The sequence below is a fragment of the Crotalus tigris genome, unplaced genomic scaffold (genome assembly GCF_016545835.1).
Source record: "Crotalus tigris isolate CLP2741 ecotype Arizona unplaced genomic scaffold, ASM1654583v1 scf7180000017887.1893490, whole genome shotgun sequence".
Lineage (NCBI taxonomy): Eukaryota > Metazoa > Chordata > Lepidosauria > Squamata > Viperidae > Crotalus > Crotalus tigris.
Window position 1 is genome coordinate 1,145,752 of NW_024096704.1, and position 121,896 is coordinate 1,267,647.

At 37.4% G+C, this 121,896-nt stretch overlaps 1 protein-coding gene and 2 long non-coding RNA genes across 6 annotated transcripts; 1 reads left to right on the forward strand and 2 right to left on the reverse strand.

Moving 5' to 3' along the window:
* Window positions 1-21,581: 21,581 nt before the first annotated feature.
* On the reverse strand, window positions 21,582-28,863 carry LOC120308231. Its single transcript, XR_005556800.1, has 3 exons — window positions 28,826-28,863; window positions 26,880-27,035; window positions 21,582-23,002 (listed from the first exon to the last, which is right to left on the reverse strand). It is a non-coding gene; the product is annotated as an uncharacterized LOC120308231 (long non-coding RNA).
* Window positions 28,864-31,406: 2,543 nt separating this feature from the next.
* Window positions 31,407-75,658, reverse strand: PAPSS1 (3'-phosphoadenosine 5'-phosphosulfate synthase 1). 2 transcript variants are annotated; one of them, XM_039344013.1, is made up of 12 exons: window positions 75,581-75,658; window positions 70,764-70,878; window positions 69,456-69,691; window positions 67,610-67,748; window positions 66,006-66,124; window positions 60,354-60,467; window positions 59,412-59,523; window positions 57,191-57,396; window positions 55,219-55,354; window positions 52,451-52,719; window positions 44,980-45,209; window positions 31,407-32,261 (listed from the first exon to the last, which is right to left on the reverse strand). In XM_039344013.1, the coding sequence occupies exons 2-12, from the start codon at window positions 70,873-70,875 to the stop codon at window positions 32,123-32,125; spliced, it is 1,812 nt and encodes a 603-aa protein (XP_039199947.1). In that variant the 5' UTR covers window positions 70,876-70,878; window positions 75,581-75,658; the 3' UTR covers window positions 31,407-32,122. The 2 variants fall into 2 exon arrangements, with proteins under 2 accessions (XP_039199947.1, XP_039199946.1); XM_039344012.1 differs by lacking the exon at window positions 75,581-75,658 and adding an exon at window positions 75,252-75,541.
* LOC120308248 lies at window positions 75,588-121,508 on the forward strand. 3 transcript variants are annotated; one of them, XR_005556805.1, is made up of 4 exons: window positions 75,809-75,864; window positions 119,412-119,575; window positions 120,908-121,010; window positions 121,157-121,508. It is a non-coding gene; the product is annotated as an uncharacterized LOC120308248 (long non-coding RNA). The 3 variants fall into 3 exon arrangements; XR_005556806.1 differs by lacking the exon at window positions 75,809-75,864 and adding an exon at window positions 75,588-75,722 and having other exon boundaries at window positions 119,412-121,010; XR_005556804.1 differs by having other exon boundaries at window positions 119,412-121,010.
* Window positions 121,509-121,896: the final 388 nt, after the last annotated feature.

Below are 121,896 nucleotides of genomic sequence, written 5' to 3' on the forward strand. Positions count from 1 at the left end.
TCACAAAAACAATTGAATTCAGATCCCTTTCATTACTCCATAATCTAGTTATGGTAATGAAAAAGGCTGATGTTTATGAAGTACATTCATCTCTTGTTATGACTTTGGTAAGGTCCCTACCCAACTTTATAATCCTTTAATTGTCCAAGTTTTCAGAACTGTGTAGGACTGAAACTCCATTAAAGCAAAATGCCTCTTTGAAGTTCTGCAGAACCCTAACAAATAGCCCATGTCGCTATACTTTGCAAGAGCTACACAAAATGAAATCAAAGTACCCGAAATTGTGTCATCACAGAGTGTATGAAGGCAGGACTTGCTGGAGAGAGGCAGATTGCCGCCAGTTTTCTCTGCTTACAACTTGCTTTTTCATCTGTTTAGGAATTAGATGTAGTAGGGGGGACTGGGTGAATACTTGAGCTCAGCTAGCCATAATAATAATGCAGCTCCGTGAGAAGGACACAAACTGATAACGTTTTGGTGGGCTGAGGAGCTGGAGAGGGAGCCCGCACTTCAGGCTAATTGGAGAATGTGATTTATGACTGCTTCATGAGGGTGGGATTTGCGACTTGTTACTTTGTGTCTGGGGGAAGGGAATTTAGTTTTGGGTTCAACTATGTAGTGCCAATACTTTGTTTCCTGAATAAAATGTTTCTTTATGGAAGAATTTTGCCTTGAAGTTCTTTTGATGGATTTCATCTATTGGAACCATGACATTATCATGAATACAATTATTTAGCAAGGTGCTAGGCTCCCCACTTTGAATGTTTTATTAGAAACTAAACACCCATCAGTTTAATTTAGATTTCTATACAGAGCAAGGTGTTGATCTCAGTAACCTCAATAGCCCCATCCATCTTTATGATTTCATCATTCTATTGTTTGTTATGGTGTAACGATTGATTGAGTACCATCAAGTTGATATAAGAAGTATCTTCCTTCTTTGCAGCAGTAATATTCAACTTGCCCTTTAGAACAAACTGAATGATCAGTCCAATCATCCTCCTCAATGATCATGTTGACTTGAGCTGATAGCCCTATACTGGATATTTTAGATTTTTTTTTTTTTACTTTTTTCTCATTTTGATATTTTTGCTATTGAAATTCAGATTTGGGACAGTGCAGTTGTACATTAGAGTTTATAATCCAGCTGTAATACACTTGGATGCTTCCTATTTTTTTTTCAGATAGTGAAATGAATGTGTATTATATATCATATGTCAAAACACTGAAAAATTATCATGTGTCTCATAGTCAGGTATGATTTTTTTTTTGCAAAAGTAGACATTTGCTTCCATTGATACCATCTGCAATTTTTTACATGTAGAGCCCAATGTATTAAAAATGTGTGACACCATTTGTAATAACAGGTTCAGGGACTGCACAGAGCCTTGCTTAAAGCACTTAATGCTTTCCACCCCCACCTATCCAATATTTATTTGAATCCTGAAAATTGTCTGGGTAATAAATCTCAAACAATTCACATTATATTTTATGTACATGTATATGGTCTTCCTCAGGGGGATGGTCCATAAACTATGTCATTCTTTTAAAACTCTTTTTTATCCCCTTTTCCTTTCCTCTTGTCAAAATTTATCAGTACAATAAAAAATATTCCCAACCTTCATCCAAAAATATATTACCAGAGTCATGATCGAGGTTTACCATTAACACTTAGTAATATAGTGTCTCATTTATTACAAATCGAAATCACTTACTGAAATCAAAGTGAGAGACATTTTCCACACTTACCAGATATTAGTTATGCAGACATCTATTCTTGCTGGGTTTCATTAGTTCTTAACTATCATTTTTATCATCAGACAGGTGGAAAAGTGGGCCTAAATGCATTAATAAACAAAAATAAGCAAACACTTACCTTTTTCTAACAGCAAACTTTCCATATTGCTGATTACGAAAAACCGTTGCCTAAGACAGAAAGCAAAAGTTGCATGAGTTATCCTGTTTGAAATTTACATGCCCTTTATGCAGAAAGCTACTCCCCTCCATAAGTTTAATCAAGAAGATATAATATGAATATGATTATGCATCCTGTATTTAATGACTACTCTTGTCCATCTATTAGTCATCAGCTTCAGAGGGGGAGAGCTGTAGAAGATATAGCTTAGACCAGCTTTCTTAAAGTATGCCCAAGGATCACTGGGGGGTCCCCAAGAACCTCTCACAAGTCTGCAAAATCAAAATTATTTGCCAGTCTATGTTAAAATCGATTCAGTTTTAAAACACCATCAAACAATCTTGAGAAGCTGTAGTGTCAGCAAATGCATCAATTTTAATCTTTAATTCAGGAAATATAAAAAGTCATATAAACAAGCACTCTGAGGTCCTCTATAATTTTTAAAAGTGAGGAGGGGTCCTAAGATAAAAATGTTTAAGAAACACTGCCTTACATTGTGACCAAATCTCACAGATATAATGCAATTCAAATGTATTTCCTCCATAGTGAACCAAAGAAGAAGAATCTGGACTTTTGTGCTCATTTACATTTCCCAGATCTCATTAACAGCCATTTTCCCATCTTATCTTTGGTTCACATTATTTCTTACTAATATAATAAGTGTCAAAGCAAGAACATCTTTCTTTCAAAGAGTTTCATCTGTTGGAACCATGACAATAAGGTTTAAAAGTAAAACAAACATGGAAATGCTAGTGCAAATTTATGCACATTCATTATGGCTCTGATTCAAATTAAAAGCATCACACTGAGTAGATATTCTAATCCATTTCTAACGCTCGATGGCCTAAAATCTGGGATCTTTGAAAGCATGTAAGGGATCATAATGCAGGGAGAACTTGACCATTGAAAAAATAGCTAAAGCCGGTCACAAAACAGAAAAGGTTGGGCAGGAGAGCAAGAAGAGATTTTGTAGATAGCACAGCATCCAAGGGTAATATATACTAGAGCCGGGTTTTTCAGAGTTGGTCATTTAATATCTGTGGATTTCTACTCCCAGAATTCCCCAACCAGCCCACTGTGTTAGGGACATGTTAACCTTTTAGAGCAAATTAAAACAAGACAGTTGTATATAACAAACTATGGTTTGTAATCTGACCATCAATATCTAAAAACCAACATTTTAATCAATGCAAACAGCTGGTTTTTAGCCTGTAGCTTATTAGTACAGTACAGATTAAGAGATGGTCTTTTCTCAACAAGCCTTTGCAATGGTAAAGCTCTTTTTTCTGTCTAAAGAAACTAGAAAAATATCCTTTTATTGAATTAAAAGGCTTAGAAACATTCTCTCCAATCCCCTGCTCTGTTTTTGACTAAATTGTCTGTTTTCTGTGATCACTTTATATAAAGTTACCTTGTTTTCTTATGTGTCATTTATAATTTGGTCTTTATATTTATATGTTTTGGTTAAGAACTATTCTGACCTGGCACTAATGAAACATTTAACAAAAATATGAATGCTTCGGTAGATTTGCTTTTGCTTCTTTTAAGGAAGTGATTCATGCTTGGAAAAGCATTGCTGTTATGTGGCAATGGCTTAGAAGTTCACTGTCAATGAATATCCAACTGGGGCACAAGCATCAAATCATAGCCCAAGTCACAGAGAAGTGAAGAAGCAACTGATAGATAAGAGCTAAGCTTCCCTTTCTCCATGTTCTGAATCTTTATGGCATTTCAAAGCCAAACAAATAGAAAATTCCTTGAAATTCCAATGTACCAATAGCTATTTGAGGGCATTAAGGATCTTTGTGTTAAAGTGTTCACTGATTAAAGAAGTCTTTGTCCAAAGCCCCAAATTAATAAAGGAAGGGACTCTGACTAAGAAAACACAGCACTGGAGGGAAAGCAAATTGAAAAAATATACCAGCATCCACCCAGTCATTATCACTTGGTCCTTTTCCACTAGGGCAGTGATGGCAAACCTTTTAGAGACTGAGTACCCAAACTGCAACCCAAAATCCACTTATGCATCTTATGCTGGGTGGGTGTGGCCCATTGGCTGGGTGTTGCCAATTGGGTGGGCATGGCCAATTGGATGGGCATGGCTACGATGGTAATGGCAGACTGGGTGGGACTAAAAAGTTCAATCAATCAATTCCAACTTTGTAAGATCTTTTTTTTTTCCGCGAGAAGTTGAAATTGACTGATTGAACCTTTTTTTTTGCACATGGCGGTGGAGGCCTAAGCAAAAAGGTTTTATAAAACCCAGCTGAAGGTCTAGGACTGGGGCGATGGCATGCGTGCCCACAGAGAAGGCTCTGAGTGCGCCTCTGGCACCCGTGCCATAGGTTCGCCACCACTGCACTAAGGGGACATATCCGGAATTTTTAAATTACAATATTTATTTCTAAATGCATGCCTATTATCTATCCTACTGTATTCAAGTCATGTGCAGATTTATGCCTTTTTTTGTCTTACTTTTTTGTTTGATGCATTCACCTCTTTCTGGGTGAAAAACACATATTTAGACAAATTCAAGAAAGCTTTTTAACAAAAATCAAGAGAGCTACAAATGGCTCCAAACTAGATATGTGATAAATAAGGTAATAAAATTGTTCTCTGTGCTAATCATCTAATGCACCCTTCCAAAGCTTGGTCTGTGCTGTGTTCAGATGTATTTCTTATTTATTTCTTCTGCCATCCCCTTTGAAGTGATCCTGGATTTAATTCTGTTATTTGTGATGTCTGAGTTTTCAGTAGTGAATATAATGTTACTTGTCTTGCCTTTTGATCTATCCTTACCTACTTGGGGGCATATCTGTATGTTATAACCCTTGATCCAAACAGAAATTTATTTGTTGTGTGTTGGTGGAAAAAAGACTAAACTGAAATAAGGATGAGAAGTCATCAGAACACACTTTCAGGAATGCATTACTAATTCTCAAAAATAATTGTTTTAATATTTATATGCAGAAACATTTTACATGAAACCATCCACTTGGCACACAAAATGCTCACTGAATGTAGCTTTGTGCCAAAAGTACCACTGTAGGTTTTACCTTTGAATGTAACATTGTGAAGAAAGTAGCTTGGAAGCTTTTATTTTAAGTACTTTTTTTAAAAAAACGAAGTAAATAATTCTCAATCATTCATTTTCTCCTGTTGGTGCTTTTAATATAATTCTCACACCTGTCATATGCTGTATTATGCCACAACCAGGATAATAGCAATTTTGTGATTTTGCCCTGTAACTCTATACAATGTTATTGCCATATTAATATGCAGTGAAGTTGAGGAAGCTATACTAGTTAAATCCAGTGGTTAAGCCTAAAAAAAAACCCCAAATATACATCACAAATATCAAAATGCCTAAAATTGTTGGTGTCCACTGGGCTTCCTGCCCAAGCTGGATTAAAAAAAAAATATTAAAAGGGGTATTGTTTTCTTTGTTTTTGCTTTTTTAAAGGAAGCTGGCATGCTAACATGCAAAGCGCCAGCTTCCAAAATCATTTTTAGCTACCTCTAGGACCTATGTTGCTGTTAGTTGATAGCAAGTCAGTGTTAATGATAAAGATAGTTACTTTGAGGGTAGTTGTCCTGAATTGTATTTAGTTTTCAGTCAGGTATCTAATCATTGCTAGAATGGCATCCATGGATATTGCTATTTTATTTATTCATTAAATTTATAGGTATCAATTATGGTTATGGTATCAGTTCATCACATGTCTACCCACTCTGATTAAAAAAAAGTAATAAATAGAAGTTGAGGGTTCCGTTAGGTATCCAGAAGGGCTAATTATATGGCAAGGGAAACCTCAATGGTTTGCACTCCAGTAAACAGCTTTTTGATGATCAGTCATGCTGATCATTTTGTGAATTGCAAGAATTCTGATAACTTTCTTTTAAATTTTAAATAAGGCTTGGCCAGTTCAAAAAAGGATGAATATCTTTGAACTAGATCATACTTGGCACTGTGGTTCTGCTCTACATTTTGTAACCTTTGTTTAACTCAAAGTTTGTGGTCTTCTCCATGGGGAACTGTGCTTGCCACCAACAGTTTCTTTTTGAAGTTTTATTTCTTTATTCTGGACTGCACTGTAATGAATCTGGATGTTGATTTCCTATTGTTTGTTTGTTTTCTTCTGTTTCTGTACTGGTTTTCTTGTGAAGTATATATTGTATTCTACTGTCAATTTTCCATCCAGTTATATTTTTATATGAATGGATAGGGAGGAATATAAAGATAGCATTAAAAAAGAATTTTCAGTTGCATCATAATAATCAAAATTATAACCACATCACAGATAATCATCGTAAGTTCCTCTTTAACACTAAGAACCAATACATAAATTATTCATATTCCATTTTTTCCCAGACCTTTTTTTTCTTGTTCTCCCTTTTTAGAATGTTAGTCTACAAGTGTGAGCTGAGATCTGCACATCTGCTCTATATCCATTTATGTATCATGTTTTGTTGGACTTCATTATAATGTTGTGTGAACTTTTTATACAATACTATTCTGCATTGGAGGTATGACATTTTCTGTCCTGATTTTTTTTCTCCTGCTCAACTTAACCATTAAATATTTCTTAGCCAGGATTGAAGAATCTGTAGCTGTTCATAAAACTACAACACACAGCATTCCTCACTAATGATCATGCTGATTAGAATTTACAAAACTTTCATTTTGGCAACACCTAGTGGAACAAGACTTTAGGTTGGGAAAGACTGGAGGTTGTTTGTAAAGATATAAACAAGAAAAAATCAGCATTATGACAATTCCAAATATTCTTTCAAAGCCTAGATCAGGTTGATCCCAAAACACAACAGCTAAATTGGCATAAAATACTAATCAGTAATGTAGAATACTCTGTTTCATTCACTGGATATTTAGAGCATTATTATGACAAATGCTTTATTTTTATGACAAGGCCAAATATCTTGTGTGAATTAGTTCTATCAAAGTTGTGATTAAAAAGAAAAAAAGAAATGTAAGAACATAAATGCAGTGTGGGCTGATTCCAATATTTCTTTCAATTTTATAGGAAAATGAATGTTTCAACAAAAATACTAAATCAAAGCAATACTTGCATTTCTTTGATATACTAATAAAAGTTGGATTGAAATCAATCCATTTGGCTTGTCCCTTTAGTCATTAATGATTACTCAGAGACTCATTATCTAACAAACTACTGAGAATGCATGAAGGATTCATGGGAAGCAGACAGGAAAAAATACAAGAACAGGAAGTTTAAGAGCCTTTTAATATAATCAAGCGAAGTCATCATTGCTCATTACATGAGTTAAGAGTATCTGTTAGCATGTTTACATTAAAATAGCTTTTTAATTGTATGCAGTTATAGCTTTGGGGTAGGACTGCTCAGATTACTAGTGCATCAACTAATACACCATGTTTCAAATCCCACATTATGAAATAATCTGATGTGTCGTAGCACAATACATCTGCTGCTCACATGGCTTTAAGACATATCTTCTCAATCCTCATGGAGTAACTTTTTAAATTTCTTTTAAATTTAAACTTTTTTAATTTTTGATTGAAAGATCTAACCATATTTTAATCAGTTTCATCATAATAAAATAATAAAAGACCAAAAAAAGAACAAGTAGGATTCCACCACACCCATGCCTGTCTGACTTAAAATATTCTGGAATATTATCAAGGGGGCTCCAAAACATGATTGATGGTTCACAGAACAGCTGAATACGGGTATATCTTGAAGGGCTCTTCCCACAGTTATGTTAATGTATCTTCTACTCATTTTTGAGTGGCAAGAAAAGAATCCCTACATCAGGGGTCTTCAAACAGCGTGCCTGGCTGAGGAATTCTGGGAGCTGAAGTCCAGAAGTCATAAAAGGGTCAAGTTTGAAGACCCCTGCCCTACATAAATGATGCTGTCATCACTAGCTTTATATCTGAAGAGAAAAGCCAGCACTGTTGTTGCTTTTCAAATATTTAATACAGAGTACTTTCAAGGCAGCAACTCCTGGGTTCCTTGACATTCTTTCTTCTTCCACTAATTTTCAGCTACTGACAAGCCATTATCTTGAATGTATGTCGAAGCATGGTTGAGGTTTTATGTCTCAATTTTCATTATTTACTACATGACTCTTCTTTATAACAAATTTTATTAGTTTTCCATTTAACATCCATATATTTAGAAAGCAACGTGGTGACCGGGTAATCAATAGTTCAGTAATAGCATTTTTAGTACATGTCTCAGGTTACATTGTCAAAAATTCCTTCTCTATTTCCGGTTAACATTTGATATAACATAGTTAAACTAGTAAGTTTCTAACCATAACAAGCTCAATTAAAACATTTGTCAATCTATTTTTGTTTATACATATACATATCCTGTTTTTAAATTTTACCTAATTCTTAATTTCTAATTACAATATTCCAATTTTAACCTTTAACATCCATAATATTCAAATTTCTGGTAACCCAAATTTCCTTTATTTCACTACACAAAATTTATAATATCTAAAATACACATATTACTCACTTAGATATATTCTTATTTTATTTCATAAACATTTTCTAATTCTCATCCTAATACATCACAGCTTACTAATAGAGTAACCTTTATTATCTCAAATCCATCATCTATATTTTCTGGGCTAAGGGATAGTTCAAGGTTGATTCCTAATATTTAATTTCCATTTCCCTTATAGATTTAAACCCTAATTATTAGGTCAATTGATCTATTATTATTGTTGTTGTTGTTATTTTATCATTTCCCAACAACATTTAAATCTAATAGTCATATTTCCCTTCATCTCCAGGTCTCCCTTTAGCCCATTAGTTGAGACATTAAGATCTCTCCTAGTAAGTCAGAAGGCCCCATTTTTTAAACCTAACTCTAGCTTTCTTTTTCTGCCAACCAGGTTTCCATACCAATGTCTTTAAGTTATCAAGTAGGTCTCCTTTCATTCTGGCACATGTTACTCGAATCAAAGGAGACCATCTAATCATCAATTTTTCAAAAAAACTGATCCATTTATAATCATTAAGTTGTTACCCTGGTAATTCAAATCTCGGTGTTTGTTCTAGTATCTTTATCTTCGATTTGGTCTGGTCTTCTTCTTCCTCAGGTTTCTTCTGGTTTAGGTAAAAGGTCATGTCCAATTTTATAGTTATTGATTGGTTATCTAGATTGTCAGTGTGCTGTCCTCGTTGATCTTTAGCATCCTCTATTTTAGTATTACTTTGTTCCACTTCTGTTACTTTTTGGGTTGTAGGTTCTTTGGTTGCAATCAGGATTTGTGTCAGATGTTCCGACTAATGAAGCACTTCAAAGAACTTTCAGGTATATTTCCTAAAGTCTTTATTACAGAGCTACAAATTGCCGGTCACCATCATGGACGTTTTGATGCCAGAATCTTTAGAGGGAAATTACAGTATTTAGTACAATGGACGGGATACCCGTTGTCTGAAGCCTGGGTGAAATCTAGTGAAGTGAAAGCTGACAGATTGATCAAAAGGTTTCATGTGAAACACCCCAGCAAACCGAAAGATAATCCTTAACATATGCTTTTGTTTACTTTACAGGATCTGTCCTTATTGTAAGGGGGGCCGGATGTCAATGCTGCAAATACTGTATATTCTTGCTTTGACAATATGCAAAACTGTCTGGTATTTACTGGGTTAATACATAGCTTAGAGTGGGGGGGTAAAAAGCCCAGGAAAGAAAGAGGAAGTAAACTTTTGACCTTCACACTAATTGGATAATTGACTTGTGACTGCAAGATAAGGGAGGGGTTTAGCAAGAAAAGTTTGATGCCAGCAAGAGGAAGTCAGATTCCTTAATTGAGATTCCTTAAATAGATTTAAGAATGTGATGTAAAATTTTAATTATTGGGTCAAAAAGGTTTTAGAAATTTGGATTGATTTGACAATCTAATTGAGTAAATAGAAGTACCATAAATGCCGGCGTATAAGACGACTTCCGCGAGCGCTGAAATTGGCACCAAAGACGGGGGTCGTCTTATACGCCGAGTTGTCTTATACGCCGGAAATACTGGTAGTTTCCGGCGTATAAGACGACGTTCTAGGAATGCGGCCCGGCTATAAAGACGGGGGTCGTCTTATACGCCAGGTCGCCTAATACGCCGGCATATACGGTACTAAGATAATAATTGGTGTAATAATATGTTTGTTTTAGATATGATAGTTAATTTGGTTGATAGAGTATATTTAGAATAAATAAGGGAAGGGTTTTTTTGGATTAAGATTTGGTGGAACATTCAACTGATTCCACAATTATTTTTATTGGGTGTTATTATAGATTGTGAGGCCAAAGAAATTAACTTGATGTTGAATTTGATAATAGCTGCAAGGTTATTAGTAGGTCAATATTTGAAGAAGGATTGTTTGCTTACTATAGAAGCATGGATGCTTAAAGTGTTAAATTTAGCAGAAATGGCTAAGATTTCTGTTTATTTGATGGAACACTTACAGAAAAGATACATTTCGGTTTGGAGAAGATGGATAGATCGTATTCAGAATAGATATGGGATTAAAAGGTTATATTTAGCTTATGAGTGAATTTTAGAGTATTATTATTATTAATAGTTTATTATAGTGGAACTTTATTATTATTATTATATTAACTTGTTTATGTTTTTATTATTATTATGTTTATTTTCAGTTTGGTTACAATTATATTATTAGTATTGTTTCACAATTTGGAGATTGTATTGTTCAATAATTAGGATATCAACTTGTTTATGTTTTATTATTATTATGTTTATTTTCAATTTGTTTATATTTATGTTAAAGGGAGTTAAAGCGCATTATGGACTTGGTTATTTATATAGTTGGTTAATGTTAGTTAGATTATGATTATCATATTTGTAACCCTGTACTCAGCTCTGGGAAGTGGGGGAGGGGGGGGGTTGGGTGGGTTGATTTTGGTTTATATTGTAATTTTTATAAAACTTTTTAATAAAAAAAAAGAAAGTCATTCATATGCTGTGAAACAGAGTGCAAATAAAAACAATTCAGACCTGCTGAAATGGAATACAATATGGTCTAATAGTCCAATATATTATATTATGCATTGCCTAATACTGTAGTTATGCTACCTTCTAGGCTATTAGTTGCATGTAAAAATTATTTTGAGAAGTTCAAGAGGAGACAGAAAAACCAACTTCCTTTCTACTTGCCCACTATGAATGACATAATGCTCCAGATAATTAGGATATGGAAGGCTAATGAGATTTTTTTTTTTTTTTTTGAGAAGTGGGATGGAATCTTGCAGCTCTCTTATAATTCCTTTTCCGATTCACAATTCCCATGGTCACCCATGGTAGGAAGTTAATGAATACTTGCTAATCAATTTCATTGCCTTGAGCAGTACAGGTGCCTGCTTTGCACAAAAACATCAGGGATTCTGAATGCTTTGTTGATCTGGGCATCTCTCCCTCCTTCTCCTCCCCATCCTCCGTAATACTTCTAGCTATAAATTATTCTTTCCTTGCAAACACATGGCATGATTTCACTGATGATTTTTATTCATTAAGTCCAGCTGCTTAGAAGTGCCTGAAGGTAAAGGTAAATAATAAATACATACTCCATAGGCACACGGATGTTAAAACCACATGGTTTATTAAAAAGGAAAAAGGGGAAAGGAAGAGCTTTAATACACTAAAAGAGCTGCTGACTCACTCAAGGCACATTTTACCCACAATAGAGTGCAAAGCATAAAGAGAACAACATCAAGAGGGATCTTTGAAAAATCTCCAGTTTAGAAGAGAGATCAATATTGTGTAGTTGAAGGCACCCAGGTTTCTCTAACTGAGGCAGAGGAAATCTTGTATTTCTACAATTGCAAAGAAAAAGGGTAAACCGGCACCGGCTTCACACGCATGCACGAGGCACGGAGCTTGCCAAATGTTGCTATTCGGTCCAGAGAAGCGTTCTTAAGAGAGGCAGAGAGGCCTGCATGTCTCAGAGCTGTAACGGAGCAGAAGAGACAACAATAAAGGCTTCTTGACACTATGAGATGCTCTGTGCTTATTCGCCATTAAGCCGAGGACTCAACAAAACCAATCAATGTTATTTTCTGAATTCCAACAAAACATGATACATAAATAGATGTAGAGCTGGATGCATAATTGTAAAAGCAAACTATAAGCAATCAGCCAAAGTGGCTATTAAATGTTATAGCTGAATTTATCCATGCTTATTGATGTTTATAATTTGAAAACGTATATAAACTTTTTCTGCCTTGTTTGGAATAACTATGATATATGTCTCATTAAAATTACAGCATTGAATTTGATTTGAAAAACTTTATCATATATCTCCAATAAAACAGCATCTGGAAATTCAATACACTTCAGCTATAAAACCATCAGGAACTGAAATATTTCTTGGTTTTATAGATGCAATTGCAATAATAATTTTCTGAAGGAAAAGTTTTTGACCTGGTCCTGTGATAACTTGTAAATCTCATATTCTGCAAGAAGGCAAAAAGTATTTCTGAACATATGTGTTCTTGATGGGTGGGAGTTATTAGAATAAGATCAAATCTAGTTGATTAATAGATCAAAATTTATATATATATATATATATATATATATATATATATATATATATATATATATATATGTTTTCTGAGGTTTTCGCGGGTGTTTGTATGTAGGTCTTTCGTTGTTCGGGTTTTTTCCCGCGTAAAATTGGAAGTGTCTTGGCGACGTTTCGACGAAGTCCCATTCGTCATCTTCAGGCTGGTGTTTTCAGCTTCGTGCTTTGAGCAGCAATGTGTGGTCTTGGCTGTTTCTTCCTTTTAACTGCCAGTGGAGGTATGAACTGATTGGGTGGGAGCTTGGCTGTGTTCTGATTGGGTGGAGGTGTGTTCTGATTGGTTAGAGGCTTGGCTGTGCTCTGATTGGCTGGGGGAGGAGGGCTTTGCCGTTTTCTTGTTCTTTGTCTTGGATTTTAGTGGGGGTTTCTTTTTGGATTAGGTTTGTAATCTTATTTCTATGGAATCAATTGGATGTTAGTACATTGGTAAGATCCTCCATAAACACAACATCAAAACAGCATTAGAAAATCAAGGAGTATACGAAATCCCATGCACCACTTGTCCCACCACATACATCGGACAAACCAACAGAAGAATAAGTGCACATATATATACAGGAAATAAAAAACCAAGGTTTTAATAAATAAAATCAAGCTTTCGATGGCTAACATCTGCCATCATCGTCAGGATACAAGCCAGCTAGTGAGGAAACCTGCTTATAAGCATAGCCACACCTAAACTCTACGCATGGACCTTGTAACAGGACTTTTTATGCTTGCATTAATTTGCATAAAAAGAATGGTGATAGAGGTAGAGAAATATTGTGGCCATGGGTTTTATGGAAGGTTGAAAGGGAATGTATTTTCATGATTGACTTGGGCTTTGAGGGGAGGGGAGAAGGAGGATTTGCTTATAAATAACCTTGAAGTAAGTTCTATGGAGATTCTCAGTCATACAGGTCATGATTGTCCTAAAGACGCTTTTTCAAGGGGAAACTCTACTTTCTTGTTTTTCTTGGGAGATGTTTCGCTTCTCATCCAAGAAGCTTCTTCAGCTCTGGCTGGATGGTGGTGCTTCAGTTTGCACTTCAGTCTGAGATGCAGACAACACAGACTCATCTTTAACAGCCTGTATCTGTGTTCAACAGTGAAGGGCCTAAACATCCTGTAGAAAGCACAGCTCCACAATACAGTCCTTTCAACTGTTCCAAGAAGGCTCCACACTCAGGTGACCCTGAGGACATTGACAACCCTCCAAGTGGCTGCATCAATTCTCTAAAAGAATGCAAATGATCAGCTGTTTGCAAAGAGCATAAATCCTTCCATTCCCACCATCCAGTCAGAGCTGAAGAAGCTTCTTGGATGAGAAGTGAAACGTTTTCAAAGAAAAATAAAAAAGCCCAGTTGCCTCTTGAAAAAGCACCCTTGGGACTTGAAGTAAGTTAACTGAGCTGTGTATAAGCCTACACAACAAATACATAAATATTATCTAGTGCTATAAAATAGTTCTTCCCTGTTCTTTCTGTATAGCTAAAAGGCAAAATCAGAGAACTGTGGGTTTTTTAAAAAAAAACATCTCTACATTTTTCTGCCACTATTCTCACTTTCTGATCTACAAAATCTTCATGGAGAAAGTTTATCTCCTGATATCTTCTCTTGGGATTCAGCTAAAACCTAGGAAGCAGGTTCTGTGACTACTGCTGGGGCTGGAAAGAAATAGGACTGGAGGAACATTGTCCATGGGGTCACGATGGGTCGGACACAACTTTGCAACTAACAACAAAAGGAAAAGCTAAGAGACATGTCAACAGGAAGTGGTAGCAGATGGTTGAGACCTTGACAGATCTCTTGAATTCTCTCAGAATCGCTGTGTTCTGACCAAGATGACTGAATTGACTGTCATTTGTTGGATTGGATATATAAAACTAATTTTCTTCGTAATTCCTAACTAATTTTTATGTCATTTTTTTCTCTGCACAGTGATTTGTGAGAAAAATTCAATTTTTCTACAGGATAATGCACATTTAATTTCAAAATGACAATGTAAATGGGCAAAGACCCACAACCAAATCTCCACGATCTCCTCCCAACCTGCTTTAGCTATGAAAACAACAACCAAATCCTGCACAGGCAGCCCATACAGTATAAAGAAAATACATGCAATTGTGTTCCTCCTAAATCACTCTCATCTTTGAATAGAGTAAAGCAAGTTTGAGTAGGTGGTCTGTGCTGAGAAGATCGCTGGCTCTGCTCCCCTGAACTCCTAGCAAAAGGAATTATGTTCTGTTCTGAGTCACAAGAGATTACTTTGGTCTTTGCCTAAAGAATGTATGCAATATAAAAGAAAGGGTTAACACACAATATATTCGGCATACATATAAATGCTAATTCAAACCATGATTGTGCTGTAAGACACATTGCTCCAAAGAAAAGAGAAGAAAAAGGAGCCTTTGAATTCAAACCAGGCTTTGTGAAAGTTTGAACTACAATGAAAGCACAGAGCAATTAAAATGTCTTTATCATCATAGGACAGGAAAGCATTTGTCAGCTACATAATTCCGGCAAAAATGGTTGTGTCCATGCCGTTGGCTCCATGCAAAATATTTCCAAGAATATTCATTTCGAGTAAGGTCTTACACAGTGTATGCTTCTAATAGGACCAGAGACAATGTGGGACTTGAACAAATGTCTTCCTGATAGTATCATTGACAAGTCAAGTAGCAGAGATAAATTAGTCTGGCATCAATCCATCAAAAACTATGTCTGTGTATGTGTGTGTCTGTGTTTCAAATGAAGTTATTCATTCATTATGGAAATCACCCAATAAAAGTATTAAATGCCATGTGTAAGGCAGATACACTCTGCATCCTCCAAAACTAAATTCCTTTTCCATCTCTGTTCTCAAAGTGAACACTCATAGATGAAGAAAACTTTCTGTACTGCCCTCAGGATGCTGTGGGCCTTCTTGATTCAGACTTAATTGGCTTGGCTCCTTCTCCAAAGCAAATGTCGTAACCACCATTTTGCAGACTTTCTCTGAAATTGCAGGGTGGGGAGGTTGACTCCTGAGATTCCGCCTTCCCGGCAGAAGCCAACTGACTCTTTCTCAGCCTTTTTCTTTTTGAACAGAGGAGTGCATCGTTGCCTCCCTGATGGTAGCAAGCATTATTTCTTTTTATTTGAAAAAGCCAATGCAAGAAAGTAAAGAATAGAGTGGAGAAAGACACTCTATTTCCTGGTCTTAGCACCTTTCTCATCCTCACACTGACATTGGTTGCTTGATAAAACACTAAACAGTATAGGATAAGGAACTGGGGAACACTGTTGGAGCATGTGATAACCTTGATCTCAAGGCCTTCAGCTAGCCTTGACCAGGAACAGTAAGGAAGAAAAAGTGCCTTAAGTCAGACTACCGTATAAGATATACACAAAATGTATATACAGTAGTATAGCATAGTACAGTAGCTAATAGGACAGTCCCAGTCACAATGAGAACACTACTGTATTATACTCCAAAGAAAAAACTGGAAAGCATCCATCATGTACAAGATATACACAGATATCTTGCCGCTTAAAATAATTGATATTCATAATTAAAGATGTTGTTGTTGTTAATTGCGAAGTCGTGTCCGACCCATTGCGACCCCATGGACAACGTTCCTCCAGGTCTTCCTGTCCTCTACCATCTTTTGGAGTCCATTTAAGTTCACACCTACTGCTTCAGTGACTCCATCCAGCCATCTTATTCTCTGTCGTCCCCTTCTTCTATTGCCCTCAATCTTTCCCAGCATTAGGCCCTTTTCCAGTGAGTCCTTCCTTCTCATTAGGTGGCCAAAGTATTTGAGTTTCAACTTCAGGATCTGGCCTTCTAAAGAGCAGTCAGGGTTGATCTCTTCTAGGACTGACCGGTTTGAACGCCTTGCAGTCCAAGGGACTCGCAGGAGTCTTCTCCAGCACCATAGTTCAAAGGCCTCAATTCTTTTGCGCTCAGCCTTTCTTATGGTCCAACTTTCACAGCCATACATTGCAACTGGGAAAACCATGGCCTGGACTATACGCACTTTTGTTGGCAGGGTGATGTCTCTGCTTTTTAGTATGCTGTCTAGATTTGCCATAGCTTTCCTCCCCAGGAGCAAGCGTCTTTTAATTTCTTGGCTGCAGTCCCCATCTGAGGTGATCTTGGAGCCCAGAAAAATAAAATCTGTCACTGCCTCCATTTCTTCCCCATCTATTTGCCAGGAATTGAGAGGGCCGGATGCCATGATTTTGGTTTTCTTAATGTTGAGTTTCAAGCTTACTTTTGCACTCTCCTTCTTCACCCGCATCAAGAGGCTCTTTAGTTCCTCTTCACTTTCTGCCATTAGAGTGGTATCATCTGCATATCTTAGGTTGTTGATATTTCTCCCGGCAATCTTAATTCCAACTTTTGATTCATCTAGCCCTGCCTTTCTCATGATGTGCTCTGCATATAAGTTAAATAGGCAGGGCGACAGTATACAGCCTTGCCGGACTCCTTTTCCAATTTTGAACCAATCAGTGGTTCCGTGTCCAGTTCTCACTGTTGCTTCTTGACCCGCATATAGGTTTCTCAAGAGACAAATGAGATGGTCTGGTACTCCCATCTCTTTAAGAACTTGCCACAATTTGTTGTGATCCACACAATCAAAGGCTTTTGCATAGTCAATGAAGCAGAAGTAGATGTTTTTCTGGAACTCCCTAGCTTTCTCCATGATCCAGCGTATGTTGGCAATTTGATCTCTAGTTCCTCTGCCTCTTCGAAATCCTGCCTGTACTTCTGGTAGTTCTCGATCTACATACTGCTGGAGTCTAGCTTGTAGGATTTTAAGCATAACTTTACTAGCATGTGAAATGAGTGCAATGGTGCGATAGTTTGAACATTCTTTGGCATTGCCTTTCTTTGGAATTGGAATATAAACTGACCTTTTCCAATCCTGTGGCCACTGTTGAGTTTTCCAAATTTGCTGGCAAATTGAGTGTAGCACTTTTACTGCATCGTCTTTTAAGATTTTGAATAGCTCAGCTGGAATACTGTCACCTCCACTAGCTTTGTTGTTGCTCAGATTTTCTAAGGCCCATTTCACTTCACATTCTAGGATGTCTGGTTCGAGGTCAGTGACCATCTCATTGTGGTTATCTGGGACGTTAAGCTCATTCTTGTATAGTTCTTCTGTGTAGTTTTGCCATCTCTTCTTAATCTCTTCTGCCTCTGTTAGGTCTCTGCCATTTTGGTCCTTTATCATGCCCATCTTTGCATGAAACGTTCCCTTCATATCTCCAATTTTCTTGAAGAGATCTCTGGTCCTCCCTATTCTGTTGTTTTCTTCTATTTCTTTGCACTGTTCATTTAAGAAGGCATTCTTATCTCTTCTAGCTACTCTCTGGAATTCTGCATTCAATTGGGTGTATCTTTCTCTTTCTCCTTTGCCTTTCGCTTCCCTTCTTTCCTCAGCTATTTGCAAAGCTTCCTCAGACAGCCATTTTGCTTTCTTGCATTTCTTTTTCTTTGGGATGGTTTTAGTTGCTACCTCTTGTACAATGTTGCGAACTTCCATCCATAGTTCTTCAGGCACTCTGTCTATCAGATCTAATTCCTTAAATCTATTTGTCACCTCTACTGTATATTCATCAGGAATATGATTTAGTTCATACCTGAGTGGCCTAGTGCTTTTCCCTACTTTTTTCAATTTAAGCCTAAATTTTGCAACGAGAAGCTCATGATCTGAGCCACAGTCAGCTCCTGGTCTTGTTTTTACTGACTGTATACAGCTTCTCCATCTTTGGCTGCAGAGCACATAGTCAATCTGATTTCTATGTTGACCGTCTGGTGATGTCCATGTGTAGAGCCGTCTCTTGGGTTGTTGGAAAAGACTGTTTGTTATGACCATCATATTCTCTTGACAAAATTCTATTAGCCTGTGCCCTGCTTCATTTTGTATTCCAAGGCCAAACTAGCCTGTTATTCCGGTTATCTTTTGGCTTCCTACCTTAGCATTCCAATCCCCCATGATGATAAGGACATCATTTTTTGGTGTTAATTCTGTAAGGTGCTGTAGGGCTTCATAAAACTGGTCAATTTCATCCTCTTCAGCACCAGTGGTTGGGGCATAGATTTGGACTATTGTGATATTGAATGGTTTGCCTTGGATTCGAATTGAGATCATTCTGTCATTTTGGGGATTGTACCCCAGTATTTCTTTTCCTATTCTTTTATTGACTATGAAGGCTACTCCATTTCTTCTGAGGGATTCTTGCCCACGGTAGTATACCTGATGGTCATCTGAGTTAAATTCACCCATTCCTGTCCATTTTAGTTCGCTGATTCCTAAGATGTCGATGTTCAGTCTTGTCATCTCTTTTTTGACTACGTCTAGCTTGCCTTGATTCATGGATCTTACATTCCAGGTTCCTATGGAGAAAAAATCTTTACAGCATCGGACTTTCCTTTCACCACCAGATATATCCACAGCTGAGCGTCCTTTCGGCTTTGGCCCAGTCGCTTCATTCTTTCTGGCGCTACTAGTACTAGCCCTCTGCTCTTCCCCAGTAGCATATTGGACACCTTCCGACCTGAGGGGCTCATCTTCCAGCGTCATATCTTTTTGCCTTTTAGTACTGTCCATGGGGTTTTCATGGCAAAGATACTGGAGTGGTTTGCCATTTCCTTCTCCAGTGGATCACATTTTGTTGGAACTCTCTGCTATAACCTGTCCATCTTGGGTGGCCCTGCACGGCATAGCTTATAGCTTCATTGAGTTACACAAGCCCCTTTGCCACGACAAGGCAGTAATCCATAAAGGGGAAAGATATTAGAAATGTTCTTTGTTGCTGGAGACAATTATTGACAATGCATTTAGCAATATTATCATGCACTGAGAAACAGAACTCAATATTTTATCTCCGGGTCATTTTCCCAATTGGAAAACTCTTCCTTAGCCCTTAAAAATAGTTGATGGATGGTGCATTATAGCTGGTTTCCTTACCCATCTGTAATGCCAACCGAAGTAAATATTTGTTTCTTACAAAAGAAAGCACAAGAATCAAAGTCAGAAAGAAAAGACCTGCCTTTGAATCACGTCTACTTAAGTTTAGAATTATGTGTTGAGTTTAATCCAGTGAATAATAAATAATTCTTGCTTGCCTCTTCTACATGGGTTGTTACAATACACTCTCCATCCTTCATAGGCTTTGATTCAGGGCAAAGTTTCACAATCTCGGCATTTTAAAATGTGAGGACTTCAGTTCCCAAAATTCCTCAGCCAATAGCATAGATATCATACATGCTGCAGTTTTGTAATGTATCCTTAGTCTTGAACCATATTTCACTTTTTTTAAAAAAAAATCTTCTCCAGATTTTCAAGCATTTTAAGTTTGGAAATTAAAGTTCTAAAACGAAACCTTCCAATGATTTGATTCAAGATATGAAATGTGTAACACAAACTCCACCCCTTATGTGCTTGTATTCAATGTCACAACTTAAGTAGAAAAGGGAATTTATATCACTGTATCATGATGTACGTTTATTAATGGAGCTACCACTGTAGCTAGGAATAGAAGCCTATGATCGGAACATTGTTTTCAGACATGTTCGTTATGTATTTTTTTAAAAGATGCATTTCTAAGTTAAAATCAAAGGTTTAAATTATTACTATAGTACTAGTTTTTCTCCTGAAGGAATCCAGAGTAGTGTACAAAAATCCTTCTACAAGAGAATTACATAATCATGTGCCTGTCACTGAGAAAGCTGTACTCCTAACTACTATACTCTTAAGCCAGTGTAGTAGTTAGGAGTAGGAGCTAACAAAGAACCCCAGTTGATATGATCAAGTGATGTGAGAAGTTGGCCTCCAGGTTATCAGTCCCTTGAGCTCATCACTCTCACAGTCCCCTATCTTTCTATAATGTGAGAGTGGGGATAGTGTAAATAGAGCCAGGATGCTGTTATAGATAGATGGGAGAAAAGCTGAGTATAAGAGTAAAGTTATTTTATAGACAGAAAAGGAACTAAGGTGCATTAGTTTGAGGGGAAAAAAACAGAGCTTGAAGAGAATATCCAAGTCTTCCAGAAAGAAGTATGCAGGTCTTATTCCCTGCAGCTATTCCATAGCTGTCAGCAGGAAAGATGTCTTGGCGAAATCCACAACAAAAAGCTGTCAAAACTGGTTCAAAATTGTTCACTTTGCCCCTAGCGCCCCCTGCACAATGGATTAGAAACGACAAGGCTAGCTAGTGTTTATGATTCTTCCTCCTCCTTTTGATTATGGCTACTAAAACTCCTGATTGGTTTGTTCCTTTGCTTCTTAACCATCCCTTCCATCCATGGAAGGCAAGCTTGGGTGGCTGAGCTCTCTATACACTGATCTTTTGGAATTTTTTTTCAGAATTTGTTACCTCTTTAGTCCTTGTACTGTATGCTTCCTTTGCCTTTACAGATTTTCCATATATGGACACCTTCATATGTATCTTGCCCACAGTATCTCCTTTGTTACTAATGCAGACCCTTTCAATTTTTTCTTTCCTTCCTTATTGATGCTACAATAAACAAAGCAACAAGAAATGGGTCTGGCTGAGGAATTCTGGGAGTTGAAGTCCACAAGTCATAAAAGGGCCAAGTTTGAAGACCTACATACATAATTTGCAGAACTTTGGTTTTCTCTTTACACATGTCCAGGTCAATGTATCAGTGATGCTAGGAAGCTAATGTCTACCTCTTTTGGTCTGCGGCCTTGGTGGATTCTATTTATTTTAATAGTCTTTTCCCTCAGATGAACACCCTTCATAAGAATTCACAAAATGCTAGCCAATGATTAGTGTTAAAAGCGTCAGCCAAAACATGTATTTGATTATGTTTTCCGCACTATGTGTATGTTTGCAGGAAAACTAAACTTAGATGCATTATTTTTTAAATAAAAAAAATACGCACTTTCCCATTTTATATGTTCTTTGCTTTGGCTGCCATGCTCTCCATAATTAAAAAATGATGAGGCAGAGAAAGAAAACAACCAAAATGATCAGTTAAAGTCTGGCGATCATAGAAAAACAAAATACTGAGATTTGTGCTGTGATAAAACAAATTTATTGACAAAGCTGTAAATAAAATCCAACACTGCTAGTCTATCAGTGTCTCAATTTTTAAATTTTTCTTTCATAATTGTTTCCAATAGCTTTTAAAAGTTTCTTCCAAGTGTGCACACAGAAAGACACAAACACTGACCATGACGCTGTCAGTGATGATAGCACTTCATAGAGTACCAATATAGAGATATGTAGAAATTATAGCAGTTGTAAATAATTCTGTACAAAAATTTTGAAAGAATTTTTACAATACAGGAGTTAGGATAAATGTAGATGACAGAGACAGCACCTCCTTACAAAAATAAAACAAAACAAACCTTGGGCCGAGATAAACTCTTCAATCTTCAATTCTGAATTTCAGGATAACTTAGCTTATTATTTATGTACTAAATTACTCAGGCTAAATCAATTTAGTTGAAATGATCAGCTTGCTTTATTTGCCCACCTTACCATTTAGTGTTCTAACATACGAAGACTTGGTTTTCTCTTTTGTGTAATGTTTACCTACTAAATTCAAAGGGGAAAACATTCTGCTAAGAAGTTAATCAACAGCAGGACCAACTGAGTCAATTGTCTTAAAAATCCCCATGCAAAATAAGGTCATCTTTCATTACTAAGAATAAACATGACTGATCAAATGAGTGTTCAGGAGCTTTAATTATGTATTATTTGATCATTATTTTCTAACAGGAATGAATTGGTCACTAGTTTAGCCTGCACATGTAACGTATGTTCTATATATTTTGATTATCTTCTAAATAATTTACCAGAGAAAGTGAGTTCAACCACAGAAAAAGTTAGACAATCTGTGAAGCAATGAGGATTATTTAATCTCCCACCCATCTATCACTAAGTGCTGTAAAATGGATCTCATGTGTACACCTGCAATGTTTTCATACACCTTTCACACTCCATTAGTGTTAGTTAGTTAATTAGACAGCATGCAGATACAATAATAAAGTTTCAAATTCAGGCAGATGTCTTGATTTATCTTCCAAAGTGATCTCTGTATCATTTCAGGGCCAATAGCCTCCCTCTGAATCAAGCTGCAGGGAACTACGCCAGATCTTTACTAATGAATCTTAATTATACTGGAAACCACAATTCTTGTTGATTACACTTTTAACAGCAAATATCAGGGGAATTGGATGGAGGAACACACATTCTAAAGAGCTATTTAGGAAAAACATCATTCAAAACTAAGCATTTTCAATCTATCCATCACTGGAAAAAGAAAAGAACAAATGTAGAGTTTCAGCTTATGCAGCAGTCCATTAATGCTAATATAAAATGGGTACTGAGGATGACATTTTCCCCAGTGGAAAGATTCAGCTCAAGAATCAAGTACTTATTTCAGTTCCATTGTATTTTATTTACTTGTATAGGATAAGATATACTGGATGGTTAGTTCCCCATAATGGTACTGTGCATTAGGAATTCCAAATCTGGGAAAAAAAAGATTCCTTTGATTACTTGTAAATCTCATTGAATATTATAGAAATGGGGTGGACTGGGGGGGCGGATTTAAACTTGGGGACATTAATTGCCTTTTAGGAGTTGCAGATGTGACTTTAAAGCCTGATGCTAAGTTGCAGGGGAATTACTTCTCTGCTGCCCACACCTTTCTGGCAAGCTGTACAAATACAATATCTGTAGGTCAGACAATTGGAACTGTATATGAATGAACTTGGCTTACAAACTCCACAGGGATGGAAAAAGCATCATTTTCCATGAAATGCCAAGACTTTCCTGATGAAAATCCCTTTTGTTGATCAGCAGTTTCACCAAAGGGCTTCCTATTTAAGGATTGGAAGTGCTCAGCAAAGACCTCTCTTCAAGAGCCTGCAGCTTTACTGCCAACAATGACAATCTTTTATCTTTCTCTTTTGCCAAATGGGAGCCAGTTTTTGCCTAGAGGCTTCTAATTATGCATCTTTAATACATATTACGTACACCTTGTTCTTATTAGGAACTTCCTTTACCAATGCATGCTTATATTATCTTCAGTACAAATACATTATTCTCTTGAGAAGTCCATAATGCTAGGAAAAGTAGAAGGGAAGGGAAAAGGATAACCAGCAGCAAGATGGATGGACTCATTACAGTGGCGATGGGTTATCTTTGAGAGACCTAAAGGATGAGACTAAGGTTATACTGCAGCAAGTATATCTGTATGGTCGCTAAGAGTCAACATTGACTTGATGGAATATATTTAATCAATAAGTTATATAAATAGAAGAAAATTATTTAATCAAACTGCTATGGTTGCTCCAGACACCTCCATGTTTATTTACATAAAAATCTGCATATGCTAGAATTGGAAAGAGTCGTTTAGGCCATTTATTCCAGCATCCCAGTCGATCCAAATTGAAATATTCTAGATGGCTATCTAACTTCTGCTTGAACAGATCTAGTGAGTGGGAGTCAATCATAGTTCTGGAGTAACTATTCGAGTGCTTTTATTATTATAACACTATTATATATTTTATCAATAATATACATTCAGTTTTAATCTTAATTTATTTCCTTCGAGCACTGAATGTATACCTTTATAAATATGCAGTCGAGTGAAATAATATTGTATTAGTCTCTTTCTCATGTATAAATCCGTTATTCTATTTCCTGCATTCTGAACCAGTCTTGATCTTCTTTTGTCATGCCCTTTTCGACTTTTGAAAGTTATCCTTGGAGATATTTGGATATTGCTATTGGAGGTGTCTACTGACAAGAACCAAAAAAAATCAAGCTGGTGCCCCTATTGCATGCTTGAAGGCAAAAGCATTTTAGGCTTATATACTGACCCATAGCACTTTACAGCAGTATTGGGTGGTTTACAATGTAAGCATTATTTGCATGTTGACCCCAGCAATCTGGGTCCTCCTTTTACCAACCTCAAAAGGATGAATACTGAGTCAACCCTGAGCCCTGTCAGGATTGAACTGCAGGCTGTGGGCAGGTTTGCCTGCAGTATTGCACTTTAACCAATGCACCACCTGGCAACATATATGAAGTGATGCTTCAAGCACCTGGTTGCACCAATCACAACTCTCCTGGCTGTTATTATATTTTCTCTCCTACTTTTAATGTTCTCTTGTTAAAGGTAAACTTTCACAGTTCCTTCAGTGTCTCTACTAATATTTAATTATAACCTCTTATCATCCTTTTCTCTGTTCAAGCTAAAGGTTTAAATTTTAACACTATATCTCAAGCTAGGCTCTAATAAATGCAAAATAAAATGGAGCTATTACTGCCATTACTTCCAACTATTTGGAAAGAATACTTTTATAAGGGCAACATAAAATTCAAGTTTTTGCAGCCATATCACACTAATCATTTACATTCATTTTATGCTCAAAAAATCTTGTTCATATTGTCAGACCTAGGATTCCCAATTCTGTCCCTGTGCATTAGATTTCTCTTTTTTAGGGTGAAAAACAATTCATTTGTCCTTATTAAATTTATTTTGTTTTGCTTCTTTCTCTAATTCATAAGATGGTTTTGAATTTTATTTCTGTTTTCTAGAAGATTAGTTATACTATTTGATGTTATGACATTTATATATTTGCCCTCTCTGCCTCAAAGCCATTATTATTTTTAAATAAGAACCCAGAATTCAACCTTATGGCACCCTACAAGATATCTCCGTCCAATTTGATAGGAACTATTGATGATCACCTTCAATTAAAAGTTAGTAAGACTCCTTGTTGACAAATCCATACTGGCATCCAATAATTATCCTTTCTTTTCAAGATGGTTAAAATTAGGACTTGGTTAGTAACAAGAGTCTATGCCTAACTCTTTCAAATAATCTATTTTTGAAGGTTTTTTACTCATTTAGGGAAGTATTAGTTCCACAGAATAAATAAATTTTATATAACATAATTTTTTCTAAACGGTTTATTTTTGCTATTTAATCCTTTCTTGTAACTGGATTTTCTGCAACTAATAATACTTTGCAATATTAGGTGTTTTGAGTAGGCTGAAAAATCTAGAAAAGGGGCTTCATTTGTAATATAAATATAAATAGATTCACAAAATTGTTTTTCAAATTAATAAGATTAGCAATGAGCAGCTATCTGCATTTCTGCTTTTGCCATTTCATTTTATGCTCTGCAATTTGCATCATTTATTCCTAAGAGGCAAATCTTCCAGATGTACATCACTGTAATGGAAGCACACAAAACAATAAACTTATTTTAAAGCTATCAGGAAATTATGCCATTTTGATGACGAAGTAGGAAAGCATGATATCTTTCTTAACAATTTTCTGGCTACGAAAACACACCTTTACAGAAATGACAAAACTGAAGTCACAGAGACATAAATCATTATTTTATCTATTTTTAATTGCAGATATAATAGTATTTACAACTCAAATCCTTTGGTCATGCTCCAGACTTTTGTTTTAATAGTTTTATTTGCAATAATTCCAAGTCTGTTCATATTGAGCAATCCAGGCTGTAAAACTCAGGATCCCAGATCTAAGCCAAGTTCCTTAGCTTTTACTGACAGAAAAAAAAGTCTACATCTCAATTCAGAACTTTGTTTTTGACCGTGTATAGCTTTAAGAGGAATTGCTTAGCAATTCCATCTTGCTAACAGGCCTATATTAGGACAGAGTTCTCAAATGTGATTCTGTGACCTAAAATAAATGAATTTGAGTGACCAACCCCATGGATACAACTAGCAGGCTACAAACTGGCAAGGGTCCTGATGACTGCCAAGTGAGTCAGACCTGTCAAAGTGAGGACTGGCAATTTTATTGGGGGGAGGGGGGACATGAACAGGCAGCTTCCACTTCCTGATCCAGAGGGTAACATTTTGGCACTTATACCCAGAACTCTCTAGTATAGTAGCCATTCATTTAACAAAATAATAGTTAGAAGGGACTTTGGAGGTCTTCTAGTCCAATCCTACTCAAGCAAGAAACCCTATACCATTTCAGACAAATGGTTGTCCAATCTCTTTTTAAAAACCTTCTGTATTGAAGCACCACAACTTCTGGAGGCAAGTCATTCCACTGATTAATTATTCTGTTAGGAAATTTCTCAGTTCTAGGTTGGTTCTTTGCTTTGGAGAACAGGCTAACTCTTTCTTCTTTCTGGCAGTCCCTTAGATATTGGAACACTGCTATCATGTCATCCCAGCCTTTCTTTTTATTAAACTAGATATACGCAATTCCTGTAACCATTCTTTGTATGTTTTAGTCTCCAGTCTCCTAATCATCTTTGTTGCTCTTCTCTGCATTCTTTCTATAGTCTCAATTTCTTTTTTATATCATGGCAACCAAAACTGGATGCAATAGTCCAAATATGGTCTTACCAAGAGATTATAAAGTGAGGTGATCTTAATTCTATCCCTCTATTAATGCAGCCTAGAATTGCATTGACCAACTTTGGCTAGACAAATCCAGAGCAGCTTCAGAACTGGGCCACCACATCCTCCTATTTGTCCCATATCATGGAATCCAGCAGCAACCTGCAGTTGACAAGAGAATGAAAAACAATAACAGATCCCCAACAGTTACACCTCACAACAAATTATTTATTACATTATAGGCCACCCAACTCACTGTTGCAGAAACTCTTAGCCACTATTAGAATTAAATGTAGTTTGCTTCATTTTCCAAGAAACAACTAAGGCACAATCATTTAAGGTATATAAAAACTTAATTTCTTTTTCATGTCTTGAACAGGAACATACCCAGTTTATGCAAAGGTAATTGAAATCTCGCATTATAACATCTTCTTTGCATTCTGTCAAGCACCAGGGAAATCAGGAGATCCAGGCAGTTGAACTTGGTATGAAGATTTATTGTAAGCTTAAGCTCTCTACAAGAATCTGAACTACTAACAATCAAGGCTATTTGGGGTACATAAGGAATTCAAGGTGGGCTTCACTTAGATCTCCTGTGGGTGCGAAGAGACTCGCGACTGATGCATTTGACCCCTCCCTCAGGTTCATCCTGGTCATCTCCCACACATGGCTTTTTTATTATCTGGAGATTGTCCTCAATGTTTTTATCAGCTGTGTGGTATAAAACCCCTAAATCAAATTTCAACTGCAGGCCTTGTAATGTATACTCTTAACTATACTATGATCTTTTCACAAATGAGTACATTCTTCATATTGACTTGCCCATTGGAGGATTGCCTAATTTTAACTATGATCGTTCCTTTTCTCTTCAATGTTATACTAACATTGAATTGTGGCCATTTTTGCCCCTATGGGTACTCCTCAACTTACAATCATTCATTTAATAACTTCCCAAGTTTTGGCAGTGCTGGAAAAAAGTGACTAATGGTCAACCCTTGCACTTAAAATTGTCACAAAATTCCCATAGTCACAATCAAAATTTGAGTGCTTGGCAACTAGCATGCATTTATGATGGTTGCAGTGTGTTAAGGTCACCTGATCACCATTTACCACTTTCCCACCTTGTTCTTCCAATAAACAAAGTCCTCAGGGGAAGTCAGATTTGCTTAATGACCCTGTGATTCACACAATCCTGGCAAAAAGACCATAAAATTAGGTCTTTTAAAATTTAACATTTACAAAGAAAGCTCTGGTCCCACTTGTAATTGTTAAGTTGTGGACTACCTACTGTACATTCTAAGCAGATGGATTAAAAATGGTCTTCAGGATTCTTTATGCTTGTTTGTTCTTGGTATTTTTTCTTCATCTATAATTGGAATACTCTTGGCTAATAAACTTACATAATCTAAATCATTAAGAGTATTTGCAAACTTCTTTTTATAGAATAATTCTATGTTGGTTGTCTCTATAGACCAGTATTCCTTAATCTTGGCAAGTTTAATATACCTAGACATTAAGTACAACAATTCCTCAGCTAGCTCTCTCCAAATTGTGGTTTTTTTTTTCAGTCCTTCTATCTGGAGAAATCTAGAACTGAGCCTGAAACCTTCTTGCATGCTTTGCTATAGAACATGCTCTTATACAAACGTTCATCTTTAGTTTTAAGGCACTTTAAGGACACAAAGTGTATAGTATCAAAACAATTTCTGGTACTTCACCAGAAATCAAAATTTACATGTACACCTTATAATAATAATAATAAAGTTGGAAGGGACCTTGGAGATCATCTAGTCCACAGGTCGGCAACCTGCGGCTCCGGAGCCTCCTGCCTTTGCAGAGAGAGACAGAGACAGAGAGAGACAATTGCACTTCCCTGCTTCTCTCTCTCTCTCTCTCTCTGTGTGTGTGTGTGTGTGTTTTGTGTGTGTGTGTGTAAAAGAGAGTGCACTCACAGTGTTCTCCGAGGAGCTGAAAAGTTTTCTGGGCGGAGCTCCTCCCTTTGCTGCGTCTCTGAAGGAAGCAGGAAGGGCAGGAGAGAGCTAGCTAGCCCAGCTAGGCTGACTCAGGAATTCTGGGAGTTGAAGTCCATGAGTCATAAAAGAGACGAGGTTGCCTACCCCGGAGGTTGTTGGACAACAGCTTGAAGCTTGCCAGGTGAGCAGCAGAGAGGAGGGGGGGAGAAAGAGAGAGAGAGAAAGAGAGAGAGAGGGAGAGAGAGAGAGTGGGGGAAGAGGAGTGGCAGATCAAGGGCAGATAGAGAAGGAGGGAGAGAGAGACCCTTTTGACATCTAAAATGAAGATAACACTGCATATATCCTTTTTTTACCTGTGTGTGTATGTAATTTTATTCTCTTAAAGTATTCTCTTGGTGATCGTTGTTTTAATAGTATGGATATTCCCAAGAGTCATATTTTTACTTTTATTTTTAATGTGTATATGTGTGTGTGTGTGTGTGTGTGTGTGTGTGTGTGTGTGTGTATACACATATACACATACACACACACACACACATACACATACACACACCTATAATAAAGGTAAAAAAGGATATATGCAGTGTTATCTTCATTTTAGATATCAAAAGGGTTTTGCGGCTCCCAGTGTTTTGTTTTTGGTGGGAAACGGGTCCAAGTGGCTCTTTGAGTGTTTTGGGTTGCCTACCCCTGATCTAGTCCAACCCATTGCTCAGGCAGGAAATCCTATATCATTTCAGACAAATGGCTGTCCAGTCTCTTCTTAAAAACTTCCAGTGTTGGAGCATTTACCAGTTATGGAGGCAGGTTGTTCCACTGGTTAATTGTTCTAACTGTCAGGAAGCTTCTCCTTAGTTCTAGGTTGCTTCTCTTGATTAGTTTCCATCCGTTGCTTCTTGTCTTGCCTTCAGGCGCTTTGGAAAATAGCTTGACTCCCTCTTCTTTGTGGCAGCCCCTGAGATATTGGAACACTGCTATCATGTCCCCCCTCGTCCTTCTCTTCAATAAACTAAACATACCCAATTCCAGCAGCCTTTCCTTGTATGCTTTAGCCTCCAGTCCCCTAATCATCTTTGTTGCTCTTCTCTGTACTCTTTCTAGAGCAGCGGTTCTCAACCTTTGTGTGACAGCGACCCCCGTCACACGGACGCACTGCGCATGCGCAGCAGCGCCCCCATGCGTGGCGCGCATGCACAGCGGCGCCCCGAGGGGGAAAAATGGTGGATCGCGTTGTTTGACGACCCCCGTAAAATGGTCGTTCAACCCCAAATGGGGTCGTGACCCATAGGTTGAGAACCGCTGTTCTAGAGTCTCAACTTCTTTTTTACATCATGGTGATCAAAACTGGATGCAGTATTCCAAGTGTGGCCTTACCAAGGCATTGTAAAGTGGTATTGATACTTCACGTGATCTTGATTCTATCCGTCTATTAATGCAGCCCAGCACTATGCTGGTCTTTTTGGCAGCTGCAGTACACTGCTGGGTCATATTTAAGTGATAGTCCACTAGGACTCCAAAATCCCTCTCACAGTTACTACTAGTGAGCAAGGTACCCCCTATACTATACCTGTACATTTGGTTTTTCTTACCTAAATGTACAACCTTACTTTTTTCACCACTGAATTTCATTTTGCTAGATAGCGCCCAGTGTTCAGGTTTGTCCAGATCCTCCTGTATCCTAAGCCTGTCTTCTGGAGTGCTGGCTATTCCTGCCAGCTTGGTGTTGTCTGCAAATTTGATGATTTCCCCATCTATCCCCTCGTCCAAATCATTGATGAAGATGTTGAAGAGCACTGGGCCCAGAACAGAGCCCTGGGGCACCCACTACACACTTCCCTCCAGGTAGATGCAGTTCCATTGAGGACCACACGCTGAGTACAGCCGTCAGCCAGCTACGGATCCATCTGGTGGTGATGCTGTCCTCTGATCCACTAATTTTGTCACTTGGTCAAAGAATGTGATAAGATTTGTCTGGCATGATCTGTTTTTGACAAACCCATGTTGGCTTTTACTAATGACTTTGTTTGCCCCTAGGTGTTCACTGATTCGTTGTTTATCTTTTCCAGAATCTTCCCAGGTATTAAGGTCAGGCTGATAAGTCTGTAATTTCCTGGGTCCATTTTTTTTTTCCTTTTTTGAAGATGGGAACTACATCAGCTCTTTTCCAGTCCTCCGGTAGTTCTCCAGTGCTCCAGGATCTTTGAAAAATATAGTTCAATGGTTCTGAGATCACATCTGCCAGTTCCTTGAGAACCCTGGGGTGTAATCCATCTGGTCCTGGTGATTTGAACTCGTCTAGGCTGGATAGGTGTTCACATACCATTTTCTTGCCTATCTTAACTTGCGTTATAATAACAAGGGTGTTCTATGTTAATCAGTTAACTTGCAGCCCCCAAATATCAAAATGTCAAAAGATCAAGGGAGGCATTTTTGAAGCAGACAAATATCTTTTTACCCAAACTTTCCCTTCTCCAGAAGGGTAATCATTTGTGTTTAATTAGGAGCCAACCCACTGCGCTAAATGAGACTGAAGCTTAAAGAATAATCATGCCAACCAAAATACTTTTTAAAAAGCACTATATTGAGCAGAAAAGATTAAATCAAAAGCTTAAAAGACAGTAATAGTGTTACAATCACCAGAAACATAGGAAACAAAATTAATATTGATCCATATAATCAGACTGCCCTGTTGTATTTCCCACAATTTTTACATGATCAAGAAAAAACTAGGCAAAAACAAAAATCACACATTTATCAAACAACATGTAATTTCCAATCCAAAGCTACTTTGGAGATTCGATAGACGAACGTCAAAGTCCAGACCAAAAGATACAAGTGTAGTACATTAAATTCTACTTTATGGTGATCAAATTCAGCACCTGCTTCTAGCTCATGTAATCAGACTGAAATAACTATTCCTTAAATTATAAACCACAGTGTTGGAATTCCATTACAGAAAGTGAAAGGAAAAAAGTTAAGTTTTAGCATCCCCAAAAAGAGAGCTCAAATAAAGAAGAGTAAATAGAATATTAAAATGAAGGATTTTTTTAAAAAATCCTACTGTAATAAAAAGAACGTAAATAAAAGAGGACATTAAAAAAACAGTTTGTTAGCAATATGTAATAAAACACGTAAGAAAAGCAGAGAATGGTTCCTAAGGAAGATATTTAGGAAAAGTTTTCTGACGGAAGCTGCAACAAAGCAGCATAACTGGGTGGTCCCCTGTCTTGTTAATAAATCAAGTGTCAAAGTTGATCTGTAATTAATAAGAGCAGCTTAAACTTTTTCCAAGGTTTGGTAATACTCTGTCAGCACAGTCCATGCTTTAGGAGCCATGAAACCTTCAGGAGGATTTTGACCTTCTCGAGCCAGTTTGCGCATGCGAGTTCCTGAAATGAATTCAAAATCTTCATGGCTAAAATTAAAAAAAAAGAAAGAAACCTTTTAGAAATAATATGCAATAAGCTTCGATTGAATTTTGTTTGCATTTAAAGTAATATAGGCAGTCCTTCAACATATGGCCACAACTGAAACCAGAATTTCTGTTGCTAAGAAAGAAGTTTTTAAGCAAGTCGTGCCTTTTATTGTCACAGTTGCTAAAGAGAATCACTGAGGTTGTTAAATGAATCACATGGTCATTAAGTGAATCCTGCTTCCCCCGTTGACTTTGCTCTTTGGAAACTGGCTTGGTAGATTGCAAATGGTGATCACTGCAATACTGCAAGGGTCTTAAGTGTGAGACCTGGTTGTAAATGACTTTTCAGTGGTATTGTATCTTTGAATAATCACTAAATGAATGGTTGTAAATTCAGGGCCACATGTATTGTGTTCCAAATGAGCAACTTACAATTATGAAGGATGACACTAGCAGTGATAGTCACTAAGCCAGTGATGGCGAACCTTTTAGAGATTGAGTGCCCAACTGCAACCCAAAACCCACTTATGCATCGTCAGGTGCCGGGTGGGTGTGGCCCATTGGCTGGGTGTGGCCCATTGGGGGCATATGGCCCACTGGCTGCGGTGCTAACAGCAGACTGGGTGGAATTGATTGAACCTTTTTTTTTTTTTTTTGCACATGGCAGCGGAGGCCTAAAGCGAAAAGTTTTTATAAAACCCAGCTGAAGGCCTGGGACTGGGGCGATGGCGCGCGTGCCCACAGAGAGGGCTCTGAGTGCCGCCTCTGACACCTGTGCCATAGGTTTTCCACCACTGCACTAAGCTTTTTACTACCCGGCTGTGGGAAGGCATACTCTGCCACTCTGGAAATATGTCATTCGACAATATTGGGATGAATGGGATATCAGTGAAAAGGGGATATAGGATTTTACAATTTTCTCTTAGTATGCTAAATATGCTCATGACACACAAAAAAAAACCAATTTGGAACTGCTGCAGAAAGCATTTTTTTCTGCACATTCAAAAATACCACACACAAATAAAATCTGCCACAAAACCGAACAGCAGAATAACAGATTAACAGAGTTGGAAGGAACCTTGAAGGTTTTCTAGTCCAACCCTCTGCTCAAGCAAGAGACTTATACCATTCCAGATAAGTGACTATCCAGTCTCTTAATTCTTAAGAGTGCAGTGTGGCGTGATCAGTTTCTAGTTGATCTTGCCATGCTTTGCTGAACACATGCTTTTTTATATTATTGCTTCTTCCTTCCACCCCTCCCCCCCGCCCCTCCTCGTATTTTGTGCTTCCAAAAACATTCTACACCCTATGATTTTTTTAAAAAAAATAAATTCTGTTGTGTTTCTGTGAATTTTGGACAGTTTTCGTCTTCCTGAAGCCTGCCAATATTTACCTTCTTCTATATGGATATTCTGGTTCCATAAACATTCTTCCTCAGAAAACAAAATGAATTATTTGTTCATAAGATATCACCTATTTATTTATGTTACAGCTTAAACTTAATTAGTAAAAGCTACTTTTCCTAGAAAATGAAGTATTTGCATCCAGTCAACAGCATGACACTTTACAAATTGTCAAATGGATACACAAGAGAAAAAACCAATATCCAGGTAGCCATGAGATACACTATTTACCTAGATTTTTATTAAGCAAATTAAAAACATGTAGCCTCAACAAGTACAAATGCAACACAGAATTTTAAGTCTCCAAAACAAGAGTAATTAATTAACAATAAAAAGAAATGTTTTTACTTGCTCTTTCACTCAGCCTGTTCCATCTATGTTTTAGTCATTTTCAGTTGATCCATCTTAAATATAAGCCAAATGCTGACTTCAGTTGGATATGGCTCAAGACAGAAGAAAATGGAACTAAATGTATTTGGGGCTAATTTGCTTGTGTGAATGTTAAAGTTTACTTAGCGAGTAAGAACAAGTCTTCTCATGGTATGTGCAAAAGATTAGCAGCATAATCTTTGAACTGGATAGGTACAAAGTTGTAAGGATCACTGCAATTCTCAGAAATTATCCCAGAATTTCTGTGCAAAAATCTGTGTAAATACTATTAACAATTTAGAGCTGGCACGCTCATGGCCCACCCATTTTGAAAAATCTGTGCTACCAATTAATATCTTATGCCAATACCAGATAACAGTTCTGATCTTAAAAGCCTTACAAGATGTATATGGAACTGATCCCTTCCCGAGTTTTGGACAATTTCTATGACTTGGGGCCCAAAACACCAGGAAAGCATTAGGTTGCCTACCTCTGCAGCTCCAATGGTGGAGGATTCCAGTAAGTGTCTTCTTCTGTATGTCACATTCAAACATCTAACAATTCATGCAATCTATCTGATGCAATCTTTAACTCTGAAATGTCTTTTTAAAAAGACAAATGGTTGTCCTATCTCTTCTTAAAAACTTCCAGTGTTACAGCATCCACAACCTCTGGAGGCATGTCATTCCACTGATTCTAACTGTCAGGAAATTTCTCCTTAGTTCTAGGTTGCTTCTCTCCTTGATTAGTTTCCATCCATTGCTTCTTGTCCTGCCTTCAGGTGCTTTGGGGAATAGCCTGACTCCCTCTTGTCTGTGGCAGCCCCTTAGATATTGGAACATTGCTGTCATGTCACTCCTAGTCCTTCTTTTCATTAGTTCTCCATTCAAGTTCTCCACCCAAGTTGAAACTTTCTATTTCACTATGCTTTTGACAAATTGTTCTTTTTTTTAATAACTGCTTAATAAGTGGTTACTTTTTAATGGTTTTGTTTTTTTAATGAATTGTCCTTGGTAATATTTAAAGCTTTGTAAAATCTCTTTGACTTTGAGCCTGACCATTTTTTTTTAAAAAAAAAGAACATTAAATAAGTACAAATCTCATTCTAATAGTACTTTCATATATTCAGATTATGACAGATCATGCCATTTCTTGTCTATTTACATTTATTACTTATGAAGATTTATTATATTTCTATCCCATCACACCTAGCCAATCTTGGCAGACCTCAAAATGCCAAATTGGGTTATTTAGATCTTGGGTTAATACCTAGATGGGAGATCAAAATGGGAAAGCTGTGGATATAAACTAGGGAGGGAAGTGAGAGGTACATAGTTCAAAAAGGCAATCAAACACTGTTTCATATTGTTCTTCTGAAAACAACATTGAAGGAGTAAAGTTCTAATTAAAGAAGAACTTACTACTTGACCAGTAATTGGAGCCATTTGGTGCAGCTGCAAAGTAATTATTTTTTTAAAAGTAAATATAATAATGTATGGGAAAGATTGAGGGCAATAGAAGAAGGGGACAACAGAGAATGAGGTGGCTGGATGGAGTCACTGAAGCAATAGGCGTGAGCTTAAATGGACTCCAGAAGATGGTAGAGGACAGGAAGACCTGGAGGAATGTTGTCTATGGGGTCGCAATAGGTCGAACACAACTTCGCAATTAACAACAACAAACAATGTATATTAATAATAGCAAATTTGTGTGCTTTAAAATTTAGAAAAAAATAAAGTATTTGGAGAAGATAAATGTCATCAGCCAGTGTGAAAGAAATTTCTTGAACTTTTGTCAAAAGTTGATGCATAGATATCAACTATATTTCTCTTGTGAGACCATTCCTCAAGTAAGACCTCACCCAGTATTATTTTTTGGTTTTATATTCTTCGCTTGCCCTGCTCATTTGCCAGAAATATTTCCAACTACATTTAGGTCTAGCTGAATTTTATATTTCTGTTGTTACCTATTCCTTTCCTTTATTTCCTATAGGTAAAAGTTTCCCCTATCCATTGTTTCTACCTTTAGGAGGCAGTGCTCATCCCTGTTTCTTAGCCAAGGGAATCCGAAGGTATTTCCATGGTCACATGGCCACTGACTGTATGCTGATACACAGAACGCTATTACCTTCCCACTGAAGTGATACCTATTTATCTACTCGCATTGGCATGCTTTCAAACTGCTAGGTGGGTGGGAGCTGGGGCAAGTAACAGGAGCTCACTCTGTTGAGAGATGCTCAGGTTTTCTAGCTGACTAGCTCAGCATCTTTAACTGCCGAACTATTCTGTCCCCAAAATTATTCCCTCTAGTTTATTAAATTCTAAACTTCAAAGCAATAATACTTTTAGGAGTTTTCCCATGAACACCTAACCCTGTGGTGGCGAACCTATGCCACGCATGCCACAGATGGCACGCAGAGCCCTCTCTGTGGGCACGTGCACCATCACCCCAGTCCTAGGCCTTCAGCTGGGTTTTATAAAACCTTTTTGCTTAGTCCTCCACCACCATGTGGGAAAAAAAAGGTTCAATCAATCAATCAATTTCAACTTCAACTTCTCATGTCACCATGTAAAAAAAAAAAAAGATCTCACAAAGTTGGAATTGATTGATTGAACTTTTTAGTCCAACCCAGTCTGCCATTACCACCGCAGCCACTTACCCAATAGGCCACACCCACCCAATGGGCCACGCCCACCCAGCACCCGACGATACATAAGTGGGTTTTGGGTTTCAGTTTGGGCACTCGGTCTCTAAAAGATTCGCCATCACTGACCTATCAAAAGACCTCTCTCCTATATTGCATTTATGATGGAGAAACAAAAATTAATACATATTTCCTAGGAATCAAACAATGGATGCCATTTTAAAAAATAATACAATAACTATTATATCTCTATGTTCTCTGCCAACTCAAAGTAGGAGATTTTGTGATATATTTGTTATATAGTTGGACAATGCTACACCCACAAGTGTGTCACATAGGGAGCCTAGTTTATATATTAGTGTTAACAACTCACTAGTGCTCTATGTTCTAATTACATTGTTCTATATGCAATTTCAACAACTGTACTTCTGAATATATTCTAACATCTATATTCTGCAGCTCCTAATTCCTAAGACTCCTAAATGTCTTAATATTTTTAATAAGCAAGAAAGTCAACAAACTGAGAAAGGAGTTTTTGCCTAAGTAATGAACTCACAATGGGGCAGAATTATATGTGAGTAGTTTTAAACCATGCCATCTTACAATTATATTTGTACTGGATAAAAATTGTGAATAAATTCAGATCTCTGAAGAAGAAAGATTACAAAGGCCTTTCAAAAAAAGAAAAAAGTCAACACATGCTTTATAAAAAGTATTAATGAGAAACAGTTTATTTTCCATTTAATCTGACATTCAAAATGTATTTCAGTTTGAGGAATAAACTATACTGAGTTACTCAAAAGACGTTTAATGGAAGATCTGAACTAGGAATAAACAGTGCAAATTAGAGACATTTCCTAATTGAATTAAGTGCCGAAAGATACTGCTAATGTGCTTTTTATCAAGCATTTCTGTATAACAGACACAACGGCAGCAATGGACAATCTGTGTCATTAAAATAAGTGAACAAATGTCTGGATATTCTGCACAAATATAGAACATTCTGACAACTTCTCAAATTGCAAATCAGTTTTATAAAGCTTCAGGGTAAAGAAATAGGATGGCACAATATGATAGATAAAATCTTTGTTACGAGATGCGGAAAACTGTAGAATTTTGGTTGATATTGTGAATATTAAATATATAAATAAAACTGAGAGTGACTAATGTATAGAGTAACAAAAACAATATTTTAAAATACTTACATAAGTAATTCTAGCACTCGAGCCCAGGCAGTAGCAAATTGCAGCAAAAGCAAAAACTGGTGCCAGGTCAGCTCTTGTTTGGCCATGTGACCAGGGACAAAAAAAAAAAAAATCCCTTCCAGCTTCTCATAGTACCGAAGGGCCCAGGCAAGTCACAGAGTTAATATGGCGGCCATTTGCAACAGAGACTAAATGCAAGTCACATGGCTACAAAAGCCTGTTTTTGGTCGCAACTTTGAATTTCTAATGTAAGTTCCTTTTCTGAATTAATTCATTTGTGTGAAAACTTGCTAAATAAATGCTCGTACCTAGGGGAATCCCTGTATTTGCTCCTTTTAAATTGAGGCATCAAGGCTTAAAATTTCTAAAGTTTATACTCTACCACTGACCTAAGAGCAAATCCCATTATGAAAGAATATACATTTTACTCACATTGACCCATAGACTGTTCTAGAATATACGCATTTACAAATACATCCTGGCTACTGCTGTATAAAACCTGTATAATAGATTAGGAAATCCCGAGTGTTCTGTCAAGAAACAGAATTCACTTTTCCAGAGTTTTTATTTTAAAAAAACTTCATTGACTTACAAACCTGTATATTACAAAAGTCTAAGGGTAGTCTGCCACATTTTGTTTATAATAATAAGTACCCCAAACAGCAAGATACTTCTAGTATTACCACTATTACCTTTAAGAAAAAGTCCCTAAAGTAAGCAATTGTGTGAGTGTTGTAGTGCCAATTTTTTTGTTACAGTTAACATAACATTTAGGCTGTTGTTCAGTGTTGTCTGGGGGAATTTCTTTGAGTCATTGCTTGATTCCTGGAAATTGCCTGGAATATTCCCTGCAACTTTGAAGCGCAAGGCTTCAGAAGTGGTTCGCCACTGCCTCCTTCTTCCTAGGGCCAAACAAGAATGAATGGCACAAGGTCACCTGCTACCTTTTTGTGTAAGGTGGGGCTAGAACTCACAGTCTCCCACTTTCTATCCTGATGCCTAAACCACTACACCTAGCCAGCTCTTTTTTCATTTGGAACAATTGACAAAAAATAATAATAACCAAAATTAGAAAATAGACTGATAAGCTGTTAGTACAATGCTTCAACACTGGAAAAGGGAGACTGGTATGTTGTCATATAATTTATCCGCTCCCACTCCCAAACTGTGACAGAAGGGAGATCCAAGAGCATTCTAATATTCTTGCCACTCCTGCAGTTCTAACTATGGGAGGCCTAGCATGACTTAACTGAACTAACATCACTCATCATTACAGGCAACAAATAGTCTAACATTCTACTTCATTTGACTTCAAGTCACTATGCACATACAGTATTTATATAGAAAATCTGGCCTGCTATTTGGCAAGAGAAATGGAATAATAAAAGCCCATCAGTTTGTTCGGTGCTTTTTGATTAAAAGAAAAAAGGCAGACCTATTAAAACCTTACATTCTTCCACAGCGCCACGTTGTGTGCATTGAATCCAGGCGGCTGGTATGCCTTCCCTTTGAAGGGGGATTTCAAGAGCGGCTCCCCAGGCACCTTCTCCTAAGAACATTTCGCCCTACATCTGGGCTGCATGCTACAGACACCATCCCAAATGCGAGTTCTGCTTTCACATGCTGCCAGCCATCCTTCCTCCAATCCAACTATAGTAAACACATCTTTTCACTCTAATTAATTAGAAAGATTCGAAGATTTTGCTCAACATAATGCTTTTCCACACTGTGTTTTGTAGATGGAGATGGCAGAAGACATAGGGACTGAATTCAATGGCCAGGAGACTCACAGGTTATCAAGAAAAGAGACATTTCCTTTAGGGTTGCAAAAATGTGCTACCCATGATCCACAGCAAGCTCCTTTTGGTAATTTCTGGGAGGTTCATACACTACAAAGGGTAAGCTCTCCTTGTAATAAAAAAAACAAATGCTATATTATTATTGTTGTTATTATTGTTATTATTAGATATTTTTTGCCATCAGCTTTTCCCAGATATTCTTGCTAGCAATGCCTTATTCACACAACACACACAAACACCACACACAAAAACAATGAAGCAAGTATGATATAACTATACTCAAATTCTTTGTTGTCGTGAGCATGTCTAAAGGGATCTTAGCTACTAGAGCCTGGATTGAGACATTTTTTGTCCTTCCCCTGGGCTATCCGTTTGGCTTCAATGTAAGCACTGGAGTCTGAAGAAGCAGGACAGAAAGAATACTGACACTTTTGAACTTTGGTGCTGGAGAAGACTCCCGACGATACCTTGGCCAGCCAAGAAAAGAAATAAAAGAAACAAACAATTCAATTCAGAGTTCTCACTAGAGGCACAAATAACTCAAATTTTCATATCTCAGACACATTATGCAAAGACCTTCTTTTTCTGGAGAAGGTTCTAATTCTAGATTCCATTTCTCTTCAGGAAGTCATGGCATTTGTGCATAAGGCTAGGGCGTTGCTCTTTACTTATAATTCTATAAAATTATTGCGCCATTTTCAAAAATTTACTACTTGAATTCCTTTGCTATTTGCAATCCCATCCTTTTTTCCCCCTTTTAGATCAGTTGGATTATAAATCTATGGGCAGGGTTTATTTTGTTTTTAATTATCTGTAGCATATCACAAGTGTTAGGTGTTTTGTAGGTTGCTAATGATCATTCATAAATCAAACAATAGTTTAGTGGCTTTGCAAATTTCTAACTCTCATGAGAAAGCTATTTTTTTAAAGGAACAGAAGAAAATTTTACTTAATCAAGGGTAATTTTTGCTCTACCTTTTTGGTTTTGCAAAAAGATTTTTTTTGCAAAATTCTTAGATAATGTATTGTTTCATTATAAGAAATATATCTTTCCTACCACTAGGAAACACAAATAGCAGCCAAAATTAAATTTTTTGGCTCTTAGTAAATCTTAAGTAAATCAAAAACTATATTTTCTTTAGATTTCCTCAATTAAAAATTAATATCTTGTGTAAGTCATAAAAATGGCACTGATGAGCTAACAATAGCTGGTGAGCTGCTTCTTTCATTTGATTCTTTTTATTCATGATTTATTTTAATTTAATTTGATTTGATTAGCTGACTTTATTTATTTTTGTTGCTCCCTGAAAATAACTAAGTAGTCAAAAGCTCTTGAGGACAGACAGTTTGGTGCAGTGGTTAAAATACCAGACTGGAAACCAGCAGACCATGAGTTCTAGTTCCATCTTTGACACAGAACCAGTTGGGTGAACTTGGGCAGGTCATTTTTTCTCATCTGTAGGAAAGAGGCAATGGCAAATCACTTCCGAAAATCTTGCCAAGACAACTGCAGGGACTTAGTCCAAGTAGTTGCCAGGAACAATGACTTAAAGGCACGCACACAAAACAAAAACAAAAATACATCCTGAGTGTCTTAGAATTTAATCCAAACCCTTCAAGAAAGGAAAATGGAACAGAGATAATAAAAAATGGTAACAGAATGAGTCCAAGGTCTCAGAATCTATCTAAATCTTCTTCTCAGCACAACTTCATATGCTTTTAATTAACAGCTGCCTTTATTTCATACGACATCCTGCTTCCTAACCACAAAACCCTAATTCTCTGTTTGGTTTACTCTCTGCAATTTTGTTTTGTTTGGGATGCTGAACATAAAAAGTTTTTGAGAATTAAGTCCCCAAATACCTTTCACTTAGACAAGTGAACTATACTCACTAGAACCAAAGGGCAGCAAATGACAATATATTGGTTTTTAAGACTCTGGGATGAGTCTTAAACAGACTTCTGCTGGAAGTTTTTCTTGATGAGCCCCAATAGATTTTCAAGAATCAATGAGATACTGTTTGATGTCAATAGCATCTATACTATTTACCACTATGTCTAAAAGTCACAGGTCCTCCCCATCCCTTGCTCTAGAAGTACAGGGTTTACAAAAATTAAACTTTTGAAACAATTAAGCAGGACTGGGGATTACTATGGTATCCCCATGGCTATGCTCATTTAATTTAAGATGTAGAGTGATCTGGACTCTGAGTTTTGCTTTAAGTATAAAAGCAGAAAATGCACCAGACTGCCAGTCAAACATCCAAGTAAATTAGCACTGAAGTTAAGTGCTAGTTTTTATAATTGTTTTTTTTATATTTATTGTGTTTTGTACATATGAAATTAAAATACAAATATGAAATAGATCTCCTTAAAGCTAGTTTCTGTAACAAATAGAAAACCTGCAATATAGGTAGTCCTCGACTTACGACCATAATGGAGCCCAAAATTTCTGTTGCTAAGTGAGACATTTGTTAAGTGAGTTTTGCCCCATTTTACAATCCTTTTTGCCACAGTTAAGTGAATTAGTGCAGTTGATAATTTAGTAACCCGGTTGAATCTGGCTTCCCCATTGACTTTGCTTTGCTTTGTCAGAAGGTTGCAAAAGGGGATCACATGATCCTGGGACGCCGCAAAGGTCAGAAATATGAGCCAGTTACCAAGCATCTGAATTATGATCACATGATCATGGGAAAGCTGCACGATCATAGCTGTGAAAAACAGTCATAAGTCACTTTTTTCAGTGCCACTGTAACTTTGAATGGTCACTAAATGAACTGTTGTAAATCAAGGACTATCTATAGGACAATATTCATTGGATTGCTCATCAATACCTATCCTATACTGAGGGGAAAAAAATCACAAGACAAAATGCTTCATTTTTAAAAGAAAATACTTATTGCTGTTTTTAGTAGCAAATACTTTTTTTCTGATGATACTTTCAGACACTCAGATGTGACACTAATCAAAGTTTCCATTTGGATCTAAATTGGAAAGTGAAATTGTGAGGCAAAAAGGAATTAGCGAGTGGCTTATATAAGCCATTCCATGACTTCTCTCATGGCTTTATGATATGACCAAACTTAGAGGGTTTATTGTGAAATAGTACTTATTATATTAAAAACACAAACCAGGCAAGCTTTGTAATGGCCAGAATTAAAAACAATATCCTGATGTAACAGTAAGAAATTATGGATAATGTAACAGACTTCAACTCACAGAATGCTATACAGAACAGACTATAATTATTTTAAAAGATTGCATTAATAAAGTTGCATATTTAAGCCCTGAGGAAACTTAGAGCATTGTTTTATTTCCCCTTCTGTATAATGTCTTTAACTGAGTTAAACTTATGATGCTTCAGAAGAACTAATTACTTAAACCACTTTGTTACACACACACAATGGGGCAAACTGATGATCAGTACAATCCACTTTCAGGATTATGTTAATATATTAAAGCTGTTCCTAAAGTGTTAAAGTAACTTTCTAATGCAGAGATGGGAGGTTTTTTTGCAGCTACATTTTGCAACTGGTTTTTTTAACAACAGTAAACTGACTTCTGTTTTCTGCACTGGTGATGGTTTTCAGTCCAGTTTTTCTCCAGTATTGAATTTATCACCCAGTTTTGGAAAGACTAAGGAATTGAATCACTCTGATTTTTAGTCTTTTCTTAAAGAAACAAAATGGAGGTTGTTACATAATTGAGAGAAGAGAGACAACAATTTAATTCCTCAACTGGCTGTAGAAAATAAAAAGCTGAAAATGTTGCCCCCAAATTAACACAATCAATCAAGTAATAACTGTTCCTTTCTTCAGCTATGAAAAATGTGTTACTTTACATTAAATGACAGGAAGTATGTTAAAATTATGTATTTCAAATTACCAGACTCTATTCTCTCATCAAGAGTAACTATGTGAAAATCCATGCAATAGATTAACAAACCCTTGTATAAAATCAGCAGCACTGCAGAGAATATATATTCCAACATAGGATTATTTATACAGAAAAAAAATTAGACAAACTTGTAGTTTTCATAGATGAGAAAATGTCTGTAATAATTAACATACTAAAACTTTAAACATGTAGTTCAAAGCTTGTCAAATGGTTTGTTGTTGTTAGTTGCGAAGTCGTGTCCGACCCATCGCGACCCCATGGACAATGTTCCTCCAGGTCTTCCTGTCCTCTACCATCTTCTGGAGTCCATTTAAATTCACACCTACTGCTTCAGTGACTCCATCCAGCCATCTCATTCTCTGTCGTCCCCTTCTTCTATTGCCCTCAATCTTTCCCAGCATTAGGCCCTTCTCCAGTGAGTCCTTCCTTCTCATTAGGTGGCCAAAGTATTTGAGTTTCAACTTCAGGATCTGGCCTTCTAAAGAGCAGTCGGGGTTGATCTCTTCTAGGACTGACCGGTTTGAACGCCTTGCAGTCCAAGGGATTCGCAGGAGTCTTCTCCAGCACCATAGTTCAAAGGCCTCAATTCTTTTGCGTTCAGCCTTTCTTATGGTCCAACTTTCACAGCCATACATTGCAACTGGGAAAACCATGGCCTGGACTATACGCACTTTTGTTGGCAGGGTGATGTCTCTGCTTTTTAGTATGCTGTCTAGATTTGCCATAGCTTTCCTCCCCAGGAGCAAGCGTCTTTTAATTTCTTGGCTGCAGTCCCCATCTGAGGTGATCTTGGAGCCCAGAAAAATAAAATCTGTCACTACCTCCATTTCTTCCCCATCTATTTGCCAGGAATTGAGAGGGCCGGATGCCATGATTTTGGTTTTCTTAATGTTGAGTTTCAAGCCAACTTTTTCACTCTCCTTCTTTACCCGCATCAAGAGGCTCTTTAGTTCCTCTTCACTTTCTGCCATTAGAGTGGTAGTCAAATGGTTCAATAGTATCAAAAAGAACTTTATTCCCAAGTGGAGAGATTAAAATAAAAAAAAATGCAATATGATCTACAGTATCATGACAACCAAAATTTTCCATTATAAATGTGAGAACGATCTTTGGGCCAATTCCAGGCCACCCAGAATAGTAAAACAACTATAGATAAGCTTTTAATTAATTTAGACGTAAGTCACAGGATATAAGAAGTTAAAATGCATGGTATGATTTCAAATTATAGGTTTCTAAATTATACAGAAAATGGACTGAATATGAGGCCTGAGAAATAAGAATTTATTTGGAAATCAAGCAATTTATGGTGAGATATAATGGCATGTAAAACCAAACCCCAAATCCATACCCAAAATATTATGTGGGGCATTCATTTTTAACCCCACCTCCCCTAAAACTTACAATTGGGAGTCGTAGTAATCCATGCACTTCTTTTTCTTATTATACGCTGCCACTCTAAAAGGTACAATTTCCAATGTTATCAAGCCTGGTGCCATAGTCAGGACTTTGGCACCATGGGTTGGATCATAGAGGTCTTTTCCAGTCTCTGGATGTGGCATTCCAGCGGGATCTCGGCCCACTATATAGAAGTTTGCTCCAGCTACCATTCTCGCCCTGCAATGCCACTGAACCTAGAATAAGATTCAAGATATTAGCAAAAATCAGAACTTGAAAAGAAGGTGCAAGAGACATAAAAATGATCTCTAATAGATAAAAGAAAAGCAGGTGTCTTCTGATCAAGGGCACATCTACTATGGTTGTCGTCAACTTATTTATTGTATGTTAGAGACATCATCAAAAATTCTAATGCACAAAACACTGCCTGGCAGTTTGTACAGCAGCTGTACAAACAAACAGAAGGATGCCACTTATCATTCCAGAGAATCACATTGAAAGAATGCCTCAAAAATTTCAGTGTGAACACATGTACCCATAAAAGGAAAAAAAGACAATCAAACTAGTAGGTAGCCATGCTCCATTGGAAGCAGAATTCCAGAGAATAGCTCTCTATGTAATAGTGTCTTGTTTTTAAACAACTAGTTAAAATGCCTTTTAAAGTTAAAAGAAGAATAAGAAAAAAATGTATTACTTTATCTAAGGTGCTTTTCTCAAAAGGCAACTAGACTATGTTTTTTTCATTGAACAAGAAATTTTATTTTTCCTTGAGGAAGAGGATGTTTCACTTCTCATCCAAGAAGTTTCATCCAGTCAAAACTGATGAAACTTCTTGGATAAGAAGCAAAACTTCTTCCTCAAGGGAGAAAAAAAACATTTCTTCCTCAAGGAAAAAAACATAGTCCAGTTGCCTTTAAAAAAAAAAAAAAGCATCTTTGAGACAATCATGACCTGGATGACTGTGAATCTCCATAGACATTTATTAATTATTTATATGTTAATCAAGAAAAAGTAGCATCTGGGAAACTATGTATTTTCTAGGCTGAGTCGTTGCATGTTTCTTTCAAACTGAGAACATATTTCACATGGATGTATTTACATGTACACTAACAAATATGTTTGTCATTTTTTTGGCAATGCAGTTTCTCTGCATAAAGAATAGCCCTACAAGAGAAACCATACATATGTTTTGTCTAAGAAAGGGAGAAATACAGAATTATTAATGAAAAAAGGTGGTAAAAGGAACAAGAGATGTACAGTAATAACAGTGGTTTAAACCTCTTGACAAGGGCTGTCATCAAATTAAACATCAGTTAAGTGATATGCATAAATTCACGTGAAAGTCAAGACAGTTCTGGATGCACATGTCGTCATACTTTTTTCCATTTTAGATTATGTGTATGTGTCAGAACACGTATCATCCTAAAAGAATGGTGTTGTTTTCCATGCGTGAAATAGAAGTGCTTTTAGTACATGCAGTACTTGTATTTTAAAAATACACATATATATTTATTAAATATTTTTTAAAGATAGGCAACACATCTTTAAGATGAATCAACATGTTGAATATTATAAATTTTGTTATGCAATTTTGTTCTCATTAATATATTGAACATTGCAAATTTACTTGTGAGATTTACAGATTCAAAATACATTCTGAAACAGTATTTTAATTATTATTTTGTTCTTCCTATCTGAGGATTTTTTACCACCTAGAAAAGAAAAAAGGAAGGAAATTGAAATCCTAAATGTTTCTAGAATACTATTCCTAAATAGTACTTATTTTATGCTAATCAAGAGATTTTAAATCCATGTGCTTTCATTATAGGAATAATTTATTAATTTTTTTAAAAAAATCTTAAAACAAGAATTCTTTATTCTGGAAGCTATGGCAATCATTTCCGATAAAAGTATGTAAAGGACATGCAAATACTATGAGGTGGAAAAGAAATACATTACCTGGTTTATTTTTTTGCTTTTTTATCTTGCAACCAACTCAGTACTATTCACAAACTACACAATATATGTTTCCAGGATTGCCATAAAAAAAATTACCCAACAGACATGGGTTGTTTTTAAATCTAAGTCTTCAATAGTGCCATTTTATATTTAGTAGACAGCATTAGATTAGCAGTACTGAAAAATTTCTTTTTCTGGAGAACGCTTGATACTGGTATATTTTTTATGCTTTCATGACAGCAAGATTCTTTTCAGTTGTCTCCGTACATCCAGATGGCTACCTTCTGCAAATAATGCTAAATAAGAAAATTGGTTTTTGAGAACACAATCTGAATTATATGACTACTAGTCTGCTTACACAGGATGACTGCACTTTACAAGAGCTACAAAGTTGATTTGGCTAAAAGTATGGTGAGCTTGATCAAGATGGCTTTAAACTTATCTCAGTATATACACATACTCTTGGTCTATTGGGGTAAGCAATGCCATCCAAAGGAATAAGAAATAACGAGCCAAAAGAAAGTAAGTGATGATGTAGAAAAAGGAAAAGAACACAGCTAAATCAGAAGAAACTAATGGGGCTACAGCAGAACTACTCAAATATTTAGCTAAATTTTCTCCAAGAGAGAACATATTCCACCAAGTAAATGTGAGAAGTAGATAAAGGGGTAGGATTAAAAGTCTGAAACTGACAAACATGGGGCTCAAGAATACTGTATCTACTGCATTTACATCCTAAACAAAGAAAATTCTAAATTTAAGAACAGCACCAAGGGAAAAATAAAGAGTAAAAAAAAAATATAAACACAAGTCAAAAATTCTCTGCAAATGTCCCTATATTGTTAATCTAATATTGTCAATCCAGAACAAACTAGACCTGAAAATTGCCCTTTTGCAAATAAAATGTATGCACATGACAAAGTTGTATGTGTGCACATGTGCAATGTGTACCCTATGTGCAAGGATATTGCCAGGAGTCCTCAAAAAGGCACAAAGAATAAAAGATTAACTGAATAACTGGTTAGCATCAACAGCCTATAAACAAGCAATACCATCTATTACTTTCACTAACATATGCATTTACTTTTTCATACACAATTAAGCATACATATATAAATAGATACATATACACTCCCTTCCTGCCTTCTGGTACAAAGAACCATCATCACTACCTTAATACAGAATAGAGATGGGTTAGAAGTAACAGACTGTTCTACTGGAAAAGGAAGTGAAGAAAAAAGAAGGAAGAAAGCTAGATAGAAATAAGGCAAGAAAAGGTCCGAAAGGGTGTAGGGTTTCCTGCCCGAGCAGGGGGTTGGACTAGATGACCTCCAAGGTCCCTTCCAACTTTACTACTATTTTTATTATTATTATTAAAGAAAAGTAGGACAAGACAAGACAAAAAAAAGTGAAAAGCTATATTTAGGCATTATGTAGCAAGAAGGATGAAGGATACCTCACTTGGTAATAATATTTGGGAAAAAAACCTCTTTCATCAAGAGGTGATTAAAAACTGCGTAGGAATTAGTAATAAAATGTGGCTACAAAACAAAAAAAAAGGAAAATGCAAGACTGACCACATCATCCAAATATAATTTCAAAATCACAAAGAGTAATTATTCTACTTTATTCTGCTTAGGTCACCGATTCTGTTCACCATCTGTTAAGATGAGTTTAGACACACCAGAACAGTTTCAGAGAAGGGCAATGAGGTGATTAAGGGAGCAGAAAGTCAGTCCTATGGAAAAATATGAAAGTTACCAGGATCGTTTAGTTTTCAAAAGGGAACTGTATAATAGCACTCTTTATATACTTAAAAAGGGTGCCATACTAAACACTATGATCTTCCTTAGTATTTTCTACCATTCTAGAATGCAGGATATGGAAATGGATTTTACGTTATGAAAGGACAGATTATAACTGATTGTTAGGGAAAAAACTTTAATAGTAAGAGCAATTCAACAATGAAAACATTCACTGGAGGAAAGTTATCTGCCTGGGATTCCTGCACTAAGAACAGATTTGGATTCAGCAGTCTAAATTATTTTGTACAATTATAGGACTCCATGATTCAAAGACAGGTTTGGGGTTTAATGCAACATGCCATCCTGACAAACCAAAAACTGAATTTAAAAGAACTTTAAATTGGAACAATTTGGAGAACTACAAAAGATATTTAAATAGAAATCCTTTGTACAACAACATGCTAACATTACCACCAGGAGCTACATCATCCACTGCCAGAGATTTGTATCCGGACCACAGAAAAGAGTTCTGCTGATGGGAGAGAGGCATGTTGCAAAAGCTGTTTTTCCCTATCACCCTAAAGTTTTGATTGATGGAAGATTCACTGGTAACAAAGACTCACAACTGTACTGTTCAGCTCAGGGCATTTAAGGATATTGTACGTTTGAGGAGCTACATTCAGACTGTTACAAGAGGAATGCAATAAAGTTGACAATTCATTTTACAATAAGCATTCAGACCATGTGTGAGAAAGTACAGTTTTGAAATGTATGCAAACTTAGTTGTAATTGTATATACATTCATCTTTCCCATGGAATCTAACAAATTTGCTTTTCTAAAGAAATCACTGGTTTTCAGTATCTTTTGTTGCCATGTGAAAACAGCCTATCTGCTGAAAATATACTTGCCTAATTTATTTGATGACATATCATACTTTATAAAAATTTTATTAAAAAAAGAAGACAGAATGGAAAAAGTGATATGTTTATACAAAACATATCACAAAACATAACCATTAATCTTTACTGACAGGAAAGCTATGTTCCAACACTCAATAACTATATTGGTGTAGCAGCTGTCTGTTCTGCAAGTCATTTGTTTTACAGAAACAAATCTGGTACCAATGTCTTCTAAATGACCTAAAGAAAATGATTAAAGGAAAAGTTGTCTTTTATTAGTTGGCTAAAGTACAATATTGGCAAATGGTTTTCTGAGGTCATTGGAAAACACGGCATAAATTGAATAATGTTTCTTATTTTATTTGCAATCATCACTTAGGACTACAAGTGTAGTTCTTCTTCCTCTCCTTGCTTCCATGCCCTCCAAACATAGGAAAGAATGCCCACATACATGGCATGGATTATTTTCAGTAGCCACAATAAAAATGACAATACACAAAGAACGTGAATGAATGGAAAGGTTCCGCTGAAGTTATAATTGGTTTACATCTAGTTTAGAGTCCAAAGGGTGAATTATTAACAAAAAAAAATATTTTTGAATAAGCCATTATTTTAGACATGTAAAATGGAAATAGGAGTAATCCTTTCCATTCATTCTCCTCTCAAATATTATCTCAAATCTCCTACAGATATTGTACTTCATTCCAATACACACAGACTCCTCAAAACTTGCAGCCTTGTGAGTTGAGATTCCAAAATGCCCAGAGGGCCGTAATATACATTTTGCAGTTATAATCTACCTTTCTTCAAGGTGTTCAAGGCAGGGTACATTATATTCCCCCTCCAATGGACTTTGTCATACAATAAGCTTAGTCTTTTCACTGATTGCATGAAGGAACCAAAAATGTATGGAGCAACAACAACAAACACAGCTCTGATCTTCCTCTACTATAATCATACGATACATTATAATAGAATAAGACCTAGAATTATTTCAACTTAGTATTCACCCTCAGGATGAACATTTTTAATATCATGTTTTGTTAATTCTGCCAGCAATTGTTGGATCAATAAGCATTATTTTTCCTGTCAGAATTATGGAGGAGTATCAGATTTTTATCAGATAGCTTATTATACCACTGTACTTCCAGTTATTGAAGAACTGTATCACACTGTTGAACTAAGATTGTGATAAGTAGGTTGTGCACAACTGAAATTCATGTGTCTATTTTGGAGTAGCCTATTAAGGGAAAAACACTTCTGCCAACTAGAAGGAATGATGGATTTCTCAAATTTGATGTTTTCCCAAAGTACTGAATTCATCAATCATAATTCTGAGACTATGGGATCAATTTGAGTTGTCTTTCCAGACTCCCAGTAACAAAGCTAAAGCAAGAAACGTAGGAAAAGGAGAGAAGTATATCAAAAAGAGGTTTGAGCCAGAAATCTGGAACCTACTTGGCAAATTGAAGGTTAGCATGATGTATACAGTACAATCCCAGGATTGTACTAGTTCACATAAGCTGTCCATGAGGTATCCCTCTAAATGTTTTCAATTAATTTTACTTTATGGTGTAATGAAAGTAGAACTTTATTAATTACTGAGGAATAACCATCTTAATTATTTTGAATGTACAGTATTTCATTCCAATTTTAATTCAATTACTACATAAATTAAATCAAATTTAGCTCTGTCCTGACTTCACCCACATTGGAGTACAATGCCTGGCACACTGCTGAAAGCGCTTTCTGGCCCCTAGTTTGAGAAAGAGCAGCACCGTATGGCAATGCCATGGTTTCCCTGCCCAGCAAAGAGTATTGCATTGCTTCAATCTCTGGCATCAGCAGGAGGAAGCAACAGGATAGGATTAACATCTGAGCAAATAAATAGTTCATGCTGCCTGACTGATTTGAAAGGGACCCTGTCTCAAGCCTCTGGCTGTTCCAAATGTCAGCAAAAGGTAACAATCACAATGAAAAAAAAAAGCTAAAGAACAGCAATATTTCATGTTTGGAACACAATTATATTTCTATTCCAACCAATGACAAAGATTTTCTGTTGCACATTTTTCCTTCACATACATCTACTAACACGTCAAGTTAACAAAGCCATGCAGTGAACTGCTTTCTTAGCATAGTTACATAGTTACAGATTGGAATAATTCTGAAAACAATTCATTTTCATTTCTGGGCTAAGGCAGAAGTAAGATGATTTGTTTTCTTAGCAAATCATCTTACTTACTTCAACAAGATACAGTGTTCAATATGATACCGTGAATGGTTTGAAGATAATAAAAATTTAAACACAGAAAGAGAGGAATAGAAGCGACCCCGGTGGATAGGAAGTGAAGTGTCACACACATGTATAGAACAGTAATGGCAGAGAAGTTCAATATCACAAATACCAACAAAAAGAGCAAAATAATTTAAGGCTTTCTGCCATTTCTTCAGTCAGTGTGCTTTCAATGGTTTACTCACACTTGTCTCAACTCCACATACAGATCTGAAAGAAAACACTAGAATGAAGAGGAGTTGGGAACCAGCTGTTCAGTTCTGGCTATGGTTCAGTATGTTAAGAACACTGTAACTTTGTTGAAATGAAAAGATGAAGAAATAGAGTAAGGAGCTTGTCTGTAAACAAGAAACTTCTGAAAATCAACACAACAGGACCTTTCTATTAAGGCCTCTAAACCAAATTTTATAAACAACTCATGGCAGGAAAGTTCTGGAGAACCATGAATCAAATAAGGGTCTTGTGGTGAAGCACTGCTGCCTGGAGGAGACCATATTGATAAATGAACTCAGGAAGTCAGCTGAAATGAACAAAACAAATGGATGAAGGACTTAGCAAGCTGTGGTATATGACGTCGTACCTCAGTTGGTCCAGCATACATCATCGGAGAGGGAAATATGGCCACAACAGTTGTTTCTGGATTCAATATTCCTTCCTCTAGCACTGCTGCATGTTGCTTCATTCGCCACATCAAAGGAACATCATCATCCTTTGTCCAGCCACCCAGAGGATGCAAAAGCAGAACTGGGCGCCTGTAACCTCGATCCAGAAGCTGCTTATGAGTATCCTGCATCAACAGGGCATGTCCATTGTGCACAGGGTTACGCAATTGGAAAGCAAAGACAGCATCTGAAGAAAGAAGGGAAAGATGTCAACAATTCTAGAAGTAACAAATCAACAATTCTAGTAATCAATGACAAGTGAGCACCAATGTTTTATTCAACTCTGTTTGGCTTGTAATATATTAAAAAAAAGGGGGGGGGATGGTTAGAGATAGCCAGTTGCAGAGAGATATCTCAATAGATTATCCCCCTAATTATGGCTAATGTTTGAAAGATCAGAATACAACAGTATGAACGCTGATATGATGAACTATAGTTCTACTGGTAATCATCAAAATCCTATAGTCAAGAGTATCTGGCTCTCATTTCCCTCAAAGAGGACGTTCTGTCAATGCTATGTCATCCCTATTTCATGCCAAAGATCTATCAAACCACTGCATATAAAATACCTTGACACTGCCTACTAATTTAAGCTGCGGGGGGGGGGAGAGAATAGTACCAGCAGGAATGTTTAAATAGCTGCCAAGAAAAGTGCAAGCTAGCACTAAGGACATGAAAGATATCCAGCCACTTAATGTATTTGCTTTCATCAATGTGGTTTTTGTATGTCTTAAACTCAAACTGAACTGAATCCCACAGCTAAAGCAACAGGATTTCCCATCTACCCTCCCCCACCCAAGACAAACAAACAAAAAACCCAAAGGGGGGTTATCACCTCTTTATCAAAGTGAAGAAAGGAAGCATACATGTAAATAAGTGAAATATGGTGATGGCAACATATTCAAAAGCTATTTCTCTATCCCCTGCGGCTGGCCATCGTAGGCCAACTCTACTATAATCATAGATAAAAAAATATCTGTACAGATGGATTGCTGATGCTGGAATAGGGCCATATTCTTCAACAAAATTATAAACTTGTTTATATTCTGCATGCATCCATAATTGTTTGCAAGTTATTTTTCATATTTATTATGTAGAACTTCAGCAGTTTTGTTCTGATTTCATGCTTGATTTTTTTTCCCATAAGCATTCAAGATATGCAAAAGTCAAGTTGTTCAATTTTAGACAATGAATTACTTTTTAAATCAATTTATCATCCAGTTTCTAAACAATAACTAGTTTATCAATTTTAAGTAAAGTAAATACTGCCAAGACCTCAGTTCCAATACATCCCAGAGAAGAGTTTTGAGGCTGTGAATCCAAATGTTAATTATTTGAAGGAAATATTTGGAGCCAAAATTCCAAGGTAAAAAATGCACATTTTAAACAGAGTTTGAGATTGGCAGTCATTTTTTCCCACTTAGAGATGGAGTGCAGGAGGGAGAGGATATCATGGTAATATTCCTTGAGGCCAACAAAAGTCATAAAATATAATATGCCATCTGTAAAGTTTTCAAAAGTCTTCATTAAGCAAGATACTTAAAAATTTAGGAGGAAAAAACATAGACGTGAAATGTGGCTAAGTTTTAAGCCATATCTGCAGCAGATTAGCCATTAAAGTTTGCAACAGTTTGCAGTCATAAAACTGGGCTCTTACAGATCCAGAACAAATATCTTTATTTATAATATGTTTCTGTTTTAAAGTAACAACTCTAACTTCAAGCCTTCTTACCCACAATTTTAGAATATTAATCTACACACTGGTCCTGTTTTCCCCAGCTATAACAGCACAGAAAAAGCAATCTGTCAGACTACTATTGATCTGTTTCTTATTTTGCCAGCATAATACAAACTGGAAAATGCTAGAGTGAAAACAAACTGACTATACCATGGTCTTCTTCATTGCTAGGTTATAAGCCTAGAAAAGTCTTTTAAAAAGAATTTTTCTTAAGCATTTTAATACCATTTATCACTACCGAGCATAATATTCTATGTTTGTTTCCATATAATACAAAACATAATACAAAACAAACCAAAATTTATGCAGATTACTGGAGACCATAGTCCCAGACAGCCATTATGGAAGAGGAAAGTATTGTGCAGGCAGTCAAAAAGATTTGGAAGTTAGGGTTAGTGTACTCTTTTGGAATACCAAATCTGCCAGTTCAGAATGCAGTCAGAAACAGAAAAAAAAAATGGCAAAACCTATGACAGCTTTGTGTGTGTGCCCTTCTCCCCCTTTACAGTTATTGGTTTTCACGACTGCAACCACAGAAACAGTGTTCTGTTGAAAATAAAGATCGGACTCTACAGCAAGAGTGGGCAATTAATTTTCCCAGAGAGCCACATGAGAAACTGGGACTGTTGTGGAGAACCAATGCCCACCCCACCAATGCTGCCCCATCCCTGCCGAGATTCCTCCCCCATCCCTGCCTTGCCCCATCTATGTTGCTGCCCTGACCCTGCCGATGTCACCTGCCCTGCCAACATTGCTATGCCCCCCCAAGGCCCCCTGGCAATGCCCCACCTCTACTGATGCCCCCCCAACCAACATCACAGACCAGACAGGAACGGCTGAAGGGCCATAAAATGCCCAGGTCTGCTCCACAGCATTGTCCAGGGCAGATTTCTCGAAAGTGGCAGCCAGATTTTCTTCTTTATTACCAATTGCCATTTAAGAACTTACCAGCATTCATGTCTTTGAACTTCTGCTTTAACTCAGCAGGTGTGAGTCGGTACTGGTCAAGACCATCATTCCAATAAATTCGATCCAGGACTTGAAGATCACCACCCACTAGCCAATCCCCTTGTTCCATAACCATCTACGAAATGTAAGAAAGCAGACTATATCAATAGCAATGTGAATGGGGACAAGATAACTTATAAGAACAGTTGCTCTGAGCATCCTAGGATAGTCTTGGTTAATCCCAATATCTGGTATTGTGACTTTTGAGTTGCTTTGTGCCATGAATTACTCATATACATAAACATACAGCTAGTCCTCAACTTATAACCGGTCGCTTAGCAAATGTTCAAGTTATAATCTACCTGAAACAGGGTATCTACGACCTGGAACCAAAATTCTGACAGCCCCTGCCCACAGTAACATGACCACATTTCAAGCACTCACCAACACATTTACGGTCGTTTGCAATGTCCTGCAATCATGTCACCACACTGTATGATGGTTTTACAACTTACTTCTGGGTTTTGGCAAAACTACACCATAGCAAATAATGGATTTAAGTTAATGACCATAGTACTCGCATTTACGATTACTGTGCTAAACTGCTGCAAAAAATGTCATAAGATCAGGTCAATCACGTAACCAATCCATTTTATGACTGTTACAACTTATGACTGTATTGTGCAGGCTCCATTATAGTTGAAACGCAAAGACTACCTGTATCAGAATTTCTGATTAACTTTCCCCAACAATTTCATATTTCTTCAAACTTTAGGTTAGCATGTCATCCTACTGTTTTGCTACAAAATCTGTGTTTTGCATTACCGTACATTGATTTATCCTAATGAAACCTGAAAAACAACCTGGAAAATATGTCTTTATACCTCTTCAAAAACTATGGTGCCATTATGTGCTGTCTTTGAGAAGACAGGATGGGGTTGATTTGGGCGTGATCAGTAAACCCCTGGAATTGAAAAGACTAATACAGATTAGCAGATAGGTTTATAGCATTAAATTAAATTGAAACATTGACCAAGGTTTTAAAGAATTATCAAATTTCAGGGGTCATAGTTAACAGAGCTTTTTAAAATTAACAGCGTTTTAAAAGATTTAAAACAAAACTTCCCAAAGTTGACAAATTCGCCAAACATATATATGCTGAAACCTAAAAACAATAACTTTTGATTCAAGACTCCATTTAATCACAGAGTTCACTTTGAACCATTCATTGTCTTATAGCCTGACTGATCTCATGGATAATTCCTGTAGATAAGCCTACTAAGTACTGATTACGATCAAGATCATTACAATTAAGAGATCAGTTTAATAGATAATTTAAACTGCTTGTCAAAATAAAAGGTGAATTGAATGCTGGAATCTGTTATTTCAATCTGGTCAAGGCCTGAGGCAGAAAGGGCAGATGTTTTTCTGTCATTACTGCTGAATAATTCATTTCAGAGTGTTTCCTCTAGGATCACAAATCTATATTTATAAGCCAGATGAGAGAAATTGCTGTCCAGTTCAATGACAGTATATGGGATTTACATGAATTTGTTTGTACCAAAAGATATGCAATCACTCTAGACTTACTTCAACAGGCTAAGCACGAAAAGATTGTAGAGAAATGACTGATGTAACAAGAGTGTTATATGAAAATCTATCAAGGTTTGTACCATAGGGCAGAGGTCCCCAATCTTTCTGGTTCCACAGACCAGCAACAGCCACGGTGGGGAGGTGAGGGGATGGTTTTGTGCATGCAACCTAATCCCGCATATGGGCAAATGAAGCAGCATACGCTCACCCAGTATCGGTGTATGGTCCAGGGGTTGGAGACCTCTGTCATACGAAACATACTGTAACCACTCCAATAATCTTATTCACCAATGTTATTTATAACCATATTTACACTATAGAAGGACTGCAGATTAACAATAACATTAGATTAATGATAAAATTAGCTTGAAAAAGCTACCTTGATATATGGGTGCTCTTTGCATGTTGTTCCCCACTGTCTGGCACAACGTTCTTCTTTTCTCTGCTCGTAGAACTCTGGGTTGCGAACAATAGCCACGCGCCGATTATCATATAGCAAAGCAAAAGCTGTGCATCCATCCAGTCTCTCCTTGTCTTCCTCTGTAACTGACATCACTATAGGCACTGATAAATTAATGACTCCACCTAAAAAAAGCAGACATTTGAATAACAAGGATCTCCAAGTCTCCCCAAAAAATATTAAAATTAAGAATAAGCAAACCAGAACAATCAATTTCCAAAATTCAGAGCAAGGTACAGCTCTTCATGTACAATTCACTTCTAGAATGGAGAGAGCATTGCCCAAACCTTCAGATCTATTGGTTCGGAAGGAGGAATGGAATATTTCAGGAGCAGACTATATGTTCTGCACATAATTATTTTAATCTATAATGTTCTGACTGTATTCATCCTTTGATGATGAATAGATGAAATCCATTGCCTGCTCTGTTCTTGAGGCATAGATCTGCTTAGCAGTTCTGGATTTTCATTCCTCACCAATGTGATCAGAGTAACAAATAATAAACTACAGCTCTTACTGCTCTGGGATAGCAAATGAGTGATTCCTTTCTCTGCCCTGCAGTGTCTTTTATGCCAACATTTCATTTTCTCTAAAAAAAAAAAAAGCAGCTCTTGATCAAACTTTTTTTTCCAGCATTGGTTTGCTACTGCAATCTTTTCAGGGTTCTGGAGCAGTTCAATATCATTGAATCCCAAAGAAAAAAGTTCATATGAAAGGATCCATATTCCTGACTTTGAAGATAAAAGCATTCAAAATTGGGTATTCAAGGGTCATTTTAGCATACAAAAATGAAAAATGTGATCTTTAAATTCAAATTTCACCAACATTTTCCAATCATATATTATTATAAAATTGATACAAAGCAGGTTTGGCTTCATGAAAACTTTTATTTGAAAATAAACATAAGAGAAATATTACAAAGAGACTGATTTATTAGTATAGTAAAGCTACTATTCAAGAGATCCATCAATGCTAATATTACATCAATTATAATATACAGTTTATCCTAAACTGATCAATGTTATTAACAGTTCATTGTTATTCCAAAATATGAGTTTACCGTAATGATGAAAAAATATGTTTCAGCCCAATAGTTTAAACATACATTAATAAACATTTTTTTCAAAGTTCAAACCCAGTTAGCATGGCCAATGGTAGTGGCCAAACCATCTGGAAGCCTGACTGACCTTTGGACTGAATCCTTACTATTCCCTGTTTACTGCTTCAAGTTTCAACAATTGACAAATTTCACTTACTTCGTGCTTCCAGGATGTTTTTACCTCAAATTTTAAAAACGGCATTAGTTTCCTATTCTAGCATGTATTGTTAAAATACTGGATATTGTATCCAGTATTGTGATCTATGCTTTTAAGACACCACCTCTTTTCTTATATCTCTAATCGTTTTTTTGTGAAGCTCATAAAGAATCCTGGCAAGCCTATAATAACCCTTTCTTCCAATGAACCTTCCATGTAAGTCAAAACAATGAAAAGATATAGCCAGAACACAGGGTCATTGAGTAAGAACAGGAATATAATTTATACTTGGAGGGAAAGGACAAGATGAGAAAAACAGAAAACTACGACCAGGATCAGTAAGACAAAGCTAAACAAACAACATTAGACCATAGCCTGATCAATAAACCTATCTATTATTGTTTGCAAATCACGGATGACTAGGGTTTAGCCATAGAATTTTGCTGAAACTTTTTCTGAACCTAAACCCATATTGCTCTATCAGAAGCATGTCAAAGACTCATTCTCTAAAATTTGTGGATTTGGCTAGGACAAAAATTTTAAAAGTGTTTTACATATTTAATTAAAATTGAATATAACTAACATGATTACTCTCAAGATGTGTACTTAATAATGTCCTGCTTCTGTCACATTTAACTTGTAATTTTGTTTTGAAGTCTCCCAGGGCCAAATATAGCCCAAGACCTTGAGTTTCAAATAAACAATGGTTGATGAAATATAATGGCCCAGCTCCGAAAGAATAAGGATATTTTCAAATTTCTAAGTTGGAGTATAGTCAAATGTTTTCACACACACAGCTGATTATTATTAAGTGCAAATGGGAGAAATATATATAGTCTCTCTGCAAGATCAATGGATCATGTGGTCAACTTGAAATGTCTTACCATCCAGTAGACAGTCAAAATGAAGGCACTGAAGATATTCTCTTTCTCTCATAAAGCCATTAAGTGGGGTTGCCCAGCCCTCTGCAAGAACTTGAACCCACTGCATATCAACCTGTAAATATATGTTTCATAAGTACTAGATTCTGGGCACCATCAGAATAAAAGCATCCATTTAGAAAGACAATATGAGAAAAATTTGGTAAGTTATGATTCTTAGTTCATCCATACAGAGACCTACCATACCAAAACAGTACATGGCCAGTGTCTCACAACCTTGACAGCTTAAAAATGTGTGGAATTCCTAGGCTGGGGAATTCTGAGGGTTGAAGTCCACATATCTTCAAGGTTGAGAAAGACTGCATAAGAGGGTTATAATATGCTTAAATAATTTATCATTACTAAGAATAAGAAAGCAGAACAACTTTCTATGTGTAAGCTGCTTATAGAAACCATCCACTTCAAGATTTGTTCATATTTGATTGTATTCATTAAAAATGTTCATTTGAAGTTTTGTGTGTCTACTCAAGTATGTATGTAGGAAATGCAAGAGATTAATTAAACTGTAGGGGTACTTTAGTGAGTTATAAAGGCTATAGAAAAGAAACATCAATCAAATGGATTTGTAAATCTAATTTAGGAAAATTAGATGAATTTGAGGGTGGAAAACAATTATCTCTTTTTTGTGTTTGTGTTTATCTTTCAAAATTGAGTCAGGCTCGTAAATAGCTATCCAATTCACTCAGATGAACAAAGTATTTCTGGCAGTAAAACACATATTGTCACAATCTGGATGGCTGAGAGAGTTTTTCTTTGTAGCATAAAATACAACAAAAGTTTATAGGTAAGAAAAGATGTATGGCACAAATAACTAACTCGAGTTATATGTGAACAAGTGAGGTACTATAGCTACTTGTGTAAACTTTTTTGCAAATTCCCCACTACCTTATTTATTTCCAGAGTTGGCAATGTTTCTGCATCTGTTTTGGCCAGCTTAAGCTTATTTTCAGGCACATATAGTTCTTTCACTTCATAAGAGGCATCCACTGGTACAATATCCTATGGAAAAAAATGGATAAACAAAAGTTATTTAAGCATCTTTGATGCTAAAAAGCAATTTTCACAATGTCACTTGGATTTGTGCTATTAGTTTAGTACTTGAGGTTTCTGAAAAAACAGCGCTATTTCTGGAAAATAGCAGTAGTAATACTGCTTCACAATGCTTTACACCATTTTTTAAGTGGTTTAGGGAGTCAGCATATTGCCCCCAACAATCGGGGTCCTCATTTTACCGACCTCAGAAAGATGGACGACTAAGTCAATCTTGAGCCAGTGAGAATCAAACTCCTGAACTGCTGGCAGTCGTCAGAAGCAACCTGCAGTACTGCATTCTGACCACTGAGCCACCAGGGCTCAAATGTAGCACACTAGAGAATTCTAAGAGGTGTTAATAAATTTATTTGGTACAGGTAGTCTTCAACTTACAACAGTTCGTTTAGTGACAGTTTGAAGTTACAAAACCACTGAAAAAAGTGACTTAAGACCCTTTTTCACACTTATGACAACTGCAGCATCCCCATGGTCATGTGATCAAAATACTTGGCAACTGACTCATATTTATGACAGTTGCAGTGTTCCAGGGTCATGTGACCCCCTTTTGCAACCTTCTGACAAGCAAAGTCAGTGAGGAAGCCAGATTCACTTAATAACCATGTTACTAATTTAATAACTGCAGTGATTCACTTAACAACTGTGCAAGAATGGTCATAAAGTGGGACAAACTCATTTAACAAGTCTCTCATTTAGCAACTGAAATTTTGGGCTCAACTGTGGTCATAAGTCAAGGACTACCTATATTCCTTTACAGCCCTAATATATTTATCAGCCAGAACTAGTGATCTCAATGGAGGAAGAAGGAAAAAGAGGAGAGAACTTCAATTCTGAAATGTTCAGGTACATAGATCCCAGCAATGCCATCTCCTCCGAGTTCCCCCAGGAGAATACATACAAGCAAGAAAAGACAGTTTTCTCCTCCTTCACTTTTTAGGGTACTGGGCCAGTTCCCTGCCTTCAGAAAAAGTGCAAAAACCATTTGCTCCCTCTCAACCCATTAAATCATGTTGCATAAAGTGCTGCTCAGAGAAATTGCAGCTGTACAGTCTTTTATTCCTCATCTCCTTTCTCTGGGCATTAAGAATAGACAATCCCCAGACTATTAACCTATGGACAACGCCATTCCCTTTCGCAAGAACGTATTTTGGATTAAACCAGTACCGTACAACATAGCATTTGCTGAACAGCACGTAGAAGTATGCAGACAACCAGAACAACACTCAAGTGGGAAAGGAACATGATGGAGTCACCACAAAGTTAATTTCTCGCCAATGACACATCCCCAAAATTATTTATAACTAAAAACAGTTTTAAAATTTGGTGCCTAAGCAGCCTCTTCTCTCATCCCAAATAAGAGCTATATAAACTTTACAAAGCTGTGGGGTTTGCTTTGATTTTGAAACTGGAAAAATACCCTGAAGTTTCCTAAAATAATGCAGTTGTTCATAAGTCATAACAAACATAGTCTGGTCTTCAGTTCTTCCATTTACTGCAAGTAATATGAAGCTGGAATATCTTCAGCAGAATATTCTCAAGAGATACAGGAACTAGATAAACTAGGAATCCTCTATCTAAGCCTAATTAGCATCGTTTGAGTAAACAGCTTAATAGGATACAGTGGGTACATCAATGAGAAATTAATAAGGGAAAGGATTCTCAAAGGGAACAGCAACTGTTGTCCTATGAAGCCAGATTGTTTATAAGAAAAAACTGATTATTTGAAAAACATCCATCAAAGCATTTAGAAATCTGCCACAAAGGTTAGTGCTTATAGCATCTGGGCAGCTGCCATTTAGTCCTCTGAAAATGCATATGATTATCTACTGACAGATGCAAAGACAAGAACTACTGGTTTCAAAAAGAACTGGACCCTCTTTTTATGCATTATTATTGCATAAAAACTGTTAAACAACGTTAGAAAATTTGGGACAAAATAAAACAGATAAAAAATGGAGCATGTTCTATCACATTTGTGCAAAAACTAGAGCTACATTTGAATCAAACAAACAAGTCTAAAATATACTGATCTCAGCATCAATTTAGGCAGTTACAAAATTCATCCATTTAATTTTCAGTATATGAAGATGTAAAATAAATATGGCTTCTACCTGCCTTAAAAAGAAGGCAATCACATTGATAGAAGGTACTCAATGAATGCACAAATTCCATTTCCCAATAATAGAAAATGCAATTGTTTCAGTGCAAGATTTTGTAACTATTTAATAGTAAATATTATTTCTTTAACTGACAATTGTAAAAGTCCTTTCTGTATCATAATAGTCTCAAACGGCTAAAGCGATACTTGAAAGTTATATAGAGTTACAATTAACAGTTTCAAAAACTTGGAAATTTTAATATATTTATATCATTAAACTAATGAAATGATTTATTTACAGAACTTCAATTTTATACTGGATAGAAATTAATTATAAACATATGCCAAAATTTACTATTATTTATTAAAAACAAAATATCATATTGTTTTTACGAAACACAGATTAGATTTGTATGAAGAGAAACATTTAAATGTATATTGTTTTATTTTAAAAACAATGTGTTCTAAAGAATCTCTTATCAAACTAATAAGACTGGGAGATTTTTAATGTAAAATACTATTTTCCCACATTAACACAAATGGAAACAATTTTATGAGGTAAAACATTTGCTTTTACATAACATGCTGTATTTTTTCTACTTTGTTTCTTCAATGTAATTTTTCTAAGCAAAAAATTAATCATGTTGTAAGATTCTTATCAATTCTGCTAGTTTAAACACTGGTATATAAACAAATTTTTAAAATTAGGCTGAGAAATGAAACTCAGTTCCTGAAAAGGGCAAGTATTCTAAAGTTTTGAAATATTTAAAGATTTAAAACATACACACACATGCACACACATATAATATATATTTATTAAAAGTAATGGTCCTGGTATATATATATATATATATATATATACCGTATATGCCGGCGTATTAGGCGACCCAGTGTATAAGACGACCCCCGTCTTTATAGCCGGGCCACATTCCTAGAACGTCGTCTTATACGTCGGAAACTACCAGTATTTCCGGCGTATAAGACGACTCGGCGTATAAGACGACCCCCCGTCTTTGGCGCCAATTTCAGCGCTCGTGGAAGTCGTCTTATACGCCGGCATTTACGGTATATATACATAGTAATTAAATATTAGTTTATAGTAAAAATAAATCCTCAACTCCTATTGATTCGGAACTGCTCAGTGGAAACACTATCTTAGAAGGCCCTCTAGTGACAACTTGAAAATTGTGCTGATTTGAGAATTAATTTACTTAAAAAAATACCAAGATAATAACTAAAATACTTATAGCTACTAATTTCAATACCCTTATCATAAGAAACTGACTTTGACATAGGTACAAATGCACTAAACTTATATTACCTTAATTTACCCAGCCAACAATACAGTGTATAGTACAGGTAGTCCTCGACTTACAACAGTTCATTTAATGACCATTCAAAGTTACAACAGCACCGGAAAAAGTGATTTATGACCATTTTTCACACTTACAACCATTGCAGCATCCCCATGGTCACGTGATCAAAATTCAGACATTTGGCAACTGACTCATATTTGACAGTTGCAGTGTCCCAGGGTCATGTGATCAGCTTTTACAACCTTCTGATAAGAAAGTCAATAGGGAAGCTAATTTAACAGCTTCAGTGATTCACTTAACATTGTAGCAAAAAAGGTCATAAAATGGGGCAAAATTCATTTAACAACTGCCTCCCTTAGCAACAGAAATTTTGGGTTTAACTGTTGTCGTAAGTTGAGGACTATTTATAGTAATTGAGAATTGGATAAAAACTGTATGCTTACTATGGAATTGTACCAGTTATGAAATCAGTGTCAGCCTAATAACAATCTTACAGCAAGTTATGAGGATTCCAGCATCACTGCCCAAACTAATAAGCCTCCGATTAATAAAAACACAAAAAAGAAGCGGTGCGCTGGGTAGTTCATGAGGCTGCAGTAGGACTAGATATTATATATATATATATATATATATATATATATATAAAGTCTGAAGGGGGTTAAAAAATAATTTTAACTGTGTATACTAATTTCAAGACATGCAAAACAAATTATGAATCTCTATCAACCTGCAGGGTGGAAACACTTTTAATCTTAGCTTTGTATTTTTTCCAATGAAGCGCTTGTAACTTGCTATTCTTTGACATTCTCCTCCAACATATCTTCATAGTTCACACGCAAGCTGAAGTTGGAAGATGACTAGGTATGTGAAGATAAGGTAACCAACCGTCCTCCTTTAGGGAAGACAGTCCTCCTTTTGTAAGTTCTGTCCTCCCTCAAAAAGTGTCCTCCTTCATGTCCTCCTTTTCGATATTTGAAGACTAATCTGCAGGGCTTTTTTTTCCCTCATAGAATGCTCAGAACGGCGTTCCGGCACCTTTTTTGGATGTTTGTTTTTTTCAACTTTTGCATGAACTGTGCTACTCCCACTATTGGCTTTCGAAAGCCAATAGGAATTGCTGCTGAGTGCGCCAAAACACCCAGCTGGCAAACTTTGCACGTGCAAGTTGTCTGTATTATTGTTGCAATGAATAAAATGTTTCTTTTATTTACGATATTTTTTTCTTCAATTTATTTGTGTCGTCCTTTTCATTGTAAAAAAGTTGGTCACCTTAGTGAAGATGTACAGTGGCCTGTTCTGTGGAGTCCTGTACAATATGGTAAAACTTACCTGAATAAAAGACAATTATCACTAATATGCATCACTTATATTAGAAAACATATTTCCCCAAAATCTGAATACTACTGTGGGGCCTATCTCAGGCTTGCTCCACCCTCATCTTGTTATATAAGGACGGGGTTATATTTTCATCTCCCACAATCAGGTAAGGACAAACTCTCCCTAATCACAGAATAGTAAATAGTAAAACAAAAGCCAACCATATTTGTAACTCTGGTTAGAATATTTCATCCAGGTCTGTTTTCTCTCCTTTGAAATCTACTGTTTCCTCTCCTTTGATTCTAAATTGTAGCTTCTCCACTGAAGATATTTTTGTAGACCAAAGAATGGAATATATATTACCACAGATCAAGTCAATGATCTGTAGACCAAAGAATGGAATATATATTACCACAGATCAAGTCAATGCTGCAAATAACTTAAAGAGAACCAATAAAACCAGGATATTCTTTCATACTGATATATAAATTGTTAGGATGATCACATGTCAACTTCAGAGAATCACTATATCAACAGATACTTCTAGGCTTTATGGAATACAACACAAAATTTGAAAAATTCAAATGCACAAAAGTTGTCCCTATGATCTAGAATACTGGTTTTCAGCTTGCAGAAATGTTTGGCAGGCTTTCTCCCTGCAGACATACCCCAACACATAGACAGGGGTGAGGACTGAAGGGGAAGCCATTTTAAGCACAGGAGAAATTTAGAATTCAATATTTAGAGCCTTTGTACCCGTTCTTGTAGAAGTTCCACAACTTGTTGAACGCAATCATTGACATCACAGGTATCTGTTTTGAGCACCAACTCAGGAGCTTCAGGTTTTTCATACTCTGAGTCAATGCCAGTAAAACCTGCATGAAAAACAAAACTTAATACACTTCAGTACTTCAGGTGAGATTTTTATTACACTGTTGGTCCTGCACAAGGGCCTCACAAACATATTTTAGTTTAAAATAATAAGGAAGTGAACAATATGCTATACAATTAACATATACCTTGATTGCTATAGCAACTGATTTTTTTTTAAAAAAGCTGTATCAAGGTGTTTGCAACAGTATAAATTTAGGTATTTACTCCTTATTCATCCGACCTGAATATTTACTAATGTACATGAGTTTGAAAGCCAAAATAATCCAGGCAAATTCAAATGTTAAGTGATATCATTAACATTTAAGAAAAGAAGTAATTAAAACTTTTAAATATATCTACTTGTTCCGCAATGGCAAAACCACAGTACCTTTTTCAGTTATGGAAGCTTAGAAGGGCCACAGTATTCTGGCTAAACTAAGGTGTTTGATTTGCAATGTCAGATAATTATAAAGAATCACAATTCGTATATACAGTTAATGAACATTACTATCACCTACAGAAAGACATTTATTATAATCCAGCTTGATTCATAACTCCAATGACTAGAATGAGATAATATCCATCTAATGATCTATATTAACAAAAAGTCAATTAGAGAGCATTTCTATTTGCAGACTATTTTCATCTGCAGATAGATCAAAATAAATCTTTACAAAAAAGAAAACAAATGATTCTAAGCCAGTGATGGCGAACCTTTTAGAGACCGAGTGTCCAAAAACTGTCCCCGACCCTGCTCCACCCCCTGCCCCCATCCCCCGCCGCCACTCACCACCTCCAGGGCCAAACACCTCCAGGGCCCGCCGCAGATCGCCCAGGCAGCCCAGCAGCACTATGGTGGTCATGCCCTCTGCCCGTGCCCTGCAGCATTAACTGTGCATGATTGGGTGTGAGGGCAGAGTCTTGTCTATGCTGCCTGGCTGCCATGTCCTTGGCTGTGCTGCTCCGTGTGGGCCACGCTCAGAGGCGACTCTCCTTCGAGGGGGCTGCTGGAGAGGAGGGGGTCACAGGGGGAGGCAAGTCTAGGGCAACGGCACGTGTGCCCACAGAGAGGGCTCTGAGTGCCGCCTCTGGCACCCGTGCCATAGGTTCGCCACCACTGTTCTAAGCCATCAGAGCAAATGATATAAGCTTTCTTCTGTAGCCTTTAGAACTGTGACTTAATACAGCATCTAAATACAACTAGTAGTGGCTAATATATTAGACTGTGGTTTGCCTTAGGCATACTTTATTGAACAAAGCATAACACATTGATTAAGCTGGAAACTTTGGTCTACAAATCACAATACTAGATTTAAGCATCATTTTAAGCCAAAAGTAAACAAACTATGTTACAGCATGAAACAGGAACTGAACAACAGTCTCTCAGTTCTGCATCATAAAATACAAAATGGGTGGGAAAAAAACATATACCAACCTAAGTATTCTGAGAAAAATGGTAAAATGTTAACACTCAGGCTCATCCTCACCTTTAATTTCACCAGCACGAGCTTTTTTATAGAGGCCTTTCGCATCCCTCTGTTCACAAACATACAATGGAGCATCCACAAATACTTCAAAGAAAGGAAGACTTACTACTTCATGAATTTGTCTTGCATTGTTGCGGTCCTAAGAACAGCAAAGAAAAAAATTCTGCAACAAAATCTTGTATTACATATTAACATATGTAGCCACAGCTCCATCATACATGTGTTAATATAAGGAAAAATTAATACAACCACCTTTCTTTGTAAGCCCAGTTCAGTAACTAAACTTGACTGCAATTAAATTAATTCAGTCCACTAATCTTGATTTGCAAAACTTCTGGCTAGATTCCCATTTTCAAAATTTATAGTTATTTGAGCAAATTATAGCTGCTGAGGTCACATAGAACTGTAAGGTATAAACTATGGTTTATAAATTGCAATGTGGGTTTCATATATCATTTTAAACTGAAACCAATGAATTAGAACTTATAAAGTCCAAACCCTTGTTCATGCAGTTTAACAAGATCTCTAAGCCCAGCCTTTGCCTGCAAGAGTCAAGTTCATAAATTGCTCTAAGCCAGCAGTAGGCAACCTTGGCTCTTTTATGACTCGTGGACTTCAACTCCCAGAATTCCTGAGACAGCATGGCTCATGAGTCATAAAAGAGCCAAGGTTGCCTACTCCTGCTCTAAGCCATATTGTAGTTCATCCATTTGTAGCAGAACATAATTTGCTAGTATGGCAAATCAGGTCATTCTAGCTTAATATGTATGAACTACCATATCATGTAACAATTATTTAAAATCAAACTTAGCAGCCCTTCTACTGAATAAAAGACTAAAGGGTAACATAATATTTTATTGCATTTGAAATTATACTTTCCAAATTATATTCCAAATACAAATCACTAGTAAAAAAAACAATTTGCAATTCCTTCAATCAGAATCTGTCACTAATATCTAAGTTTATTGTCATTAAGTTTTTATTCACTGCCACCACTTGGAAAGGAAGAAGTGCTTCCTTAACTATAAGGTTGCAATAGTAATTACTCTTGTATTTTTCAACCAATATCTATAGTTTGCCAGAGTTAAACTGCTTTTATTCATGCTTGAATTTGAGAGTGGTCAAAAATTTTAGAGAATCTAATTGCTCAAAACACTGATCTAGCCTATAAATAAAAATAGCAATTGTTATTATTAATCCAATAGAAGATAAATATCTGTAGCCCAGAGTTAAACGTTATTGTTGTTTGTTCTTTGAGCTTGGTTGGTTGCTTCATTATCCAATTTGATAAAATCACAAGTATGAGTGAGTGTAGAGTTTGCTGCCCATTTAGATACAGTAGCTTGCCCTGCCAGTTTTGTTGAGCGTGAAGTTTCCTTCTTGAAGGTCCTTGATTTACATATTGTTTTCTGCTTTGTTGCTTGTCTGGTGCTGACCATTGCTTATGAAAGTAGACTACTTGAGAGGACTTGTAATCTTTTTGTTTCTTTCATAGGATGATGATGATGATGATTTTATATCCCACAAAATATCCCTTTTCTCTATTGGGGATATGACAAATTTGTATAGTTTAAATATGGCTTTTATGCTGTTTTAATTTTTGATTGGTAGCCGCCTGGAGCTGGTTATAAGATAGACGGCTACATAAATGTTTTAAATTAAAAAATAAAATAAAATAAAGTAATACTGTAGTGAAAATCTATCCATCTGAAGTGTACAAGAGATTCCATACAAAATTTAACTTGACTCTATTGTCCATTTTCAATAATGATTTACATAATCATATTCTAGAAACTATCAATGGTAAAATGGAAAGCATGCAATAAAATTAGAAAAATATGCTCACCTGGGTATAAGGAGAAATAAAGCTAGTAATGCACACCAAGCCAGCATCTGCAAATAATTTAGCAACCTCAGCAATCCGACGTACATTTTCTTCTCTGTCTTCTGGTGAAAAACCTAGATTCTTATTGAGGCCTTGTCTGATGTTGTCACCATCTAAGGTATAGCAAGGAATGCCATGGCATACCAGATATTCTTCAAGTGCCATACTAACAGTGGTCTTTCCAGCTCCAGACAGTCCTGCATAATTTTCAAACAAGCAAAGTATTAATTTGTTTCACCTATGCAGACAACTATTTTTACAAGTCAAGAATAAGTTCCAGTGTTCAAAAAAGTGAAAATTTGGTCAGCCTACCATATTAGTATAATAGAATCATGATCTTTATTATAATTATGCCAAAATCAGCCACAATGTCAGTGAAATAAAGGAACATAAAATCTGCAGTGTCAACGCTTAAAAGACATTATGCAAAATATATGTTTATATATCTTGTATCATCCATTATAAGCCACAAATTAAAAGGGCTCAAAGAACAACAATCTTGGTCCAACTTTCTACAGTTTTCTTTACCTAAAATCATGTACATTCTAATCCATTCTTAGCCAAAAGCCTTTTAAAATGTAACTTTCAATCTAGATAAAGAAGGTAAGTTATTTATACTAACTCACCATGGATTAATACTTAGCAGTGCAATTCTATTTATTTCAAATAAGGTTGAGAACATTAAGTTCTCAAGTTTCATATCCAGTATTTTCATTTCCCAATGTAAATGAGCAAATTTAATTTTCCCATGTTCATGCAGAGAAGTAAAATGAAAGAAGTACGATCATCACATAATATTTTTTTCCTAAGACAAGGGCTCTTCATATGGGGATCCTAAATTTCCTTTTTATATTTCTCAGTGTTTCCTTTTCATTTATATAAAATTGAAGGATATGCTCTACCTACTTCTGAAATTTCATAATCACTTGGAAATAATGCAGAGGAAAGATACGATTTTAAAAAAGAATAGATATAACACATTATGTCCAAAATTGCAATAATATGTTTTTTTTTCCCCTTTCCAATGAAGTGATTCCATTTGGTCAGTAGGCAATAAAGTAGCACACATAAAGATTTATGAAATATTAGTATTATATAAATAGCAAGATAGAACAGCAGGGTAGAAAAGGCACATCAGACTGAAGAAGGTGATTTGACATTTTATGCTCCTAACATTTGTTAAATTATTAACTTGTATAAACTGCTACTGATGTTGACAGAAAAACGGAAAAGGCTAAAGTAAACATTTGTTAGGCTGCAGTTTTGTACCTGTTAGCCATACTGTGCATCCCCGAAATCCACTTCTGGTCCCTACCACCTGACCTCTCTTATTTCTGCTAACATGGTGGGCTTGATAGGTGACATTGGTAGCTCTCTGCATCCCCTGAAATAAAGTAAGTTTAAAGGATAAAATGATGCTGCTTCTTAAACATCCACTAACGCTTATAAAATAGGAGCGCAAACTGGAAAAATCAATATATGAACCCTAGTATAGAACACAAATGTTTTCGTTTATGCAGTGTACGACCTCAAAAATCCTAGTGGTGAATACAGCACAGTTCATGAAATCCACTATGCCACAAGCCACAGTTTACAAGCCACAAGAACCAAGATGCATACAGCAGGTTATAATCAGAATTTTAATTATGGTTTGGTGACCAAATTATCACAGTAAGATTCATACATTGACCTAAAATGTGCGAAGGAAGTGAGTGGAATGAAGTCAGAACTATGAAAATAGATCTTCCTGATATTTTTATAAAAGTGAGTATAAGAATAACCTAACTGTGATAATCACTCAACCTTTTGCCTTTTTTTTTCCTTAAATGCATTATATAGCATTATTATTATATAGCTGCCCATCTCCAACTCATGACTCTAGACAGCTAATAATAAAAACAAAAACACTCATGAAATCCACAGCCAAAGTGAGAAATAAAACCAACAGGTCAAATCAGCACAACTACTGCCTGAACTCTGCCACACATCTGAATCCCTGCTGACAAAAATATCCTTTTAAGGCCTTGGGAAAGGCCTTAAGGCCTAAGCTGGGAGGAATGATGTTCTAAAGGGCAGGTACCATTACACAAAAAGTCTCTTCCTAGGCCCTACTAGACAACACTCCTTAATAGAAGGGACCCAGAAAATGGCTCTTCTGACAGATCTAATGAGACAGATAGCCATAATCAGAGAAAGATGGACCCTGAAATAACCCAGTTAAAATCTGTAATGTCATGGTTCTGATAGATGAGACCATTTAAAAGAACTTCAAGGCAAGAATTTCTTCCTTAAAGAACATTTGTATTTGGCTACAACATACAATGGTGAACCCAAGACTAAATTCCCCTCCCCTTGGTTACAAAGTTGCAAGTTTCATTTCCCACCCCAAACTGCTATCATAAATCACATTCACCAATTGTTACAAAATGCCAGCACTCCTCCCAGTTGCTCCAGCCTGCCAAAATGTTATCAGCAATGACCTTTGTTTCCATACCTGTGAATTGTTTTGGCTAACTGAGAACTACACACACAACCTCCTTCTTCTAACTAAATATATGGCAACGAAGACAAAATGAAAATGGCTTCAATTTGGTTTGTCACAGAGTTGACATGAGATTTATGACTGTTGTTGTTGTTGAATAGTTAAGTCATGTCCAGCTTTTCAGGAACCCATGGATCATAGCATTCCTATGTCCTCCACTGTTTCCCACAGTTTTCCCTAATTCCTGACTGGTTTAAGACAAGCCAAAGACCAGGGTTAACCAAACACACCATAGATAACCTCAAGGACCAATCTCAATTAGCTAACTTTAAGGTGTAACTGGAACAAACCATGATCCTAGAACTCACAAAAATGCTGACAACCACCATCAAGACTACATCTCTAAAACATGTTAGAGTACAGGAAAACAAAATTCCAAAACAAACTGCTCAAACTAAACCTCAGAACCAAAGAGGTTACTGAACTTAAATGGGTTGTCAACATCCAGCTGTCCACTATGCTCCTCAGAACACAGGATCCTACAGGAAGGCCTCGACTATAACATAGATGATGCTAATCAGTTAGAGTACTTTGCAGCTTTAGACACAGCATTTAAAACCACAGGACTTGCCATAGACGCAACACAAAAAGTTTCCTGGCTGAATTAAAAACTGAACCTTTGCCTTCCCAGATACAGTTTGTGACTCAAAACATTAAACCAAAAGTTATTTGTAAAACATAAATATCTAGAAAACCATCCATCTGCACTCCTGAATGTGTTCATAAAAAGTAGGGTACAATACTAGTAAGACAAACTCAATTAATATTGTTTTATATAATATGCAAGAAGAAAAAGATAAAGATACACAAACTAAGGCAATAGATTTTGGTTTCAGCTGGCCGAAAGAGATTTTAATATACAGATTCTTACAAACAGAAGCATCAAAATTATTTTAAAAAGTGATTCACTGGAATTACTAGAGAACATAAGAACTTATTAAGATGAAGTTTCTAAAGCATGTAGACCAGCAGTTCTACAGACCTCAGTTTTCTAGACCAAAACAAATCTCAAGTCAAAATAAAACTCAAGGCAAAGAATTTTGTTCATATAGAAAATATAGAGAATCCAGAACGCAGTTAGCAGTACCCATTTTCACTTTCATAAAATATCTATATGGTATACTCAGCAGCAAGAACAAGCAATCAACTGTATACTAATCAGCTGTTCCAAAAATAGATTTTCTTCAAAAGTTATTTAATTCTATAGTCCTCTAGCTATTCATTCAGAATCAAGCCAAAAAGAGATAAGCTGTCAAACAACTTAGTCCAGCATTGTGTTCCTTTACAATCTAATTAGTGCTTCTATGAATACTATTAATACTGAAAAATAATATCCAAGATAGTTAAAACTCTTCAGCAATTGATGAGAAAAGGAAAGCAACCTTCTAGCTTCAGTGATCTTTTTTACATTGTCTCACATTTATATGTAGCTTCTGTTAAAAAACAACATTATAGATTTATTAAGGATTTTTTTTATTAAATATATGAATAAGTATGTTTTGACTCGTTTATTTAATTGGACAAAAAGTTTCACAAGCATTTAACCACCATTGTATTTAAATTGTTCATCAGTTACGCAGTGCAAATCAAATACTTTGTTAAATGCAAATCAGATCTATCTTTCTTGAATGCAAATAAATGTTGATTTTTCAACAAAAATTGTAACTTTTACAAGTTACCACACCATTAACTTGTTCATATAGTCTGGTTATAGGTAAATTAAATGAATAGCTCTAAGAGCCATAGAATTATCCTGTACTAACTTAAAAGATGCAGAAGCCATAATACAAATTTTAAAACTACAAAATAAAAGTAAATTAGCGACCAATGTTGATGAACATCTTATATTCACTGTGTGGGGTTTCAGGTACAACTTGAAAGCCTTTAAAGTGAGGGAATGGCAGATGTCACTTTTATATTTGATCCTAGTCTATTTTCTGGCTCAGTTTGCAAATTGGCAACCATATCCAATAAATTATTCCTAGGTCAGAAAAATATAGCATGCTTCTTCTTGTATAAATTAGACCTTCCTACACAGTTTCAACCTACAAAGTTGCTTTGTTCCATGTCTGTTATCTCTAGTAAAGATGACATTTGGCTTTTCTATCAGCTAGCTACTCCATCCTCTATTCTCTCTGCTACTATGAAAACACACATATTTATGTGTGCATTATATGGACTGCACTATGACCACTAATCAACAGCAAAGAGTTCCATAACATTTTGATACCTTCTAGTGGTTATAGGGATTTCTGCAGCCCAGATGTCACTCAGGTTATCTCTGATTCTAGGACACATTTATTTTTGGATAGCTGTGAGATAGTTTCCCCCAAGATAGTATCCTCACTATAACATTGGCCATCCCAAGGCAGCATAGGACTTGTAGTTCACCCCACCCAAATAACCCCAAATTGGAGAAAAACCGAATATACTCCATCAGTGCCACTATTTTGTGTCAGGAAAGGCCTTATTTTTTTCAGTGACAGAGTCTGCCGATTTTCTAACCTTTGGCCAGTAGCATAAATTTAACCTATCAGAGCTCCATGGCTGAAATCACAGGTTTGTTCAAACCTGCCTCGAATGAGTGAGGCTTTCATTCAAAGAACCGCTCCACAAAGAGTCTCTCAGTCTCCCAGTCGCCCAAGATTTATGAATAGCCACATTGTATACCAGAGATTTCAGCCTCCACCCCCTTCCGCCTCAACTAAAATAAAGTGATACTGAAGAATGTCGATTCGGCATTTTCTTGGATTTCTCAGCACTGCAATTTATTTTTTTGCCACTCCGCATTTGAAAGGAACAAACGCGATCCTCCCTCAATCCTGAAAACGGATCCTTCATCACAAAGCCATGCGAGACACGCAGGGGAAGTGAGATGATCCCTCCCTTCCTCTTTTGTTTATTCCCCTTCTGCAAAGCACAAATAAATAAACGAACGAGCAGGCAGATGCTCAATGGATACAACTGTTCTTCCTAAGCGGTCGTGCCTTTGCAGGCCGAATGATTCCACCTCCACGCAGACGCTGCTGTTCCCCTTCCAAGCCTGCCCATTCGGCCCATCAGAAAACGCCGCTTACCGGGATGATACATTCCCCGTTCGGGCAGCAGAGCGCTCCCCTGCCCCCGGTTCCTCTGCCTCTCGCGGCACTGTCAGCCCGCTTCCTCAGCTGTGCCCCGGCACCACCACCACCACCACCCAGCCCCCTCGAACCTACCCAGCTCTGCACTTTGTTGCTCAGCTTGACTTTTTTGCACTGGCTGGCGGGCAAATCCATTCGCGGCGGGCGCGGGATAAAGCAGGAGGTAGAGGCGACGGGAGGTAGGAAAAGGAGGCAGGAGGGATGCAAGGTCTCCGAGGGGCCCGAGAGGACAAAAAGGGAGGCGGGACTTTAAAAGAGAAAAGCGGGGGAGTGATGCTAATGTTGCGAGATGCCAAGAGCACAAGGCTGCTCCCGATCAGGCTCGGAGAGATGCGGAGAGAGGGGGGGAAGTGGGTGGGGCACGCGCCGCACCGAGCAGCGACCGAGGCTGCGCGCGCACCCACCGTTTTCGTCCGCTTCTCTTCCCCAGCCCTCCGCGCAGCTCAGCCGTAAGCCGTACTGTAAGCCGACTCTAGAGGGGAAAACGGCGTCTTCCAATTCAGGAGAAAGACTGAGGCTTCCGGTTTGCCGTTCTAGCCCGCAGAGGTTCGTCTCGTTCGCGGGAAGATGGCCTTCGCAAAGCTGGGGAGAACGGGGTGCCCCGGCCGATCTTCGGGAGGGAGGGAGGGATTCTCGGCTGCCTCAGCATCGCTTCTTTTCTCCCTTCTAAAGTAGGATGATAGTTAAGGTACCCTTCACGATTATGTTTGTTTTAACTTCCAGGAGGCTAGACGGAGACCCTGAGAATCTCCCAAGGCTGGAGCTGTAGTTCAGCACGTCTAGACCAGCTGTAGTTCAGCAGTCTAGACCAGTGGTTCTCAACCTTTTTAATGCCGCGACCCCCAACCGGTCGTAAGCCGAGGACTACTCAACCGGTCGTAAGTCGAGCTCTACTCAAGTGGTGCAGCACCGTTTATAGAATGGGACTTTTGGCGGGCTCAGCAGGTCTCAGAGACAGCCTGGACAATTCCTATTGGCTTTTGAAAGCCAATAGAATTAGACTCTATTCAAGAGAGTGTATTCTATTGGCTTTCAAAAGCCAATAGAATAAAAGGGAGTAGCACAGCTAAGGAAAAGGGGGAAAAAATGGCGGACTGACTTGTTTGGCGACCCCCATGAAATGGTCATTTGACCCCAAATGGGGTCACAACCCCCAGGTTGAGAACCATTGGTCTAGACAGAGAGCCACGAGCTCCATGCTTGTGACCTGGAATTGGTGTAAGTCAGGGGTAGGCATCTTTGGCTACCCCTGGTGTAAGTCATTCCTGAGTCATAGCATGTGTGGCTGAGCTATGGTTTTCTGCTTCAGTATTTCTCAACCTTGGCAACTTTGTGATATGTGGACTTCAACTCGCATGCTGGCTAGGGAATTCTGGAAATTGAAGTCCATTCATCTTGCCAAGATTGGTCTTACTGGTCTAGTTTGTCTATCTGCATGATGTATGAACCAACCAGTGAGATGACTTTAGAGTGAAGTGAACTTGAAACCCATTTAACTGGATTACTTAGGAAAAGTATTTGCCTCTAGTGTAGCTTCCACTGCTGTAATGCAGAATCCCATAGTGTTCAAATTCAGCTTGAAAAAGTTGTGTTTTGGAATACAGATAGTCCTCAACCTATGAGTACAATGGAGCCCAAACTTTATGTTGCTAAGTGAGAAATTTGTTAAGTGAGTTTTATCCCATTTTACAACTTTTTTCACCATATTTGTTAAGTGAATTACTACAGTTCTTAAATTAATAACATAGCTGTTAAGTGGATCTGGTTTCCTCATTGACTTTGCTTGTCATAAGGTCGCACACTCTGGGTTACTGCAACCATCATAAATGTGAGTCAGTTGTCAAGCATCCAAATGTACATCACGGGGTTGCTGCAATGGTGTGTAATAAATGTGCAATAAGTTATTTTTTCCAGTGCCATTATAACTTCAAACAATCACTAAATGAACTGTTGTAAGTCAAGGACTACCTGTACAGTCACTTTAAAAAAAAAAAAAGTCCTGACTTATTTATTTATTTATTTATTTATTTATTTATGAGACTTACATACCGCTTTAAGTGCAAGCACTCTGTAAGCGGTGTACACCAGTAAGCAATGTATATATATATTTACATTGCCCCCAACAATCTGGGTCCTCATTTTACCTACCCCAGAAGGATGGAAGGCTGAGTCAACCTTGAGCCGGTGAGATTTGAACCGCTGACCTGCTGAACACAGTCAGCTAAAGTGACCTGCAGTACTGCACTCTAACTGCTGCGCCACCTCGGCTCCATAACTTACACAAGTTGACTCTATGACTTACACAAAACATATCTGAATCCATAGTTTATTAATCATGAGTTACTGAATAAGCCACAAATGATTGACTTCACTCAGTGTACCAAGCTATGACATGCTTGGTAGGTTGCTTGGCAAGTTACATTGGGAGGATAAAATTTGCTTTCTCAGTGAGCCTTTTAGATTAGCTTGTACAAATCCAAGGGTTTTTTTCTAGCAGGATTCTTTCTTGGTTCAGCCTCTTTGCAGAGGAGGGAGGGGGCAAATTAGTTCTTTGGCAGATAACTCATGTACCATTCTTTAAGCATGTGTATCCACCATTAATTTTATTGAGAAATTCCTATTAAGTTTTAAACTTACATTATCTAGAGAAAATTTTAGTTTAGTTTTCTTGGAACCCAGTTTTGAATAGCGATAATTTTCAAAGAAAAAAATTGTACAAATCTTGCAGATCTAGAGCATTGATGAGAACAGTGATAAAGGAATCTGTATGTTGTATTGGAATTCCTTGAAGATACTGTTTTCATTCCAATATTTTTCTACTTGGCAGAATAATTGAAATGTGGTTACTGAAAATTCTCAGCAACTTTATTACTCTGATATTCCAGATTAAAAGATATGCTTCCTATGGGCAGATGTCAATAGGATCTAAATTATTACATGAATGAAGGCAAATTACAATCTTTACTTGTCTTGGGATATAATTTTACCTTTAAGTAGATCTGTAAGGGCCAAATCTTTTCTAAGCCCAGATGAAGTATTAGTATCGCTTTATAAAGCCTAAGTAAGGCCACATCTGGAATACTGCATCCAGTTTTGGTCACCACATTACAAAAAAGATGTTGAGACTTTGGGAAAAAGTGCAGAGAAGAGCAACTAAGATGATTAAAGGCCTGGAGAGTAAAACATATGAAGAACGATTGCAGGATTTGGGAATGACCATTCTAGAGAAAAGGACATGATAGCAGTATTCTAGTATTTGAGAGGCTGCCACAAAGAGGAGGGGGTCAATTTATTTTCCAAAGCTCCAGAAGGCAAGACAAGAAACAACGGATGGAAACTAATCAAAGAGAGAAGCAACCTGAAATTAAGGCGAAACTTCCTAACAGTGAGGATAATTAACCAGTGGAACAGCTTGCCTTCAGACATTGTGGGTGCTTCATCATTCAAGGTTTTTAAGAAGAGCCTGGACAACCATTTATCTGAAATGATATAGGACTCCTGCTTGAGTAGGGGGATGGACTAGAAGATCTCCAAAGTCCCTTCCAGCTCTATTTTGATTGATTGATTGATTGATTGATTGATTGATTGATTTTAAAATATTCACAATTTTATAGAGTAATACATATTCATGTTTTACAAAATCATAATGAAGGATTTTTTAAAAAAGGATTCTTTCACCATTGTAACTGGGGTCTTTCTCCCTTAAGATTATTGGTGAAGGAAATGCACCTTTTCTGTTTAACTGTTTTCATTGCACAATATATTTTCAATGGTCTTTCCCAACCCTAAATGTTTCAATCTATCACATCAATCAGGGATAACTCTACAGCGAACAGCAAGTTATCAAATATTTTGAAGACATTTGGTCATATCAAAGCTAAATGCATCCATTTATTTAAAGTTTGCATTTGTCTCCATAGTTTGTGAGAAAGTCAGTTAAATATATTAAAATCAAATTAATAATTCTTGAGGCACTTGGGTTCCACGGACCATCTTGTGTAATCCAGAAATTAGAACTTGAAAATAAGATGTATTTGTGAAGGAGGAGTTCCCAGAACAGTGACAGGCCTTGCAATGATGGAATGGCATCACTAGTGGAACCACAGCCAAATATTTTGGCCCTAGAGTAGTTTTCTGTAATGGGTTTAAGCCTAGCAGGCTGAATACAATTATTTTGCTAAAGGTTTTTTATATAAAAATGTGGAAGATATTGGTACAATTAGGAAGGATTCAGGAAAGTAACAGTATATGATTTGATAGTAATCAGAAGAACGCCATTGGGTAATTCCCATAATTGGAAAACAGTAATTAAATAAGTACAGAAACAATAGAAATATAGAAAGAGATGCATTCTATGTTAAAAGTATCTATGTCTGCTCAAAAATCAAATGGAATGAAATTGGTAAAATTGTAGAGCATAACCTGATTAAAACAAGGGAAGAAATAAATAAAAATAATTGCTATCTCAATTATGAAATTTTATTCTAAGAACAAATTGTAGATCTTGCAAAAGAAAGGGCTTAAAATGAGGTTGGCAAAGGAGATTAAACAAAACATTTGTAGATTTTGTTTCAAATTAAAGGTGGATAAATGAATCTGTGTCATTAGCTGCATAAATAAAGCAAAACATGAACGAAGGTAAGGCAGAACTATTTAACCATTTGGGCTCAATTTTCTCCAACAAGAGAATATATATTCCCAGACAATTATGAAGGGGCAAGATTGAAATTTGTGATGGATAATAAAGTCAAGAAATGGCTTCCGTGTTTATCTTAAACATGTTTCTGAATCTAGCATACAACCATAAAGAGTAGACAAAACCACAAACAAGAATCCTGTGCAATGTCCTGTTTCCTTACAGTTGACAGCTTAGTCTTACCAGCTCAAGTAGAGATCTGTCCTGGAAATTTCCATCCCTGCATGCTATGTGTGAATTTATCTACGTATGTCTGACACATTTCAAAAAAAGGGCAAGGATGACATAATTAAAATTAATTTCATATAAGTTAAAGAGCAGCATTTATAATCTATCTCATCTATCTCATTATAATCAATCTCATTATCTTTCACACACACAAACTCACATGTTCTTTTTCTACCTTTCCAGCAGGAACAGTAATGGTATTTTAAATTATAATAATAATAATAATAGTAGTAAAGTTGGAAGGGACCTTGGAGGTCATCTAGTCCAACCCCCTGCTCGGGCAGGAAACCCTACACCATTTCAGACAAATGGCTGTCCAGTCTCTTCTTAAAAACTTCCAGTGTTGGAGCATTTACTGCTTCTGGAGGCAGCTGTTCCACTGATTAATTGTTCTCACTGTCAGGAAGTTTCTCCTTAGTTCTAGGTTGCTTCTCTCCTTGATTAGTTTCCACCCGTTGCTTCTTGTCCTGCCTTCAGGTGCTTTGGAAAATAGCTTAATTCCCTCTTCTTTATGGCAGCCCCTGAGATATTGGAATACTGCTATCATGTCCCCCCTTGTCCTTCTCTTCGTTAAACTAGACATACCCAATTCTAGCAACCGTTCCTTATATGTTTTAGCCTCCAGTCCCCTAATCATCTTTGTTGCTCTTCTCTGTACTCTTTCTAGAGTCTCAACATCTTTTTTACATCGTGGTGACCAAAACTGGATGCAGTATTCCAAGTGTGGCCTTACCAAGGCATTGAAGAGTGGTATTAATACTTCACGTGATCTTGATTCTATCCCTCTGTTAATGCAGCCTAGCACTGTGTTGGCCTTTTTGGCAGCTGCAGCACACTGCTGGCTCATATTTAGGTGATTGTCTACTAGGACTCCGAGGTCCCTCTCACAGTTACTACTATTGAGCATGGTGCCACCTATGCTGTACTTGTGAATTTAGTTTTTCTTGCCTAAATGTAGAACCTTGCTTTTAGAACCTTGCTTTTTTCACCATTGAATTTCATTTTGTTAGTTAGTGCCCAGTGTTCAAGTCTGTCCAGATCCTTCTGTATCTGAAGCCTGTCTTCTGGAGTGTTGGCTATTCCTGCCAGCTTGGTGTCATCTGCAAATTTGATGAGTTCCCCATCTATCCCTTCATCCAAATCGTTGATGAAGATGTTGAAGAGTACTGGGCCCAGAACAGAGCCCTGGGGCACCCCACTACACACTTCCCTCCATATAGATGCAGTTCCATTGAGGACCACTCGCTGAGTACGGCCGGTCAGCCAGCTACGGATCCATCTGGTGGTGGTTCTGTCTACCCCACATTTTTCTATCTTGTCAAGTAGTAGGTTGTGATCTACTTTATCAAATGCCTTACTGAAGTCCAAGTAAATTATGTCCACAGCATTCCTCTGATCCACTAATTTTGTCACTTGGTCAAAGAATGCAATAAGATTTGTCTGGCATGATCTATTTCTGACAAACCCATGTTGGCTTTTAGTAATGACTTTGTTTGCCTCTAGGTGTTCATTGATTCGTTGTTTGATTATCTTTTCCAGGATCTTCCCAGGTATTGAGGTCAGGCTGATAGGTCTGTAATTTCCTGGATCCATTTTTTTTCCTTTTTTGAGGATGGGAACTACATCAGCTCTTTTCCAGTCCTCTGGTAGTTCCCCTGTGTTCCAGGATCTTTGAAAAATATAGTTCAGTGGCTCCGATATCACATCTGCCAGTTCCTTGAGAACTCTGGGGTGTAATCCATCTGGTCCTGGCGATTTGAACTCATCTAGGCTGGACAGGTGCTCCCTAACGATTTTCTTGCCTATCTTAACTTGTGTTTCTGTTTTGTTTTTTATGGCACTGTTTTTGATAGGTTGGTCTGTTTTTTCCCTTTGTGTAAAGACAGATGCAAAAAATGAGTTAAATAGTTCTGCTTTCTCCCTGTTGCTTGTCACCTTCTTGCCACTTCCACCCACTAATGGACCAATCATTTCCTTCACTTTTTTCTTGTTTTTTACATGTTGAAAGAAGCTTTTTTTGTTATTTTTGACTTTGGTCGCAAGCCTTAGTTCATTTTGAGCCTTGGCTTTCTTCACTTCATCTTTGCAGGCTCGGGCTATTTGCTGATATTCTGACTTAGTTATGTTCCCCTCTTTCCACTTTCTATACTTGTCCTTTTTATCTTTCAATTTGTCAGAGAGTTCTTTATGCAGCCATGCTGGTTTCTTTTGAGAGCTGTTATTTTTCCTCTTTGTTGGTATTGTGCTAGACTGTGCTTTTATTATCTCATTTTTCAAAATTTCCCAAGCTTCTTGAGTTGTTTTCCCCTTGAGGATTCTCATCCATGGAATCCTTCCCAAGCCCTCTCTAAGTTTATTGAAATTAGCTCTCTTGAAGTCCAAGACTCTAGTTTGACTGTGTTCTATTGGTTGTGCTTCTATAATGTTGAATTCTAATATTGCATGATCACTTCCTCCCAGGGTTCCTATGGCTTCAACACCGTCTATCATTTCATCTCTGTTAGTGAGAATTAGATCCAAAATGGCTAATCCCCTAGTTCCCTTCTCTACTTTTTGGGAGACAAAGTTGTCTGCTAGGTTTGCCAGGAACCTGTTTGATCTTCCACTTGGTGCGGAGTTTGTCTCCCAGTTGATGTCAGGGTAGTTAAAGTCCCCCATTACTATTGTGATGTGCTTCCTACATACCTTAGTTAGCTGACTAGCAAAAAGTTCATCTATTTCCTCTGTTTGGTTGGGTGGTCTGTAGTATACACTAGTATACACTACTATATCTAATTAGTATACACTACTAATTAGATTACATTTTCAGCAGAAACAATTGTTTTTTAAAAAACTGAGATGAATTGAACGTTGAGGGATAATTGTCCTGGGAATGGAAGGGGAAACAAAAGAAATGATGGATGTAAAGAAATGGGAAACAGATGGACACAAAAAGATGGAAGTGAAAATTTGAAAGGACCACAATTCATTAGGCAATCTAGATCAGGGATGTCAAAGTGGCGGCCCACGGGCCGGATGCATCATGCGCAGACAACGCACTCCCCAGCTCCACAAAGGCAAAAAACATTGCGATATGTTGATATATTACATGACACGATTGAGTTTGATACCCGTGATCTAGGTCAAAGATTTCAGCTGAGTTTAGTGGTAGTACTTGAGGAAAACAAATGGAAAGAATAGTTGTCAGGTTTCCCGAAGTTTTAAAGTTTTTTTAAAAAAAAAACTATTTTTTTTTGCTCACCTAACACACTTTGTGAAGCATTTCTTTTTAATGCTTTTGTACTACCATATAAAATCTGCCTGTTTTCACCAAGCAAATAAAGCCAAAAACAAAGTACCAAACAATGACTGAGTTTACAGTTCCAGACTTCATCTGGATTATCCTATTAAAGTATTCCACTTCGCTATCTCTCCATGTCCTTCCGCTGAAGTAATAGGCTGGTTCTACTGCAGCATCCAAAGACAATCTGTTTTTACTTTGAAACCTAAAGCCTTTTGCCATCTTAAACCTAAAAAAGAGTGTTATCTGAATTGTTTACACTTTTCTTCCAAATTAATTTATTTTTTAAACAGGCAAGTAAAGCTATTTGTAGACTATATAGGAGGCTGCGCTGCTTCTAGAACGGCTTTTCAACCAGTGGTATGGGTACCACCTGTGGTACATTGGCACCTTGCAGGTAGTACGCGACCATCCTAGAAAAGTAGTAGCAGGGGAGGGGAATGAGCTGAACCGGTGGCAGCACCGCACAAGCCTGAGCAAGAGATGGCTAGAGTTGCAGGGCTGTCAGGGCTCAGCAGAAGTGACAGGATCAGTGCCGCTTTCCAGCTGATCGGCGCTTCTTCGGAGCTGTCAGGGCTCAGTGGAAGTGCCAGGATCAGCGCCAGGCTCCAACTGGAGCTTGGCGCTGATCCTGGTGCTTCAGCTGAGTCCTGAAGAAGCATCAATCAGCTGGAAAGCAGCACTGATCCTGGCGCTTCTGCTGAGCCCAGAAGAAGCGCCGATCAGCTGGAATGTTGTAGCATCTCCAGGGTCTTGTGATTTACATTCAGATACTTGGCAACTGATTCATATTTATGACGGTCACAGTGTCCCAGGGTCATGTGAAATGACCAAAACCTGCTGCAACCACCCAGCAGACAGGGGAATAAAAACCGAACACCCCCACTCCCGCTTCCAATCCTCAACAGAAATGCTGACAACAATGAAAACCTCAGACAGGAGGAAGAGTGTCGCCAAGTGGGCAGGAAGGTATCTTGCTCAGTTGTGGCATGGGGACACTTTTTCAGTGCGATTGTAACTTTGAACAGTCACCAAGCAAACTGTTGTAAGTCGAGGACTACTTGTACTTTATCACTTTTTTCCTTTTTTTTTTTTTGTCATCAAGTTTTTGATACCTTGCTAGGCGACTGGTGGTACTCGGATGTTGCCATATCCTAAAAGTGGTACAATGGGTGAAAAGGTTGAAAAGCCCTGTTCTATAATATATATGTGCTAATTACGTGGAGGCTTGCACCTGTTCTCAGCAATGGAAAATTAAACAGAAATATTCTTGTAGTTCTGTGTTTTGGCCACCAGAGGTCTCAGTAAAGATAGCTTCTTCCTTTCACTTTAATCCTAAATGAATTCGGAAGTACTGTATGCCTGAATTTTCAAAGCATTTCTCTTCCTGCTTTCATCAAACAAGGATTTTAGATGTATTAGATTATCATTCCTTTCTCCAAACCAGTGTAAACTCTAAGCTTCAGAGAATAGGAAGAATAATGCATTCCTTCTAACATTGGATGCTTTCAAATCAGGCTTTAATTGTGTCTCATTCACATTTTATTAGCTGTCCATCAAACTGGAAAAGAGCTGTCTGCTAAGCAAGGCAGTTGTTAAGTGAACCATGCCCAATTTTACAACTTTTTGCCACAGTTGTTAAAGCAAATCAGTGGTTAAATGAATCATCACTCATTAAGCAAAACTGGTCTTCCTTGATTGGGAAGATCATAAATGGTAATCAGATGAGCCCAGGTGCTGCAACCCTTATATAAAAATACTGTCACATGACAGTTGCCAAGTGCCTGAATTTTAAACTTGACTGTGGGGATGCTGCAACAATCACAAGTGCGAGGAGCAGTCATAAGTGACTTGGATGCCGTTGTCGCTAAACAAACAGTTGTACATTTTAAGCTGTAGTAAGGTAGTCCCTGAGTTACAACTATTTGTTTAGTGACAATTTGAAGTTATAACAGCACTGAAAAAAGTGACACGACTTTTTTAGGTGACTGTTGCAGCATCCCCCCCATGATCACATGACCAAAATTCAGATGCTTGGCAACTGGTATGTATTTATGACAGTTGCCCTGTACTGGAATCACGTGATTGCCATTTGTAACCTTCCCAGCCGGTTTCTGAAAAGCAAATTCAGATTCACTTAATGACCGAATACTTTTGGCATGGAGATACCACTGTCAATAATTTGGCTGACATATATTTCTCAGACATAGGATGAGGTTCAGCAGCTGCATAGTGTTTCTGGTGATCTAAGAATCATTTGGGTTATAGGGCCAAGTATTATTATCCCATCTGCTTGATAACATGGTCACAGTGACTTTTACATGGGAAATTTGGAACAGATGACATCTGCAAAAGCGATCTGTGGTTTTACATCATTTGTTCTTCAAAGTTGCAATTTATGCCTGTATATAGAAGTCAGTTATCGTTTAATGATTATATTAAGATATATGTTGCATACAAACACAAACAGAGATACATAATATAACTAGCAGAAGAAAAAGAGAAAAAATAACTAATCCTGCAATGCAAAATAAATTTATCTGTGGTTATTTAAGACTTTAAATTATATGTATTGTGTTGTACAATATGCATAACTGCCCAGAGTTACTTTGGATAGCAAAATGGGCAGCATATAAATTTAATAAATATAACAGAAATAAATAATAATTTAAAAGCAAAAAACTAAGGCACAGTAAAATTGAAATCTTAGCAACCATAAAGTAGTTTTAATTGAGTGATGGAGTCTGAGGTAATAAATGCAAGATACTGTACTGCATGATCGTTATTTAGCAACAATTTGAGATTTGTATTGCTAACTGCTCTCCATTAGTGATCATTCATAAATATTTAACATCTTCCATACTAATAATTCCGGGCAGCTTTCTTAATCATTATGATGATCTCTTGAATTTTGTCTACACTTGTTCTTACCAAACAGTCAGTAACCTTTTCTGCACTTATCAATAAAAATTATATTTTATATTGATATGTTACACCATTGTAAGCCATCCAGAGTCTCTTGACAAGAGAGAAGGGCGGCATATTAAATAAGTAAGTAAATAAATAAATAAATTCATAAAGTACATTCAGTCAAACTAACCACAAGCTTAGGTCACATAATATGCTGAGCTGATCTAGGTTTAGCTAACTAATGGCTCAATATGTTAGGCAAACAGAGACTGTAACTTGCTTTCATGCTAGGTTTAAAATGTAAATCAAAAAGCTTAGAATCTTCAAAGAGTTCCATGACATTCAATGTTGTGTAGAGCCATGTTGAAGAGACATAAGAAGGGAGTATGACCCTTCACATGGACCAGCTGAGATGCTATAATATATTGTGCAGATATATAAATATCCTTTCCCAATCTGATACTTTCCAAAAGAATTGGACTTTAACTCCATAATACACAGCCAGGCTGCTTTATCAAAAACCTCTCACAATTCGTCTGGGTGTGTGAGTGTGAGGAACAAAAAGATTTTTCTTCAAAGATTTTTTTTTTTTAAGATTCATGACCTTTAATTATTTTGTTTTCAAATATTTGTGTTAATTCCACTCCAAGTTGATTTTAATTTTATGAAACTTTTTAAAAGATCCCCTAAGTGTTGAAAATGAGATACCTGATTTGAACAAAGCCACAGGAATTGTGTTTGCTTTTATTCATTCCCAGGGCAGCAATTTTGACAGCATTTTCTATTTCAGGTAGACATAAATCAGTGTTAGATGCTTTCCAAGATTATGTTATTTTACCAAGCAAGTACACACTGTCCTGTTAAATGAGATGTAGAAAACAGTCATTTAAAATGTGTTTTACAAAATGACTCCAAATTCCTAAGAAAATTGTCTAACGAATGCTGATCACAACGCAGCAGTACACAAGTTAGACAAGATTATAAAGACCGCTTTTTAAATTTAGTGTCTTCCTTCTTTCTTCAAAAAAAGTTAATTACTGTATGGAACAGCTAGTTAGTACATTCTACTGCTGTGAGTTAAAGCAGACATAAGCAACCTTTTTGTAGCCGGGCAACTGAACTTGTTTTAATAAAGTAAACAATCCTTTTGGAGAGACATATCCAGCATGGCCCCTGCCACAGAGTACAAGATGAATAATTTCCTGTCTTGTTTGTATAGGGGGGTGGGAGTGGAGTTTGGGTTGGATTGCATTATTTTACAGGAGTTTAAAATTTATTTTTAATCTCAATTTGAAGAAGTATACACAGACAACAATAACTCAAAAAGTTCAGTAAATTTGCAACCAGAGATTCATTTATTTCTATTGAGTTTTCGTGGATCGATATCAAAGTCCATTAGGGGTGGTGTGCATTGCATTGCCCACCTAAACTCTGAAAAGTAGAGCTACAGTTGTCCTAAATTCTCAGAAAAGACCACATCCTACCATAGTATAACTGGTAGTAGGTCTATAGTTGTTGTAGACCTACGAAACCATTTGTATTTTTTTCTCCTTCACAATATTGTGTAATTTTTTTTCACTTTGCAAACCACAGTTCAAAGCTCTCAACTGCTATTGCTGCTGCTACACTTGTTACTTGCTGCACATGTTTTTTAAAAAATGAGGATTTAAAAATCATCCCTCCCCCACCTGACCAGTAATTTGTTTCACTTTCTTTGGAATGATGGAAATTTATGTGGGTTTTTTCATTTAAATTTCTTCAAATATTCATCCATCGTGTAATCATAAAATGCTGTGACACTAAATGCAATTAGGAAATTTCCATTAAGAACTTCCTGAACTACTGTATTGCAGGAGCAACAGATGAGCACAACAATATACTGTAGCATGAAGACTTGTAGTCATTGGTTCACTTATAATAACTCTTTATTTCTCGTTGTGTAGTTGTATAGTAAATATTAGTGTCCTGTTTAGGTGCAATAATCCATACGACAGTTGAAGTTGAAACTGAGAACCCAAATATTGTTTTAGGGGAAATAAGGTATCATCAGAATTTTCCTAAATATTGTCTTATCAATGTTCTTGATCACAGAGAAGTTCACATATCTATTCAGTGTCCTTTTCCCATGCCACAGACTTTGATACTCTAAAGCAGTGGTTCTTAACCTGGGCGATATTGCCCCCCAGGGGGCAATTTCATTTTTCAGGGGGGTGATGGAACAAAAAGGGGCGACGCAGAGGTGAAGGAACAAAAAGGGGGCGATATGGGGTGATGGAGCAAGAAGTTTTGGGGACACTTTTGAGACTTTTTCGTACAGTGAATCGCTGTAAAACTGTCGTACAAAAATATCAGATGACTCGCTATTAGTGGATTGAATTGTGTTTTCAAATGTTCCTCCAGCTAGCTTCACTACAGAATGCCGTACATATGTGAATACATATCGCTTATCTTCATGCGTGTTGTGCAGCAGCCTCTATCCATACAGTGGCGCGCCATTGGCCAGAACGGGCAGTGATGGAGGGGGGAGCGCTTCTTTTGAAACATCGCATGCTGAGTGGCTGTCCCCTGTGACGTCAGCTGTAATGTTAACATAACTGTTGAAACTAGGTTTATTGACATCCATGTGTGTTTTTCTAGTGTTCCAGTGGAGTCGAAAATTTAATTTGCAGGTAGTGCCTTTCATTTTGAAGACCTCTCAACATGGCCGAGAAGAGGAAGTGTCGCCAATATTCGACGGAATACCTAAAATTGGAATTCATTCCATCTCCTTCCAACGTACAGCTTCCGTTTTGTCCTCTTCTTTTCAAATGAAGCGATGAAGCCTTCCCGACTGAAAGACTATTTGGTAAGAATTCATTAGGATAAAGCCGACAAACCGGCATCGTTTTTCCAATCCTTAAAGGCCAAGTTTGAGGGTCGCAGCACTGTTGGGAAGTTATTTGGAAAATCGTCACTCAACGCCGACAAGGGGCTCATTTGTTCCTATAAAGTATCTTTGTTGATAGCAAAATGTGGCAAATCTCACATTATCAGACAAACGCTGATTTTAGCAGCAGTGAAACAGATCATTGCCACCATGTTGGGGCCCAGTGCAAGCACTATCATGCAATCGATTCCTTTGAGCAATGACAGCATATCAAAAAGAATTGATGAAATGGTTGCTGATGTAGAAGAAAGGCTTATTGATATCTTGAAAAATACAGAATTTGTGGTGCAGATTGACGAGTCAACGATTCATGAAAATGAAGCCTTGTTATTGGCTTATGTCTGTTTCATCTTAGTTCCTGAATTGCAGTTTGTTCTTATGCCCTTTTTATATTTCTTTTTGCTTCTTAAATTTCACTTGTAATTCAATCATTAAATGTTACTTTTTTTCTTTTCGAGCATTTCAATTTCTTGAAATTGAATTTTGTTTTCAGTGGTCATTACATTTAAGTGTCTTGAATAAATAAGATAATAATGAAATACATGTATCATGAAGTTTGGGAATAAAGTGAGAGGTGGCACCAAAATTTTTCACACAGTTGAGATATGGGAAAAAGACTGAAAATAAATTATTTGCATCGATATGTCCTGATGACAATTTTAAACAAAACAAAAAAAGTGTTTGCATAAATTGAAGAATTATTTCCTATGTTGTGATTGAGAGGTTATGTTGGGGGAGGAGGGCGATGACAACTTCCTCATTGGCTCAAGGGGGCGATTCATTCAAAAAGGTTAAGAACCACTACTCTAAAGCAGGGTTCCCTAACTCCCGGTCCGTGGACCGTACCAGGCCACGGCCAGTTAGGAACCAGGCCGCACAGCTGGAGGTGCACTGAAGGCATATCTTCCACCTCTGGCATGAGGTGAGACTGCAGGGGTCTGGGCAGGGGCGGGAGAGTGGCTGGGCAGAAACTGTCTTGCTCAGTGCAAAGGTCCTCCGGCAACTGCATTTGCAACTGGCTACTCCTCCTCCTGCTATTTCCTCCTCCTCTTCTTCCTCACTTTCCTCCTCTCCCCCTCCTGGCACCCCAGCTGAGCTTGCGCGCCCTTCATGCAACTCTCCAAGTTTGCAAGACCAGCACACGCCAGCCCAGTTGAAATTGGGAGCTTCCCCAAAGCCTCATTGGAGGGGGACCCTCCCAAGGTGTGTGTGAGGGTGTCTCTTTGCCAGGGTGCAAATAGGGGCAGGGAGAAACTACCTTTCACCTTAAGCCCTACATCTCCAAAGGATTCTCTCTCTCGTCTGCACTTTTTCTAAAACCGCTGGGCTCCATTGCACCTCAGCCAGAGTTTTTTTGCTTTTGTGCTGATGCTCCAGGTGCCTCATGTTTTGGCAACATCCAGCCTGCTTTTTGTGGTTTATTTTGAGGTGTGATTCTGTGTATTCCTCCTTTCTGCTGCAGCTCTCCAAGTTTGCTCCTACCCAGCTTGCAAAGGGGGAGGGGGGAGAAGCTGGATTTCCCCTCAAGCACTGTGTCTCCAAGAGAATCCTTCTCTCATTTGCACATTTTCCAAGACTGCTGAGCTAGTGCAGTGCCAAGTTAATAATAATAATAATAATAGGCACTACCTTGACGTGGTTGTGGGGCTTGTGTACTCTGAGGAAGATGAGAGCTATGCCAGAGGTTCAACCATACTGGACAGGTCTCATCAGAGGAGTCAGACAAAGAGTCATAAAAAATATGGTGAGAGATAAATTTCAGAATGCCATACCGGCTCGAATGTCGCCCGGGTTAACAAGGTCCGCACTAGATATTGGAGTTCCTGGATATCTGGTGAAAAGTGAGTTACAGGACTCAGGACTGTTGGCTGAGCAACCAGGACCAGCAGCTGCAGAACTACTGGAAGAAAAGGTGTTTACCCATCGCAGATACACAGTGATTGAAAACAAAGAAATAATGATCTGTTACTACAGATCAAGTCCAACAAGAAGAGGATATCTAAAATGAATGCACCAGTTTTGGAAAGAACAACATCCAGAATCAGAAATAATAGAACAGAGACTAGCAGATCAATGCCGATTTATAATATGAAATAAAGTTTTCACAGAAACAGAATTGGACAAACTGCAAAGGTTTACCCAGGGCAAAGAAATCAAAGTCCTACCAGAAGTAATTCAGAATGTAGAGGCAAACCAGGGGGAGTTGGCAGTAAAGGAATCCAGCAGAGATATACAACTGTTCTCATTTGGAAACCAGGCACCTCTTCCTCAGGAAGAACAAAACCCTCTTAACTAAAGAAATAAAAGAATTGAAACAAAGAATAACTGAGCATCTAGAACAGCACAAAAACAACAGAATAAGGCTGCCTGCATTGAAGCTTGTTCCAAAGAAACAGCTAGCACAAGCATTAAAAGATGCAAATACTGCAATATCAATTCACTGCAAGAAACAAACCAACTAATGTACAGCACAGCTGTAGTTATAACTGAATACCTGGGATGCAAAATCAACAAAGAAGAAAAACAAACAAACAGTGCACGACAAAAATGGAAGGTTAGACTAGAAAATAAGATCAGCAAGTTAAGATCACATGCAAGCAAGCTAGAACAGATGAAAGAAAAGAAGCTGAAGAACAAGAAGACCAAAGAATACCTAATCAAGAAATACCACTTAGAAACAAGGAAGATCAAGGAAGCACTGGAAATAATAAAGCAACAAATAACAGCTATAGCCAGGAAAATCAGTAGATATGAAGCTCGAATTGCAAACTATAGGCAGAACCTCCAATTTCAATCCAATCAGAAAAGTTTCTACCAATCCATCAATGGAGAAACTGCAAGGAATCAGTCAGTACCTGACAAGGAAGAAACAGTGCAGTTCTGGAAGCAGATATGGGATAACCCAAAGAAATACAACAAGGATGCGGCTTGGTTAAAAGAGGTGGATGCAAATAAAACAGAAGTTGAAATGAAAGAACTAGTAATAACAACAAAAATGGTAGAAAAAAGAGCAAGGAAAATCAAAAATTGATCAGCACCAGGTGAAGATGAACTGCATGGGTTTTGGTTGCAAATCTAACTGTTATACACCCACTCATTGCCAAACAGTTCAACAATATACTACAAGGAGGAGAAATTGAAAAGTGGCTAACAACTGGGAAAACCTACCGAATAATGAAAAATTCAGCAAAAGGAGCAACACCAGGTAACTACAGGCCAATTACCTGCTTACCAACAACTTTCAAATTACTAACTGGTGTGGTAGCTGATGCAGTACAACAGCATCTAGTTGAAAACAATCTCTTTCCACCTGAGCAGAAAGGAAACCGCCCCAATAGCAGAGGAACAAAAGATCAACTCCTAATAGACAAAATGATCTTGGAAAACTGCAAGAGAAGGAAGACCAACCTGAATGTGGCATGGATTGACTACAAAAAGGCATTTGACTCTCTGCCACATGACTGGATAATGAAGTGCCTAGAAATAACAGGAGTCAGTAGAAACATCAGAAAAATTGTGCAAAGATCAATGGCACAATGGAAGACACAGTTGCAGATCAATGGTGAGAGACTGGGAGAGGTTAATATCAAGAGAGGAATATTTCAAGGAGATTCATTATCACCATTACTATTTGTTATTGCACTGTTTCCTCTGTCAACAATACTGAATAACTCAGGACATGGTATCAAACATCAAAAACATCTGCCAGACTATCCCACCTCCTTTACATGGATGATCTGAAGCTGTATGGAAAAACATCATCTGAAATAGAATCGCTGCTCAACACTGTCCGTATATATAGCCAAGATATTGTAATGGAGTTTGGCTTGGACAAATGTGCCACACTTACTATCAAACAAGGAAAAATAGTGAAAACTGAAGGAATCAAGATGCCCCACGAAAATAACATTAAGAGTCTGGATGAGGAAGAGTACTACAAATACTTGGTATCCTTCAAGCTGACAACATCAAGCACACTGAAGTCAAGAAAAAGATTAGAGGTGAATACATCAAGAGAGTGAAGAAGATCTTAAAGTCCAAACTCAATGGAGGAAATACCATAAAGGCAATCAACACCTGGGCAATTCCAGTCATTAGATACACAGCTGGAATAGTGGACTGGAGTCAAGCAGAAATAAAAGCAATGGATAGGAAGACCAGAAAAATAATGACAATGAATCATGCCCTTCATTCACGCAGTGACATTGACAGACTTTATCTCCCAAGGCAAATAGGTGGGCGTGGAATGCTGCAAGTACATCAGATGGTTGAAGAAGAAAAAATGGCTTTGGAAGAATATCTGAAGGACAGTGATGAAGATGCACTGAAATTAGTATATCAGGAAGGCTTACTGACTACTGGAGAGACCAAACTGGCCTACAAGAAAGACCAAATGAAGAACAGAATAGAGGCATGGGAAAACAAAGCACTACATGGCCAATACATTAAAAAAATAGCTGGGAAAAGAGATAATAACAAGACCTGGCAATGGCTAAGAGCAAGAAAATTGAAGAAAGAGACCGAGGGACTAATTCTGGCTGCACAAGACCAAGCCTTAAGGCAGTGGTTCTCAACCTTTTTAATGCCGCGACCCCCAACCAGTTGTAAGTCGAGGACTACTCAACTGGTTGTATGTCGAGGACTACTCAACTGGTGCAGCACCGTTCGCAGAACGGGACTTTTGGCGGGCTCAGCAGGGCAGAGACAGCCTGAACAATTCCTATTGGCCTTTGAAAGCCAATAGAATTAGACTCTATTCAAGAGAGTCTATTCTATTGGCTTTCAAAAGCCAACAGAATAAAAGGGAGTAGCACAGCTAAGGAAAAGGGGGAAAAAATGGCGGACTGCGTTGTTTGGCGACCCCCATGAAATGGTCGTTCGACCCCAAATGGGGTCCCGACCCACAGGTTGAGAACCACTGCCTTAAGGACAAATGCATATAAAGTCAAAATTGAGAAGACAGCAACAGACAGTAAGTGCCGCCTATGCAAAGAAGCTGAAGAAACAGTGGACCATCTAATAAGCTGTTGCAAGAAGATTGCACAGACTGACTACAAGCAGCAGCATGACAAAGTAGCAACAAGATCTGAAGATCTGCAAAAAATATCATTTGCCTGTAAGCAAAAACTGGTGGGATCGTAAAATAGAGAAAGTCATAGAAAATGATAAAATTAAACTGCTCTGGGACTTCAGAATTCAAACAGACAAGCACCTGCAACATAACACCCCAGACTTAACAATTGTCGATAAGAAAAACAAAAAAGTCTGGATAGTGGACGTGGCAGTGCCTGGAGACAGCAGAATAGACGAGAAAGAACTGGAGAAGATAACAAAATACAAAGACCTACAAATAGAAATAGAAAGACTGTGGCAAAAGCAAGCAAGGATAGTACCAATAGTGATAGGCTCCTTGGGTGCAATCCCAAAACAACTGGAGCACCACTTGAACACCATTGGCATTGACAAATTCGCTATTAGTCAATTGCAAAAGGCGCCTTACTAGGAACTGCTTCCATCCTGCGACGATATCTGTAATACCATCAAACATCCACATCTGCCTATCCCAGGTCCTGGGTAAGGACTCGATAGGTAGACAAAATGCCAAATCCAGTCTGAACATCTGGCTGACTGTGCGATGATCCATAATAATAATAATAATAATAATAATAATAATAATAATAATAATAATAATAATATTAATGATGTTAATGATAATGATAATGATAATAATGATAATAAAGTTGGAAGGGACCTTGGAGGTCATCGAGTCCAACCCCCTGCTCAGTCTCTCTCTCTCTCTCTCTCTCTCTCTCTCTCAGCACATGCTGAGTTTTGCTGGAAGGCGGAGTTTAGGATTATCTCTTCCTTCCCACTTCCTTAGAAGCAGAAAGTCATTGATCTAATTTAATACAATGTAATAATAATAGAAATAAGTTCATTATTTATTTGTTTGTTTGTTTGTTTAGAAAATTTACAATAAATGTAATGCACTTGAATCATCCTGAACCCCCCACCCCACCCCCAGTCCATGGAAAAAGTGTCTTCCATGAAACCGGTCCCTGGTGCCAAAAAAGTTGGGGATCTCTGCTTAAATATCTAGAGAAAAGAAAGTTTTGCTGAAATATTGGTAGCACAATTGTTATCTTTAATAAAATGAAGCAATTGGGGGAGGGTGTATTTTCCCAATCTGTTCATGATGAACCTAATCTGAATATTTTATGTTCATCCTAATGTAAACAAAACAAGTGTCAATGACTTTGTGCTAAATTATTAGTAAATGTACAGTTTGATCCTGGGATTCATGATAACATTATTTAATGCAGCTAAAATTGGCCTGGCTTGAGTGTTTCATTTAACATTGGTTGCATTTGTATAACAAGTTAAGGTAAAACCGCATGTTATACTTTACAGCAACGTGTGAATTCATATTGTTTCAACAAGCTTTTTATGAAATTCCCCATATTTCAACGAATATAGTCATGGATTATATTAAAAAACAGAATCAGAACACCTTCTACAAATAATTTATGAAGTTGGAAATGAATGACATATTAGATTGAATTCACCAGCCATGATAATCGACATAATTGATTTTACTTATTTATTTACCATATTTCTACATTGCCCATCTCACCTAAGGGACTTTGAGCAGTTTACAAATAAAAACCATAAAAAGAGACATAGTTAAAAACAATATTAAAATTTTTTAAGAGTGACCAAAATTAAAGAAAGGTGGAGAGAGTACCTTCAAAGTGCCAACCACCCAGTTTTAGACTTCCATGCCAGTTGGCACCAGAAAACCTTTTCTGGTGCTGGAAAAGCACCAGAAAACCAGAAGGTTTTGCCTCACTCTGTCAATATGTTGATGATGTTAATATGTTGGTAATGCTGTCAATATACCATAAAATTAGAAAACAGTAATTCCCTAATAATGCATTCATGTGCTTCTGTCACTTTCATAACCTTATATGCTTCTTGCTTTCACAACTGTGAAAAACTAGTAATACAACTTAACTTCCCTAAAATGACAGAGAATACTTAGGATAGGATAATATCTCTCATATCTATATTTTCCATTTATAAATTTACAAACAGAACAAATTTAAAACAAATTGGCTCTAAAACTAGGAAAACAGAATTCTCATTTTAAAAAAATCATGTCTTTATTAGGATGTAACAATACCAAAGCATAGAGCTTAATACAGCAGCTCTAATAGTCATCTTAACACAAATATGACTAGACAATTTTTCCCCATTGGAATAGCTTCATTAACCAAGCAAGATAGTTTAACAGACATACAAACATACTCTGTACCTAACTGTATACTAATATGATAGCTGGATTTCATTTGATGTGATTCACTAGATGAGTTCATCCATTGTATTTTCAGAAAACCTTATTAAATGTGTTTGAACAACACCTTAAACTAGAAACGTGATGTAAAAACTATAATAATGTGGTTCACTAAACCACATTACATCCTAGCATGATGTGTGAAGGGATATATATAGGCTTAGCATATCCACTACATGCTTCATTCACAACTGTTTAAAGCATTTAAAGTTGAGCAGGAAGCAGTATTTGTGATAACAGGCAATATGTAGGCTAGAACATTTATAGAACAGAAGCAGGGATCTTTGAAACCTGAATGGTTAAGACTACAGTATTATACATGCTTACCTAGGAATAAGTTCCATTGGACTTAATCTTCTTACAATTAGACATGCAGTGTAAGGACCCACCCCACTTTGCATCTTAAGAAGACAGAACTCTTGGAATAGCTCTTCCAACAGGAATCCTTTATTAAGAGAAAATGGTTGCAGGCATGCTAGACAGGACTTGGGTTTCAAGCTCTCCCATTCAAGGTTTTAAGGGGTTCCCCAGTAGTCCCACCCAATCAACCCCCCTTCCAGTGATAGTTTCAAGTATCACAATTCCATCCCCTTTCTTCTTCCCGTCTGGATGGAGACTTCAGATAACTACATGAAAGGCAATTACTCTTCTTTGATATGTTTAAAGCTTAGAGGCCACAATAAACACACATTCAGTCCTTGAATGTCTGAAGGAAGTGAGGGCCATAAAGCCCCTTTGCTCTCCCCCTTTTTCTCCTCTTATGGCAGAATCCAGAGAAGGCAGAATTGGGAGTTTCTATGTTTGATAATTAAAGATGAAATATATTGGATTCTGACATCCGGCCCCTCTTAACAATAAGAGAGATCCACCTGAAAGAAAACACAAGTAAAAAATTTAGTTAGGCTTGTTAGGATACTCTGTGTGAAACTTCTTCAATAGCTTCGGGGCTCTGACGTGACGTTTATGGACCCACTCATTTTGTGAGGCAGGGAGGTGTTTCCAGGCAACTAGGTACTGAGTTGTTCCACGATATCTCCTAGAGTCAAGGATCTCTTTTATTTCGAAGTGTTGTTCCCCCTCCACCATGATTGGAGGTGGTGGGGGGGGGATTTTTGGCCGTAGAGGTGACTGATGCTCTCTTTTCAGCAAGCTGCAATGAAAAACTGGGTGTATTTGCCTGAGGTTTTTGGGTAATTCTAATTCTACTGTTACTGGATTTATGATCCTTTTAATTTGAAAAGGTCCTATATATTTTGGTCCAAGTTTTTTACAGGGCTGTAGGGACTTTAGGTATTTTGTAGATAAGTACACCATTTCTCCTATAATGAATGGTGTAGGCTCAACCCTTTTTTTATCGGCTTGTGCTTTGTATGCCCGCCTAGCTTCATCTAGTGATTTTCTGACTATTGGCCAGGTGTTTTGTAGGTTTTCCATCCATTCTTTCAGTGAAGGGATCGTTGGTTCTTTTGGGGTTAACTCTGGCATAGGGTTGAAACTTTGGCCGTTGGCTATTTGAAAAGGAGTGTAGCCTGTGCTGGAGTGGACTGCATTATTGTAGGCAACTTCTGCAAAAGGAAGTAAGTCCGTCCAATCACTCTGTTGGAAATTTAAAAAACATCTCAAATATTGCTCAAGTACCGACTGGCAGCGTTCCGCTTGTCCATCTGTCTGAGGGTGATGGCTAGATGTCAGTCCCTGAGTGGTCCCTAAGAGGGATAAAAATTCCTTCCAAAATGTAGACGTAAATTGCACTCCCCTATCAGAGATGATGCGTTGGGGTGCCCCGTGCAATCTGTAAATGTGCTGGATAAAAAGTTTTGCTAAGGCCTTTGCAGTGGGAATTTTTTGGCAAGGGATAAAGTGCACCTGTTTGGAAAATAGGTCCGTGACTGTCCAGATAACAGTATTCCCATTGCTTTCAGGCAATTCCACTATAAAATCCATGGCTATTTCCCTCCAGGGGGCTGAGGGACTTGCCACTGGTTGTAACAGCCCTGGCGATTTCCCTTGCAACCTCTTTGCTGATGCACAGGTTGGGCAGCTGGCAACATAACTTTCTATGTCCTTTTTTATTGATGGCCACCAAAATTGCCGTTTAATTAAGTGTAAAGTTTTTACAAATCCAAAATGCCCTGCTGATTTTGTGTCATGGCAAAGTTGCATGAAAGTTAGTCTTTGAGTTGTTGGTATATATAACTTTTCCCCTACCCAAGGCAATCCGTCTCTCATTGTGCACACATGTTTGTTTTTCTGGAACCAATCATCTGTTTCCAAACTTTTTCTGAATTCAATCCCAGTTTGGCTGTCCAGTTGTGGTTTTATTTTGGCTTGGGTTCTTGTGGTTACTGGCGCTGCCAGTTGTGATTCTGCCATTATTGGTCTAGAGTCTGTGGTTCGTGCGCTGTTATATTGGGGCATGCGAGATAGTGCATCTGCCAGGAAGTTCTTTCTTCCTGTTAAATGTTTGAGCTTAAATTGGAATTGGTGAAAATGCTGGGACCAGCGGGCTTGTTTGGGATTGAGTTTCCTGGAAGTTTTCAGGGCTTCTAAATTTTTGTGATCAGTCCATACCTGGAAGGGGATTTTGTTGCCTTCCAGGAACTGTCGCCACGTGAGTAATGCCCAACGTATCCCATAAGCCTCCTTCTCCCATACGGGCCAGCGCTGTTCTGTTTCCGTGAGTTTCTTAGATGTATATGCACAGGGTTGCAATACTGCATCATCATTTTCTTGTAATAGCACAGCCCCCACTGCCACATCACTTGCATCTGCCTGTATTATGAAGGGCTTGTCCATATCTGGGTGCCTTAGTACTGGTTCGGCAGAAAAAAGTCTCTTTAGTCTCTCAAACGCTGCTTGGCACTCCATTGTCCATGTTAGTGGCTGGCTAGGTTTTACTGAGGATGTTCCCTTCGTTTTTAGTAAGTTGGTGAGGGGCAAGGCTATCTGTGCAAATGAGGGGATGAATTGGCGGTAAAAATTTGCAAAGCCCAGGAAACTTTGTAGTTGCTTTCTTGTGCGGGGTGGTGCCCATTCTAATACTGCTCTGACCTTCTCTGGGTCCATTTCAATGCCCTGTGGGGATATGCGATAGCCTAGGTAGTCTATCCTTTCCTGGTGGAATTCGCATTTTGAGAGTTTGGCATATAGGTGAGCGGCTCGCAGCTTCTTTAAAACCGCTCTGACAAGTTTGACGTGTTCTTCTTTTGTTTCAGTAAAGATAAGAATGTCGTCCAAGTAAACAAGGACCCCCTTAAACAGGTGCTCCCTTAGAACGTCATTGATTAATTGCATAAAGACTGCAGGGCCCCCTTGTAATCCAAATGGCAAGACTTTGAATTGATAGCACCCCATGGGGCAGTTAAATGCAGTCTTCCATTCGTCCCCTTCCTTGATTCTCACGCGATAGTAAGCTTCCCTTAAGTCTAGTTTAGAAAAAATTTTCCCTTTCGATAGGTGTGACAGCATGTCTTTCATGAGGGGCAGCGGGTATAGGTTGCTTTCACTGATTGTGTTCAGGGCCCTATAATCCACGCATAAACGTAAAGAGCCATCCTTCTTCTCTCTAAAAAGGACCGGGGCAGCCACTTTAGGCTTAGCTGGTTCAATGAAACCTCTCTCCAGGTTTTTTTTTATAAATCTTTCCATTTCCTCCTTCTCCTTTGGGCTCATGGAGTATAATCTGGGTTTCGGGAGTTTTGCCCCAGGCTTGAATTCAATGGTACAGTCTGTGGGTCGGTGGGGGGGAAGCTCATTCGCCCTCTCCTCACTGAAGACTTCAGCAAGGTCCCTATATTCCTCTGGTATTTCTGTTAATCTTTTTTCCTCTCCTATGGATGCTTTTTCTATTCTTGATTCTGGTAGCCTCTCTTGGGGTTTTAAGTCCATAGGGTCCCCCTTCGGGAATTTGATTTCTGTCGTCCTCCAATTTACCCAGGGGTTCCATTTTTTCAACCATTCCATCCCTAGAATCATTGGGCATTCCATACCTGGGGTCACCACAAACGTTAAGTCCTCTTCATGGTTGCCCAGGGAGAGGTGTATTGGCAGAGTGGCTAGGGTAGCTGGCACCCCCCCTGCTATGGATCCATCTAGCTGGCCAAATGAGATTGGTTGTTCCAGTCTCCTGGATGGGATGCCCAGATTCCCCACTAGTGTTGGGCTAATGAGGCAGCGGGTGCAGCCAGAGTCTATTAAGGCTTTCACCTTCACAGCTTCGGGCATGGGGGGGATTAATATAGTCACTGTTTTGAAGATGGGTGTGATGCGTCCACTTACCAGGGGTTCGCCTTCCGAGCTGTCATCTGAGGCATCCACCGTCCCTGTGGTGTAGGCTGGAGTTCTTTCCCCTTGGTGAGCAGAGGTGGGGTTTTCTGCAATTTCCATCATTTTCATGGCTGTTTCTTTTGGCTTAGCTGAATACCCTCTGGGTTTGTTGATTGGGGATCTGTCTGGGTTGTGCTGGGGGGCCTTTGAGCGGCATTCTACAGCTCGATGCCCTTCTCTTCCGCACTTGAAACACCCCATCTGCTTCTTGGCTGTATCCGATGATTTCACCGGTTGGTGTGTCAGCTCAGGCGGGGGGCGGCTCCATTGTTTTCCTCGGCGATGCCTCTTCAATATGTCGATCTCTGCTTCCTCTGCCAAGACGTACCATTCCTCAAGTCGATGTGGGTCTCCTCGGGGCAGGCAAGCATCATATAGATCATAGTTTAGTCCGTCTTTGAAACGGCCAAGGAGGATGTCTTCTGGCCAATTCAGTTTGCTGGCAATGGCTCGGAATTCTTGTGTATACTCAGCCACTGGGCGTTTGCCCTGCCTCATCGTTGTTATTCTTTCACGGGCTTTGCGATCAGCCAGGGGGTCTTCAAATCGTCTTCTCAACGAGGACATGAAACGGTTGAAGTTACTGAGTTCTGGGGCATTGGAGTCATGCAGGTTCACCACCCAATCTGCAGCTGGTCCATCCAGGGCAGATTGCACGATCCGGATGCGGGCTTTGTCGCTGGGGATGTCCTGCCCATATTCCTCCATGTAGCTGAGGACTTGGGTTAGGAAAAACCCCAAGCGTGTTGGCTCCCCTTTGAATTTCACCTCCAACGGTGGACGTCTTGGAATGGATCGGTGCCTCCATTGTGGGTGGTAGTGTCTTCCGTCCAGATTTCCATCTGTGGTCCGGTAGGGGGTGGGAGCTCCTGGATCAGTAAATGTCCCTGGGGTTGCAGGTTCCACGTCCCCCTCGGTGTCTCTCCCTTTGTGGCTCCAGGAACTGGGGCGGGCGTAGGGCTCAGGAATCTCCTCTCCTAGGGAGCTGAGAGTTCTCTTCATCAGGTCAATAGCTCTCTCTAGGATCCAGTCTGAGTACGGCATACAGCTTCCTCCCTCTTCACTTGCGTGCAGGGATTTCTCCATCTCCTGCTTCCATTCTGGTTGCTTGGTCCCCGTCTCAGGGTCACTTTTCTTGATTCCTTTCCCCACTCGCTTTTCTTTCCAACGCCCATCGACCAGCTAGGCTTGTGGTCCTGTGTCTCCACCACTTCTTCTTCTGAGAAATCTGGCCTCTCGGATCCCAACATCTGGCAAGGTTCCAACTGGGTCAGCGGCTCTCTTTCCAGGGAGTTTTCTCCCTCTCTTGCTTCGTTGTCTGACATGGTAAATTTTTGCAAAATCCCCCGGCAAGGGTCTACCTTCCAGGTGGATTAATTTTGCAAGTCCTGTCTAATGTAAGGACCCACCCCACTTTGCATCTTAAGAAGACAGAACTCTTGGAATAGCTCTTCCAACAGGAATCCTTTATTAAGAGAAAATGGTTGCAGGCATGCTAGACAGGACTTGGGGTTCAAGCTCTCCCATTCAAGGTTTTAAGGGGTTCCCCAGTAGTCCCACCCAATCAACCCCCCTTCCAGTGATAGTTTCAAGTATCACAATTCCATCCCCTTTCTTCTTCCGTCTGGATGGAGACTTCAGATAACTACATGAAAGGCAATTACTCTTCTTTGATATGTTAAAGCTTAGAGGCCACAATAAACACACATTCAGTCCTTTGAAGTGTGCTGAAGGAAGTGAGGGCCATAAAGCCCCTTTGCTCTCCCCCTTTTCTCCCTCTTATGGCAGAATCCAGAGAAGGCAGAATTGGGAGTTTCTATGTTTGATAATTAAAGATGAAATATAATTGGATTCTGACATGCAGAGTCTTACAGTGCAAGCCTCCCTTATTTAGGCAATCTAAGTGCAAGCATATCATTTCATCAACTACAAATTGTGCTCTGTTTTGTATCCAGCATTTGACATATTAAACAGAATATAAACTAATCCTATCTTTTAAACAAGGCTAATTACTCTCCAAGTGCATGATTCTTATTTTTTTGTTTCTGTTATTTCTTCTCTTTGCACAGCAACAAAAACATTCATTGTAATAAGCCAGAATGTGGTTGGTTTGATTTAGATGTTATATTCCTCCAAGACTTGGGCTGAATGGGATATGTGAATTCAGCCAGTTCTTTTTATTTAATAAATTATGGCTAAGTTATTCATGATTTGATATGATTGAACTGAGTCCATTATAACCATTATAGCCATAACGTGGGGGAAAGGATTAGTTTTGCCTAGGTGTGACCTTATCAAATTATAATTATTTATAAAAGATAATTTTCACTTAGTGTGCCTGTAAACCAGGTTTCTAAGTAGTCACACAATAAACAAAAATCACAGTTTGGTTGATTGATCGATTGATTTAACTTCTATAGCTGCCCACCTCAGTCAATAACAATTCAGAAAATACATTACCATTAAAAACACTAAAAACATCCAGGTTAATACATGGGAGCAAGATGCTTGGTTACTTTGAAATGGACCCTTAACACATTCAGCACCCCAGGCCTGTGAACATAGTCAGGTTTTTAGGGCCTTATGAAAGGCTAACAGGATTGGGTAATATCTTAAATGGTTTCTTAACAAATATCAGTTTTCTATTATCTAAACTCAAGAGTTGTCACCAGTTAGCATCAGCTGAAAGTTGAATTCAAGGTAAATTGTTAGTTTCTAAAATAAGTATATACAGAAAATAAGACATTTTAGCTTTTCATGACATTTTATTATGGAAGCAAAATAAATTAAAATAATGTTTCTATCTGAAATAGCTGGGTTCAATTCATCAAGAGATTCAGTCTGTCTCATATGAGTTCAAGAGGGATTTTTAACAAAACTCACCATATCCATGTTTACATAAAATTTCAATTAGCAAGAATCCCCAGCATGTAACTTAGCAAGCATGTTCAGCAAATTATCAGCATTTCATCAATCATGACTAAGAAAGTTAAGAAGCATCAGATTTGGTTAGTACTCAAGTGGAAGACTACCAAGACAAAACAGAGCTATAAGTTAGCTTGGGGAGTCAAAACATGTCATGCGAGAAGCAATGACTAACAGTGTCTATATTGTTGCGAAAAAAAACACATCTTTGATAGATGTGTATATCAAAGAAATCACTAGAACTCAAGCTTCAGCTGAGCTAAACTTTGTGTTGCTGCCATTTTTATCCATATCATTTTTTTAAAGTTATTGATTTTCCAGTTTTACATTTACATATTTGAAAAGCAGCGTGGTGGCAGGGTCGGTTCATAATTCAATAACATACAAATTTCTTTAGTACAAATCACAAACTATTACATTAAATATATCCTCTCTTTTTCCCTTGGTATTTACTGTCTCTTCCCATTTGAATTAATACAATTCTTATTATATCAATTTAATACAAATAGCTTTCTTATATTTATCAATAATTTTTAGTTTATATATATCTTAGTCATTTTAACATTCAATCTTTTTAGACAATCAATGTCCTGGTAAGTTTTTCCTAATTTTTAGTTTCCCATAAATATTTAAATTTAACATTTCATAATTTTCCAAATTTTAAATAACCCCAATTCCCTTTATCACAATTCATCCCTGGATCTTACATCAGCTGGTTAATAATACAATATAATATTCTTATTTTCTGGTAATTTCCAAATATCTTTAATTTAGTAACCAAAATTTCTCTTATTTCAACATTTAATACTTTCTTTTTTTCTTTCAATATCTACTATCTTATATTTAAGCTAATAATTTTTATTATTACCACTAAATATAAACATATTTGTTATATTCATCAATACATTTCTAGTTTATATATATATATATATATATATATATATATATATATATATATATATATATATATATTAATTGCCTTTATATTCAATATTCAGTATTCAAATTTAACTATTAATGTTTATATTTCCAAGTCCTAAATAATCAAAGTCATAACAATTTCTAATATTCAAGTTACAAATCTATTTTGAAAATATTCTGTTTTAATTCTCACTAGTAAGTCAAAACCCCAATTTTCTTCAGTCTTATTCTAGCTTTCTTTCTTTGCCAAATTGTCTTCCATGTCCGTGCCTTTGAGTCATCAAATAAATCTCCCTGTGTTATTATGTATGTTGTTTGATGCAGAAAAAAACCATCCAATCGCCATTTTTTTAAAGGACTATCAAGTTGTCTCTCTATTTTTTCATCTTGATGTAGTTGTCTTAAACTGTTTATCTTCTCTCCAATCTGTTGTTCTTCTTGAACCTCAAGTTTCCTCTGATTTACGTAGAAAATCTTTTCCCTTTTCCATTTCGTCAGTCCCTTTTCTGGGGTTTCCATTGACTGTACTTGTTTATCAGTTGAAATCTCAGTCCTAGTATTTAATTGGTCCACTTTTTCCATTATATTCTGTGTAGTTGAGTTTTCAGTTGTAATCAAAATTTGAGTTCGTATATCTGGGCTGACCTCGTTCTATTCTGTAGCCTCTTATTTCTTCAGTAGTTGTAAGAATAGTTTGGTAAATCGCTTTCAGCATAAAGACAATCTGTTCCTGATCTTCCTCCATATTCTCTTAATAATGTGTTAAAGGCTTTGCAATCAGAGAATATAAAAAAAAATCAATGAGTATGGAACACAGCTGAGCTTCACTGCTGATAAGTGTCTCAAGGTTATAAGTCTTAACTATTGTCTAGGCCAGGGGTAGGCAACCTTGGCTCTTTTATGACTCATGGAATTCAACTCCCAGAATTTCTGAGCCAGCCAAGTCTCTTTTAAACAATTACAGGTTGTAATATTAGGTTTAGCCACAAGATGTTGCTCCTATATTTAATTTTTTCCTTTAGGTCCAAAGTTTTATAATCTTTTCAGTTTTACTTATTTTTTATAAGTGAAAACCCAGATCTTCAATAAGAATAGAAAGTATTTTAATCCACAAACTTTAAGAAATAAAATTCCAATTAGGATCAGGTTATTCTTGCAACATTTTTTAAAACTCCCCTGGATAGCCAGTCGCCGCTGTTTTTAGAGGGAGGGGTAAAATCCTCCTACCTCTCCACAGGGGGGGGAGTACTTAAGGCAGCTTATGCAGGTAAAGAAAATAGTTAGGATTTAAGAGAGGTAGATCTCACCCCGTCTCACCTGCGCTGCCTTAAAATTGCCTGATGGTAAGTGTGACTTCGGTTGTCTACAGCTTAGTGACGAGCCATATTGCTATGGCCAGTCATTCGTCTGCCGGTTTGGAGGACTGCCCTGGATCAAGCGGAAGAGCTACCGCCCTCTCGCGATCCAACAGGGATCCCCTCCTTGCTGGTTGGCCCTATAGGGCAATTTTTGACCCTTTCCAGGGTCCCTTAGTGAAGCGAAGCTGAATGCGAAGACAGAACTTGCCTTCCAGACATCCATATCGGCTGGCTCAGCAAACCAGAAATCATTTTAACTTGCTACCTTGTTGGTTCCATTTAACATATATGTGGATATGTTATATCTATATAAATACATAGCAAGGGGAGGCTGTTTTGTGAATTATGGTTAGTAGTGTCATGGTTCCGACAAATGAAACTCTTCAAAAGAACTTCGAGGCATTGTTTACCTTAAAGAATCTTTATTTTGAGTAGCATAACATGGGCACTGCATAATTGAAACCAAAAACTAAATTCCCCTCCCCTGAGCACATAGTATCAAAGCACAATTCCCTCCTTCAATTAAATCACATTCCCCAATTAGTTTGAAGCACGGGCCTCCTCTCCAGTTCTCCAGCCTGCCAATTCCTTATCAGTTCTGGTTAAAATAACTTGTTTCTCACACTAGGTCTAGTGTTGTTATTTGTAGCTGGACTCTCATTCACATCCCCCATCCCAGCATCATCTAACTCTAAAAGCAAAAGGTAAAATATGGCTTCATTTCCCTTTGTTGTCAATGCAAAAACATCCGATGTTAGCAGCGTTGACACATAGGCTAAATACAATTTTTCTGTATTTCATTTTACTTGGACTTTAATGTTTGTCATCCCCATCCTATCCTCATGGATAGCACATACCAGGGCCAGGAAAAATTGTGACTCTCCATACATATATTGCTCACTGGCCATGTCATTCAAACTTCTCCATTTCTAATATAGAGGTACTTGCAATTTGGCTTTGATGAGGTAACTGCATTTCACAAATATTTGTATCATAATTAATATGTTTGGACTGTATGTAAAGATAACTGCTTATGTTGCTTCACCAGGCTAGGCCCTTCATAAAACAATACAGTCCTTTTTGGAGTTTGAATTTTAAACACCAGGTAAATACTGTCTAAATAACAAGAACTGCCTGATGGACAAGACCCTGGAGAGAGAGCATTTGTTTGTTTTTGAAAACACTCCATGGACAACAGCCACCAGCAGATGTTGTCCTTAACTAGTCCCAGTGGAGTTGGGTCAAATGAGATCTCCTCATCCCTTCACAAGCACACACGAACCCATGAAAGCATGTTTTCATATATAACACCATTTTCTAGGCCAAGAAAAAGCATATGTGACCAAATGAAAATAATTATTTATATAATATACAGATTACTTCTTGAGATTATTTGTCCCACCCATTTTCTTTTTTTGCATTCTGCATAAAATAAAGTCACATTCCAATCTGGAGTTGAGTTCTCATATTCTTCCACTATTCACTTATTTTATCACCTTAATCTATTTTTTTAATCTGTCCTTTACTTTTCAGAACGTCTTGTTTCTGGCATCAGTTCTTGTTTATATAAAGCAGAACACCTCTTGAACACTTATTTATCTCTGAAGGATAAACAGTTAATTCCCAATCCCTTTCAAGAGACTGGGAAACACATCCATATTGCTAAGAAAATGCAAGGAGAAGGGGGGGCAGGAGAAATAACACAACTATTCTTCATCCACAATTTTTCTGAATGTTTAATTTCCAGTTCCTTTCAGATGACCAGCCTTTTAATTTCCAAGTTCTTTAGCAATAAAGCCAGGATTGGTCCAATGTATTTTAACCATTTAAGGACATCAAAGCACATGGAGATATCTTTGTGCTTGCAAGTCTATATAGATTGCAAAAAGTGAATAGCCTACTACCATGCCCCTTCCTGACCTATTAGCACTTGTATGCTGGCAATAACAAATACTTATGTCTTCTCCAGGTTTAGGATTAAACTAAACACACTTTACACCTCATACAAAATTAAAAGATCAATTTGGACATGCCATAGCCACACACACTTCAGAGCATCTGCTGTCATCAAAGCTATTCTGTTTAAGGTGGCTCTAGTTATAAATCTAATACATTAAATTAAAATGAGATTACATTCATTGGGTAAAAAATTATCCAGAAATACAATAACCCTGGTTGTCCAAAATTTTTAAGATTTGGGATTGCTTGTCAGTTTTTGTCCATTAATGAGAATCAGCTGAGGCCAGAGAGATTTTATTATGAAGAGGAAAGGAAGCCAGCACCCATGATTACTCTGTGTAAAGATTACTCTTTACACAATCATGCTATCATGTGTTCACACATGACACAAGCCATTTCCTCTCTTCAATAACAAAATAAGGACAGCAGATACAGTATGAAGCAGAAATTTTGCATTGGATAAAACATTACTGATACAGGTATAATTTGGGGATCACTGAAATGAGGTAAGACAGCAGATGATCAGCAGGAAGCTCATCTCACTCATCAGAGTCTAGAATATCCTGATATTAATGAGAAAGTGTATTATTGTTCACTTTTCTGTAAAAATTAGGTTTACAGTTTGATTCTAGAGTTTTGGATTATCTAATATCTAGTATCAGTGTATTATTACTAACACTTATTAATAGGAATTAATAAGAATTATCCAATTTTGACAGAATAATCATGGATGCTGGCTTCCTTTCCTCTTCATAGTAAATCTCTCTGGCCTCAGTCAGTTCTCATTAATGGGGAAAAACTGCACAAGCAATCCCAAATCTTAAAAATTTTGGACAACCTGAGTTATTGTATTTCTGGATAATTTGTTACCCAATGAAAGTAATCTCATTCTAACTTGATGTATTACATTTATACCAAGGTCCATCAATTTTACTTTAGTGTTTTATCTGATTAGTTTATAATATTCCAAATTTGGATTTAGCTCAGTGCATTGTGTATTTCCAGCCACTATCATTTGTAAAGGAAGACAGTTATGATTAATAATTTATTGTTTACCTATGGCTTAATATGGTGGGCAATCTCTGTAGGTCCTGAATGTATCCTTAGGTCTTTTTCCATCTTTATAACTTAGAGAAAGTGCAATAGATCTACAGGTAGTCCTAGAGTTACTGGATGACAGTAATTGAGAGTGGAATTTATGTTGCTAAACAATGTAACTGCAAAGTGCTTAATGATGACAATCTCAGCACTCCCTAATTGCCATCATTTACCAAATCCCACTAGTCATTTGTCCAGGACCCACTCCAATCTTAAACATTCCTGGCTTTGTCCCTCCCAAACCTTAGTCTTGATAAGATAATTGTGCTGCTTCAGGTTTCATTTACGCATTTATACAGTTGCTATGGAGATTAGCAATTTACTTCAAAATTAAGCAAATAACAGCAGACAAGAGAGGATCATAAATCAACACAAAAGTCTCTGAAAAGGCAAGCCTGCTTGAATGGTTTTGCTTTTGGTGGGAGAGAAATCCAAAATTCAGAGAGCCAAGTCAGGTCAACCAACCAATCCAAGGGTGAAGCAGAATCCACAAGAACATCACATAAGATCTGGAGATCAATCAGTTGTTTCCAATGAAGAAACCTGGGTCAGAGCTGTCTCTGAAATCAGGCTGCAGTCAGCTGTCTTCAATTACAAAGATCTTTCCCTCTATTTGGCAAGAAGCTTCTGAGCATTTTTCTTCTGCTCTGCGCTTAATGCACTACACTATGTACAGGGACTTGAGGACCAGAGAGCAAATTCCAACAACTCTTTCTGCCCTGTACTCCACAGGCTCTGCTTTGCTCAATTAACCTTTGTCATCTTCCTCCCACTGCTGACAAGGACTAGCCAGTCTGGTCATATGTGAGGCAACAATTGACTGTTCCAGCCCGTCTTCCTGAAGGTGTGACAGGGCTTTGGAACTCAGGCTGGCAGAGTGGCTGAGGTTTGTGCTGTGGCAGCTGGCTGCAGCATGGAGCTTGTAAGTACTCTGTGGCACAGCATTGGGGCAGAAATAGGAACCCAGTGGTTGTGGTGGCATGGCAGAGATGAATGAAGGCAATGGGAGAATAGAGTAGAGTAGAATAGAATAGAATAGAATAGAAGTTGGAAGGGACCTTGGAGGTCTTCTAGTCCAGCCCCTGCTTAAGCAGGAGGACCTATACCATCTCAGACAGGCTTGGGGACCCCTGGTCTAGTCTCTTTTTAAAAACTTCCAGTGATGGAGCACCCATGATTTCTGCGAGTAAGCTGTTCCACTGGTTGATTGTCCTCATTGTCAAGAAGTTTCTCCTTAATTCCAGGTTGCTTCTCTCTTTGATCAGCTTCCAACCATTGTTTCTCAATCTTTCCTCTGGTGCTTTGCTGAACAATCTGACCCTTCTTTGTGGCAGCCCCTCAGATACTGGAATACTGTTATCATGTCTCCCCTATTTCTTCTTTTCTTTAGACTGGCCAAACCCAAGTTCTGCAGCCGTTCTTCGTACATTTTGGTCTCTAGGCCTTTGATCATCTTAGTTGCTCTTCTCTGAATTTTTTTCAGACTCTCAACATCTTTTTTGTGATATGGTGACCAAAATTGGCTGTAGTATTCGAGGTGTGGTCTTACTAGGGCTTTATACAATGGTACTAGTACTTCGCATGATCTTGATTCTATGCCTTTGTTTATACAACCCAGAATTGTATTAGCTCTTTTGGTTGCTGCTGCACACTCCTGGCTCATAGTTAAGTGATTGTCTGCCAGGACTCTAAGGCCCCTCTTACACTTACTGCTTCGAAGCTAGGTATCGCCCAATCTGTATTTGTTCCTTTGGTTTTTCCTGCCTAAGTGTAAGACTTTGCTTTTCTCCACATCGAAACTCATTTTGTTGGATAGGGCCCATTGTATGAATTTGTCAAAATCTGTTTGGATCCTGAGTTTGTCTTCTGAGGTGTTGGCTACTTCTGACAGTTTGGTGTCATCTGTGAATTTGATGAGTTCCCCTTCAATTCCCTCGTCTAAGTCACTGATGAAGAAATTGAGTAGTACTGGGCCTAAGGCGGAACCTTGTGGTACCCCACTGCTTCCTTCTCTCCATGTGGATGTAGTGCCATTGAGGACTACTCGTTGAGTACAGTTTGTCAGCCAACTACTGCCAAATGCAACTGTGCAGAGCAGCCAAAAGGGCAGAAATAGAGGGAAGATTGGTGGGGGGAGGAGTGGAAATGCTCCCATGGTCATAAGTGCAGATATACTGCCAAGTACCTAAATTTTGATCATATAACCACGGGGGGGGGGGAGTGCAATTGCTATAACTTTGGGGATGGGCATTTGATTAATTGTTCAGTGACACCATAACTTTGAAGAATTGCTGAATGAATGGATTACTTGTTTATCAGTGTTTATAAGTAATCCTGGTAACACATTTCAAATAGTCATACATAGTCTCAAGGGCAATGGTCCCGTGATCAATTATTTTCTAATAAAAGTATACAGATATGCCCACTGGTGCTTGCAGGCATTGTGCTCTATGCATGCAGGTTCTTAACTTACTGAATAGTTTTTAATGAAACTTTTATCTTAAATTAGATTGCAGTCTTTTACTCTAAAGAAACAGAGGTTGCAAAAGAATGTTAATAGAAAACTTTTGTTCTCCAGAAAATTATAATGTGGAATTAAATTTCAAAATGCATACATTATTTTGCCAGTAATTTGTAAGAAGAGAAAAGTATAAATGTTCTTAAGTCCTAAAGAACAAAGCAAACGTTGAACATTTAAGCCATTTTTTATCACCACCAAGGAAGTGTTATGTTCAAATTTAATCTGAACATAATGAGATACTTCCTTATATTTGACATTTAAGGGATTTCCACTATTTTTCCTTGGCAAATATGTGTCCCACTATTATTGGTCACTGTATATTTTTAAGGTGACCATATTTTTCTTGGAAAAAATAAAGGGACAAATCTGAAAGAGGTTAATATGAATAATAAAGTCTTTGTTTATAACTTTGTTTTACAAGGAAAATTCAAGAGCAAAACCAAGAAAAAAATTATAAAAATGTATACTTAAATAAAAATATCTAAAATCAAACAGTATATGTAAATATGTAAATTTATTTTAAAAAGACAATTCAGTTACTATATTTTCCACATGAATGTGAAAGACTGCATGCTCATTATTGTATAGTAATGTTAAATGACAAAAAGAACAAATGAGTTTTTGAAAAAATAAATCTAAAAGATAAATCTAAATAAATCTAAAGATTTCTGAAATAAAAGACTGCCTTTATAATAAAAGACATAATCACCATATACCCGTGTTTCCACGAAAATAAGACTGGGTCTTATATTAATTTTTGCTCCAAAAGACGCATTAGGACCTATTTTCTGGTTAGATTTTATTTTCTGGGAAATACGGTACTAAATGTGTCTGTCTGGCTGATTATCTTAAATGGGGCTTATTTTTGGGGTGGGGCTTATATTACGAGAATCCTGAAAAATCATGCTAGAGCTTATTTTTCAGTTGGGTTTTATTTTCGGGGAAACACATATCTTGGATCAAGGCTTTTCAACCTGTGGTACATTGGCACCTGGCAGGTGGTATGAGACCATCCTAAAAAAATGGTAGCGGGGGAGGGGAATAAGCTGAACCGGTGGCAGCACTGCACAAACCTGAGTGAGAGATGGCTGGAGCTGCAGGGCTGTCAGGGCTCAGCGGACGTGCCAGGATCAGCTCTTCTTCAGGACTGTCTAGGCTTAGTGGAAGCGCCAGGATTAGTGGCAGGCTCCAGCTGGAGCTCGGCGCTGATCCTGGTGCTTCTGCTGAGCCCAGAAGAAGTGCCGATCAGCTGGAATGTTGCAGCATCTCCAGGGTCTTGTGATTTACATTCAGATGCTTGGCAACTGATTCATATTTATGATGGTCACAGTGTCCCAGGGTCATGTGAAGTGACCAAAACCTGTTGCAACCACCCAGCAGACGGGGGAATAAAAACCAAACACCCCCCACCCCACCCCCGCTGCCAATCCTTAACAGAAATGCTCACAACAATGAAAACTTCAGACAGGAGGAAGAGCGCTGCCGGGTGGGCAGGCAGGTGTCTTGCTCGGCTATGGCTTGAGGGGCACTTTTTCCAGTGCCATTGTAACTTCGAACAGTCACTAAGCAAACTGTTGTAAGTCAAGGGCTACCTGTACTTAATCACTTTTTGACACCTTGCTAGGCGACTGGTGGTACTCAGATATTGCCATATCCTAAAAGTGGTACAATGGATGAAAAGGTTGAAAAGCCCTGCTTTAAGCTGTAATCCAGAAAAATAAAAAAACACCAACTGCGTAAATCTAATCCAAATATTTCTGTCAGTTCAAAAATATTAGAGAGAAAAAAGAAAAGAAAAAACCTGTCTCTAAATAGTTTCTATAATAGTTATATCTAAAGTTGAAAGATGTAGTTTAAAAAATCTTTGTTTTTTTCTTTTGTAGAAACACAGGATGTTCTTTGTTTAGCACAGGTGTTATTTCAAGGTCATCACTCTTCTGATTTTTTCTGTATTATTGTAGTATCTTCCTTCACCAATAAATGTACTTATTAGTTATAGTGTCTCTATCCAGTAGTAAAACTTTTACGTAAAATGTTCTTTCACAACAAAGTAAAAAAATCTTCCCAAATCAAAAAAATTAGCCAACAACAAATTATCATTTTTTTTCTTTTCAATCAGTCTCAAATCTTTTCTGCATATTTTTTATATTCCTTAATTTTGTTCCCCCATTCCAGATTTCTCGCTGCTTTTAACTCTCTTTTTCCCAAGTCTTCCTGGGATTTTTTACTTTTAAAAGTTATCCAATTCAGGGAATTATATTTTAAAAGTCCATAGGGAAGAGAAATAAAGAAGAATCTCACCCAGATCAAACACTTTGTTGACAGTCAGCTGTTTAGTGGCGCTGCCACAGCTCTTCGCTTCTTCCTTGGCTATCTGTGGCTTGGGCTGTCTGCCTTCTTGCCAGCAGCCTTTCTCCTGCCTGTTTGAAGAGTTTCCTTGGTCCGTTTGGGCCAACCGCCATTGGTTCTGAACTCCCAAGGTTTTCCTCCCTCCTTGTTGCCTCTCCAGGGCGACTTTCTGACCTTTTTGGGTCTCCAGAAGAAGTAAAATCGGACTAGGAAACCGGAGCTCCAGTTTCTTTCATCTGTGTCACCATGCTGCCTGGGGTGAACTCCTATAATTAAATTATTTTAAAAACTCAGTTAAGGGGCAATGTTAGCAAAGTGCTTGTTACATGCTAATATATTTGAAGCATGAGCAAACAGATATTTTTATTGTGTAAAGGTACCACATTTCAAGCAGAGTGAGTCTCATAAAAAGGAAAAGAAATAACAATGGATTCATGAAACTACAGACCTATCAGCCTGATCTTAATACTTGGGAAGATTCTGGAAAAGATAATCAAGCTACGAATCAGCGAACACCTAGAGGCAAACAAAGTCATTACCAAAAGCCAACATGGGTTTGTCAAAAACAGACCACGCCAGACAAATCTTATTGCATTCTTTGATTAGGTGACAAAATTAGTGGACCAGAGGAATTCTGTAGATATAATTTACTTGGATTTCAGTAAGGTATTTGATAAAGTAGACCACAACCTACTACTTGATAAGATAGAAAAATGTGGGTTAGACAGCATCATCACAAAATGGATTCGTAGCTGGCTGACCAGCCGTACTCAGCATGTGGTCCTCAATAGAACTGCATCTACATGGAGGGAAGTTTGTATTGGGGTGCCCCAGGGCTCTGTTGTGGGCCCAGTGCTCTACAACATCTTCATCAATGATTTGGATGAGGGAATAGATGGGGAACTCATCAAATTTGCAGATGACACAAGCTGGCAGGAATAGCCAACATTCCAAAGATAGGCTTAAGATACAGGAGGATCTTGACAGACTTGAACATTGGGTGCTATCTAACAAAATGAAATTCAATGGTGAAAAAAGTAAGGTTCTACATTTAGGTAAGAAAAACCAAAGGCAAAGGTATAGTATAGGAGGTACTTTGCTCAGTAGTAGCAACTGTGAGAGGGATCTTGGAGTCCTAGTGGATAATAAGTTAAATATGAGCCAGCAGTATGCCAACAAAGTGCTAGGCTGCATTAACAGAGGGATAGAATCAAGATCATGTGAAGTATTAATAGCACTTTACAATGCCTTGGTAAGGCCACACTTGGAACACTGCATCCAGTTTTGGTCACCACAATGTCAAAAAGATGTTGAGAATATAGAAAGAGTACAGAGAAGAGCAACAAAGATGATTAGGGGACTGGAGGCTAAAGCATATAAGGAACGGCTGCTGGAATTGGGTATGTCTAGTTTAATGAAAAGAAGGACGAGGGGGGGGATATGATAGCAGTGTTCCAATATCTCAGGGGCTGCCACAAAGAAGAGGGAGTCAAGCTATTCTCCAAAACACCTGAATGCAGGACAAGAAGCAATGGATGGAAACTAATCAAGGAGAGAAGCAACCTATAACTAAGGACAAACTTCCTGACAGTTAAAACAATTGATCAATGGAACAACCTGTCTCCAGAAGTGTGAATGCTCCATCACTGGAAGTTTTTAAGAAGAGACTGGACAGCCATTTGTCTGAAATGGTATAGGGTTTCCTGCCTGAGCAGGGGGTTGGACTAGATGATCTCTAAGATCCCTTCCAACTTTATTGTTGTTGTTGTTGTTATCTCCCTCCCCCTACTTCACATTCAGAGCAGCTTTTCAATTTTGAAAAATACTTCAGCAGAAACTCTAATGGATTTTACCAAAATATTGCTTTTGTGTGCTTCCTTCACATTTAATGCTACTTCTTCTCCATTTTCCATCTCATCTACTCCTTTCAAATAAGTTACATTTGAAGTGTATGTAAGGTTCAATTCTTGCATTCCACTTATCAGTTTCATCCCAACAGATTTTAGTAATGGCTACTAATCATATTAGATTTCCTTCATTAAAACTTCTAGGTCTTGGTTGTTTCCAATAGACAGTGTATTTGAATAGGTTCACTGGAATCCCTGAGAAACATAACATAATCTGTTCTTCCCTGTATTTATGTGTTCATTATTGGGTGCATTTGCAATCTGTGAGCCTTCCCCAGTTCCAGATGCATAAAACTTCCATAAATCATCATGTGTAATTCTAATTATTGCAGAAATATCCAAGAAATATATACATAGCAAAGTAAAAGAAATACTTTATTAACAATACTCACTTGATATGTCAATTATCAATACTTAATTTAAAATATCAGTAACTTAATTTGATAAAATATTCTGGAAATTAGTCTCAAAGAGACTGCAAGTTAACAGGGACAGATTGATGCAGTATGTGCCTTCCCATGAGGTTTTGGTATTAGCCATATTAGATGTATAAAGCAACCTCTACAGAGAGATTCACATGGTGTTCATATTATGGTCTTCATAGGGCCAGTATCAAAACCACATCTCTCCATACCAGTTAAAGTGTTACTTTGGCACTCAGCTGCTTTGAAATTCATTTGGTGCTCAAGGCATTGTGACATGAACATTTTGTCCTGGTACTGATCGTTTGTTTGGCACTCAAAGCTCAAATTAGAACTTGTGTTGGCTGCCTTGTGACTCATTACATTATTCCTTATGGGAAAAATGTGCTTGGTACTCATCGCACCTCCCCGAACCAATTAACGATGAGTGCCAAGGTTCCACTGTATTTACTTTTAATTTGGGGTTTTCTTCTACTATTATTGTTACTTTGCTATGAGTTTTATTCTGGTATCTAGTCTTCATTTTATATTATTCTTATAAATGAAGGAAAATATACATATCCCAGGATATTGGATTCTGCTATATTATTTTTGTATTGATTTTTCTGTTTTAATGCTTTAGACTAAATTATTACATAATTTTAATTGGGCAATATATACATGCTAAGAAAAAATAAATAAATAAATAAATAAAATCCTCTGTTATGTCAAGCTTGGATTCAGATATTTTGGTGCTCATAAATATTCTCATGAACTTTTCTACTGTCTTGTTTATTTTAAAATGGATGATTTGTGTTCTTTTCATAAAACAGCCCATCCAAAATCAATAAAAGTTTTCAATGCCAATTTTTATAAATACACTCAAAGTTACTTCGGCAGGATCTATTACTATAGTTTTCTACACTGAAACTATAAACTACTGTGTAAATTGAATACAGATACTCCTTCAAAGTATGTATGAATTCTTATCTCTTTTACTTCACCACTGCAGGAAGGATGAATTGAGTTATGTCAGATATTACATTAATGATGTCATGAAAACAAAGCCATTATGCTTGATTTCAGCTCCCCAATCTGGCACTTTCCATTTGTATAATAGCCATAAATCTCAGCCACTATAATTATGGTAGTTATAGTATGTATATGCAGTTTTTCCCAATCTGGTACCTTTCATTTGTGATGAAATTCAACTCCAATAATCCCAACTGTGAACAGTATTGATGAAATCTGACACACTGGGTTACAATCTAATTGCTGTACAAGGCATATATTTTATAAATTAGGAAAATATCACACTCTTAATAGGTATCAAAAGTATTTGTAAAGTTGTATGAATTTGACAGTCAACCCATTTACATCTTTTTTTAAAAAATAGAATATGATTAAGTAGAAATACATACGGTAGTTTAACTCAAGTACACTAAATGATTTGAAATCAATTGAAATTAAAGACCACTCTTCCTATAAATACAGTACCTATGATTTACACAAATTATAGAGCCCCTCTAGAAATCTTATAACTTACCAGCTATAAGATGGAAGAAATTTTAGAATATTTAACATAATTTGTTTTCCATTTCTTGTTTTTATTACTATATTATTTATAATTAATTATTCCTGCCACATAATCTGTTATAGCTGCCCAAAGTCACTGTACTGGTTAGATAAGTGGTATAGAAATTTGATAAATAAAAATTTTATATATATATATATATATATATATATATATATATATATATATATATATATATATACTAATACAGCGAAACATTTCACCATTTCACATTAACACTCTGACATACTTTTGCATGTATATATCTTTTGTTATAATACTAGTCACAATTATGGCTAATATAGTATTGCCAAGAAAATGAACATCTGTAAATGTGACCTTTATGTTTTATTATTCCGTCAGAGTCTCCTTTATTTGTATTTTGCAGCAAAATTGTTAAGAGTTCTGTGTTACTTTGAAGGCAAACCAATTCTTTATCACATAAAATTTTGAGGACCTTACTCTTTCTAAGTTAAAATTCAGGAAACCTTATATGATGTAATAAAATTGATTTTTTTTTTACTATGTCCCAAGACTTTTATAAAAGTTTTTGTTGCCACTGTTGTTTTTCTGAAGATATTACATCAAATTGTTTTCCTGGATTTTTAAAAGATGGGTAAAATTATTTATTTGGTCATTAGTTATTTATGTATAATTTCATTTGCTCTCCATACAAAAATATTAGTTTTGTATACTATATTTTAAGAATGTAATATATCATGATTCTTAATTTACATAAAATAAATTAATAGTTGTATGACTTATTTTTAAAGCACAACCTATGTTTCCATAGCAAGGCTCCCAGTGAATAGTTGGTAGGTTCTTGATATATAATTCAAAATTAATGTAGAAGTCAAACATTGACATATCTGGAAATGATAAAAATGGATTTGCATTCCAGTGTTAACACACACATTAAGATAATTATAGGAGATTCATACATAGTTGGAATGAGCATGTACTATTAAGATAATGTACCTTTACTTATATAACAAATATTTAAAATATAGCTAACTCAGGCAACAGATTTTGAGCACCATTAAGGGGCAATAAATTGTAATGAAGTTGTCATTATTATTCTTTTAATGTACTTGCTTCTTTATGTCCAAAATGTTGATTAATGGCAGACCTAGATATCTGATCTTCCTGTTGAATTTAGGATTTGAACAGACAAAATAGTTTTAGATGTACAAATATACTATTTCACATTACTAAAGCATATAAAGAGAATTGATATCAAAGATTTAATAGTATCTGAAAATTCTGATGACCATTTTGGCTTTGGATAACATGGTAAACCACAAACATGATTAAAGAGCTTGAGTGTATTAGGGGTTAAAATGACAAAGCACTCTTATTAATATGCTCTGCAGCTTTGTGATTTGTACAAACACTGCTTTTTACTATTGTACGCACATTTGCTCTTAGAATTGAAAAGCCTATTAGTAGCTTTGGTTCCCTTTGTCCTCAAATATACTGATTATTAATATATTTCACTTTCAGTTGCCTGTCAGCAGCTACACATTGCTGATTCATCCTGCTTCCTTACAGTACATACCAGAGGAAATAGGATTGCAGTTCTTGAGAGAACATATCTCAGATGGAAACATGCAGCATTCAAGGTCTCTACAGGCATTCAACCTGAACTCATGAGGCTTAAATACATGGTGTGTTCAAGCTTCATACTGGTATCTTTTCACATTCGTGTCTTCTAGAAAACATTGTGCTAAATTTCACACGGGAGATATTTTACACATTTTCTTGTAGGCAACAACTGTGATAAGGAAGAGCTCTTAGTCACTAAAATACTTGCAATCACTAATAGATAAGCTAATGGAGATGAGTATACCACCATTTTATCTCAAACTCTACATCACTTTTTAACCAGCTTTATTAAAGTTAAGTGTCCTGCTCAGATTTGGACTAGCCTCTATTTCCACTTAAGACAAAACAGAATTTTAAATGAAACTTTATTGATTTTCAATTCTGGTTTATGTTATGAAAACAAAAAATATATATATTTATACAATGTTAGATAATATCCATACTTTAAGTCATGGGTGTCAAACTCGTCACGACACATGACGTGTCGTGATATATCACGACTTTTTTCACATAGTGGGAGCTGGGGTGGGCACAGCCTCCCTATGATGAAACCGGCCCGTGGGCCAGCAGTTGACACTCTTGCTCTAAGTCAATGAGTTTTAATATTTGCCTAACCAGAACTGATGTTAGCTATCATCAAGATTCAGTTTAAACATAATCTGGATTATTTCATTTTTAGCTATTTGGTTATTGCCCTCCCATTATATTTTTTTTAAAAAAATTATACTTAAGAAAATTGTAGGACAAGAACATTAGACTTTGTGTCCAACCTTCTTAAAATTTAAATTAACAATTTTAATTTCTAGCATAGGTTTTTTTTAGTAAAAATCAACTTAAAATATTATCATTGGTGCAGTCAGGAAAAGCAAGTAGACCAGCTGCAGAGCTTTTAAAATATGAGCACAAATGGGAGGTGTCAGCTCAAGGAAGTGATCAACTAGAGATAATATCATATGGGTAGGAATAATGGAGAATTTAGAGTAGGGGTGTCAAACTGGCAGCCTGCTGGCCAGATGTGTCACATGCAGGCCATGCCCACCCCTGGGTCCACAAAGGCAAAAAATGTTGCAATACGTCACAATATATCATGTGAGGCGATCGAGTTTGACACCCATGATTTAGAGGATGAGATAGGATGGTGAATATGTTTGCTAATTCTAGCTGCTTTCTTCAAATACAGATTATAGCTATGTAATGTTTTACACATTACAATTACAATTCTCTATAAAGATTCCCTAGGAATTTGTCTCACTGGATGTGTTTGTACAGAATGTTAAACCAGATTTAACCATGGTTTACTGCATTAATCTAGTTGCCAGGGCATACCAAACACACTGAAGCATGAACTAACCACAATACTACTGTTGTTGCCTCTAAATTCTCAACCATTGCAGGAAAGGCATGCAGAAAAGTCTTAATTTTTTGTTGTCATCTAATGGTTGTCCAGAGTTCCACAGCTGTGATCTGATAAAACCTATACTTAACTGACCTGATTTGGTGAGTACACTGAACTATAAACCAAGCACATTTTAACTATGCATATTATGCAAACCCAGCTTTCTTGATTGGATTCAAATTCTGATATATAATCTTCTGGTAGCTGATCTCAATTCCTCCATGTTTCTTTGATTTTATTATTGCAGGCAATTCAGTATGCATGTAAGGGGAATGTCAAGCTACAAACCCTACGGTCTTTAGGACTGCGACATACTTCTAACTTGCCAACAGTGCGGGAAGAAGAGAGGGGAGAATTTTGAATCCACAGGTGTCCTTATCAGTGTGAGAGCCGGAGCTGTTGAAGAGTTATTTTGGCAAACCAAAGTTTCTTCTCATAATACTTACTGAACAATGTACTGGACAATGTGACCCAAATGTGTCAGAGAGGGGAAGGAAAGTTCCATCATTTTAATTAACTGCTTCCCGCCATTTCCTCAGAGCTAGCTTTCCTTTAACCCTGCCGGTTTGTTTCTGCTCAATAAAGAATACATTAGAGAATGCAATGGCTCCGGTGTTTTGCTTTGGTTGGGCTTTTCAGTTGGAGGTTGACAGGAGAATTAGAACCCAATTCAGCTCTGTGCTACATACATTTTTCCATTCTCTATAATATCCCACAGCAATAACTTAATATGCCTTTTTCAACTGCTACAGAGAGTTGAGGGATCCATTCAAAAGGTTTGAGAATTAGAACTAGAATAATAGAGTTGGAAGGGATCTTGTAGGGATCTTCCCACACAAGCAGGAAACTCTACACCATTTCTGACAGATGGCAGTCCAGTCTCTTCTTGAAAGCTTCTAGTGATGAAGCTTCCACAACATCTGGAGGCAAACTGTTCCATTGCTGGATTGGCTTGGATGGAGTGGGGAATCAGAAAAGGATTCCCCC

What these genes read in the sequence shown, in the direction of transcription:
- PAPSS1 (XM_039344012.1), bottom strand. Translation starts at nt 75,311, where the DNA reads ATGGATTTGCCCGCCAGCCAGTGCAAAAAAGTCAAGCTGAGCAACAAA. An exon ending in GTTCAAAGACATGAATGCTG is followed by an intron (nt 52,720 to 55,218) that starts GTAAGTTCTTAA and finishes TTCTTTCTTCAG; the next exon opens with ATGCTGTCTTTGCTTTCCAA. An exon ending in TGTATGCTGGACCAACTGAG is followed by an intron (nt 45,210 to 52,450) that starts GTACGACGTCAT and finishes ATCTTATTCTAG; the next exon opens with GTTCAGTGGCATTGCAGGGC.